A 144,179-nucleotide genomic window follows, 5' to 3' on the forward strand; every position below is an offset into this window, starting at 1 on the left:
TGGGGAGGATTTTGACCTCCCTGTAACTGCTGGTGACAACAACCACAGGCTGGCAGTGGGCATCCCCCACATACTTGCGCAGTCACCAACACCCTCTGTGACTTTGTGAGGATGTTTTCCCATGGGCACTGGCAGGGAGCCAGGCGACAGCCCAAGATACAGGTTAAACCCATGGTTTTAAAGTGTTAATCACAGAGTTTGAACTACCTATACCCTATGTGTGTGTTGTCTTGAAAACTTCCCAGTCTACTAACCAAAAAAAAAAAGTTAAAATTATTTCTAATATTTCCCATTTGTTTCCATGGTGATGGAGGAGTGTGGGACAAAAGAAAGTTATTCCAGTTGCCCCGGGCCTGTGAACAAGCAGAACTGGAGAGAGTTGGTGAGAATGGGCTGTTAGTTGTAACCAGAAACACAGCAGTCAGCCACCATCACTGCAGAGTGTTCTTCAAACTCCCTTTTATGTCTTGCCATTGCAAAATCACATCCTGGAAAAGCCGGGTGACAAAGGACATTAACAGCCGGGCTTCCTTTGTACCATGCTGGACTCGGCCCATAAATTAAGCAAACAGAAAATCCACCCTTGCTTCCTCAAGGTACTCATTTTCCTAACTTTATAACCTAGCATGAGCTGATCTTGAACAAAATGTTATCTCAGTGCTGCCAGGTTTTGCAGGGAAGGTGGAGGGGGAAGGTGGTGCTGCTGACTCCCTGAGATAACAGGTGGAACACAACACTCACCGCTTTTGTCTGACGGTCACTTTTAGTTAAACCTCTCAGGTGCTGCCGGAGCCTTTGCTGTCCCAGTCTGGAGACCTTGCTAGATAGAGGCACCTTCTTGGACAAATGCATGCAAAAGATACCAGGCATTTCACAACTTCCAGGTTCTGGCAGCACTGAAAAATACACATGAAACCCCAATAAAACCCCCTCCCTCATGCATTTATGGTGATAAGGAGCCACGTTGCTGCTTCCTGGCTCCAGAGCATGGACTCAGAAATTAATTGTAATTGTAACTTCTCACTCTGTACCTGCACAACATTCGGTATGGAAAGCATCTGCATCTTCTGTAAATACCTCTTCAATTACATGGAAGTGACAGCTTCAATTTAAACCGTGGCTGCTCCTAGCTAGCTTAAAAATAAAATAACATAAAAATAGAACCACCCAAATCAGTCATAGTATCTTGACCCTGTTTGTGTTACATACACATTTTAAAATTTGCTGATACACAGATGCAAATGTGAAGCCCACCTTCAGAGCTACCCAGCCTGCAAGGTACCAAGAGGCTGTTGGATCCTTGTGTACCTGACTCTTCTGAGAAGTTATTTTCCTTGTTTCAACCTATATCGTTCTATTTGCAAGACCCAGAAGATGATGTAACCTTCAGATCTAGTCCATAATCACAAAAAGGCTGGTATGCTCCATTCGTGGTCATAAGGACACCTAAGCACAGCGATTTTTGAGGCAGCATCATGTAGTTCTTGCTGAGTAAAATGTTTTTTTTCAAGAAGTGAAAGGGCAGTGGTTTAAAAATGTGCCCAAATTAAATGTGGTCTTATTGATGTAGTTTTAAATACAAAGCTGGTCAATATAAACATCACAGGATCTGGCTTATAGTTGTCAGAGACGGAAAAATACTTATCAGATAAAGCTCTGAAAGGGCAGAACACAGTCCCTCCTAACAGAGGACTGACTCTCATCTTTCATTGTTCTTTCTTCCACTAACTTGATCTTTGATCTCAGTTTCTGTTAGAAATAACTGTAAACAGTGACGATGTTCTAGGCCATTAACCAGATGTATAAGATAGCAAGATCCCTGCCACTAACAGACCATCTGAAACGAAAGACACATGCAAGAGCACTGCTTAGGAATAATAATTTTCAGCAAAGAAGACATAACATTTTCATTTCCTGCAGGATCTGCCTGTCACATCTGAAGCAAATCAGGCTGCTGGAAATGTGGTTCAGAATAGCCCTTTCAGAATCATCAGGCCCAAGCATCCACAGCAAAATTAATGTTTTAGTTTAACAAATATAGGTGTTTGGCTCACCTATATTAATAATTTGCTACCCACTCTACCAGCAAGTTCTTGAGAGAAGAGATACTTGAGATATGACAGAAATTCACCTTATAACAGGATTTTGTCATAGAACCATTGAAACATTGAATAGTTTGGGTTGGAAGGGACCCTAAAGATCATCTAGTTTCAACCATCCTGCACTGGGCAGGGATGCCCTCCACTGGATCAGGCCGCCCAAGGCCCCATCCAACCTGGCCTTGAACACCTCCAGGGATGGGGCAGCCACAGCTTCCCTGGGCAACCTGTGCCAGTGCCTCACCACTCACATAATGAAGAAATTCTTCCTTCTGTCTAGCCTAAATCTGCCTCTCTCCGGTTTATACCCATTACCCCTGGTCCTATCACTACAAGCCTTTGTGAACAGTCCCTCCCCAGCTTTCTTGTAGCCCCTTCAGGTGCTGGAAGGTCGCTATAAGGTCTCCTCAGAGCCTTCCCCTCTCCAGGTTGAACAATCCCAACTCTCTCAGCCTGTCCTCCTATGGGATGTGCTCCAGCCCTCTGATCAATTTTGTAGCCTCCTCTGGACCCGTTCCAACAGCTCCATTTCTTTCTTATGTTGAGGATTCCAGAACTGGACACCGTATTCCAGATGAGGTCTCACAAGAGAGGAACAGAGGGGCAGAATCCCCTCCCTTGCCCTGCTGGCCACGCTTCTTTTGATGCAGCCCAGGATACGTTTGGCCTTCTGGGCTGCGAGCGCACATTGCATCAATCAGCACCCCAAGTCCTTCTCTTTAGGGCTGCTCTCAGTCACATCATCCCCTCATGATTTCGGTTTTGGCTCGATCTATGCAATTTGAACCCCTAAAGCTTCCAGCCCCACACAGATCATACACTGGGTAGCTCCTGGACCATGGCTAGTGCTGTGTTCTCAGCCGGGGAAATCCCTCCCAGAAAAGATCAGGCTGGTGGTGTTCAGATAGAACAGCAAGTGCCTCCTTCAATTCATAAAGTCTTCAGCTGCTCTAAGAGATAACTAAACCCATGTAGGCAGTTTTCTTCACTGTGGAAGGAACAATGGAATAAAGTCCAGTTTTACTTCAAGATCGTATAGCCTGGTAATTCTGTACAGCGTGACAGGCAATATGTAAACAAAAGATGTGGGGAACAATCAGGTTAGAGACTGAAATTGTGTGGATTACATATACATTTATAAGTAATATTTTTTGCTAAAGCATTATTTAGTTACATTCACGATCCTGGATTTTTAAAAGTTGAATGTAAAGCCTGTCACTGAAAAAATCATGCAGGGAAGCAGATCTGCTTTAAATGTACTCCTAAGTACTGCTAGAGAGCTTTTATGAATAACAGACCGCAGCACTTCCTATTGTTTTATTTTTGTCCTGCTTTAGAGACTTAAGAGTGATGTCATAACAAGGGGAAACTTGTCATGCACACACATTAAAACCTGCGCACAAGAAGACCTTTGATAACAGATCTTCGGATACATAGATGGGTAATTTAATAAGGGGAGAAAAAGCTGAATTAAAGACATTTTTAGAGTTACTTATATGCATGTCTCAGAAATTCTGCCTCTGTTCAGAGAGGCACATGCTGAACTGCAATCAAATTACTATGACCAGCTCTGCAATTTCAATCATTCATCCCATTTATAGGGGTCTTTTTGTCTTGAATTAGGCAAAATGTGAGCCCAACAGGAAATTGAGCAACCGAGCAAAATCAGGAAATTCACTCAAGTGGCTTAGGCAGTGAAATGCCACTGCTATCTTCAAACTAAAACTCCAAAGAGAAGAGGTTGAACTGCAGTCAGATTTATTTTCAAAGTGGCTAATGTGCTTTTAATTTGTACAAGGCTGGTAACTAGGGAAAACCAGGCAGAGCCTTACATTGCTGTTGTGAAGTTTGCTTTTAATTGTTTTAATACAGACATGCATACGTATAAAATGAGTTTTAAAAAGTACCACTTGTAAAAAAATAATACAGCTGTCTTAAGGACAAAGTTTGAGATGAGTTCTTCAGAAAAGAACTGAAACAGGAAACAGATTCAAAACTTGCACTTCTTTCTCAAAAAACATATTTGATAAAAATCTTGGGGTGGGGGGAAGGAAATTCTTTTAGTTGTTTACAGTGACCTCTCTATGTTTGGGATCAGCAGATCAGTATGTGGAATATTTTAACTGATTTTTTGGGGGGCAAGCTGCAATCTTTGATTTACAGAAAACACCATCCCTCAAAGCCTCAAAGCAATTGCTTGCAGATTACCATAATTATTTATCCACCCAAAAGACCTACGAGCTCTAGTGATGGTCCAGGTCCCTGTTATGCTGGGCACTGCACCAACACAGAACAAGGATAAAGCCCTGGCCCGAAGAACAGGCAAAGTAAGGCTGAGGCAAGAGGAGAGAAGGAAGCAGCCACTAGCATTAAGGGAAAAGAGTATTTGTGTTGATCAGCCTGGTTAGCAGCATCTTCAGCACATCACTTGCAGGCTTTGTCAAGCTTCTGTAGATCTCAGAGCAAAGTCAAAGCTTGAGAGGGGTTATGAGAGGAGATAATGATATCACCTTGCACATACCCAGAGGAGTTTCTCTGAAGCCTGAAGACTGGCACAGAAGAAAGTCAAGAGGTGTCCATTGGTAGTTTAATGAGGAGACAGAGGTTCCACGGCTGATCTGTTATGGGTCCTAGTGTCCCTTATTGTGTTAGATATAAAGCAATTTGAAATCACACACAAATTTTAAATAATGATTGCTGCTGACTTAGCAATGCTCTGTGTTTGCCACTAATTTAAACTAAACCATGAGATACTTCACTAGCTTCGAGAAGAAACCGTGGAGTCTTTGTAGGTGTTAGGTTTGGGGCTGGAGAGTCTCACTGGTTCTTCCTGAACCCAGTACCTGTATCATAGCCTTCCTGCTCATTTCTTTCTTTTTGGGAGCATGGCTTTGTGCATATCCTTCAACATACTTTTAACAATCCCAGTTTGGTATTAAAATAACAGCTATAATCAAATCTCCTGTCTTCAGCCAGTAGTTTCAGAGATGAGGGAGAAATTATTGCTCCCTTACTTTCCTTTTCCCAACACAAAGGCACCAGTGCATGTCATCTATGCCTGGCCATGCATATCTGTATATGTTGTGATCCATTTAAAACCAGTTGGACCACTTCAACTGAATTTGGCAAAGGTTTAGAGGCCCTTTGGAGTCTGCACACGGTTTATAGAAGCCAACTGAATGGAAGTCACCTTACAAGCGTTCCCACTGAAGACAAAGCCACTTAATCAGCTCCTGCAGTCTTGAGAAAACAGAGAATGCATTAAAACAAACAAACAAACAAACAAACAAACAATTTGTGAGGCTTTGCATTTACCCCAACTGCAGAAAAAGATTCCTTCAGGAATTGCCTCTTGAAACACATCCAAAAGATACCAAATTTCATTGAAATGGATTTTTAAAATTTATTATCTCAACCATTATTTCCTCCCTTCTTCAGAGGCATCCTTCATGTTTCGTAGCTCAAAACAGAGAATAGTTTAAGTGGGTGCTTTGAAGCAATGAGGAAACCCTTTTTTCTACAGTACTGATGGATGTCTCTTTCTCCCTTGCACAGGGCTGATTGGGGGTCAGGAAGACATTTCCCTCCCATTCAGGGGAGCAGGGACATGAAGGCTTATTTGTCTTTTTCTTATCCCATTCCTTTACAGCCAATGGCCTGGTTGACCTCCTGAATCATTCAGGTCATCGTAAAAGTCTCAGGCAACAGTGATCACTCTTGTTTTCTGCTTGTGAAACACAGAGTAGTCTCCTGAGAACTACAATGCTTTAGTTTAATTGAAACCTTTGGGTTTAATATATGAGTATCTTTGCTAAATGTAAAGGCTTGAGGTGAGTAGAGGTCACACTAGGTGACCTTATGGTGCAGTTCATACTGCCTGGAGGGCTCAAGAGGCAGAAGCCGCCTTTGCTTTAGTAAAAGGTAGATAGGGATGGAAGAGGCTATGAAGGGCTTTGAATGGAAAGATAGGGAGCGTGTGGTTGATACAACAAAAATAATGCCAGTGGAGAGTTAGAAGGAGAAGGCTGGCATGGCCAAAGGGCACGGCTAGACAGCCATCGTGGCAGCAGTTTGAATGGATATGAATGAGATGAGATTGTATTAGTTGAGGAGAAAAGTGAAAGGAAATTAAAAGTTCTATTTGAGACACAATGGGCTTGGTCTGTCGGTTACATATATGGGAAGGGATTTCTGAGAGACGGGCTGCAATTTTAGTTTGAGAAGAGGAGGCAGGTCTGGGACCATGACTAGAAACACAGCGTTTGAATTGCCTTCTGCAGGGGAAATTGTCTATAAATGTAAGATGTAAAAGGAAAACCCTCAATACAAGAATATAACTGATGATTAGTATGTACAAATCTAGGTGAAGAATCCATGTTTAAAATCTTGGATATTTATCGCTCTGCTCAGCCTAAACAAAAATGAAAATTCCTCCTTAAATCCCTATTTTGATTTGATAGTTAAAATAGTTTCTTCTTTACCTAACCACAGTCAATTTAGCAATGAAATGAAATGAAATATAGATATTACTGGATTACAACCACTTTGTTTTCCAGTAGAGCTTCATGTTTGAAAGATCTTTGTTTCCTGGAAACTGGTAGAAGATATTAAGGCCTGACTCAATGCCATTGCCTGTTGCACATCTTCCACCACTTTCAGCAGGCAGAATAAAAACTAAATAATATCTATGCAGTTATAAATAATACTTACAAGGCTACTTCCACGGGAAATTTAATTTGCTTCTTGCTACTTCAGGTTTCTGGATACATAACAAGAGAAAAGTACCAGAACAAGGCTAACTACTATCCCCTTAAAATAAAAAAAAAAATGAAAAAAACTCACAAAACAAAACCAATCAAACCCACCCCCCCCAAACCCAACTCACAAAAAATGAGAAGCAGATGAAATGGCTCATACAGAAATTCTGTATTAAGCCTCGTGAAACATAACAAGTGTGACAGGTTGTGCAGAGCATGCTTTAAATAACAGTGCTTATTAATAAAACATATTTGTCAGTGATCTCTCTTCCCTATGGCCTGTATTGGAAACCACTAAAAGAGTTTGCAAAAACTCTGTAAGCCCTGTCCTGGCAGAAAGAAACACAAACCTGAGAACTCAAGCCCTCCAGGCAGTACCAGGATGCAGGTAACTGATGCACCTTTGCTATTTCTGGGTTTTTTTAAGGAGAGAAAAGTTGGGGAAAACTTCTGGACTGAGAAAAGACTCACTCAGGAGGGGAGCAAGCCATTTCATAAAGCAGGCAAGTGTAGGGAAGGTCTTGGAAGGAAGTGCTGTATGCTGCAAAAAGAACAAGGTACTTGGAAATGCATGTAGGAAGGACTAGAAACTTGAGTAGGCAGAAGATGCTTTGGCTGAACTCTTCGCAATCTAGTGTTCTCATGAGTGGGACTGTTCCTAGGGGACTGCAGTGAAAAGCAAAACAATGCTGTGCAGGCTCAGCACTTGGAGCTTGATTTGCCCTTTTTGAAATCCCGTGCCTAATCCATACCCTGAAAAATGAAGTACATCCTGGCCAGATGGCTCAATTTAAGAAGAAGCAGACAAGTTTGTAGCTGGAATAACAGGTAATGGAGGTGAAAGGCTGGTTGTAGGAAAAGTCATCTGTGTACGGGGGGCACAGGATAGAGTCACCCTTCCACAAAATCAAATAAAACCTGATCTGGTCATGATTAACTCAACATTTTCAAAATCCTTTTAAGAGTTAACAAAGAACATAATGTCTAGCCAACGTGTAGTGGTATATGAGAGACCTCTGACTCTAATATCCCAGTACGACAGCCCTCTACTTGCTTCAGATTTTGATGTTGAACACTGCTTTGCCTCTCAATTCCAGCTTATTGATTCAGCATTCTCATTGCTTTATCTCATTTGCAACAAGCCCTTGAACATAAGTAAGGAAAAGTACATCACAAAGAAAACTCCTCTTTTTGTGCCTGAGCAAGGTTTACATCAAACCCACCAAATGATACATACAATTAGCAGCAGAACTTCCTCTTGTGCCTAGGACCTACACGCTCAGCTGTGAAACTGCTGAACAGAAAGAACAGAGAAGCATGAATCGTATCTTTGATGAGGCTCAGCCATGCCCAAACACCCCCTCAAAACACGTGGGATATCACACGACCCCTCAATACCTGAGCAGTGTCTCCTGTACCTGCTCTATGTTGGACTCCAAAGTCAGTCCAGTTTCTTTCTTCACTCCCTTGCATTGGAACTCCCTGGGCTGGGAGATGGAATCCACATTTCTCCCTTGCTCCTGAGGGCAAGTGCGAAGTGACCCTGAGGAAAACAGGATCAGTGAAGGATTTTCTTGGATCTGGAATCTTTCAGACAGGCCTTCATAAATTTGCCTTTTAAAACAGAGGCCCCTTTTCCATTATACATATTTCATGGGGAAACAGATGAACGATTAACAACGATTGCTACAACAAGAGAAATACCATTGCTTGGGCTAAATTTACCTGAGACTTGTTATCCCAACTCACTTGTCTTGCTTCTATAACTCATAGTAAGAGCTAGTGTAGTAAATACACTAACTTTTGGCTTACTAATGCTAAGTAAGTTTACACAGCAAAATACCTTTCAACCAAATTGAAACACTGTTGGAAATGCTCATCTGAACCTTATGAGCAGCTGTGCATGTTATGGTGTGTCTGAACTATTTTTGCACTTCATTTTTTTAAGTATATCAAATAACTGCTGGACTCTATCGACAAACAGTATGAAAATAATGACAAAAATAAGAACTGAGTTGCATAGTCTTCTCTGTTTCCTTTTTTTGATCTTAGGTGGCAATTTGCCTGCACTGGGAACAGCTTAGCAGTAACACACACAGCGCTAAGGTTTAGCTGTTGGTTTTGTGTGACAGACAAAGCCAGAGGGCCACTCATACCTACCAACCATATTCTGACCAAGGAGGGGAAAACATTCCCTTTCTTGAATAACCAGATCTAGGAACTAGGCCATGAGATGGTGTGTAGAAGGAACTGCTGTTCATTTACAGAAAACAGGGATCAGGGTGGACCAAGCTGAATCTTTCACTCACATTTGTAGTGAAGACTGGTCTATGCTTACTCCACTAGTTTAGGTGCATAAAACAATCCCCAGAAGGATATCTTAGGGTAATCATGCCATGCATCAGTTCCTCTACGTGAAAACTTTCTCCTGAGATTAATTCAGATTGCATCTATTTCAGCTTGTGCTTTATTGTAAAGACAGCTTTGTGTCTCTCTTTAGTTTATCTTTTTTTTTTTTTTTTAAATTTAGAAACTTGTCTACATTTGTGTCTCACTGTTTTGTTGGAAACAGATGGCCCTTCCTGGAGACCCACAGTCGAGTGAACAGACCACTCTAACATGTGGTAGCATGTTTGTAATTAGATATTTAAAGTGCTAGACAATTACGATTGAACCGTGTCATGGGCAAAATTTAGGTCTGTGTTTACCAAGATGTGAATTATAAACTGGATCCCTGCCAGAGCTTTACTCTTGGGTATAAAATAAAAGACAACTATGGTTGAATACTGAGTGACATTGATTAAAGCTACCACCTGCCCTGTCTCAGATATGTTCGCTCATTCCTATCTCCCACTCCAGTCCCTTAGTTTTTGTTGACCATTGTATGTATGTGATTTACCTATGTGATATATTTTTGGGATGCAATCATCTGATCATAGGAGGTACCGTCTCCGTAACATCGCTAGTTTAGGGCTCAGCTTGCCACCTGTTTTTGGACTATGAAGAGTTGAAGGTAGTTTCACCCCAACAGAAGAGATTATCAGCCACTGTTGCAATGGGATAAAAAGCTGATAAAGTCAGAGAAAAGAATGGAAAGTGATAAAAGATATCAGGAGAGCATTACAGAAGAAAAGAAGATTTAAGAGTTATCTAATCCATAAGATAATTTAATTACTGCAAAGTTTTTACCCTAGTTGGAAATATCCAGCCTGGGGAAGTTGAGAACAGAAGCACTGGCTACTGGCGGAGTACAGATGTAACCCTGTTCAGGTGCCTTCCCCACCACTGGAAGTAAACTGCTACAATCCAGAGGCTGTTTGGTTCCAGAAACACAGTTCCCTCTGGTTGTACCTTACTTGCACCAGAAGTAGTGCAGGAGGCCAGAAGAAAGCACTGTGGCTTAACTGAGAGAAACACTGTTTCAAAATGATGAACATCATCAAAAACATAGATGAGGGAAAACCAGTTTTATATCAAAATCTCCTGCCTGAGCTGCTCAACTCCAGTGAAAAACTTGGATAAAATGGTTGTGAAAGATAAAATTATATTATGACTTCATTAAAAAAAAAAATTGTTAATTCTAAGTTTGGATAAGGATTTAGCAATGAAATGCTTCAGGGATAACTTGTTTTCAGTGGGGAGTTCTGTGTACAAAACTGATTACAGGATGGAGCCAAATCCCTGCCAAAGATATGAGTAGGCTCATGAAAGCAGATGAACTACAGTTTCCCATGCACTAGAATTCACAATAAGGCCAGGAGCAAAATGAGCACAACCAGAAAGTATTTCAAGAGCCAGAACTGAACTATGGGAGAAAGCTGTGTACTTTTCTCTGTGTACCTTTAATCACTTGCAAGATCTTTCCAAAGAGAGGTAGGTGTTGATCTTACAGACAAATAGTACTCTAATTTAAATATTCATTGTATAATTCCGGAAAGGTATTTTGGAAAACTCTAAAAAGATTTCAGCCTAAGATTTATCAAAACAAAATAAACAGACAAAATTTTCAAGAAAGCAAGCGCTGCAGGGGTTGTACAGGTTGTAAAAGATAAGAGGAAAGTGGTGAAGACAAGCAGCAAAACCTGGTAAATTTTTAAGTTATCAGTCTCTTAAGGTTAAGATCTGAAAGTCTGGAAAAATAAGCAAGCTGAAGTGAAGTGAGGATGCCCTGGGGACAGGGTTTTGATTTGGACTCTTTATTGCAATGTTAACTCACGTTATTGCAGCACTGTCTTGTAATTCAGCAAAATTTTACAGGATAATAAGGTAAAGTCAGATGAAAAACTTCTGGGTCAAAAGAAAGGTGAGGGAGTAAAATACAACTCCATGTGCAAACACTGAAGAACAGGTTGCAGACGGTTGAAATAACAGATGCTTATTAAAGTGATGAGAAGAGCTTGTTAATAGTCACCATTAATAAAAAAATACGTGTAGCTCAGTAATGTTAGGCCTTCTAGGCAACAGTAAATCAGGGTTTGGTTTCTCATGATGTAAAGGATTATGCATCCACATAAAGCAGCCTCTGCCCTGACAAGTGTTCAATGTAACTGTTGTCCAAACACATCCCACTTCCTCACTACATTTGACTCATAACTGCTTTTGTAAAACTCCCATAGGAACATTTCTTGCAGCATAAGAAAGAGATTTTTTTTTTTTCTTCTTCCCCTGGCCTCCATCTCGAGAGAAGATGGCATCGGTTGGGTCCATGCGGGACCCCTCTGGGCGATGAAGATGGGGTTCTTTCCAGCAGGTTGGTCTGGAAGCTGCGCGTTAAGGGAAGCCTGGAGCAGGCAAGCAGAGGGCAGTGTAGCCACGTCGTAACACAGAGGCTGTGTTGGAAACAGGGGAGAGCCGGCCATGAGCCGAGAAGAAAGGTGGGCACGTAGGGACAGCACGAGGGGAATGGCTTTAACTTGGAAGGGGTAAGATTTAGATTAGACATTAGGAAGAAATTCTTCACGAATGGCTCTGGCCCAGGTTGCCCAGGGAAGCTGTGGCTGCCCCATCCCTGGGGATGTTCAAGGCCAGGTTGGATGGGGCTTGGGCAGCCTGATCCAGTGGGATGGCCGCGCCTGTGATAGGGGGATTGGAACTGGATGATCTTTAAGGTGCTTTCTAACCCAACCCATTCTGTGATTCCATGCTTCTATGAAAGGAAGCAGTGGTAGCTGCTTAGGGCAAGTTGTGGCTGAGGGAAATGCCAGGTGCCACTCTGGGGCTGCCACAGGGAAGTCGTGGATGCCTCCTCCCTGGAAACATTCAAGGGCAGATTAGGCTTTAACTGGATGGGTTTTAAGGTCCCTTCCAGCCCAAACCATTCTATGATTCCATGGTGCATCCTATGATTCTATGAAATGAGGCAGTGGCAGCTGGTTAGGGCAAGTTCTGGGGTGGGGGAAGCACCATGTGCCACTGCTACCTCTAGGTCTGCCATAATCTTCCAGTACGCACAAGGAGCTTCAAGAAAGCTGGGGAGAGACTTTTTGCAAAGGCTTGTAGTGATAGGACTGGGGGCAATGGGTATTAACTGGATAGGGGCAGATGCAGACTAGATATCTCAGAAACGGTGTGACCAGCAGGTCCAGGCAGGTTATTCTCACTCTGTACTCGGCACTGGGGAGACCGCTCCTCGAATCCTGTGTTCAGTTCTGGGCCCCTCACCACAAGAAGGATGTTGAGGCTCTGGAGCGAGTCCAGAGAAGAGCAACAAAGCTGGTGAGGGGGCTGGAGAACAGGCCTTATGAGGAGCGGCTGAGAGAGCTGGGGGTGTTTAGCCTGGAGAAGAGGAGGCTGAGGGGAGACCTCATTGCTCTCTACAACTACCTGAAAGGAGGTTGTAGAGAGGAGGGTGCTGGCCTCTTCTCCCAAGTGTCAGGGGACAGGACGAGAGGGAATGGCCTCAAGCTCCACCAGGGGAGCTTCAGGCTGGACCTTAGGAAAAAATTTTTCATGGAAAGGGTCATTGGGCACTGAACAGGCTGCCCAGGGAGATTCACCTTCCCTGGAGGTGTTTAAAGGGACGGGTGGATGAGGTGCTGAGGGGCATGGTTTAGTGTTTGATAGGAATGGTTGGACTCGATGATCCGATGGGTCTTTTCCAGCCTGGTGATTCTACGATTCTATGTAAGGAGTATTTTCTTCACAATGATAATGGTTAGGCAGTGGCACAGGTTGCCCAGGGAAGCTGTGGCTGCCCCATCCCTAGAGGTGTTCAAGGCCAGGTTGGATGTGGCCTTGAGCCACCTGGTCTGGTGGGAAGTGTCCCTGCCCGTGGCAGGGTGGTTGGAACTGGATGACCTTTAAGGTCCCTTCCAATCCACACCGCTCTATGATTCTACCCCCGGTGCCGGTGCTGCTCCCCGTGCGGCTGCCTCACCCCTGGGAACCCTCATGTCCCCTCACGTACCCCCCACCCAGCCATCGGGCCGCCGCGCGCGCATGCGCGGCCCCGCCCCCACGCAGCCCCTCCGCGCACCCCCCTCCCGCCAGTGCGCATGCGCAGCCCCGCGCTCCGCCCTCCTGCGGCTGCGTCCGGGGACGCGATGACCTAATCCCCCCCTTCCAGCCGACGAGCGCGGCTTCCCCCTCCCAACCCCCATCGCCAACCAATCAGAGACGGCGCCGCGCCGCCGCAAAGCCTCCTGGGGGATGTAGTCCCCCGCCTCCTCCTCGGCAGCGCAGCCGTGCGTCCCTAACGGCAGCGCTCCCGCTCCACCCCCGCGCCTTGTGGGCGGGGCCAGGCGCGCCGCCGGCCAATGGGAGGGCGGGTTAAAGTTCGGCGGGCGGGCGGCTCGGCCAATGGGAGCGCGGGTTTGCCCCGAGGGGGCGGGGCCAGGTGTGTTTTGTTCGGTTGCCATTGAGCAGCCCGGGCCATAGGCGGAGGGGAGGCGGCCCGCGCGGGCGCAGGTACCGGGGGCGGCGGGGGTCGAGCCTGGGGTCCTTCGAGGGGCTCCGTAGGGACCTCTAGGGGACACGTTCCGGGGCCGAGGGGGAAGGGGGTCAGCCCGGAGCCCCCCCCCAACCCCGGGGGTTGGGCACCGAGGGGTCGGTGTCGCGTTGCTGATGCTCGGTGCTGAGGCTCGGGGCCTCCTGGCACCGGGGAGCGCCGCTCCGGCCCCCGAGCGCTTCGTGGGGCAGCGAAACGGCGGCTGCTGGCAGCCTTGGCAGACGGGAAAAAAAACCAACCAAACAAAAAAACCCGAAGAAAAAAAACTGCAAAAAAAATCGAAATCTAACTAATTAGCATTAATAATCGTTCGTTGGGTTGGGGATGAGGTTAGCCTGGTGGTGGGGCAGGGCCTGGCGTGGTGCGGAGGGATCCGGGTCCCGTCCCCATCCCGGTCCCATCCCAGCCCCCTCCCGTCCCCATCCCGATCCCGGCCCCGCTCCCGTCCCTTTGTGCCGCTGCCCGGGATGCGGCTCTGCGGGAGCACGGCCCGGGGACCACCCGTTCCCCCCTGTGTTGCTCAAGGATGGGGTTACGTCACGGTCGGTGCGTCTTTTTCCACAATAGCTGCCTTGCACCGTGGTTCCTGGGTGAAAACCCTGGTTGTTTTCTTCCTCCCCTCTCCCTAGCCGTAGGAAAGTTGATTACTAATTGATGGCTTCTAAGCATAATGACCAATTGGGTTATAAAGTCCAAGATCTAGGAGTGAATAGGCTCTTTGTATTATTTCAGCCCTTCAAAAGGCAGTAACGTGGCTTTGTTCTGGGCTTTTTTTGGCTTATTAAATGCCTTTTTGCCTGCACCAAGGCTAAGTAGAAACGTGTTGTTGAAATTTGGGATGCTCCTTAAGGAGGTCGCCTTGGGTCCCGTGGGACAGAAGCTGTTGGTGCTGTAGGCAATCCTCTGGTTCAGCGTTGCGTTGGTTATCAGAACTCTTCTGGTAGCCATCTGAAAGTTAAGGCGTTTTCTTTTTGTGTTTATCCATCACGAGCATTCCGAAAGCAGCTGTTCCAGAAATAGAGCTGGGTAAGCAGCACTGCAACTTTCAGGTTGCAGGCTTGAGAGCAGCGTGGTGAGTCAGAGCAGATAAGACACTGGCTTTCAATGTGCATGCTGAGTTCTAGGCCTCGGGATGAGTCGAGCCAGCTGGTCAAATCTATTTTCTGGTTCACTGTGCTTACATTAAAATTAGCTCCTGAGAACGGTTATTACAGTCTTTGCTGTTACATTGCCTCCCATTCATATGCCTGACTGCTGAAAATATTTTCATCAGAGCCAGTTTTGGCAAGAATCAGTAAGTTTGTGTATTTTGTGGCAAGCTGAAACGCTTCTGGATGCATTTTAATTGTGAATAGTTTGTTTCCTTCGAGTTGGGCTTATGAAATCTGGAGTACAATGTTTGCTGAATCGCAGAAACTTTGCTAACAAAACATGTGACTTGATCTGGTTTTACTGGAGATGTAGCATACATGATCAAGCCCAGAGTTTGTATCTTTGCAGTTACTGTGTTTCAGAAAATGCCTGGAAGAGTTGTACTTGGAGGCAGGAGATGAGAATGTGTAGGGAGCTAAAACATGTGTTCCAAGTAGTTCTATGTGGGCTGGTGGAACTTTTAACGAGAAAATAGCCTTACTGCTCATTTACTTTGAATTTTTGGGAAACGGTATTTGTATTATCTCTGTTATTTTTAATAATACTTATTTTTTTCATCAGTAACAAGAATCCAGCTTTCATCAGATGAATATGCTGCATGTTAGACATAAACATAAAGTACTAGTCTGCAAGATCATGCTCCTAAAGATATGGTTTCAGAATGCTTTGTGCTGTGGTAATCTGGCTGTCCTCTAGCAGCCTTTCCCTGCCATGTGTAACCCATAGCTGTTGTCTCTTTATCTTGATAATTGAAGTTGATTAAATAACTGTAGAGGGATATTTTAAATTTGGTGTAGTTAAACTTCCCTACTTCCTCTTGCAAAGCTATTTTTCTGCAGGCTATTCTGATTCAGAAGAATGAGCAGGCTGAAAGAAGAAATACTATTTGCATTCACTACCTTTGTGTTGAGCTTTGGAAGCTTAGTATTTGGCATAAAACTGTATGAAAATATGATAGATAAACTGAAAGCTTAGCGTTACTGAGATGACTGCAGTTTATTGCATGGATTGCTTTATTTTAAAATGGCATGAAGGATTTATTCTTTCCTGTAGGAATGCTTGAGAGTCTGGTAGCCATTACTGCAGCTTCCTTCTTTAGTTCCTTCTCTTTTTCCCTTCCCTGTTCTCTCTCCCCCTTCCTCTGTTGCCTCCCTCCAATCTACATTCCTTTGTGTTAGCAGTGATGATGGCAGTTCTAGTCACCTCCTGTGGTTTGATAGATTATTCCGTTTAGAAACATGGTGTACTTAAAACTATTCTTTCCTTGCTCCTACACTTTTTCTGGTGCTGTTTTTGAGTTTTGTTTTAAGAATTTGTCCTTTCTAGTCATGCTTTGTGTTTTCTTAAATGATTTAATGAGGCTTGTTATTACTTTTAGTGGAAAATATTACTACTCATGCTGTGATTCACACTTATTTTTGTGTATTTTGAAGGTGATAATATAAACAGAAACTTTTCCTTTTGGCAACAATTGGTTTCCCTCTCCCTTGCAAACCCACAAGTTTTGTGCTCCTTTTATAAATTTTCATTTTTATTTCTATGAAATAAACTTGCACTGTTTTTAGTTTACTACATTCTTGTGATCTGGTGTGTATGTGAGAATGATCTTGCAGGTAAATGTTCATAGGACCTACATATAAACTTAAATTTTGAAATAAATTGTTAGGACATGTGAGAGATTCCTGTCCATTAGAGGAGTAGCTGTAACTTTTATTTGAGATAATATAAGTAACATAAGCTTAAGAGAGGGATGAAAATACACACAGGTCTGTGAGGTCTTTATGAGCACCCCTGAAGGAAGAGCTAATGAGCAGAAGGTAGCCCTGTTCATTAATTTTAGGGAAGAAATTCATTGTTAGGAGAGCAGCTGCTTGAAGCCAGCATAGTGTAGTGGCTGATGTTTTCTTGGTAGGTAAGTTTTAATCTATTGACTGTGTATATCTGAGAGGTAGCCATTTATGTTGTTAAGCACGTAAGCTTCATGACATAAATAAAAAACAAGTTATCAAGACCTTAGCCAACAGTAAAGTATTGTAATCCAAGTGATGAAAGAGGGTCTGTATAAAAAAAAAGTGCAGTTTTTTGGTTTCTCTTAACTGTAAACACTCTGCCAAGGGGTTTGGGATGGTCACGTTTTCAGGAAATGGCCTTCTTTGAGGATTTTCTTACCTTCTGAAAAGGAGGTCTGTGGAAGAAAAGACAGGTTTTTAACTCCTTTCTAGGCTGTTTAACATTTTTTTTTGTGGTAAACCAACTGGCTATTACAGTACTATTGAGTATGGAAGACTTTGATATTGAGGTAATTGTTAACTCTTTAATATTGAGATTTATACGCTTTGTGCTGGTTTTGGCTTTTCTGTTCAGTCAGTTTGGGAAATATCAACAAGCTGGCAAGCAAGCTTCTAATGCCTTGAAGTGGGCAGAAATACCTTCTTAAGGCCATGTTTCTGTTAAGTTTTAGGTTGAGGGGAGGAAGTAGGCAGGGTTGTTACTAAATACATTTTTTTAAGCAAGCAGTTGAATATCGTACTTTAGAAAATATGAAATGTTTCAGTTAGGAAATCCACTAACTTGTTAAAAAATAAAACACAAGCCTGTTAGCATTAGCTTTCTGCTGTTGGAATTTTGTTATATTTCAGTGAAATCCAGATCATCACTTAGGTTTTGCTTGTTTGTGTTAACAGTAGGATCAAGGGTTCTGATTACATCATTATTAACATCATTGCTCTGAATTTGGTAGGACAATATTGTTCCTGTGGTAATGGGAAGAACACTTTCAGTTATGTATTGAATTGCAGGCCTACAGTGTTGTATGTTCAGTGCCAGTGGTGGCAGTTGTTACTCTTAAGTGTGTGTGTGTCTGTAAAGATAGTGAGAAGTGTGAAATCAAAAAATGTTTTGCCTAGAGCTGTCATTAGAAATGTCATTTGCAAAACTGACTCATTGTACTAAGACCCACATGTCATTGTGGGAAAGGCATTTGAGATGGAAGAAAGCTCTTTCTGCATTTGCTGAGCTTTAAAATTGGAACCCAGCTGGTACAGGAAATAGTTGAAGAAATAACTGCAGCAGCACAGTCTTTACCTTTGCTTTTGTGCCTTAGACTGGTAGACAGCATCTGAATTCCTCTTCGCTGAAGAATACTTGTTTCTCTTTAACACTCCCCTTCATCCATCCTGCCTTAGCATCTGCCTTGTTTTTTATTTGCTAATGCACTGAAGTCTTCTGGGCTTATGAAGGATCACATTTAATATTTGGAAACTGCTACGCTGAAGTTAAGGTAGGTTAACTTTAAAAAGGAAGAAACCCCTTTACTCCTAATAAGACCTCATAGAACAAGGCTGTGGCTTCTCTTCCACTCTCGCCTCCCCTTGAGCCATGAATGGGAATAATAGGAACTTCTGTTGGTGTTACATTAACTTTAGGTCTCTAATTTGCATCTCAAATAACATTGTGAACAGCATTAATGCCTTTGAGGGGTTTGGAATTTTTTTTTTAATTTGTAGGGTAGATGTGTTTTTCAGCCTAATTGGGGCACTTCAAATTATTATTGCAGCACGTTTAATTTTTACTTTGTGCTGTTCATGTTGATGTCAGTGGCCCTAAATCATTCCTTTCATACAGTGCACATGTATTATGTTTCACCTTCCTAATTGTGGCTTTAGATTTTGTAGTAGTAAAGTATTCCTCCATTTCATACAGGTACTGCTGAAAACTGATGTTTGTGTTCTTTATTCTACCCTCCAAAGGTTGCATATAGGGAGAACCCTTGCTCTAAAGGTACAGCTTCCTCCTGCTGATTTCCCAATGAAAAATGCACTTGTGTCTTCAAGTTTTCTGTTGATTTGTCCTCTTTGGTTTTAAAGTGATGAAAATTTATCCTGTTTAAGGAGGGATGCAAATGACAAAAATCTGCGTGTCGTTTGGATCTGACAAACCCTGTTGCTTTACCTTCCATAGTCTGAAAGTAGCATGCAGAATATTAAAAGGATGAAGTTCAGAGTCTGAGGTGTGATCTAGATCATGAATTAACAGAATTGTGGAAATGTGTTTGAGGCTGCATGGGTCTGGGTCCACTGTGTTCTATCCCTTGCAGCTCAGCATTTCTGAGTTAACACAGATGGCCACTGAAGTTACAGGTGTTTTTTTTTATCGTGGTATGAACCAGTTTTATTTTCATAACGCAGAACTTCTTTGGTCTAGTTGAAGGTGTGATTTTCTTAAGTCATGGTCTCAGTTTAGGTACCTAGGATCTATTCGTGTGGATCTATTTGTGTTTTGATGAACTAGTTTAAAAAAGGACTATTTTTGCTCAATTATCCCACTCCAATAGTACTGACAAGTAATTATTCATTATGTCCTACTTGGGATGGAGTGTAGTGGTGTGTAAGCATGCCTCAAGACTACTGCTGTGCTTCAGGGCATAATTTGATGCAGTATTTAAAGTGAGGAGAAAGGAGTAATGAAAACAGCATTCGATAACTACTTACTTGAATTGGCTAAACTACAATATATATTCCTTCTAGTGTGAGGGAGTATAGAGACCTAGGTCCTCATCTTATCACAGAATCATAGTTTGGGTTGGAAGGGACCTTAAAGATCATCTAGTTCCAACCCCGCTGCCTTGGTCAGGGGTACGTCCCACCAGTCAGGCTGCCCAAGGCCCCATCCAACCTGGCCTTGAACAGCACCAGGGATGAGGCAGCCACAACTTCCTTGGGCAACCTGTACCAGTGCCTCACCACTCATCAGGAAGAATTTCTTCACCATGTCTAGTCTAAATCTGCCCCTCTCCAGTTTATATGCATCGCCCCTTGTCCTGTCACTACAAGTCTGTGTAAGCAGTCCTTCCCCAGCTTTCTTGTAGGTCCCATTCAGGTACTGCAAGGGTGCTATAAGGTCTCCTCAGAACCTAATCTTTGTAGGTGTCCGCTTTGTGTACAGTTAATTCTTCCCCAGTTTGGTGACTTCAGATTTTGTAGTTTAAATGTGAATGTGTAATGTATCTCGGGCACGGACTTCCTCTGACTGGCTGTAACTAATACTGTCTGCTTCAGCTCCCCATCTGTAAAATCCTGGGCATATTAGATTTTATTTTGGAGCATTTAGTTTGTGTGTAGCATTTTTCATCTTCTGGAAGTCCAAAGCAAGCCTAAGGCTATAGTTGTAGTAAAAGGTGCATGCATATGTTTGTGTGGCAGTGCTTTGTGACACCACATCAATGAAAACTATTGCATCACTGTTCTCGTTTATTAGAAGGCCAAGCACGCACATCTTTCTGAAGTAATCTGCTTCTGTTGGTCAGAGGAGAAAGGTACAAGGGGATACTGCAATGTTACATACTGCTATGGGAGATGACTTGAGTTATTTTTTTCTGCATGAAGGAGGTATGAAGCAGGTGTAACTGTTCTTTTGTTCTATGATAAAACGATCTGAACACACAAATCCTGAAGTTCTCATTTGAAAAATCAGAAGTGTCACCTCATTCAAAGTAAACCTACACTGTAGGAGGATAAACAAAGATGTTACAGTGGCTTGAGATTGACGTAGTAATTGAAAAATTAAAAATTAGGACTGGAAAAGGTGTAATCTGGTTGTGAGAGTCTGCCTGCCTGTCCCATACCAGTACTGCACATCTGATGTAGTTGATGCAAGAAGCTTGAGTAGCTCTGCTTTCTCCTCATGCAGCACTTGACTGTCCTCAGCATTAAAACCGCATTTGTGTATGGAACTTAACATCTTCCTTACCGCAGGTCAAGCTTGTTGCTGAATTCCGTGGGCATGAAGGACAGCTGTTCTTTCCCCTATAGCAATCTTTTAAAAAACATTTGAACTGTTCTTATCATGTTCCCGTTCCCTTGTCTTACCCTCCACCCTGCAGCCTTGTGATCCTTTTGGCCTAAATAAAACTAGTGTATTCAGCTCTTCCCAAGAGGTCATGTTTTTTCAGCTTTAATCATTCTTGTTCTTCTCTCAAGTTTGTTCGCATTGGTCTTTGAATGTGGTGCTTACAGCTCAACTTTATACTTCAACTGAGGCTTTCCTGTGCTGAGTGGAGTAAAGACTTTTTAATGTGCCCTGGAGCTGATATTCCTGTTTATGCATCCCCATACACTTGACTTTCTTATAAGAGCTTAACACTTGTTTCAAGGTTAGCTTGTTGATCCAGCCTAGCCCATAGCTTCTCAAGAACTCTCCTTCCTGTTTGCTCTGTTAATCCTGCTTGAGTGTACCTTTTAGAACAGATTTCTATCCTATCCCTTGCAGTACAGTTTTCCATTTTGAGTTATGCACAGTTTTAATGCTGTTACGCCTTTCTTCTGTTTGTAACAAGCCTACTCTGCCAGCAGTGGTTGATGGGGAACAAAGAAATGGGTGAACAGAGCTGAGTTCCTGTTTGGTGTGTTCTCCCATGCACCACTGATGACTGCTCAGAGTGTGGTTATCCACCAAGCATTGCATTCACTACAGAGTCTTTGCTTGCTTGCCAACAGCAGAAGTCTTTAACCCTGTGTATGTGACCTCAATAAGGTCCCTCTTGTCCCTAAACCCTGTTGTTCTGATGTCAAAGTGAACCTGGTGGGTGCTACTAATCTCCTTATTGTCTTTTAGTGCTCACAAAAGATTCCTCCCTTCCCCTGGGTTTCCGCTGGAATGCGGGGGATTGGAGACCAGTCACATGAATTTTGACCTTTTTCTGAAGATGGACGTGGAATGAAGGCAGGCTTAACTTCAGAAACTGATGGCCAAAACTTTTCTTTGAAAAAGCATGCCTGTTCATGTCTGTACTCAAATATATCACATAACAGCCTGAAACTGGTACCTTGCAAATAATTCCAGGTGGTGTAGAGTGGCCTTGAAGTCATCTGTAGATAGGATTGTTTTAAACTTTATATTCTTGAGATTAAATTTCTCTTGCCTCGCAACCTAGGCATTGAAGAATAAGCCTCACTGCTTGGAGTTAGATTTTCTTTAGGGTACTTCTCTTGCATTGAGTATTTGGAAGCATTTGTTGACATCTCCATGGGTGCAACGTTTGCTCTTTCAAGTCTTGGTTCTCATGATGTCTCATCTGCCAAGGTTGATTCAAATAATGTATCGTGTGCTTGCTAGAAATGGTTCTCTCCAAGCCCTGTCTCTGGGATTGTTTGACACAGTTCTGTAAATACCCTTCATTGCTGCCTCTCCAGCATCTCTCTGTAAACTGTTTCAAACTACTTTTCATCTATATATTTCAGGAATTTCCTTAGTTTTGCGCTGTTCATTGCCCTGTTTGTAGCCTCTGCATATGATATGCAGCAATTTATTCTCATCACCCCAGGTATGTTGAGTGTAGATAGTTTTGATGCAGTTGGCTACAAGCTGGAGTAATTTGTCTTCTAACTGTTCTTTGCACTGTGTGCTCTTAAGGAGACAGACATCTATCCTTTCAAACCATGCTTCAGTCTTGAATTGAGCAGATTTAGAAAGTCTAATCCTTCTGTAAAGACACTGAGTGTTTATTAGTTAACTTCAGTGATCATTTGACCCACAATATGTTGCCAGAAATGTAAGGCAGCATCTCCTGGTGTTGAAGTTAGAAGCAATGTGAATGGTGAAATGTACATTGAGGGTACCTGAGGATGTTAATACTTGCTTGTGTTTTGATGCACAAGATTAAGTATAGAATCATAGAATCACCAGGTTGGAAAAGGCCCATCGGATCATCGAGTCCAACCATTCCTATCAAACACTAAACCATGTCCCTCAGCACCTCGTCCACCTGTCCCTTAAACACCTCCAGGGAAGGTGACTCAACCACCTCCCTGGGTAGCTTGTTGCTTGTTTTTAATGTTATGAAAAATTCAAGGGGCTTTTTAATTTCTATTTGTGTAATGCTGTATCTTAACATAAAACTGGTTTCCCCTTCAAACTTTAAAGGTATAAATAGCTTTATGCTATTATCCCAAAACTTCATCTTTTGCTGTGGAGAATAGTAAGACTGAGAAGTATCCCCAATACTACCCTTGAGAAGGGGATGGCTGCTCTGTATTGGACATGTGGTAAAACCTGGATTTGTGCCGAGCTGCTTGTGTTCAGTGTTTGTACCCTCACTTGTACCGCAGGGCATATCCCGGCTCTGTCCTGCCCATCGGGTTTGATATTTAAAGTGGGATGTAATTATGTAGTTTCTGACACCTTCAGCTGAATTAACTGCTCCAAGCTCCCTAACAGCCCACAGAAAAAGGTATTTTGTTGTTAGGATGCTTTTTTCACTCTTGTTTTGTTAGCTGCATCCTGCTGTCAGTGAGGCTGCTGGGCAAGCTTGGCTGTGGGGAGTGGTAATGAGGGGATGGTACGGAGGGGACTGTGGTCAGACTCTCAAGGTGGGATAATGCTTTCTTGTGCGAGTCTCATGTGTTGTGTGATGCTCAGACTTTAATATCATCAGTTGCAAAATACTGTTTGTCCTTGAGACCAAACTTTATAGTCCTGTTAAATATACAGTATTAAACTTTGGACTTGATTGGGGGCCAACTTGCCCTTCCCCTTGCTCTTTAATCAATTGAGCACAAGATCTGAGAGAATCAAAACCAAACCTGTTTCTAAGTTCTGAGCTAGTTGTTAAACTAATTGTTAAACTGAGCCAAACTGAAATGAAGTAAATGCCTCTTGCACCTGCAGGAAAGGCTGCAGCTGTCAAAACCTTGTTTATCTCTTCAGTACTTCTTGGGTCCAGGTGCTCAGCTAGTGACTTCCCCTAATGCAGTGGTTTGTTTCAGATCATCAGGAGAAAAGATGTTACTGCTTTACGGGCACTGTAGTGTGCTTAACCTTTGCATGAGTAAAGATGCCAGAAACTCAGATGTAATTTCAGAGGCTTATTTTAAAGTGTGTTTAGATAAAGCACACTTTTTATCAGTACTGAAAGATCATTTCAAAGATTGAGAGCTTTCAGGTAAAGACCTGAAAAGACACACTTGCATCTGTCTTACTGGTGACTTTATCTGATCAATCTTTACTGTTTTGTCCTTCAGCTTGGTTACCAGCAGCTGATCTTGTCAGAATGCAGTCATCTGTAAACATAATTACCCAAGTGGGAGGACACACATTTCCCTTCCAGACACTCCTAGTCCTGGCCTCTCTTGTGCTGTTGTTGACTGCAGATGCTATATGCTTGACTTGCTAGTCAAGTGACTTACATGCCACCATTTAAAACTGCTAAATTTCTGTCCTTATTACTGAAGATTAAAACTAAAGGCTTTTTTTTTTCTTTCCTCAACTTTTTTACCAAACATTTGTGAACTCAAATAAAGTTGAATTATTCTACCTTATGGCCCACGCTTCAGGTAGTATAGTTGTGTACTGATTGGCAGCTTGTGCCCATTTGCTTCCCGTACAGGAGCATGGTTTTGCACTAAGACTTCATAGCCTGTACTGCATGAGTAAACGTCATGATTTGGAGTCCTAGTGACTTCTATGAATCTACTTTGGCAAATAAATCTTTCCACAGAACTTGCTTGTGGAATTAGTGACTGATTCATTAAACATCTGATAGTGTTGAGGTAATACATAGCGAAAATACTGATTTTTTTTTTTTTCCATCAAGCAAAAAATTGTCTTTCAGTGTTTGAAGGGGAAAAAAAAATGCCAGTGATGTAGTTTAAAATGGAGTTCGCTAGGCCTTTTTCTGACTTAATAGGGTCATCTTCTCTTACATGATATAACTGTCTCACAAGGTTTCATGTAATTGCTATGAATGCTTTTTCTAAATGTAATGCATACTGCAGATGTGTACCCCTTGGTTTGTGTCTTGACCTCTAGCACAGTTTCCTGAATCCAGCTGTTCAGTGTGCTGTTGAAGACTGAATGCATAGACAAAGAAAGCAGTTACCTTGCTTTTGGAATGGTCTAGTGAACTAAGAAGACTTAAGCTGCACAGCTCATCTGAACTGATTTTTGTTGAGTACCTTAAGTCTGGTGAGGGGGATGACCCTGGTGACACCTGAATGTCTGAATCAAATGTTGAACACACATGCAGTACTGACCTGTGTACTGCTTTTGTCTTTGAATTTCATTCCATTATTTTAATGGACTTTCATTTGTGGTGTGCTTGTACTTGGATCATTTGTGGACTATGACTGAGGTGTGGTAGAGCAGTATTTGTGCAGTGCAGATCTCTTAAGAGACTTCACCATTTGAAAACTCATGGGAAGTACCAAAAAGAAGTTGGAAACCAACAAATAATTGGTATAAACTGTAGGTTAGTGAAGAAAATACAACAACAACAGATTGTTCAAACCTTTTGTTGGTATTTCTAGTGTAACACTCAATACCTCTTAATGTTAAAGAAAATTCTTGATATGTGAAGGCTGTATGTTTAGGTTTTTTTTTCTGAATTGTAATAGCTCATCTAGCTGGATGGGTGTTGTAAAGCTTGAGGTGTTTTGGTGTGCTGTCTCTTGAGGTGGTGTCTCCTGCCAGATGAATTCAAGTTTCTTGAGTAACGAGTTCCAGATGGTCAGCCATGATTGAGAATGAGTTTGGGCCACGAGAGGGAACTTGGTTGTCTGCTACACACCATATCTTGTATCTGTTTAATGCATTTCATGCTCTTTCAAGACAGATAATAGAAAAGAAAGCTTTAACTACTGTATGCCATCCTACTTAAAACTTTACTCTTGCATAGCACTTCCTGTAGTTTGCTTTCTTTTTTTTAGGCTTTTGGGTTTTATATGAAAGCATCTGAACTGTGTATTGGTCATTAAACTGCTAAAATAAGGATCTATACATACATGTGCTTATTCAGTACACTTACGCAATGACCTTCTGGAGAATTATTCTGAGACAAAACCTGAAACTTTTCTTACACCATTAAATTAGGCATGGTACTTTGTCATGACAGGGAAATATTACTGGTGGTATCAAGAGCTAGAGCAGTAAGGCTTGTGAAGAAGCGTATTTCATGTTACTGTAAGCAGTATCCAGAGATATATGGATATTTACAGAACACTGTTAAGCACTTGAGTTCTAAATTTAGCAGTATCTGCAGCTCACCAGCTGTACTATTTACTGAAAAATATTTGGACTACCATAGGTTCCTTGTTTTTAATTTCCATAGTTATACACAAGCTAATATTGGGGAGACTTCCTTGTGAGCAGATTATGTAGCTCATTAGATCCCTGAAATGCCCAGAAGTAGCATCTTAATGCAAGTGGTTTTCACCTGGCCTGAGGGCTCCAGCAGGAACATTTCACATTTGGGATCATAAAACCAAAGTTACTTGTTGGGCTTTTTACTCTAAACAAGCCAACCAGATGTCTGAAACTCTTCAGAATGAATCGGAAGGCAAATAGGAGGAGGTTTATTACCTCTGTGTGTGTTTTAGGAGCAGGATGTATAGGAGAGATTTGTCTAATCCCTCAGCTCCGAGCCCATAGGGTTTAGTAATGTAACAGTCCTTCAGTAGTGGTGTTTTTTCAGTCTGTCATGGAGTAGCATGTGCGTGGAGTGATCGCTGTCACTGCCATACAAGTTAAGGTCAATGCTACAGGTTTTTCAGGCCTGAGTGGTTTTAAAGCATGTATATATGCCTGTTTGACTCCTCTCTTTTATAAGGTTAAGCACTAAGAGAAAGTAGATGATACTACTCTTTTCCTTTTTTCCCACCTTGTATTTTCTTCTAGCTGATGGAGTGAAGCAAATATTTCAGTAGTAGGGCTAGTTAATGTTCATCTGTGTTTTTTTTCCCCACAAGCCTTAGAGTAAAATAAAATCTTGAAGGTCTTGTATAATCTGGTTCATTTTCTTCAGTGGGAATGTGGTAGGCTTATGTTGATGGTATGTACATTTCTTCAAATGCTAATATTCATGGTATAAATCATTATTTATAACAACCTGAATTTTGTGTCTTATGGGAGGCTTTGTAAACTAAATAAATACTTCCATAGGTTTCAAATATAATATTTATAAAAACAGTATGTGGAGGTGGAAATAATTTATGTAGGACATAAGCTCCAAGTTTTTAGTATTATCTTAGATTGAAAGTTACAGCAATGCTCTTAAGTGGTGATAGCCCACTGGGTTTTGTTCTGAACTACTTAAGCAGGCAATAATTCTTAGTTTGAGCTAGCACATTCTTGAAATAATGACTGTTCGCACATTTAGGTCATAATTACAGCAGAAGCAAAGGGCTTGGTGTTCATGTACAAAAGCCTCAGTAGACCACACTTGCTTGTTCCTTGCTTCTGTACAACAGTCTTGTGATTCTTGCAGTGATGCTGAGGAAAGTGAGGAAAGAGTCCAAACTGCACATTTCAGGGAGATGAGTGTCCATGGGCCAGTGCTGATGGCCAATTCAGATGAAACTCTAAACATAGTAGATGTAAATATCCTTTAGTAGAATTAATGAAATCCTTGACTGTCATTTAAGTAACAGTAGGTTATTTTAGGAAAGATAACGTAAGTAATAAATGCATCTTGTAAAAGTGTCTTGGTGCAGGGTCAGACACAAGGCACAGCTCATCTGTTGTTCTGTCTGACAACGATACTTTGAAAGATGCAGAATGACTTGTCTGTGATATGAATGTTAGTTCTTCAAGTCTGAAAGACGGGTGTAAACCTGGGAGACAGATGAGACTTCTTATAGCCAATGCATATCAGTACGAAATGCATTAACCTCTGGTTGAATTGAGTTCTTAGCCTTAGTTTTCTGTGGTGATATGTTCCCTGTTTTAATTAGGTATGACCTGGAAAAAGTCTCTTGAGCTTCCTTCTCTGCTGCTTCTGTTGCTTTGAGAAATATGCTTCGTAAACTGTGACAAATGCCAAACAATCCCCATCTCCACCCTTCCTTTGCCTTTCTGGAAGGAGGCTTTCCTCATGGTTTGAAAACAAGTCCAAACCACCTGATAGTAACTTGAGAAATAAAGGGTAGTATTTATTACAGACCACAGTTTGTTGTGCAATAGAGTAAAATGTTCCATTTTGAATTCAGATTTTATTAAGCAATTTCAAATCTTTGATTTGTGTGTATTCCTTTGCCAGGCTGGATGAATTCTACATGTGAAGAATGAGAAATCTGTACACCAAATATTACCTTTAACCTATTTCCAGCATGTCACTGGCTACCAATTCTGCAAGCTGGAAACCACCATATTTTTTGGTTTGCTTCTGGTGCTTCTGCTTGCAGGTTTTCTCCATCCCACAGGGGAGTCTTTGAACAAGGTCTGTTTTTTCAATCAGAACGCTCAGTACTACTTGTTTCTTTTGAGTTCAAGGGATTTGCCAAAATGTGTTGCCTTTTTTTTAAGTAAAATGGAGCCCAAAGGCTGTATGTGATTGTTGAGACTTTGCTTCCTTCTCATAGGAGCTGTTGCATCTGAAGCGTGGGAGGTGGAGTAGAAATGAGTGTGTAGGATGCAGCCTTATTTTAGTAACGGTTCATATTGTCACAGCTGTCTTGGTGACCATTCGGTGTTGAGAATGATGACACTTTAGAGTCAATATGGAGCAAAATTCTGGGCTACATAGTGATTAGAAAATTGATTTTCTAATTATTGAATTAGATATTCCTGATCTTGATTCAATATGTTGATGGATATTGAATTAGAATTCTAATAATTGAATTAGAAAATTCAATTTGTATTGAAGCAAGTGGACCTAATGTTGGTTCTCTTCTCTCTTTGGAGGCAGTAAGAACTAAATCCTTGTTTTTCCTTACAACAGTGGAATACAGCCCTGCCCTGCACATTTGGTGAGGTGTGTTCTTCAGCAGATGTTTTTTGGAGCTCTTGATATTGCTTGTGCTTTCTGAGCCTGTGGCGTATCTGAGAAACTTAACTGTAGTAGCCATCAGTTGGTATAAAAGATGCCTTCTAGTGTCTTTTCCTTGTCCCTTTTGCAATTTTGTCCTGGAGTCGTGGCAACCTTAACGCAGGCTTAAACACCTCATAATACTGAGGCTTCTCTTTAATAAAAACTGGCTTACTAAAGAACTGCGTGAAGAAAGCTGAGAGATTCTGTAGCTCAAGAAATCTCTTCAGACTTTCAAAGAAACTCTGAATTAAGTGTTGGAACTAACTACTTTGGCTTAATTTTCGGTTATAGTGTGTGTAGAGGGTATTTTTTTGAGCTCTACCTTATTTTGTCACATAGTTCCTCTCTCTGATGAGTTCATACTATTGAAACAGGCTTTGCTAGATGTGAAACAATTTCTACAGAATACAAACTGTGGTTGTAAACCCTACTCTTTTGTTGTCCCCCTTGGTTAAAAGCTATTGTTCTAATACACTTTTTATACCTCTTGTGGAGAACCTCAGGAAACAAAGGGATGCTTGTTGATTGTCCATTTAGAGGAGGATCCCTAAAGTGTAGCATACTGGAAACTGAGATGTCCCCCTTGAGCACCTATCCCCTAAAACAGTGATGGATAATTCTTTAGCTGCAGGAAACTTTCTAATTAAAGCTCTGATTTTTTTTTTTTAGACTTCATGTGGAATTTTGGAAAGCTGCAGAATAACCACTCTGCAGATTAGTGCTAGAAAGGACAGGTGCCAAATAATTCTCTTTAAAAGCCTGCTCTTGAGAACCTTTCTGGTCTAAAGCTATTACTAATAGACTTATGTTACAAGGAATGCTTAGCCTCCCTGTGAACTGCTTAGCTCTGTGGTAAATAATATGTAGTTTTAAGAGTAGAGTGTTCTCTTTCCATTTGGAAGATTGGAGTTCGCATTGCAAAAAACAAGACATTATGTTGCTTTTTTCAGATGGCATAAAGCATTACTTTAACAGTTTTGAAAAAGCTACTCTTCCAACTTAGTCTTGCCTCAAGCATAACTAGGATGGGACAGACAATGCTCTGTTAAAACTAGATCAGTTTTACATGATGTTTCAATTTTGAAATGCTTCTTGGACGCTGCAGAAAGTGCCAGGAGGCAAAAAATCACATCTTTCTTCTAGAGCCTAGTAGCAAAATAGTCGTCTGGTGGGAGCTGGCTAAGCACATCTTTATGGAATTGTTGGTTATGAGGGTTCCATGTAGTTCTGAGTGAAGAGTGGGAAATAATGTGATGGAACAGAAAAGAAGGAACAGCCTTCTGTGTTCTCACCAATTTTAGTCCCATAAGCATTAAAAATGGAATTACAGTCATCAAGAAACACCTACGTTTGTGTTATGGGGAAATCATCTGAAGTCTTGTGATCTTTTCTTCTCTATCCAAGATGGAACTTCCAGAGACAGAGGAGAAATTGTTAGAAGTGTTTCAAACACATGTAAATTTTCCCAGTGAGATGAGCTGTTGCTGGAACATTTTGTCCTCCAGGATGCAGAGGAGGAGGAGTGGGTTGGAAATGAGTCTGGCTGCCTTACTCTTAGAGCCAAGAAGAGATTTTTTGAATTGGCTTTATGTTCTTCATCAGGGCTCTTCATCACTTTGAAAGTAGGTTGTCAAATTGGATGAGGCTCTGACATCCTGTAATTGACAGAGGGGTTGGGTGATACATATTTTTAGTAGTCTCACCAAAAAAGACCTCAGTGACATCACTGAAGATCAGAATGTGTGACATGAGCACTTTTCTTCTCTGCCCTTAATTTAGCAGGGGCTTTACAAGTTATTACTACATGTGGCTAAATTTTTAAAGAAATAAAACATCTCTTTAGTAGTAGTATAGAGATAGAATAATATATCTCCTCTTTTCTCAGACTTGAGAATGTGTCATAGAAAAGGACTTTAAATCAGGGATAATGATGATACTGATTCCATCACAGCTCATACTGCAACTGCGAGGAATGTTATCTTTGCCTTGCATTTGGAGGTTTTTTTTTAATATTCCATTTATTTTATTTCTTTTCATTAGTCTACCTTTCAGCAATAAAAATAGCTTATCTTGCTTCCTGTCTCTTACCTTTACTGGCCAGTTTAGAGATTCCTGTTAGATTAAGTCTTTCACAGGACAAACTGAGTAACATCTTTAGTTATGCATGTTTTTCTTGGATGGCTTATCTTTCTCACTCCACTACCTATTCAGGCTCCATAGAGGATGGTGTGCGAAGGAAAGGGGGCTGTAGTTTTGTAGGACTTCATCCAGCTTGGATCTCCAGGGACTATTACTGTTACCTCAAGACTTGCAGGAGCTTAGTGTTTGTACTTGCATGCCTGGCTCAGCTGCTGCTTGTAGAGACTTGGTGACAGCAGCAGTGTGTATCTTTAGGGTGCACTTATAGGCTGTATAGAAAGCAGGGCATGTACTTGCAGTGATGGGCAGAACTTGATTGTGCCAAGATCTGTGCCATGAGGCAGCTGAAGAAATGCGAATTCAGCATTTGCCTTACCCTAACAAGGATGGTCAAATGGTTCCCATTACTGAAAATCCAATTAGTTTGAAGTGCCAAGCAGTTTGCGAGGGATTCAGCCTGGTAAGCACGAAGGACGTGGTAAGGAGAGACTGAAAGTTATCTGTCTTTAACCAGCTCTGGAAAGAGCGTGATGGAAAAAGTACATAAAATAAACAGCTTAACCTTTCTGTGGGTACATTAAATAAGTACCACAGTGGAGGATCTTGAAACAGACCCCCAAAGATGTGAAAATAACCATGAAGAGTTTTCTGTAGTGTAAGCAATTTCCTTCCAGGAGAGTCTGAGGGCCAAAAGCCTGTATGGCTTGAAAATATATATTGATGAAGTTCTAAAATGACAACAGCGTAGCGAAGCTAGAGTGGGTCTTAATTGCCTCCTAATAGCTAACAGTAACTAGCAAATATGAGGGAAGCAGTTCCTGGTGGAGAATAAATAGCTCACCTACCGTGAACCAGGACTTTGGTTACTTTGAGTTGAGGTGCTGTGGGGCTGATTTCAGATTACTTTGAGCTGGTAAGTTTGACTGGTTAAGGGAATGTGCATTGGAAAAGGGAAAAAAGGAGCAAAACATGGTTCAAACCTTACTTTGGAAGGGGACGTCTAATTCCTAATTGTAGAGGCATCTTCCTGGCTCAGTGTGGGAAAGGCTACTATCAACTGGCTTTTTGGAGTGGCTTTTTTTTCCCCCTGGTGCTGTAGTTGGACCGGCACCTTGATAAACAGCATTGCCACAGCGTGCCCACACAAGCAGTTGTGTCCAGTTCGTAGCAAAACAGACTGGAGAGCTGATCCAGCTGGAAAACAACCTTTGCTGGAAACAAACTGAAGTGTGTTGTTTAACTACAAAAATTCCTTGATCTAGTTTTCTGTGTAGTAGCAAAAACACTTGTTCTGGCCTACTTCTGTGAGCAACAAATGCCTGGAGGAGAAAATGTGTTTGGCAGTTGTGATGGCAGCTAAGGTACATCAAACTGCAACCTGGAATGGCTTTCGTTGGTAGGAGTGTGATGATGGTAATTTTTTCCACTTAAGCATTCATTATGTTGTCATTAGCAAGGAGGGCTGCCCAGTAGGAACAGATTTGTTGTGTAAAACAGTACTGATGTCCACAGTGTATGTCTAGCCTGGTGGCTTGTTTTGGAGCAGTGTTAGTCTAGTGCCCTGTGCCGAACACCTAATGGTGGCTGCAGTCCAGCTTCTGGGTTTGTCAGAGGGGGTTGCTTTTGGGTGAGACTCATCTGCAATGTGTGATAAAACACATAAAGGGAGATTGGGGAGGGAATTCACTTGCACAGCATGCTTCTGCTCTGAACTAGAACTTGTTTTCTTAGGGCTTGTACTTGGTACTGAGAAATGGAATTTGCTGTTGGAAGGGAGCAATAGAAACTGGGAGCTGGTATGTGAAGATCTGTCTGGCTAACATCACTTTTCCCACCCCAGTCCCACATAGTCCTTGAGCACATACTTAAAAAAATCTTTTAGTGGATCATGTCTCATTTAAAAAAGGATTGCTGTTAAGTGTGAGTGGCTAAAATGATAAACTTTATGGGGAATTTCCATTTTGCTTGTTTCAGAATAGATGGGGTTGCATGTTGTCAGTAAAGGCCTGAATGGTTGCAGCTCTTTATTACTTTCAGTATCTGGTGGGATTTAAGAATAACTGTAGTTCAGCTTGATTCTGAAAATGCCGTGTTCCTGTGATTTCATTTGCCTCCCCTCTGTCTTTTCATGCAACTAAGCACACTGGTTCATTAACTAAGGACTAATAACCTTCTGTCTGCTCTCTCCTTGTTCTAGCTTGTATAGTGCTGACTTAAAATTTCAATGAAACACTTGAAGATTATAAAAACTAAGCAAAATATAACTGTGTGTGTTAGCTGATTATAGATTACAACCTTGTTCCTCCCCTGTCTTCAGCGGTTTTATTGGATTTGCTATTTTCCTTGAGGAAAAAACCCCACACATTCTTATACAGCCCTTCTGAACAGAAAAGCAATTAAACACCTGCTGAACTTTTCAGCTGGTTCTTAATAGTAGCCTCTTAGTTGTGGAAATCTTAATCCTTAAAGTGAATCTGAAAGTCTTTGTGCCAGTTACTAAGCTCCTCAGCTTCGGTGTATTTTCAGTCTGTATGTGGAAAATTTCTGACCCCCAGTCAGCTTTTCTTTTGACTCCTGTCCTGGATTTCTAGATCTAATTTTAACTTCACCAGATTTACAAGGGGCATTGCATGTTTCATTGTGCTACTTTAAATACTACTCTGTTTACATGCTTGGCCTTAAACTTGCATAGCATTTCATGACCTGCACTGTGCTTTGGCAAAGGGCGTATGCAGCTTTTACCAGTGACTGTGTGAACTCAAGTGGTTTTGGGGTCTGACTTTGTGTTATTTCAGAACAAGATGTGGTAAATATTTCAGGTTGTTGGGTACTTTCCTGAAAGTATGGAGACATTCAGTAAAACCAGACCAGTAGAATCTGTAGATGTCTGGGTAGCATTATTTATGGTTGAGGAGCACTTGTATGCATTGTATCTTAAAACAAATGCATGTAGATAGGGGAATGAGTTAAAAATGGACAGAAACTATAGTTGTGGAGCAGCTCTCAGTCTAAGGGAGGCTGCTATACAGCAGACTTCTGTGCAGCTAAGGTAGTGTGTGGTTAGCATATAAAAAAACGTATTTGAGGATGTACTGAAAAGCAACAGGATTTAAAAGATAATCTAACATCACCTACCATTGGTACTATTAGTTTCTTAGTTTCAAATGTGTTTGACTTGGGTCATGGACTCAAGTGGCTTTTTTTTTTTTGTTGCTGCTAGTGGTTATTTAAACAGCCGATAAGTAGCTGTATAGAAAAATGTCAATGTCTTCTGGGAACATTAATTTAAAATTATTTTCTGCTATTCCTTTTTTTACTGTATACTTTCAGGCCTAGCAAATGGAAGTTAACTTTTGCTCCTAAGAGCATCAGTATGCCTTCCCTAAGGCTTATGTTGCTTTGATTTGGAAATACCCGTGTGTGGATCTCCTCTGTTTTTATTCCATAAGCAGTTACTGAATACACTTGACCAGCTTAAATCGTAAGCAAGGAGGATAAGGCATGTTGCGAATGGTTTGTTAGCGTGAGTTGGGGAAAGATGTTTTTGTTAACACAGTAAGGCAAAGTTAGGGGAGTTGTTAGTGGAAGGTAATGTGAAGAAATTTCGTTTAATACTGATGTAGACTTGGTTGGTGATAGAAAAAGGAAGATGAAGTCATCTGTTTTTGTTCTTCTTGAACTGGAAGAATGAGGTGGAGTTGAGGAAAGGTCAGGGGTCCTTTTACTGTGGTAAAAATGACCAGCTAATAAAGACTTATGGAAGACAGCAAGGAATGATATTGCAGCAGTTTAGGGCTACTGATGCTGAGGAAGGAGAAAAGGGGTAGACATAATGTAGAGGAAGTTTAGGATAGAAAGAGGCAGGCAGTGAACCTAGAGCTTTTGATTCAGAGGACTGCTCACAGAATGAAGTTATGTAAGCTTTTGTCAGCAGTGCTTTTACGTGTATGGTAGTCTGTCCTGCTTACAAGTTTAAAATCTGTTGTTTGACAGGTAGCAATTATGTAACCTTTAAAAAAGAAAAAACACAGGGAATACGTTAAAAGTTGCTGAGGGTTTGGAAAGTGGGTATAGTGCTTGTGCTGTGCACTGTTCTGCTCTGCTTTTAAGAAGGTTTTAGCAATGAAACAGTATGGTAGAACATCTTAAAGTGGCAGATGGTGTTAAACATACAGAACAGTGTATTAATTATCTGCATGTTTTATATGCTGTTCTGGCACACCTGGCTAAGATGTGGTAGCTTAACTAAGGGAATGGTTAAATGTTTCCTTCTGCCTTGGAAAAAATTCGAAGTAGAATCAGTTTAGTAGTAGGAAACAGGCAAATAATGTCCTGATCTTTGCTCTAGATGAGTCTCATCTCCCTTCTGAAGTTGTAATCAATGAAATCTCAATAGGAGTGTTCTTTCATGAACAGAGGCCTGTAATGTGAGATGGCAGGCAATAGTGTTGATCAGTGGTATATATGTGTGAATGAATGGTCCAAGCATACATGAATCCTGTTACTACAACACTAATTATGATGTACACAAGGATTTTTCTCACTTTTCTTTTTTTCTGCTCCAATTTTACAGAAAAATCAGACATGATACACTGACAGCTTTTGGAAATAAGCATTGGCAATATGATGGAAGCATAAATCTCAAGACTTAAACCAAAACAGAAATGGCTCACGAGTATTGAAACAAGAGACCGAAGAGCCTCCAACACTTCTGTCTGAGCAGTGGAAAAGGAACAACTACCATGGTAACACTAATAACAGAAAAGCTGCAGAACCAGAGCTTGGATGATCTGGCTTGTAAAACATACAATATTAATCTGGTAAGGATCTACCAAAATAACATGTAAATGTGAAATGCAAAGTAGATTAAAAGTAACTCAACACTATGTAACATTGAAGCATGTAGATCAGCCAGAATTCAGCTGCTGAAGTTAGGTCTGATTTGCAAGGTGGATGAGACCCCATGCCTCTGACTATGTCCCCACAAATCCTATAGAGCAGACGTGAGGGAATGGGTCCATGGCTAGGTGGGAACTGGGCTTAGGAACTGGATCCAGGAATGCACAAATCTGGGATCAGGAGCAGACAGACAGACAAGGTCCTCACTGATGTTTGCCGTTGTGGAATAGGGACAAGACCCTCATGGTATTTCAGTTTTATACGGAGTGGAATACTTTGGTCAGTTTAGGATCACCTGTCCTGTCTCCCCTCCTTGGAGGTGCAGCCTGTTTTTGCTGGCTTGAGGATTGCCTTGGTTACTATAGTTATAAGCATTTGCCTTTCTGCATACCAGTGTCCCACGCTATCATTTCTAGAGAGAAACTGTCTGAAAAACATGCAGTTAGCTTTCAGAAAATGAAGTTACTTAGATGAGACTGAGTCTTACAAAACTGTCTCAAACTTAATTCAAGCAACAACACTCAGTTGTGTTGCACCTGCCTTTAGGAAAAAAATCCCAAAGTATTTGTTTTCCTGCTGTAGAAGCAGGAAGGCTGTCCCAGGCTTTTATCTCAAGGAAACACTGGCTCACAAGATAGAGGATCCCTGCTTGGTTCACTCTGCCTCAGAACAGTGAGATGTTCTGTGGGGACATGGTGGCTTTCATGAGTTCACAGTGTCATTAAATCAAGCAGCTGGTCTCTCTTCCCTTGAACATGGGCCTCTTGAATTTTAACTTAAGTCTTGGGGTTTTCTGTATGTTCTGGCTAAGGTTTTTACTTTTCTTAATGTTAATGTAGAAGCTAGTATTGTTTTGTGAAGTAGCAGTACGTGAGATGCAAGACTTCAAGGTGTGGTGTTAAGAAGGAAACGTGACTATCTGCAGGCAAGTGTTTGTGGAAGGAAGATCTGCTGTAAATCCCTTCTTTGCGTGTGGGTTTCCATTATGTTTAGTTTTTATGAACCTTACTTGTGTTGAAAGACTTAGAATTGGGCTCAGTTCCTTGGATGGAAAACCACTAGCCAAAAGACTTGAGGGCTGAGTCTTAAGATGTGACTTGACTTAATCACTTCTTCACATTCTGAGAAAAGATCAAATGCGTCTCCTCACTAGTCCCTATATTTGTAGAGACATGGAGGTCTGGCTGACCTGTTAAAACAATGAAAATCACATCTGTATGGTGGTGGTTAATTAGTACTTGAATAATAAATGCTAGCCCTTCTGTGGTTTGAAAAGAATGGTGATAAATTGGAGGAGTTTAAATATACTTTAAATCTGGGAAAAATGCCTTGAAATAAAGGAAATAGATTTTAGAATTATGAAGATCAACAAGTCATTCTGAGGATAATGCACAAGTTATGAAGTTCTTAGTGTAGTAGATTAGAGTGCATGTAGAAGAATAGCTAGAATTATTTCTGTTACAGTTGGGTTTTTGCTAGCAAAGAACACTTTTTAAATGAGTGATGTGAATTATAATTCACTGTCAGTCTTACTTGCCTGCCTCTTCCATTTACTCAGTTCAGGACTAGGTGTCTTTTTTAGTGAATATTTTAACGAAAGAACAGCTGCTAAGACTGGGTAAACCATGTAGTTCCTTTCCTTTTGCATACAGTCTCTCCAAATGCACAAAAGAGGTTCTGCTGTTGAATAAGCATTTCAAAATAAACCCACTTTCTTGCATGAAGCAAATAATTCCAAGCTTTGGTGAAGCTTAGTTTCATTGTTTTGTGTGTCTGTAATTCAAAATGCTCTTTTTTCACCCTTGGAAAGTTCTCCAGAGGCATCAAATCTTGGTGGTTTTTTAGAAGGTGTATTCAAAAAGCAGTAGTTGGAATGTGGACATGTGTGACCTCTTGAGTTTCCACTTCAGGAAAATGACCTAGTTGAATAATTTGGCCTTATTCTAAGAAAAGTTTCTTTCACACAGGGGATAGTGAACTTCCCTGTCAAGGTTCTTAGCAATTGCAGTATAATGATTAAACTGAGCTCTTATTTCAGGAAGCTTCGGGTAGATCATAGCACAAAGAGAATGAATGGGGGATGGCAGGGTGTAGCCAACCCAGGAGAGCTGATAAACTGGTTCAGTGCCCTCCTACAGTAGTATCTAGTGGGACTTCTGCCATCTGCTGTATAGATAAGATCCTCCTTCCTATAAACAGTTCACAGCCTGATAGTATACTCAAGTTTGGTCTTCCAAACATTTTCAAAATACTCTGCCGGGTAGTGTTTCCAAGAATTTTAGTCTGTTATAGAAAGCTTAAGTATGCATTATGAAGGAGTTCTGTACTTATTCTCCCTTAGTCACCCCTTATTTCAGTGCCTTGAGCTCTTACTTGAAATGATACAGTTTGCTGTCCCTTTTCTGCTTATGATGTCATATGTCACATTCTTACTGAGGGGTTTTGGTCTCAAGCTCCAAAGAATTAGCACTCTTTTGTAACTTTACAAGATTCTATATAAAAGATCACTTAAGAGAAGTTGTAGTTGTAGTAAGTCTGCTTTCTCTTAGAATTGAACACTGACTTCCCTAGAAACTGATCAGCAATAGCTATAACGATGGGGTTGTTGTCTGTGTTAGAGAACACTGCAGTTGGGAGTCTGTGGGTATACAATCCCACTTTTTCCATGCCCTCCTTGAAAAATGCTTTTAGTGCTTTGCTGCTGTCAAAAAGATAACAGTTTAGTCTCTCTACCTGATGGACAAGGCTTTATGGTGGTTACAGTTCAGGTAATTAGTTAACTCAGGCATTTGTGTAGAGGACTTTGAAGATGAAGATGTTTGGCTGAAAAATATTTGTAAAAACTAAATATTGCCATGTGGCATTGTGCTTGAGGTTCTGTTCCTTCTAAGCATTGCAGATCTCGTATTAATAGTCTTTCAAGCATCCCTAATTACTTTATGACTAAGTCATTCTTATTGCCCTTTTCAGTGTAGTTCAAGATAGTTATAAGACTTTGATGTGGAATACCTGCACCATGTTCAGTTATTTCCTACCTTTAAAACAATAATGCCAAGGGAGTATTGCCATAGCTTAGCATTTGTATCTTATAGGTGTGGCTGAGGGATATAATGTTGTCACTAGCACTGTGTTGCTATATAGTGAGGAAGAACAGCTTTTTAGCTCAAGGATGTTTGTTTAAAAGTTGACTTTGTATCTGGGAAGGAAGTGTATGTACAATGCTATCTACTTTGGCTACACACAAAAAAACAATGTTCACATGAAGTATGTTGCTTTCTTCTTAAAGCAATCTTCCTCTCAGTCCTGGGGTGGCAGTGGGGGAATAAATAATAACCCTTGGGCTCTGATGAAGCCTTAAGCCGTTTATTTGTAACTCCTCCATAAAAGGCTGGATAGCAAACTCTATTCTTTGTCTGAGAAATCTAGACCCTTCAATAATGCCTTTGTAATAGTATTTTCTAGGTAAAAATAGTTTAAAATGAAAAGCATTCTGCATACCAATTTATTTTATTGTGCAGATGCTGCTGCTGAAGCTTAATCTTAAACTCGGAAGCACTTTACATGCAAACTTTGTTTTAAGCATGAATTTACATTGAGTAGTGAATGGTCACCAATAAAGTGATGTAAAAAACTGTCTGCAAAGGGTAATATTTTTTAGACAGGAAATATTTTTTTAATGGCGTTTATACTTGAAATAAGAAAACATTTTGCTCCGTTGATTCTGAAGAAAATGCAAAATACTTGTAAAGTCTGATTTAGGCAATGTTCATTCTGGGCACCCTTGAGAGTTTGTATATTTAATTTAGATAAAGCTATTCCTGTCTCTTAGTTTAAGGTTGAGTCTTTCGCTTTTTACCCTTAAGTTTGAAAATGGAAACCCGATTGTCAACCAGTAATTTACTCTACACTGAAACAAGAATTGGATCAAAGGGTAATTTTCATTAAGAGTAAATTATCACTCCTAATTTTGCAGTTCATTGACATGGGGTAATGTTGCAACTCTCAAAACAATTTGATACTTGGCAGTATCTCAGAAAACATTAGAAGTAGTTAGATGCCAGAGGTTTTGTTTAGAAAGATCAGCTGTTCAGGAATTTCTTCAAGATACCCAGCAAAATCTGATCCTCTTAAAGACGTTTTTAAATGCGCATACAGGGAAACTGAAAACTGCATGCAGTTTCCTTGAAGTCTGTGCTCTTTCACACAGTTAAAGCCTTTTTTTCTGATTAATTTCAGTACTCATCTGAGAAGCTGAACAAAAGTGGCAGCTTGTTCCCCTTCGAAATCAACGGTAAGTTCTTCAGAAACCTTCGTTTTATGGAGGTAATTGGTATAGCAAGCAGCCTTTCTTTTGTAAATAAGGTGAGGGGGATGGAGCATGCTGTTGTAGAGCCTGCTGGTTTAAGCTGCTCTCTGAACAATACTGGGAATAGCTGGTTGTTAGTTTTGTACTTGTGATCTGTTTTGCATAGTAAAAGCCCTTGTAACACTTTTTTGGTTCTATATCTGCTATGATGTACAGAAGCACAGGAGTGCTGGTTTTCATGCTAAACATTTTTTGAAAGCTTTCTGTCAGGAGAAGAACCCATCTTTACTTACCTTCTTATAAGCTTTACCACATAAAATACCCAGCTTGGTCCAAACCATAAACTGAACACCAGTGCCTTTATACTTGTTTCTTCTCTGCCATGGCCCTATTAGAATAAGAGTAAATTGTATGTCACAAAGGTAAAACTGCCAGTTATTGGTATATAAACTTTCTAGTGCTTTATTAAGGGATGGACTTGAAATTTTGCATTTTCTGTCATATCTTTAAGCATGGAAGATTTTTATTTGCTCAGTGGGATTCCCCATAAAGTGTGAATCTGTGTGAGGTATCAAAGGGAAACAGTATTTTATCTTAAATGCCATTACCATGTGAACAATTAAAACGCATGTGCAACTATTAACTTTTTTACTGAAAACTTTAAACCAGTCTCTTAGCCTCTGAGAGTTTCCTAAGGATTTTTAAGAATCAGGCCAGTCCAAGCTAAGACATTGTCCTACAGTAGGCACTAGGAGTTTACCATTATCTGGATCCCATTTTGTTGGCATTTTACTTGCATTGAATTATGGATAGTCCCTGCCTTGAAGAGCTTACATGCTTAAGGCAAAGCACAGTATGTGGTTGTACCCGTCTGAAAGAATGGAGGAGGAAGGACAGAGGAATTCTAATAAAACATGTTGTTTGAATAGGCCAGCTGTCTGCACAGTTAAATGATTTTGAGACAATAGGGTGTTCTTTAAATAAGATCCAAAACCAGGATAATCCATGACATACTTTGGTCATGGAACATGTACAACTATTTGAGTTTGCAACTTCTAAAGCTACTCAGTGCATCTTTTAGCTGTTGATCACACTAAAGTTAGTTTAGACAGCCAACTATAAGAATACACAAGTATTTAACGTTTAGGCTATATCCAGTTTCTTAAAATAGGTGTAGGGGGAAAAAAAGTTGGTATTTTAATATTCTTTCTTTAAAGCTGGGGTATGTGAAACTTTCTTGGCTAATTGGTTTAAATTAGCAAATTTTCTAACCAAGCATGAAGCACTGTTAACTGGCCAATGGTTTTGCTGCTTTTCAATTTGCAAATCCAAAGTCTGCTGTAGTTCTTACACTTCATTGTATAATGTGGAGGAACAGCTGTAAAATGTGCAGAATGTTCTCAAAGAAACACTTCACAAAAGACTGAGAGGCTTCGCTGGCAGACTGCTTTTAACCCAGCATTGCCACTTGAGATGAGAAATTGTGCTCTATGGGTTATGTCTGTATTCACAGTGAAGCTTGCAGGAGGTTTTTAAGGCATACTCACTTCATTTTGTGCATTGAATTACGATTTTTCACCCCCCTACACTTTGAGTATGAACAAAAAAAGGAAACAATCTGTATTCTGATTTAACTTCATACTGTTTCTAATTTAAAGTAAGGCTTTTCACACCACAGACTGTGAACACGAATTTCAAAACTTTTTTATAGTAAGGTGTTCTTAATGGAAAAGCATAAGAGGCAAGTGAAGGACAGCAGACTATGAAGAGATTATCCTGCTCTATTTTTTTTTTAAACCCTCAATATTCCCTGCTGGGTTCTCGCATTTCTTGTTAATCTATTTTAGTTATACCTCGAGTTCACTGATACAGCTTTTTGTTATGGTATGGAAGCAGGTAAGGAAGCTGTTCCTCTTGCTTAGTAAGAACCACAGTGCTGATGAACAAGGTACATATATACTAGAATGCCTAGATTGCCTCCTGAAATGCTTCGGTCTTCATGTTTTTGGAATTTTGCATATTTTTATAGGAATACATTACATAGTGTGAAACTTTGATTAAGAGCTGGATGTTTGTGGCTCTTGCTTCTAAGCTTTACATTAAAATAAGTTTAAAATAAATAATCTTTCTCCTTTGCATCTTTCACCTGTATCTGTCTTTTGCTTTCAGAAGAAAGTCCTTGGAAAGCTTTAAATGGGGGTTGCCCAATTCAGACTGACACAACAAGGAATTTGGCTTACCCTTTCCCCCTGTGCCCATTCAGCACTGGCACTGCCAGCAATGGTAGCCTGCAGTGGCAGCAGGAATCTTCCAGTACGTCCATGGTATCAGGATGGATAAGTGAATTAAACCTTAATGAAAACTCGGGTCAGCCCTTGGCACCACCAACGAAACGCCACTGTAGGTCCCTCTCTGAGCCAGACGAGCTTGCTCGCTGTCGGTCACCGTGGAAGCCTGGAAACTCAAAGGTTTGGACTCCCGTATCAAAGAGACGGTGTAATAGTGGTGGTAGCGCTACCTTGCAACGCTGCAACAGTCATGGAAGTGCAACCTTACAGAGAAGCACAAGTATCAGTCTGCCACAAAACATACTGTCGCTCAATAATGTCTTCACTATCACCAGCTTCAACACATCACCAGTACCCAGACCTTCCTCTGCCAGCAGCGGGTTTGTGGACAGTAGCGAGGGCAGCACAAGCTCCAGTACCCGCTGGAATTCCGGAGGTCCTTGTGACTTTAACCCAAGGCGCCGCCTCTCCCTCTCCCAGGAGCACATCACCGAGACAGGAAATCTCTTGCCTTCAGCCAACAGCACTCCCACCTCCACACCCGAGCTCAGCCGGCGTCAGGGCTTGTTGAGATGCCGCTCTCAGCCTTGTGTTCTGAATGAAAAGAAAAGCCGGCTAAAGCGCAGACGGGAGGAGGATGTACGATGGAACAGACCATCATTAGACTTTTTTAAAATGACACGGGTGAGATTTTACTTTCCTCAGTGTGTGGAGGGAACTATTGCAGAAAGCTATTTCTGGATAAACTGATCTAATTTCTAGTTAGATATGCTTGTGATCTGGTACTGATTGTATTACCTTCAGCAGTACAGGAGGCTTCCTACCCTTTCCAGTGTAATACCCTGTCACAACTTTTTTACATTTTGCTCCCAAAGCCCAGATTTTGAAGTCCAGTTTACTTGATATACAGTACAAAGATCTGTGGAAAGATACTTGAAGCAGAGACCAAAGGAAAATGGCTTGTTTTTAAAATGCAAGGAAGCCATGGGGAAGAGAGGTAGACGGGGTAGCAAAAAAGTTGTGCCACTGTTACCAGAGAACAGCATTTGATTTCTAAGTCATTTAGTGCAAATCTCTTTGGTTAAGTGTCGCTGTACAGTTTGAGTAATTCTGTAAAGTTAAATAAGAGCAAGCAAACCCATGTATAAATGAGTCGAGTGAGGAAACTGCTAATATATATAGGTCAGATATAGAAATAGTGTTCATACAGTAACTGCAGGTGTTCCAGCTCAATGGAGAAGTGTTTTACTCTACTCAGAATTCTGCCTCTCATGTGAGAGTAAACTTGCTGATTTAAAAACTAGTGAACCTCAATTCATGACTGTACTTTGCTTGCAGTACTAATGCATGTACACAGCTCACTTCAGAAAGCTGCTGTGTCCACGGAGGCAACTGCTGCAGTTAAAAACTGAAGGTGTTAATTTATTTTCTGTAGATGTAAAATTGAGTCTTATGGTCAGAGAATGCCTTGCGCTTGAGAGTGGTCAGAGAATGCCTTGCGCTTGAGAGTGTAACCCTGCTGCCTTCAGTAGATGCTGGACTTGGGGAGGTTTGTGTGAGCAATAGGGAGGACAGTTTGCAGAAGTAACAATAAAAAAATAAAGGAAAAAGTTCTGTGCATTTCCAGTAAGATATTGGAACTGAGCTGTCTATGGTGGGATATTCACAGAATTGGCTAGTTTATATCCAGTTTGCCTTGCTAATAGTCTATGATGGCATCTGTTCTTCTCTTATATCATTGTAAGACACTTACTTGTAGCTTAAGGATTTTCTTCTTTAAAAATATAGCTTTTTCAATGAAGCCGTGGGTTAGGTAATTGGGTGGCAAGCCATCCAGAGTCATAGGCTTGCTTATTGTCAAGGTTGGTAACCAATTCTGTTCTAGATATGACCAGACCCTGTTCTGAGTTTTGGATAAGATGCAAGTTTACTAGTTAGCTAATTGGATCTTACCAGTTTCTCTGTGTTAATCACTGCTGAGATTAGTTTGCTAATCTACTCCAGAAACATGAGTGGATTTGCCTTTCAACTGCCCGTGTGGTCTAATCTGGTTCCTTTATTTAAACAGAATGTCCCATCTACAAAAAGGGTCACAGGGAGGACCCAGGAAACTACAGGCCTGTCAGTCTGACCTCAGTGCCAGGGAAAGTCATGGAACAGGTGATCCTGAGTGCTATCATGAAGCACATGCAAGAGAACCGGGTGATCAGGCCCAGTCAACATGGGTTCACAAAAGGCAGGTCTTGCCAGACTAACCTGATCGCCTTCTATGACAAAGTGACTCGGCTACTGGATGAGGGAAAGGCTGTGGATGTACCTTCTTAGATTTCAGTAAAGCCCTTGACACAGTTTCTCACAGCATTCTGCTTGAGAAACTGTCAGCCTCTGGCCTGGACAGGCGCACACTCTCCTGGGTGGAAAACTGGTTGGCTGGCGGGGCCCAGAGAGTGGTGGGAAATGGTGTGAAATCCAGCTGGAGGCCAGTGACAAGTGGGGTTCCCCAGGGCTCAGTGCTGGGTCCAGCCCTGTTCAATGTCTTCATCAATGACCTGGATGAAGGCATCGAGTGCACCCTTAGCAAGTTTGCGGACGACACTAAGCTGGGTGGAAGTGTCGATCTGCTGGAGGGTCGGGAGGCTCTGCAAAGGGATCTGAACAGGCTGGACCGCTGGGCAGAGTCCAATGGCATGAGGTTTAACAAGGCCAAATGCCGGGTCCTGCACTTGGGGCACAACAACCCTGTGCAGTGCTACAGACTAGGAGAAGTCTGTCTAGAAAGCTGCCTGGAGGAGAGGGACCTGGGGGTGTTGGTTGACAGCCGACTGAACATGAGCCAGCAGTGGCCCAGGTGGCCAAGAAGGCCAGTGGCATCTTGGCTTGTATCAGAAACAGTGTGACCAGCAGGTCCAGGGAGGTTATCCTCCCTCTGTATTCGGCACTGGTGAGACCGCTCCTCAAATACTGTGTTCAGTTCTGGGCCCCTCACCACAAGAAGGATGTTGAGGCTCTGAAGCAAGTCCAGAGAAGAGCAACAAAGCTGGTGAGGTGGCTGGAGAACAGGCCTTATGAGGAGTGGCTGAGAGAGCTGGGGTTGTTTAGCCTGGAGAAGAGGAGGCTGAGGGGAGACCTCATTGCTCTCTACAACTACCTGAAAGGAGGTTGTAGAGAGGAGGGTGCTGGCTTCTTCTTCCAAGTGACAGGGGACAGGACAAGAGGGAATGGCCTCAAGCTCCACCAGGGGAGATTTAGGCTGGACATTAGGAAAAACTTTTTCACAGAAAGGGTCATTGGGCACTGGAACAGGCTGCCCAGGGAGGTGGTTGATTCACCTTCCCTGGAGGTGTTTAAGGCACGGGTGGACGAGGTGCTGAGGGGCATGGTTTAGTGTTTGATAGGAATGGTTGGCCTTGATCCAGTGGGTCTCTTCCAGCCTGGTGATTCTATGAGTCTATGATTTAAAACCTGCTTCTTTCTTGGCTAGACTCACTGCTTGCATTCCTCAAGCTCTAGAGATAAAATGCAGTATTTCAGATAGGCAGAATTATTTCCATTGATCGGATGTTATACCTTCTAAATAATCCATATAATGGTGTGTATGGAGCAGACCTGATATAGCCCATGTCTGCAGAAGGTGTTTTTAGCTATTTAGACTTGCTGCTAAATTGAAGAGGACACAGAACTGATATTCAGCCAATCTCTATCACTTTTTGTTGGACCTATTTTGAAACGATGGTTCCATGATAAGCAGAGTACTTTAGGCAACAAAGTTTGTTCTACAGTGTCAAGGCCTGATATTTTTTTAGCTGTTTGAGTAGAATCTTCCTATAAAGATAGTACTGTGTATTTAATCAAAGGCACAAAGTATAGTTTGGAAATACATTGGCCTTTAAATATGCTAAACTTTAATGAAAACATCTGTTTAAAACTTAGGGAAATACGAGGGCATTTGAAGTACAAATTGAATTAAGATTTTGAGAAATGGAAGGGATTTTTTAGAATGGCAGCTCACCCATTACATTGTTAGAAGTCTTAGATTTCTACATAGCCCAACTTCTTGTGCCCCAAATCCTGGCAAATGTATGTGCTTTGAAACTTGATATTGTAGTCCTAAACATTTCTCTCTAAACTTAAACAAAATTACTGCTGTGCAAAATATTATAAGCTGATACTACTTAAGACTTGTTTTGAAATGTTGTAGAAGAGGTGGATGCATCCTATATCTGCATATCGCTCAGTGAAGATCAGGACTAGAATAAGGGGAAGTTGAGTAAGACCTCCCTTTTGTGTATTTTGATGGCTCCTTATTGTTTCCAAAAATACCTTTCCTGTGATTTCAAATTCGATTCTAAGTCAGTTTATGAAAGACCTATGTTGAAAACAAGTGCTTTTAAAGACTTTTTTGTTCTAGGCTTTATTGCAAATGTTTTTATGTCCTTAGTCTTCCTAAAAAGCTAAATGTGCTACGTAGTTGCTCAGAACCAGATCAGTAATTGGAGAATTGTGGACAACTTAAGTTGTAGTTGACCTGTGTTATGATAGATCTGAAGGTGCTGGGAAGGGAGAGTTATTACTTCACGTAATGGTGCATATTGTAATCACAGCTATGTAAAAAGGGGAGTTTGGGGTCTGCAGCCATTCCTGCCAATGCTCTGAAGTCCTGAAAGGTTGACATTGAAACACCTGCCAAAGTTGCTCAAGGCTTCTCAAATCAATATTTATCCGAATTAAATGATTTATTTACTTTAAGGTGAAGCAAGTACAGTTACATGTGAATGAAGTCCTCAGGTAGCTGTTTGTTTGGGTGAATCTTTAGCCGGAGAAAGGGGTGAAAGGTATTTTTGGTTTGGTTTGGTGGGTTTTGCATTAGTGAACTGTTTTGCTAGTTGAATTCTGGAAAAAGTACTGTGATGCTATTTCAGTCTCTGCTAATTTGCTAAATATAAGTGCTAGAAAATCAAAAGTCTAATTGTGAAAGCACAGTTCTCATTGCTTTTTAAACTTTAATAGAGTTCATGGGTGAGTAAATATAGATTATTAATCAACCTTTAGTTTCTGTACTTGTTCATGGTTTGCTCTTTCTGCTGTTTCGTCTTTAATGTTCTGATTTATACCTTTATGTAAAAGAAGGAAAGAAATTGGGCAGCTCTTGAACACTGTAAGCTGTTTCTTTCTATGTAGCTGGATTTTATTTTCTTCAATGTGCCTTCACAGTTAACTGTACTCCCACTCTGTTTTAGATCACATGCCCCCTTGGAAAAGCATATGCCAAGTCTTTGTGTGGAAAACACTAGTTTTCATTAAAATGAGTAATTTGTGTATATAGAAATAAATTGGAAGGATTAGGTCTTGGATAGTGCTAAATTTTGGAAGGATCTCTTTCTGGACTTGAAGCAAAAAATACCAACTTGTGAAACTTCAGACCTTCTAGAACATCAAGACAGCTGTAACAGCAACTAGAGAAGACTGTAGGAAGTGATAACAAAATGATAGCTGTTTTCAGCCTCTAAGGACTCCAAATGACTTTCTGTGCTCAGTCAGCATGCAAGAATAGCTGTATGGGCTGAGGAACAGCAGAAGACAGTGCTATGCCTACTTAGTTGTTCAGTCGCGCAACAGAAAAGTAAGAAGCTGGCTGTAGTGAGGAGTGTCAGTCCTCCTCCACTTCAGGCAGGCATCTTGTCACTGTTATTTCAAGATGACTGCGTGGCAGAGAGCTTCTTTGAACTTGTGCCCTTCTGCGGCTAGTAAGCTCTATCACAGCGACTACCACAGAATAAGTAAAGGTGGCTTTTAGACTGGTAATGGCAGTAGGAGGGTTGAAATATTTCTTTACTGAAGAGTTCTTCCACTCCAGGAAACTGCTTGGCTTTTTCAAATGTTCTGCTTCATTAATTACGTCAGTTGATCTTGAGGTGCGACAAGTAAAAAACAGCCAAGAGGTTGCACATGTTTTTCAGTGTGTAAGCAAGTTTTATTGTGACAGTGAGATCTTGCTCTGTTTCAGATCAAACAACACACTGTAGTTTGAAGTTGTTTTGGTGTTTTACATTCCTATGCTGCTTTGCCCTGAATGCTGTGTCATGGAGTTGCCAAAAAAAAAAAAAAATCTTGGTGTCTTGCTTAAAAGAAATCCAGAAGTTTTTTAATGTGTTCTCTGAAGTGGTCTTTGGTCTGTTTAAATAGTTAGTGGAAAATAGCTGCCCTTAAATAAGGAGTCGTGTCAACTACTCAGTGCTATAGCATCTCATGCATTAACATTAGACAGGATAAGACAACTATGTAAAGTTTTAAGATTCTCTAAACAGTGAAGAAACTAAAGACTGGAGTTGTGATTTCCCCACATGGGGTACTTCTGCTTTCTGAGAAATGCTTTGAGGTTGTCTGGATTTTATGCTAGTGGATTTTCTTTGTGCTGAGAGAGAATCCTAAGTGCCACACCAGGACAGACCAAACTGTAGCCTGGCAGGCTGCCCGACGGAACAGCTGCTTTGAGGGGTGCAGGAACAATGAATGTGCAACATGATACTTCCTCCAGTGTGATGGCCTGGCGTCTGCCAAGGTGCATCTTGGGGAATTCAAACTATTATAACTACTCATAGCTCTGTTTTCTGTTGATAATCTGTTTTTAACCCTTATCTTGAACCTCTACAATATTCCACAACAGTTTAATTTTTGTGAGTTCTGTTCATCACCTTCTCCTGACACTCAAATGCTTGGGTTTTTTTTCTTTTTTTTTTGACTTTAACATCTTGAATCAGCAAAACACTTGGCTAACTTTGATCCATTAAGTAAATGAGCTTAAATTTTACCTGCTTTATGATAATTGGTTTTATGCTTCAGGTCACAGTGATGTAGTAGCTTTGTGGATTTATGTAGCAGGGAGGGCTTCTCACAGAAGATAGTATCTGAGTCATAAAGAGTTGCCAACTGACCAAAACGGTGGGACTAGTATAACTTAGGGATGAGGATAAACAGAGGGCTTAGGTGATAGTGACTTTCCACTACAGTTTAAAAAAGCACACACAGTAGGGATGATTGGGGGTGGATATGTTTCCCTGAAGGGTGTGATGAGGAGGATGGTATTTTGTGAAGGGCAGAACGTATCAGGAGTGCTGCAACTGAACTTTGATCAGATGACCACTACTTTTCCTGCAGACACTTTTAATACCTCCTGATCTCTCCTATGGAATCTCTGCATCTGCTTACTTGAATTTTACTTTGTGAGATGCTAGTTTGCAGAAGCCAGTGTTGATACATACAAGGCTAAGATGTGATACTAATAATTCTAAGTATGTAAACCAAGATAACAAACTTGTAGTTGCTCTCTGAGAACTATTAGGCATTCCTGTTGTTTTGTCACTCTTTGAGGTCACTGTGATCATAGAATCATAGAATAACCGGGTTGGAAGAGACCCACTGGATCATTGAGTCCAACCATTCCCATCAATCACTAAACCATGCCCCTTAGCACCTCATCCACCTGTGCCTTAAACACCTCCAGGGAAGGTGAATCAGCCTGTTCCAGTGCCCAATGACCCTTTCTGTGAAGAATTTTTTCCTAATGTCCAGCCTAAATCTCCCCTGGCAGAGCTTGAGGCCATTCCCTCTTGTCCTGTCCCCTGTCACTTGGGAGAAGAGGCCAGCACCCTCCTCTCCACAACCTCCTTTCAGGTAGTTATAGAGAGCAATGAGGTCTCCCCTCAGCCTCCTCTTCTCCAGGCTAAACACCCCCAGCTCTCTCAGCTGTTCCTCATAAGGCCTGTTCTCCAGCCCCCTCACCAGCTTCGTTGCTGTAGTGATAGTCAGTATGCAGACAGGTAAATTAATTAGCCTCACTAACTTAAAGGAAAGTGAACTATGAAGCATTCTTCTTGATTCTTTGAATTCTTGTTGTCTAGAAAATTTCCAGATATGTCCTGTTTAGGTATAATTACAGTAGAATTATTCACTTTATTGTTACAGCAAAATGGATTATTGCTCAAAGCTGCATGAGCAGTGTCCTGTTGTAAGTAGAACTGGAGCTTATGGCCATAAAAAACCAGTATCATACACATGAATAGTGTAGTGAAATAGCTGCTCACTCACATTGTGCTTTCTTCCAGGCTGCTGTTTTAGCAGATAAAGAAGTGATTTTGAGAGTCCCTTACAATGGTAGCGAAGGTAACCTGTGAGTCAAGCCTAGACTGGCTGAAGTAGGTTAAGTGCTGGCTCATGAAGTTCATTCAGATTGTGTTCCCTAAATAGTAAGCATGTTGCTTTAAATAGTTTGAGATGCTTATGTAAAGCTTGTCTCTTATAGCCTCCTGCCAAATTGGGAACAAACAGATTATTTGGGGTAGATGTATTTTCTGCTTGTGGATACAGTTAAGTCAGCAAAGGCTGTTCTCTGCATAGCACAGTACACTTGTGTGGGGTGATTTAGGGAAGATACCTGACACCACTGCAAGTCTTAATTGCTTAAGCTTTTGTGGTACTCTTGCAAGATGATCTAATATAGTATCTCTTAAGAATATAGGTCTGTTTTTAATACCTGTGGATGACTCTCTGCAGTTCAGTGATGCGTTGATGTGCACTGCTGCTTGCCAGATAAAATGGATGGTAGATGTCCTTGCCCTGTATGGGGATGTCTTCTGCTTCAGGGCACCCTTGTTGCCCTTGGCTTTTGGAATATGGTTTGTGGAAAATACAATACAGATGAGCAATGTCTTGTGAAGGATTGTACTGGGGTTGATTTGGATCAATAAAATGGCAGCACATGTACCACATAGTTATTTACTAGTAGCTTCCCTTTGTATAACATTAAGAACCAAAAAGCAGCTGTGAATGAAGCAGTTGAGCCAGGCACAGATTTTTGGTTCTTGTTTGAAAATTTAATACCTATTTTTAGGGGAGCCTTTAACTTCACATTTGAAAAACAGATAATCCTGGACTACTTTTGCTTTGAAAAATGATTCTGGGGACTTTTTTTTACTTCCCATGGTAGTAATACCTATAAGTGATCATAAACCAAGAAAGCAAAATGTAGGATGATTAGTGTTTTTAAAGACAAAATAATTTAAGCTTAGTGGTCTTGTTCAGAGGAAGGGAGCTGGGTATCAAAACTGCCCAGCTAAGAAAATTAGTGGCTTAAATATAGCTGAAAAGAAACCGTCAGCAATGGACCTCCATAAAATATTTCTGCTGTTTGTCTATACGATGTACCCCTACATGCAGGAGGCCAAAGGCTTTAGCATTTCTAAGTGTGATTTTTCTCGAAGGGCAATGTTATGACTGGGAGGACAAATGTGAAATGGATATAATAAGATACTTGTAGGTTTTCTAAGCTCTGGTAGGGTGGAAATAAACCATGACTATGCCTGCAGGATTTTGAGTGATGAAATAAAAGTAAACTTTGATCTACTAGATGTTGATCCAGCTGTTATATTTCTTCTTGGCAAATTAGTTGAAGCTAGAGAACTGCTAAGATCAAGAAGAACCTCTCTCTGCAGGGTAGCAGGGATGTGGAAGGTTGTAACAGTTCCCTCAGGTGCCTGCTCTGCTGTGGTGTTTGACAGGGAGACTTTTTGAGAACTCCAGTGGTGGCCAGTGACAGTACCAGCACCACTGGGTGAAACATCACTGAAGCTCTTGGAGTCTTTGCACCTGTCTCTGGGTAACAGATGTCTGGTCAACTTCCAAGTATTTTGGTTTGAATTGTAGGTTTCAGTTGGCTTTTTTGAAGTTGAACAATGTGCATCTACTGTGACTGTGTAGTGATTATGGCCCCCATATTCCTGAATTAAATGAAAGTGTACAGCAGACTGAGTTGAAGTTTGTGTGGGTGACTATTTATGTTGGCTTACTATCACTTTGTAAAAAACAATTGTGGAAAATATGGGTGAGGAAAGATGTTTTGAATCATCCTGTCTAATTATCTGCTGGTGCATGGTTACTTCCCACAACATATATTTTTATAGTATTTGGTCCACTGTAGCCTTTTAAATGCCTCCAGGGATATGGAGATAAAGAGTCTTTTGTGGGAAGCAAAGTCAGTTTCGCTTAAGCTATAAGCTGTTCCTTAAGATAGTGGCATGTCTTTTTGGAACTCTTTCCTGCTGTAATGGTAACAGATAGTATTTTACGGAAATAAAACTTTTAAATTACTAGTTGAACTAGATGAACCTTAAAGTCCCTTCCAACCCAAGCCTTTCTATGATTCTGTGAAATTAAGCTTACTGGTTCTCTGGTTAAAACAAATGAGCTTTCTTAATTGCTGTTGGAAAGCTGCTTCTGCAGGAGTGGGAGGAAGGATATTAAGTTTTTGTGTCTAGAGACTGGGTGTCTGTGTCCAGTTGTTCCTTTCTGTTTTGTTAAAGTATTAGGACCTATTGTGCTATTTGCCTAAAACACTTTTTCTTGAGTTAGAGTAATTAGAGAAGCAGTAGTTTTTGCTGTGAGAAACAATAGTCAAGGACTTGTAGCTTCTTGCAGAGCTTTCTGAGGACTTGAGTAGGACCAGCTAGTGTTCAACTAGATCTCTTATTTCTAGCCAAACATTTAGAATATTCTTTTCACTTATAGTTATGTCTCTTAATAATTTAAAGCTCTTCAAAGTAAAATAGGTTAATTAAAATGAATAGCTTGTGGAAAGTGAACCTTTTCAGTCACCTAAGTTTTATTTACTCTTCTTTATGGAGTGTTGTGCAGATGCTGCTTCACATCTGAAGTTCTATACAAAAAAAAAAAATCAACTGATGTTTTCAAAACTTAAAGCAAAATTATTTCATTACCCTGTATTGCATCAGAACAAAGTCTGTATTCCTGTGATCTGCAGTGAAGATGTACATAACTAACAAGTGTACTTAAACTCTGGATGTATTTAAAACCAATACAATTTTGTGCTGTAGGGGAGAAGTTACACAGGGGGGTGTTTAGTTCAAATGTTTTCCCTCTCAATCAAGATTTCTCAAGTGGAATGAGACAATGTAGATTTCAGACTTGAGGAAAGCCACCTGTGCCTCTGCGAGCTTGATGCTTCCCCTTGAGGTGTGATATGTTGGGTCTGTTGAACTAGGCATTTGTTCCTGTATTTGAGTTTACGTAGCTTAAACATACCCATACTTGTTAGCAGTCTTCTAAACTTCAACATGTGTAGCATCTAGTGCTTGTCTTGCCATGTCTGTTGTTGCTTGAATAGCAATAGTGTTTTCAGGGAGGTATTAAACAATTTTTGTAGAGAATGCATTTGTGGCATAAGTAGTTCATGTAAGAGAGCTTTTTAACCTTGTTAGGAATCTGTATTTTGCACTGGGCTTTATGTTGCTAGCTGACAATCAGTTATGACTTTGGTTTTTGTCATTTCAGGCATGGTTGTATGGCTCCTTCATCCTTGTAAACCTAAACAGATGAATGGCACATCTGTTGTGTGAAAGTGATGTAGGAAGTCTCTAAATTTTTCTATTTTGGAAGTGACTTTGTTAACATAACATCAGTTAAAAGGCTTATTTATAAATATGTAGTTCTTATTGACACTGTAGTGTTTGAAAACTGGTGTTTGCTTTCTATAACCAGGGTTACTCCATTCCTTTTCAGATAGTTTTGAATATGTAATGCTTGAAAATCCTGATTTATTTTCTTTAGATATGGGTATTATGCTTAACAACTAATAAGCAATGTAACTGCACTAAGTTTTTACTACTCTTAATAAGATTAGACAGTGTACCAGGTGAAATCAGAATTGCTCCTGTACAAGAGTTCAGTCTTTCAGCAAAATGTGTGTAGCAACATTGTCTGAAGACAACCTTTGTGCTGTGGCTAACTCTAAAGGGTGGATTGGGGACCAGATGTTGGGAGCTTTTACTGTTGATTGTGGGGTGCAGAGGCTTAAGCACAGGTTTCAGTTCTTTGCTGTGATGAATTCTTGTGCAAGTGAGGAGAGAGCCTAGGTTCCTAAAATGATGGTACAGGATTATACTGCTCTTTTAGGAGGAGGTGTGTATTGTATAAACCTTTCCAAAATTTGGCTATGAGAGAGGCATCTCAGGTTATAACTTAATTTACAATGAGCCTTCTAAGGCTTAGGATAACAGAATGTGCTATAGTGTGCAGATACTGAACAGACTTGTCTGAGCTTTTCAAGGAACACCTGTGGGCTTTATTCAAGTACATATATGTGACATATAACACAGCTCAAAATGGGGAAAAAAATGCAGTTGATTTAATAGTCAGAGATACCGCCCTGTGGAATTAACCTTCCTTTTAAACAGTCTGTGTGAACCTTATGCTTGCAATACATGCAGTTGATTGTGTAAACTGTAAGAGTTTCCTGGCAGAACAATGGTAACTTAAAGTAATTATTACAAAAGCAAGATTTAGGAGTCTGTTCAGTGGCCAGCTGTGTTGATAAATTTATACCCTCTTTGCTTGTTGATACTTACTGAGTCCAGCAAATCAGACTGAGAAGGATGCCTGTTTTTCAAGGTTTTCAGCATTTCTGTTTTTCCGTTTAAAAAAAGGTGTTTTTTTCCACGAAGGAAAAACATCTGATAGCAATTAATGTTTATGTCCATTTCTTGAACTTTGTAGTTCACGTAGCCGTCCAGTTCAATACAACTGTTGAAACTGTACTTCTTGACAACTTCCTCCAAATTTTTTTTTTTAATCTGGGGTATAACTGGTATTGAGACAACCCCTTCCCCATTCAACAAAATGCTTTTGGTGATCTTAACACTTTTGGGGGAAAAGTAATTCATATAGAGAAAGACTGTTAAACCCTATTAAACTGGGGGTTTTTCATTGTTCTGAATTACCGGTCTTGCTTCATCACTTTTTTCCTCTTTATATGTCCTGTTGTGTTGACCAAAATTTGCAAACTTCATTCTTCTCACACTTGTGTAATTTTAAGTTTGTGTTCTCCAAATGCTTGATTTCTTGTGTTGGTATTTTAAATGTTAAGTGAATGCCAATGTGCAAGGCATTGGTGATGTGTTACCCTCTCTAAATCTGTGCTTTCCTGTGATTGTCCTGTAGCTTGTTAGTATTGTGTGGTCACTTAGTCTGCTTTGAAATTAATGGGGGCTTTGGTTCTAGAAACCACTTTATTTATTTTTCCCTTTCCTCACTCCCCTCCCTTCGCCACCCCTGTGGTTTGAGGACTCGGAGGAAGGGAAGCTGAATTCCTTTTCCTTGTTTTCCTCTTTCAAATACAATGGTGATTACAATGTCTGCATGGAACTGGGATTATATTTGGGTAATAATGTTTTGTCTCAAAGCAAGTGAGTCATCTTCTGACTGCCAGGCTTCAGAATATTGTGATCCTTAAGAACTTCCCATGTGAGGAAGCAATAACAGATTAGTGAGATGGCGAATGAGTAATAGATAATTAGTGTCCTACTGAGCTTTATCTGACAGGTATTTTGCATTTTTGTGGGATAGGCTAGAGAAACATTTTCTACTCAGTTTATAACTCCTCTCTCTTGTCCTATCACCTGTCACATGGGAGAAGAGACCACTGCCCACCTCTCTACAACCTCCTTTTAGGTCGTTACATAGAGCAATGAGGTCTCCTCTGAGCCTCCTCTTTTCCAGGCTAAACAAGCCTGGTTCCCTCAGCCGCTCCTCCTAAGACTTGTTCTCCATCCTCTTCGCCAGCTTCATTGCTCTTCTCTGGGCACGCTCCAGGAGCAAAATGTCTTTCTTGTAATGAGGGGCTCATCTAGTATACAAAGCTTTAAATTCCAGCTTTGTATTATGCTACAAAAGCAATTTGAAGTGCTCTCGCAGTGTTAACCTGTTGGGTAAAAAACCCCAACCATTGTTAAAGGTTGGGAGAAAAGTCATGTTTTGCTTGTATTGGTGTCCATGTAACACTAACTTCATGTTTGGTTTAGTTGAGCAGGAAAGGTATCCTTGATATATTAAAGTTTTTAAATCTGAAGTAGTGTTAGGGTCAGTATAAAAGTAGTAAAATTCCTTGATGATCTTCTGTTATTGGTGAAGATGTCTTGCAACCAAAACTGTTGCTTTTGGTATCTTTTCCAAGAAACAGCCATTCTGAGAAGGAAGGCCTTTCAAAATAGGTTTCTAGGTGTCTTAAGCAGGAGAACTCTTCCTAAGAGAGCTCTAGGGCACATCTGACCTAGTGTCAGACTCATGGCAGCAAGTGTTGATGCAAATGGCAGATACTTTGGTCAGGACTAGCAGGTGCTATCCCAATAAAATAATAAACAGGCCCAGTTACATGAAACGTGTTTTATTGTGGTATCAGTACAAATTCCTGAGGATGAATCTGCAATTTGCTAAGTTGTAGGTGATAATGCAAGTCTTAAATTTGATGCTTTTACCTCTTCCTGCCACAAATAAGATGAATTACATATGTAGATTAAAAAATGGGTGGGAATGCTGTCCTTCTAGGGCTTTATTTCAGATGCACTGGAGCATGGGTGGTCCAGGTCTTATGTAATTCCCCCCTTCACTATAAGAAAAAGTTGCTTCACCTATAGCTCTAATTGTTAATTAACGAAGTCTGAATTTGTTTGAAATAGTTTTTAGGTTGAGCAATATTGGAAAGTAACACTTTTCAATCTTACACCTTAAATGATCTTTCTGTCAAGAATTTGTTTTCCGTGCTGAAATATAACTGATAGCTACATTCCAAAAGAGTTGTACAGGTCATAGTTGGTTAAATGGCCTTGTGGTTTTTCCTAACTACAGCAGAGCATTCTCTTGACTTAGTTATTTTTCGAAGACAGATCACTGTTTCTTACCTTTAACATTGTTCCCTGAAGGGGTTAGTCTGATGGTTTGACACATGGTTTGGAGAACCTCTAGTCTTTGACTCTGTTATACTTGCATTTGGATGCTATTCTGCAGACATGTGTTATAAAAAACCCCAGTAAAATTAATATAGGAACTTAAACTTGAAAAGTTCCTTCAGTTATAGGTCTTGAGAAATCAAACCCTTCTGTAGGCACGTAAGGCTTTTTCTACTGTGATGAATTTTAGATGGTGCAGACCTGAAGTATGGAACTGATGTACTGGGAGTCATTTTTGTCAAATGGCAGTTAAGCATCCTTGCAAAATACATGTCTGTGTTTATTGGGAATTGGCAGGCTAGCATGATGCTGCAGTTTGGCAGCAGACGTGGTAGGTGCTGCAGCCGGGCACTAGATTGAGGCGGAGGGGTACTTGACAGAGCAGGGAAGCTCAGGAACCCTGGAGGGAGCCCGACGGGTGGATCTAGACTGCTGGAAGCCCAGGCTTACATGTGGCGGCTGATGCAGTCCCAGAAGCTGCTGCGGGAGGTTTAAACGGTCTTCAGGGAGCACAGTGACCTGGAGCATGCAGACAGGGGTGGGCTTGTCAGAGAGGGGGGCTCAAACAGTTTGCAAGACCAGTTCACGGAGGTAGGATGGCTTATGTGTGGCCATAACATATTTAAGGGCCAGACCTGGGAATATCAAGCATCTGTGAAGGCATATGAACCAATTCCTTTTTTTTTTTGTTTACACTTGGTTTAAATTACTCCCTCCTAGGCACTACTGTTATAATAAAAGGGCCACCTTCCAGCATCCAGATTGGCTCAAGTGTGATCATCTTTTTTGAAATATCATAATTTATTGAAACAGTGCTCATTGTGACATGTACTTTTATTTTTTAGTAAACCTATTTCCACAACAACTCTGGTTCAGAATCTTTAACGTTGCTGTATTACATTGTAATCCACTTAGCATGGTTCTGGCTATTTCTGTCTTAGCACTTACTCTGAAAAATGTGAAGACCTCTAGGGAGCCGTGATACAAGTCTCATTAGTAGAATGTGTAGCACAATCAACAACTAGATCATGGTGGCAAAAGGGTAAAAACATCCCAAAAGTTCTGTTCCCAAACAGAATTTGGGGCTGTCTTTTTTACTGTATCACTGTCAGCAGTTTGTCAATCTGGAAGTAAGTGCCTTCAAGCCATGGGTTAAAAAAACCCAGACACAAATATACTTTGTACTTCAGGAGGGGTTGCTGGCATTTGAAGGGGAAAGGAAGAAATCTGTACTCTGCAGCCTTTTTAGTTTATACTCTAGGTCTATGAATAGCTCTCAATGCTTGTCTCTTTCAATTATCGTTTCCCCAAGCAGCACTATTCGTAAAACTGATGTTCCTGAGACTGCTTTTGGTTTCATATGTCTCTATAAGAATAAATAGTATTTCTTCTTCAGATGTAAGCCTAATGATACATGCTGGATCACTATCTTGGGAGTTCCCTGTGTGCTGGTAAAATATCTTTGGTTTAGACTCTTGTTCTCCAGAGTAGTGAAAAAAACAGTTGATATTCATACAAAGCAAAAATCAATAAACTGCCCCGTTCATTCCAATTAATAGTGGCAATATGAGGTGTTTCTCTGCCCATGTCAGTGCACAAACTTGTGGGAGTAGCAGGAACTGTGACCTAAATAGGAAAGATTCAAGCTAGTGCTACAACATATTGTCTGCAGACCATAATGAGTGACAGGTTTGGGACGCTTTGAATTTCTGCTCTGTTTATTTTTTTTAAAAAAGGACCTTTTTTGCTTTGATATCTTACAGGAAACAGTACTGCTTGGTTGCTTTAGATGCTGTCATGCTCAGTATTTTTTTGTTGGTTGTGGTAAAGTCTTTCCCTTATTATGAAAGAGACTTTATCATGCCTGTAGATCATTTGATCTGTTATCTATTCAGAGTGGGATCAAGTCCAGTTTTGTGATTGATAATACAATTTGTATTGCATGTAGCAGGTTTGCCTTTAATTAATAGCAGAAATAACCTGGTCCTTGAAGTTCATGCTTGGGAACTTGTAAAACTGAGGATTATGGAGAAGAAAGTGAAGAGGAATGGCAGGATGTTGAAATGCATTTGCAGTGAACAGTTGTATTTGTAATAACCTCTAATTTTTAACAAACCTCAGTGGAACTGTTAGCAAACTATAAATGTTAACTCCCTCTGCATTAAAGCGCCTTCCCCTTCTATGCATCATTTCCAGATCAGTCATATTTAAATTCTTAGTGTGATTCATGCCTGTTTGGACTTTATTTTTCCCCCCTTTCTCTGAAAAGGCTTTATGTATATAGAGTAAGGCAGAGCATGATGCTCCTTTCCCTAACAAGTAAAGGACTTAAGTATCACTAATTCATTCGAAAGTGTTGTTTTTTAAAAATAGGTTATACTGCCTTTTTTTATTTTTAGTACTTCAAATTGAATTTTAGGATTTGGAACACATGAGTTCTAGTTATTTCATTTATTAGTTTTCTTCTCTTGCTGTACTCCAAAAAGAGAAGAGAACTTGGGACAGGTTCCTTTTATAAATGCTTCCATTCATATTTTTTTTCCTCAAAAGAAATCTTGTTCAGGTGCTAGTCTGTCACAAACACTGTTTAAATGTTGATTCCTTGTTGTTTTCCTTGTTGTTTTACTCTATTTGAGATAAAGTTCTCAGAATATTTTATTTTGTATTAGGCTGCTTTCACCCTTCACTGACCAACTTGTGTTGACAATATTTTTTGTGATCTATTTAAGTATATTGAGGCTTATGATAAGCTTGTTTGTGTAGCACTCCCCACCCTACTAGTTTCTCTTCCGCAACCTTTTTGGTTAGGCTTAAATACTGTTGTAACATCAATCTCTAAATAGTTATAGCTGTCAGATGCATAGTCAAGCTTAAGTCTGCTGTTGGAAGAGATGATACATGTTCCTAGGCTTCAATTTACTGCAGAAGCAAGTGAATGAAGAAGTTTGTTTTGCGCTTTTTTTTAAAGATTAGCATGTGAGCGCCAGCTAACAGACGTTTTAACTGGAACTGGATTTTATTGTTCGTTCCCAACATGGTTGGGTTCCAATAGAAACTGGTGCAAAGAATAAAGTTGCGAGAGCAATTCCTTGAGGTTATTCGTGGCTGGTTGTATCACTTGCCCTTATGTGAATGTGTTCTCTAGAGCTGGTCTTTAGCTCTTCTTTTATTATCGGTCCCTCTATGGTGCATAGATTTAGATCAATTATTGCTGATGGTCCTTTTCCCCATGCTAAATATAAAGGACTTTTCTGAAGTAGCCTTTCTGTGAACCTTTCCTACCTCCCAACTCCCTTCTTGATACACTGCAATTAGTTTTCTGCATTTGTGTCTGCTTTTATCTTATTCTGTCTCCTTTTATGGCTGTATTGTTCGTGACTGTAGTCACTTGTCTGTCTTGTCCTTCTCTAACCCTTCCAGCTGATGATGCAGTTTGATAGTGTGACCTTGTGCTTTTCTATAAATGTGTCCATGATATCATTTCTGTAGAGTTCTTAAATACTCCAGTCTTTCCTCATGTGGCTGGTGCCATTCAACTAGTGAAATGTGTTAGTATGATCTACTCCTCTGGGCATTTTATCTTCCGACTTGTAATCAGTCTTCAAATGCATTGTTTGTAGATGGCCACTTACATATTTGTGTAGTTGTTCTGCATGTTGGCTAGGTCTCACATGAGGTTCTTGGTATTGTCTGGCAAAACTAATATATGAAGTTGTAGCTGCTTATTGAGGTAGATAGGACAAGAGTTGAGCAGATCTGTGCACTACACTAGAGATAAACGTGCTGGTGCTGTTTAGTACCTACAACTAGAAGAGCTCTACTTGTTAAACTGTCTGATCCTGATGACCACTGGATGGAAGCTGATGATATTAAGAAACATTTCTTCTCCTTTGGACTCATTTCTCTATGCACTGCTGTAGAGTAAGCAATTGAGGTTCAATGCTTAGCTTATTTTTTGTAGGTGGCTCAAGTTTGTTGCTGTTAAAGTTTCTAATACAGACTGTATCTTGACTTTTGATTCCAAACTGTGTCATAGTGTAGTTTTGAAGAACTAACCCTTTTCCTTTTGGGATAAGGTGTACCTTCCAAGGCTAGTTGTGTCATGCTGTTGTTATGAGCCCCCTTGGATTTGGGGGGGCGTAGTCTGGTCATTTAGCTGCCTTGCCTGTCTAGTGTATGGAAAAGTTTTAATCTGTTATGACCATATCCACAAGGGTGAAGTGGAGTATGTTAAGAATAGCAATTAAGTGCTGTGCTGAGCAGGGTGTAATCTCTTCAGCTCTAAAGGGGCTAAAGATGTCAGGGCTGAGGTTTTTCTCTGGAACTGTGTTCTGGTTTTAGGTCTCTTTCTTTGGACAGCAGAAATGGGTATGTGCAAGGAAACCGGACGAGTAGTGGTAATAAGAGGTTCCGAGGTTTTTCAACTTATTCAAGTCTCCACCCAAGAAGCATCCTGTGAGGTCAGAAAGATGATGAGTTCCTAGACTTTTGCTGGATTAGTGCAGAAAACTCATCTTTTGTGGGGTTTTTGATGTTCCAAAAGACTTTGAATTCAGTGTGCTAAATAAACATATTGGAGAAAATAACTTGTTTCAGACTTGCATCTGTTAAGACTACTTTAGTATAAGTGACTGCTGTGAATTTTAGTGAAAGAGTGAAATTGGTTTACATCAAATGCAGCTGCGGTTCATATAGGAAATGCAGTTTTTTTGCCGAAATTACAAGGGTGAAGGCTTGTGTATGTGTGGAGGGTAATATTTCCATTTTAAAATGAGAATGGTTTGAATATGCACAAAGCAAGGGTGATCTCAGTGTTTTAGAAGAATTATCTGAGAGTAGAGAGTATCAAAGGGGATTTTTTAGTGTGTTGGAAGGGAGAGAGCAGCAAGAAGGACCCAATGCTAGTGTGCAGTCTAGTTAGAATCTGAGTTTCTGGCATCCATGTGGGAATTTCCCATTAATCAAGTGGTCAGATGGATGAGGTCCTTACTGTGCATTAATTTTTGTTTCATTTGTTTATGGCAGAAGTCAATATAGTCCTTTCCAGGCAAGTCTATATAAAAGAAAATGAAGAGGAGTAAATGAGACTAATGTTCTTTCAAGTTTTACTAGTTGCCTCCTATTTAGATGCTGGCAATTGTCCACCTTTTCTGTGAAGGAAAAACCAGAGAAATTAGTTATTTTAATATGCTTTTCTTTAGGTCTTGGAGTCTTTGGTTTTCGTAGTTCTTAAGTAATTCTCTAATCTGATTCCTTTTTATGTATGTGTAACAAAAGGAGCTGGTTACAAGTTTGCTCTTCAGAGACCAAGATTAAAGGTATCTGTTTGGAGTGAAAAATACTGCTTATTTGGGCAACACAGGATGAAGTTAGGATTCATCTGTCTTGTTTTGGTACCAGGAGGTGTTGCAGCTTTTTTCTAGGTGACTAGCTGTTGTCATGGTTATAGTTTCTCTGCACTGTTCCCAGTATTGGAGATCACACCATAGATTTTTTCAGGTTGCTCAGCCACGTGAACACATCTGCTATGTTTTGTATCTGACTTTATGGAAAATACTTTGATCAAGCATCATCTGTCTAGTTTAAATATGCAATTAAATAGTTCAAGTAAATATTTGCATTAGCCAGCAAATATGATGGTATCCTGTTGTAGTAATGAAGTGATGGAGAACAAAATGCAGTTCCTGAACAGGAGTTCTTAACTTAGAAGTGCAGTAGAAGTTAGTCTGGGATGAAGTATGATTTCTAGTACAAGGTATCAATGGGGTAAGTAGTAGGTATATCTTTCTGTATTAAGCTGACTTTTACTAGGTCAAAAAGATGTATCTCTTAAGTATTTTTGATAAATCTGTAATGGCTAAACTACTTTGACTTAAACTACAAAAATGTGATGAGCTTCTCTTGGTTCAAACTTTTTGGAGTCTCAACTGCACTACCCTGTATGAAACATGAGCCCTGGTAGCTTTCCATTAGGTTTTTCTTTATGTTGCAATACTGGTATGTGACACTTCATCTACCTAACAGCCTTTTTTAAGAATCTTGGGCTTCCAGTACTAAAAAAAATTAACTTAGCTCATTCAGTGCCCTTTGAAATGACTGTTCCATCAATCTGGATGTGCCCAATAGTACTTCTAGTTTAACTGCTTTCACACAGCTTTGAGAAAACAGCAGAGATATCCTTGGTTCTTAAGATGGAACTGTTTCTGCTTGCTCTAACTGCATACTAAGCAGCCAGCACTGGGATTGTGTGCTGGTAACTTCATTATTAATGTGGCAAGCTTGTAAACTTAAAGCAAATGTTGTACTAGAGTGCTCAAGTTATATATAGGAACTGATAAACTGATCTAAACTAAAACTTAATTTTAATGAATAGTTTGTTAAATGTAACTAAAATATCCCAGAGCTAATCTTCTTGCCAGTTAATTTTATTTTTTTGGTCCAAAATCCTTTCTTTTGGTCATTTTAAAGAAGGATGATAGGGGAAGCAAAGATGCAGAATGCTTCTGAAGCCAGAAGAGAGGATCAATTTATTTTCCTTTCAGCAGCTTCTTGAAGAAATTTCTTTGACCTAGGACCATTGCTTCCAGCTGCATGGAAGCCAGTAAACTCGCCTGACTTGAACAGGCATTTAACTGAACTGTGCTTGACTAATGCAAGATATACAGGATAATTTGACAAAAGATGTCTTAGACTGTCAAACATCATTCTTCTGTAGCAGGGAAACACTCTCTGGTTTTAATTTGAAAGCAGCAGTAACATTCTTTCACACAAATTATTTTGCAGTATCACCAAAGGAATTTTATCTTAGTTTTTAGAAATTTACTACCCTGATCACACCATCAGTTTGACAACCCATTGTTTTAAGAGGATAAGTTGTGTTAAGGCCCCACATGTATATGAATGAGTTGAGGCTTGCCTATGTAGCACAACGATCAAGTGAAAGAAGGGTGTGAGCTTTGAAAGACAATGACTATGGCAGAAAAGCTGCAGGCAAACACTTTTCTTTGTGCCTGTTCCCATCTTGACCATTTTGATCAGTTCATCATCTGAAGGTGCACGCAGTAATGTCCATTCTTCTCTAAAAATAGGGGAGCATGTCGTAGTATCTTGGGGGGTGCAAAAAAAAGGTCTTTTTACTCACACCAGTAGGATGTTTGAAGTTGGAGTGTCTCTTGCACAAAGATGGGTCTGGTTTTTTTCATGGTGGAGTGAGATAAAATGTTGAATTATATCTTGGATGCGTGTAGAAAACTGTTAACTACTTTCGGTATTTTCAGTACCCCAAGGCTCCAGATGTCATTTTGTAGTCTCCCTTGATCAGAAAAACCTAAGTATTGACATTTTATGTGCAGAATTTTTTGTGTACAACTACCTCTTTGTGTAACTCCCTCTATTAGTAAAACATATTGGCTTTCATTCCATTTCCAAAATGACATGGTGCTTCTTGCACAGGATTTGGTGCACTAGGAAGAGAACGTGCCATACATGTTGGTGTAAGGAGAAGGAGAAATGGTAGGTCTCCTGCTCTGGTAGATACTCAGGTCTGCATTAATACGGGGGCCTGGTTCAGTGTGTCCTCTTCTGGATGCTCCAGCCACTGCACTGGTGTTGCTGGTATCTGTCGTGTGTGTCTCTTTTCCTTCTGCCTTGTCCTTGCCCAGGAAGGATGTATGTAGCAGGAGACTCTGATACCACACTCATATCCGTTTCTAGCTTCTGACCTGCTAAAGAAACTGCCTTGCCTCAGCCTAGCCTGAAGTCTAGAAGCTGTGTAGCCTACGTGGTCCCTTTTCTCATGCAAGAGGCAAAATAGTTTGTTACAACTCAAATTCCCTGTGTGATTGCTTAGGCTGCCAAATACATATTTTATTAATGCAGAATTTAATAGTCTTTTAGAGCCAGGGACTGGGCAGTTTAAGCCCTGCAAAGGTGTTGCCCTTCTTGTAGAGGATTTTTCCTATTCCATCTATTCTTCAGCTATTCTTCAGGCTAGGTTACTGATACTGGATAAAGGTGGTTGTGGTTTTTTTTTCAATTTTATTTTGTCAATCTATTTTAACTATCTCTACTTTCAGTTCGGTATCATGTTGATCATGATGCACTTTGGCTCTCTTCTAGATGTGCACGTTAACAGTGAGAAGCAGGAGAACTTTGCCATCTTTGCAGTATCTGAACAAGAGTACTGTGGAGTCAGTTGTATAGCATAAGTAAAAGTTTTCTGAACTTCAGCTAACACTGAGCAACTTCACTCCAGCTGATGTGTTAAAACCTGTCCTTTTGCAAAGATGCGCATTATAAAGGTATTTAGATTAAAATAATAGGCTTTAAAAAGATGGGATGATATGAAGTGGTGTTATGTTGTACACGTAGTACGAAAGATCTTAAGTAAGATCTTATAAAGCATATGACAGGTGCCTTGTGGCTTAACTGTCATGTCCTATTTTGTAGAGTTTCAAGGTTGCTTTTAACTGCTGTATTGTGTGCATAGAGTGGCAGAAATCAGATGTGCTTGAAGCAGTCAATATAGAGCCTCACTGGAAATTCTGTATTAGTGCACAATAATAAAATTGATCAAGAGGCTGAGATTCTTGATGTGCTCTAAATGTTTTAAAAGTAAAATCGGTGTGTGTTTCTCTTCCCTTCCCTCGTTTTAGCTTTAATTATAAGTTTACTTTTGTGTAATAGCTTGCCTAAGCATGTTTTTCGAGAATGTTATTCACTGTACTTGTTTTAAGGCTACTTGCCTGAATCAAAATATGGACTTGGAGATTTCAAAGTGATTGTATGCTGCTGTAAATGCTCAAAGAATATTGTTCATTGTGTTAAGCATTTAAAAATAGTATTTGGATAGGGTAGCCCTTGTATCTTGGGCATGCGTTATAATAGAACCAGAAATCACTTTAAGTTCAGCTTCCAAGGCTTGTTAAAACTACATGGCCCAGAGCAAAAATCTTGTTTTTTAATCTTGTACAGCTTGTAGTTGGCACAGGAGGATGTGTTTTCAGGGCATGCAAGCATGCAGTTAGGTTGGTAAATGGCTGTTAAGCTTGTTAAATTGAAATACTTTGTACTTGTGTACTAAGTCAGGTGAGTAGGAATGGATTAACGGGATTTAATGATACAGAAATACTTAACTTCATAGTGGAGTGTGTTTAACTACTGGATTTCACCTCAAAAATGTAACTAAAGAATATATACACTGTTTGAAAAATACTGTCTTCTGCTAGTCATACTCTAAAATAACTTAACTCCCTCTGCTGCCCTCTCTCCTAGGGAGAGGATACCTCCTGGAGAGTTCAAGTAACTGTGAAGTAAGAATTTCATGTCCTCTGTTACTGAGCTCAAGCTACTTCAGTGTGAGAAAGCAGAGACCCTAGGTAGTTAAGTAGTGATTAATGATCTTAAGTGGCTTGAGTATACAGGAAAGAACTTGATCCATCCCCATCTTTTGGGGAGCTGTTTAATTATGTAATGAGATCAAATTTATTTGGTTGCTACCTTATCAGGTAGGGAGAGAGGAGTAGGAGGAATCCTTATGTATATGTAAATGTATACTTGCAATACCTGAAGCGTGCTATCAGGTCTTGACTGAAGATTTTGAATCCCTCTTTTAGCTTGAGTAGAATATAATACAGAATTGCCCAAATGGCCTCCAGAATATTTCTAGTTGACATAAGCAAACATGTTCTTGTGAAAATACAGCAATTGTAGGAAATGGTGAGCTACTGGGAATGGTCATGGAAGTAGATGTATGTGTCCTTCCTAGCAGAAGTTATTTTAGCTAGGGTGATACCACTCCAAATTAGGAAGAGTTAAAGCTGTTAATGTCACTCACAAGTTAATGTTAGTGACCTTGCAGAATTGTATTGGTATGTTCATACCAACTAGCTTCAGAAGACAGTGATTTGTGAATGAGGAGCATGTGTATGAAAAAACGCAAAAAGGTTTTTCTGAACCTTTTCTCCTGTGCTCTGCTTTTGGAGCCTTGACATGGAGGCATGTTGCTGAATGGTGATCATCTTGAGGACTAAAGTAATACTGTTCAAAATGCTAAGTAGTGGTAAGAAGCTTATTGAAGTCAAAAACTACTTCTATTGTATAACCCCTTTTTTAAGTCACATTCTTGACTAAAACTACCTTGATGCTTTTGGAGCATTATTTTTAAAATCAGGGGTTGAAGATTGACTCAGACTTTACTTTACAGATTATTAGCTACCTAACTAGGATAAACTGCAAATCTGCTAATGGTTTCTGATTTTTGCCAGTATATGGTTTGATACTGCTGCAACCAGATGTAGATCACTTCAACACAGGCTTGCTGTGTAAGGATATTGGCTGAGGGAGGGTTTCGGTGCTGGAGCTGTGGATCACAATTGCTTAGTCCCCTTCTAGGCACTGGGGTGGGGAGGAGAAGTCAAAGTGTGGATTAGGGTGTAAATGGAGTTGGTACAGGCTCTTCTGACTTGCATAGTTCCCTTCACTGGCATCCAGTATCTCTCAAAATAAGCATGCACTGAAGAGTCAATCACCAAGTCCTTTCTTTTTCATCACTGATTTTTAAGGACCCATAACTGTCATCGTTCTGTTGTCATTTGGTGTGTAAGGGAAGGGTGAATGGGCAGATCCTAACAAGCCTTATCCTGGCTTGTCTTTCCATAATCTTGTCTGTTTGCTTTCTGAGACTAATTCATGAATCCCTGTAGTCCTGCCTTAATGCACAGTCATACTGCATAGACATATGTATTAGCTAATGAGGGGTAAGCTTTGTAAAAGGACTAAAGTGGGTTAAAGCACATGGTTATAGACTGACACTGAGTGCACATAAATGGGCATCCTTGCCCATGTGGAATTTGGGTGCTTTGGTACAGTGCTTGCAACAAGCTGCATTTTGAAGACTTCCAGATCCTCTGATTATGTTCCTGGTTAATCACCAGTTATTAGTTTGTTCTCATGTTGTAATGTATTTGCAGGTTATGCAACAGCCCTAGGGAATTGAACTACAAGTTGCAAGCTTAGTTTTTACTCTTAAATGTAGTTGGCAGTAGCTTCTAAACTTACTGCGATGGTTACTGTATATGTTGGCTTTTGTCCATATGCTTTATATGGCCTCTGAAAGTACTGCAGACTTTGATTCTCTCCTTTGAACCGTTTTTATTGAACTCCTCTCAGTTGAGGCAGACTGTTCTTTGAAATGTGTCCTGTTGAAGTAGCACAGATTTGGAGCTTTTTCCCCTTGAGAGGGACAGTCTGCTTGGCGCACCAGTTGGTAGCAGCCACTGAGCTTTGTCTGGCAGATGGGGTGCAGTGGTTCCTTCTAGAGGGCATGTGGAGATGCCTCTCACCAGGAGCAGGCTTCAGCATCCTGGCTCTGGATCACACAGCCAAGTAGCTCTTCCCCCTACCTGGCAGGTGGTTGTACTTGCAGTTAGAAGTACTGTGCCCTGTTTTTTACCACTGAAAGTGGTAGAGTGGAAGGAAGCATCCCAAGGGCTGCTTGTTCCTTCACTCTAAAATTATTGTAACATGTCACTGCCAAAGCAATGATAAGTAATAATATTAATTGCTTGTAAGTTTCAAAGTTCTCAGGACTCTTTGAAACCCATTATAATGGCTGTTATGCATTTGTAGAATTTGATTTTGACCTATGTGCTGAGATTTATTCTTGTTTTTTTGCTGTCTTTGAATTCCCAGGAGTGCTTGAATTGTCCTGCAAGCCCTAGTAACCAGCTTGCAATCTGTATTCCTGCTGCTCTTTGCAAAGAACTCAATGAGCTTCTATTTTAGATGAGTTTTCTGCCTTGCTCTGAAGTAAAATTTTTTAATTTGATGCAATTAACGCTAGAGCTTTTAAATATTTGTGCTACTATTTTGAGTAAAAAGGTAACTCTTGTGTCAGGAGGATAAGTTGAATATATTGTTACTATCAAGTGTTTCTGAATTTAACCCATATGCAAGTACCCAAAGCCTTGTTTCACTTGGCATCCAAAGAACTGGCACCCCCTTCACTCTGTTTCTCTTGTCATGTTGCAGAGGCCACCTGTGTCCCATACTCAAAGCGGACTGTAAATGTAAGCTTGAAGAGGTAATTTGAGGTTTGGGGGAGCTTTATACTGCGTGGCAGCTGCAGCTTGAAACACCTTGTCTTGTAGAGGCAATGTGCCCGCAGCGGCTGCTTGTGACTCCTGTCTCCCCCTCTAACAGCAGCCTAGCCTGGCAGAATGTACTCATGACAAAATATCTGTGGGTTTAATGAGGGTGAAACTTGGCAACCATTGCCCAGAAAAGCACTGCCAGGAGTGTGAGCACTTTTCACATGGCTTAATGCAGTTAATGATCAGTTGTTCCTTTCCAGATAGCAGCCTCCTTTGTGTGAAATACGTTGCCTCTTGCAGTAAAAAAATCTGCTCAGTTTTGTAACTGAAGACAATGTTTACTGTTGCATCAGCCCCGCACTGTCCTTTCTCAGTGATTTTAATTTCCAAAACGTGATTAGTAGGATTGCTGTGCAATAAATATTCAGTGTGATCCTTACTTCTGCTTCGGTTTAGGCTCTGTGGATTCTTTTAAATGGACAAGGAAGAGTGAACTGGGTAAAAGTATGTTCTTGCCTAAGCAAGGGAACAAATTAGAAAAACAGATGGTGCTAAAAATAGTTTATTACTGAGGTCTAAATATGGCTCTGTGATTTTTTTTCCTTATAAATAATGCAGCTATAAATCCTGCTAGATATCAATAAGTATTGAATTAACTCCAAGATGCTGAGTGTTACAGAACCTTTTGGCAGCTTTCCAAGCTTGGTGTTGCCCTTCATTCATAGGATCAACATTTAATTCCTTAACAGGGGAAACCTGAAGAATTCATCCTCTTTGAATGGAAACATAGACACAGGGAGCTTTTATGAGCAGCTACAGGCGAAGGCATCCCATTGCAATGGAAGGGGAGCTGTGCTTGATGAGTTCCTGCTAGGTCGCAGCCAGGATGAATCTCCTTTCTTTTCCCCCAATGCATGAACAATCAAAGGCTCCTTTTTTTATCTATTGTTGCCATGGAGGACGTCCATTTAAAGTTCAAATTCCAGCAGGCTTGGGAAGAAGGAAGGGAGATAGGAGTAGGCTGGGCTGGGAGATGATAGGCAAGCATCAAAAGTGAGCCGAAGACGAGCCAGCACTTTGTCCTGTGACAGGGCAGACCAGGCTGGGGGAACTGGGTTTTGAATGGATGCCTGGAAGTTTTTTGGAGTAGTGAATGAAATGCTGCTGAGGTAGCAGGAGCAGAGAGCATCTGGCATTTTGCTTTCTTTGCATCAGCAGAGTGGGTCACAATGTGAAATTAGGCCTGAAATGGCATTTAATGAAGTGAGCCCTTGTGCTGGAGGTTTCCTGTGCTCTAGCAGCCAGGGAGGATAAGCCTTGGGGATAGTGAAGGAAAGGAAATCTTATTAAGGACAGAGATTTTCCCCCCATTCTTTTGTAAATGGCATTCTGTAAAAAATGTCTTGCAAATAGCTGGAGCTTCTCAGAGCTGTTCAGTGCTGTGTAGCTTTGTTGGACCAGAAACTACCTCTGTTTGTGGTGCTATTCTGTAAGCAACATGCTAGTAAGAGGAGGAGGCAGTTTAATGTCTGCGGCAGATTTGCTTTTGCTTTCTGGCAAGTTCTTGTGTGTACAACGAAGTATTGGTTGTTGGAAGAGCTAATGAGTACCAGACCAGCTGCATTTGACATTATGAGAAAAGGGCCATCTATTAACTCACAAGCCAGGTTTCAGCCAGCTGTGGATATTCTTCTTTAATTATTACTTAGCCTGTCATAAAATTGGATTATGTTAAAATTATTGGTGATGTTGTTTGGAATACAATACAATATTGAGTTAAGAGCCATGGTTCAGTGTTATATATAGGGTACTTACAGTTAATGTGCCTAAGTTGCACCAGAGGGTTTAAAGAGAGGTGAGAGCACTTTTCTCAGGTTTTACCATCTGGGTTTTGGCAGGTGGCAGGGGATTAGGGTTTTTTCCTTGCTCTAAATCGCAAGAGGTGGTGGCTAGCAGAAGAATTGAATAGTGTTTAATTGTTAACGTGGGAACTTTTTTCCAGGTTTCTTGGAAAAAAAATGAAATCTTAATTTAATTTTTTAAAACTTATTAGAAAATGAGTTATATCTCTTTCATTTTAACTTAGGGTAGTTTTGGGAGAGGGGGTTCTCTTGAATATTCAATATTCCCTATGTTAACACAGTACTCAAACTAATAGATTAGTGCATCATTATAGTACCAGATCGAAAGAACTCTTTTCATTCTGAAACTAGGCTTTGGTCTTCGATGCTCTGAATATTTTCTGTTGTGAAACTATCCTTGCTCCTTGACAGTCACTTTCTGACTTGATGCATCATCTTTTGAAAGAGATCTAAACCAAACTGATTCACCTGAGTTTTTTCTTTATGGAAAGGTTTATTATAATTGCTTTGGAAAGTCTTAAGTTTAACTGTCACTTTGTCTTTTATTAGTCTTACATTACATAGATCAGTTCCTGCTGCATGTATATACTGCTACATAGGTGTGGTAAAAGTGAAACAGATGTCTCAAGCATGTGAAAATGAACTGATTTGACTCTTACCTGCATCAGTTAGTGATGTTAATTTGTTCTTGCATTAGAATGGGAATTATTGACTTGTTTGCGTGCTCTTTTTCAAGTGACCAAGAAGTCTGACCAAACAGAAGTTTGTGTGGATTTTTAAGTGGCTTAGACACAGCTTCTAATGAAGTACAGTTGTAAGCAGATATTTTCTGCATAAATGATCCGAGAGGTGATTGTTCAGTGTTAAGGTTAGCTGCAGATAATCAAATAGCTAAACTGTTCATGTATTTGAAAGTACTGTTCTTTATAGGCTGACGATGACATGTGCTTCTGCAATAAAACTTAACTATTACCAGAAATTGGATTTTAAGTAAATGAGATTCCGAGTTTCCCTGATTTCAGTTTTCACTATAGAAGTTACTGTGTGATTAAAGCTTAAAAGGCTTTATGGTATGCTAGGAAGCTTGCAAGTTGTGGTCATATAAACAAATTTGATTTGTTATAACAAAGTGTGTGTAATACTTGAACGTATAGCTTTTTGAATGTTACAGCTTTTTAATGCACGCTTCGCTTTTATTACAAAACAGCCGTTTGCTACACAGTGAGAAGCTCACCTCAGTTTTTGTGTTACTGCAGTGCTTTAGGATTTTTGAATGTTGACTGTCGTGTACAGAAGCTGCATATATTTTTTCTCTTCTGACTTGGTATGGTGTATTTTAAAATGTATAGTTTTTTAGGGCAGCTGGATGATAAAGGACCACATATGTGGTTTCCTGACTTATTTTAACAAACATTGAGCATCGACTGCTGAAGTGTTGTCAGCTTTGGTATTTTGAGCCAACAAGGAAACTTGTCCAAATTGTATTTGTCAAACAAATTTTAACCCAAGTTGACTCAGTATTAAAAATACAGAGCTGGCTTGCCACTCCATGTCAAGAACACTTCCTGAGCCACATTATTTCAGAAATGTTCAAAATGATCCAAAATGAGATACTAAGCTAGAAAAATGCAGTATGTTTATTGGAGATTGAAGGTGAACAGTGCTAATGCTGTTCTTTCTAAACAGATGTGTTGTGTTCAGCTTAACTTGTCTCTGGAAATAATTAGTAGCGAGAGTCCACCTACAGTTTCAATCAACGCTCCTAGAAAAATTTATTGTTAAATTGTGGGGTTTGCTTTGAGTTGAGCAAAAGGTTTGTAACAGCACTTGTACTTTGTAAGCACGCGTATATGCCCATGTGTGCCTGCGTGTATTTGGATAACAAGATCTTAAGGCTTTGTTTTGGACTAAGTTTTTCTGTAGTGGAAAACTGGTCTGAAGAAGGGGGAGCTGTTTCCAAGCTGAGGTTGTATTTCCCTTTCTCTCCCCTCTCCCTGGCAGAGGTGAACTTTATGGCCCAATTACAGAATGCTTTAAAATGTTGGTTATGATGGAGTGCCAGCATAACCCAATAATATAGGTGAGGCTGACATCTGTCAGTAACTAATGAGGGTAGCCTTAGAATCAGGATTTGGAGTTTACTTCTCCAATGTCTTATGAATTTGACCTATCATATCAACTTAAATATTTGACCTGAGGACAAAAAAAAAAGAACGTGCTAGAGTTTTAAGAGAAGTTGGTACATGGGTGTACTCTGCAAAAATCAGTGCATGTGATTCAGTTGTGAAAGTAATTGTTTGCAGCTCATAGGAAAGTCATGAAGGAATAAGACCTTGGCTAAATGCTCAGGAATAGAAGTTCTCTATAAAAATAGATGACACATAAATGGCAGGAAATGAAGCCAATATGGTCATGTTTTGAAGCCACAAGGGTCAAATCCTGTCCTGTGTTACTCTGGTGCGTAATCAGTCAACTTAAACCCTGTTACTTGAGAACAGCGTTTGGCATGGTAAAATGAACTTCAAAACGTGACTGATTATTCAGTGTGTTGTGGAAGCACAGCTACAATATTTTCTCTTCTTGTTTGAGCACATTTAGTCAGAAATCCAGAAGCTGAGTAAAACTTAGTGGTTTTAAGGTAACTTTGTGATTTTTAGAACTGATTGTAGTATACAAGTCTGTTAATTGCTCTGTCAGAGCTTTAGAAGGCTTTGGCTGCCCAGGGTGGTCCTTGGTTTTGGACCTTGAATAATGAACAGTGGAAGATGATACAGCAAGCAATCATTCTTTTTAAAAAGTTTTCTTGCGCTGCTCAAAGGTATCAACATTTTGAGCAGCTGTGAAGTATGTTAGTATATATTGATGTGAAGGGATGTGTCTATCATGTTAATGTGAGCAGAGGGTTTTTTTTCCCCATTTAAAATGTAGATAACTAGGTGTGTCTTTATAAAATCCATATGAATTGGACATTATTAAAACTAAGTCACTATAAAATGTTTTTTCATATTGTTAATGAAGCTGGTAATACATACTTCAAGTTGTTTCTTATTTCCACAGCCTGTGTTTCCTTTCTAAAAGGAAAGGTAAAAGTTTTTGAAAAGGAAAAGATGGAATAACTCTAGCAAAACAGGAGTAATCTCTGCTGGGAGAGAGCACGTACTTGCATTGTTTCACTCTGTGCCCTTCTACAAAACCAGATGTTTTCATTGTCCTTGCATGAACACAAATGCTGCAGCTGTTTGTTCATCACACCATTGCTCATTAATGCAGTTAGCTGATGTGAATTTGCCAGGTTGAAGCTTCTTGAGCTTGTGAAGCTCTCAAGCACAGTGAAAGCCCAATTCCACGTTGTCCAGCTCTTATCCACCCAGAAGGTGGTTAAATCACCTATCCATGTTAGATGTGCATAGGGTCAAGCAGGGAGTAGGGAAATAACTAGATGAAGGTGTGCCAAGACAATTGTCTCCCTTAAGGCAGAGCAATTACTTCGGTTTGCCGAGAGACCCCTGACTGCAGCTGCCGCCTGAGCAAAAACAGAGCTAGAACCTGTCTTCCCAATCACTATTCCTGCTATTTCTATGCTTTTTTGAGTTTTTTCTCTGTGGTGGTATTTTTACTTCGACAAAACCTCGGGAATGCATCAGTGCATTTCGGATAAATGCTGCTGCTGTATCTAGTAGTTGTCTTGTTTGGCCTAATCTTCTTTCTCCCTGGCTGTAACTCTTGTCTTGTATTATTCAGCTGAACAAAGCAAATGTCATTGTGTTCCACTTTTTGACACTATATTGATCCTCAGCCAGTTCAGAAGAGTTAAATCTACTGTGTGAGCCTCTTCTGTTATAGTTAATGGAATAATTCATAGCATCTGTAGGTATTTATGCTTGCTGCAGTGGCCCTAAGAGTAGTTGAAACTTTTTTACTTAATTACATGCAGGTGAAATAGGTTGACCTGGTGTTTGTATTTCCACATATTCTCATAATAAGATTGCATGATTTATACTTACTGATAAAGGAAAGGTAAAAGGTTGCAGTTCACAAATTCACCAGTTTAGAAAACTTAAAATGCCAACATCTTAATTAAAATTCTGTTCTATAAACTTTTTAAAATGCAGTTTAATGTTGGCCTGGGTTTTATATAAGGGGAAAATTGCCATATGTGTTCACCCGCTTCACGTTAGTTTTGCTGTTGAATCATATTCTTAACTGTATTACATGAAGGAGGGCATTAACTCAATTAGCTTCCCATTTGTCTTTTAAAAACAACTGAACAAACTAAACCCTATGATGAGTAGTCCTGGGCTTTCCTGTAAGTGGTGTTAGCTCTGTACTAAACTGCCCCTGTCTGACCAAAATTTAATTTAGAAAGGAATGAATGAGAAACAGCAGTAGAGTTTTGTCTGCTTCAATTCAGTTTAGAGTAACACCTTTAGACTGACAAACTTTTCTTTAATTTGCAAAGATGACCTAAGCAACCAAGGAGAAAATCCCCCTTGGTTGTTTAGGTGATCTTTGCAGCCCACTACAAAGAAAGCATGTGGAGAGGATATTCAGTATGAATGTGAAACTTGATTTCATATGCGGAGTTGCCCATCATGAGTAATTTTTGTCTGACTTTGAGGCAGGGAGAAGGAGAAGGCAGGTTTTCTAGTTGAACTCAGTCCATGGTGGTTGTAAACCCTGCTGTATTCAGGATCTGCGATGCCTGTGACTTCACCCTTGGCTACCTAGAATTTGGTGTGATAGCAGTAGTTTTATTTGGATCTTAGAGTTTCCCAGCTAGACAAGGAGGCAGCTGTACAGGTCCGAAGAGTGCAGTGCATGAGTCCATTCCCAAAATCTCCCCACCAGTGTGGGTGACCAATGTGTGTGGGCTGCAGTGATGCTCGGCCAGAGAACTGGACCCTTGTCATCCCCAGTCTTTGTGCATCTTGTTTTTCTCATTTGCAGACCTTTTACTGTTCCAGTGGGTTTTGCCAGTTATCTCACATGATGAACAGCCTTGTATTCTTGCATATGTGAGTGTAATTAGGCAAATTCAGCGTTTCACTTAAATATTTGCATTTCATTAAGCCGTAGTTATTTTTTTTCAACTAATAGCATTAAATAAAAAGCCAAATTATATCACAAATCCTTACAGCTCATAAGCAAAATTTCTAAGGATGCTGTGGCACAATTTAGACTATAAACACTAAAATCTAGGCCAATAAATAGATCAACTTTCATGGTAGACTACACCAGAAAACTGCATGCTTAAATCTGGAACAGTCTGGCTAGTGGAAGATGAAAGCCTGCTACTTCATGATGCTGTTTAGCGTCTGATGTGAAAAGAGTCGATGTCGGTTTACCTCTCTTCCTGGGCACCTACGTCTAAAAAATTTAAAATAACCTTTGAAGATACAGCAGAGACAAAGTAGTGAACAACTTTCATTTCAAGTCATAGCCATATTGCTGCATGTCAGCTTGTATTGATTTTTAACTAGGCCTTTGGCTTTGCAAATGGGATTTGCCTTATTTGACTACAGGAACTGCAGCAGTAATTCTACCTCTGATATAATTAGACGCTTAATAATAACCATTTGTTACATGGCAAAATGGTAGAGGGTGTTGGCACTTTCTCATTCATATCCAGCATATTCATGTCTTTTCTGCTTCCTAGTTATAGACGATGAAATAAGCATTGCATTTTTTAATATTAAAATACATGTCAAATTTCCAGGAAGATGAGGGATAACTGCAGAGCTGCAACAAGTGAACAGCATGTTTGGTTCCTGAAGTTAATTTGATGAGAAATTAAATTTTGCCCATGAAGGTGTCAGGAATTTTCTAGGGATTTGATTCTGTTTCCACAAAATACATAAATAGATTTTTTTTTTTTTAACTAACTTGATTTGTAGCTCTATGCAAGAAAAGAGACTCTTCATTTTTTTTTACTTCAAATGCATAGTTTAAAAATCTGCATTGGTTTTTGACCTGAAGTATTTTTTAGGCATTTTAAAATTAAAGCTCATCTTATTTTGGGTGCCTCCGATTTCTTATTTGAGCAGGGAGAAATTCTTTCCCAGTTAACTTTATTTCTTAACTTTTAGGGTGTACTAGAAAGCCTCAAGCATATAACATTGTGATGAATACTATATTGTTTTCCTCCTGTCAGCACTACTTCATACTGGTGAAGCAGTAGTTCTTAACCTCACCTTTAAGAAGCTTGCAGTTATATCTGAACACTGAAGTGTTCACAAAATGCTCAGTGCTATTCAAGATAGAAAAGTTGGAGTCAAATGTCAAGAGCTTTACTCCACAGAAAGGTTAATATTTCCTTACATAAACACAGCACTTACTGGTTTTTTTTGTTGTATGCATGGTAGAAGATGCCAGGATTAGGACTGTGATGAGGTATTTTTTTAATCTATAAAACCAGCTGACACTTCTAATGATTTACAGTCAACACTGCCTCTGACTTGCATTGTCACAGGTAATGATATTAATGGAAGTAATTAGATGTGTGAATGGAAGGTTTAGTTTACAGGGAGGGACGCTGTTCATGTCTGTGTAGGATGTGATGTCAGTCAGGTGATGGTAGGTTCACGGGGCAGTTTTCAATGTGATTCTCAATAAGCTGTTTAGGACCAGTCTTTTGTAAGTTTGTTTTTATAATTTGAAGACACAGCTTTTTTTTCCCCTCTTACGTGGAGAGCGTCACTAAATGATTTAATGAATTTGTACCATGGTTGGACTTCATTGTTGCTGAGGCTAAACTGTAACATTTTCAGGATAGGTTGCTGTCCAAGATATGTTGTGCTGTGTGTGGTGCTTCTTATCCAAAATGTAACTGTAGCATGAGTTACCAACAGCAAAGACATTTGTTTCTGAGCCAGTCTGACTAATCTACAGGGAATTTAAGTCCAGGAAGTGAAATAAGGACCTCTGAAGCCTTTAAAGGAGTATGCAGCCCTTCTAACTTGCTCCTTCCCCATCTCTGCCCTTCTAACTTGCTCCTTCCCCGTCTCCATTGACTGCTTAGGTCCAGGGAAGCAACAGAAAAAGTAGTGTGTTGCTGCTCCACGTATGAGCCACCTCTTCAGCATTAGACGCTTAGATTGGAGGCTGATATTCCAGGGAATTCCAAGATTATCTCATTATGAGGACCAGTGCATCACCCACATCATTCATATCCCTGGGAGAGACCTTAGCAGTCGAGAAACACTATGTGCCAGTATCTCTTAAAGCATTATCTCGTGTTGTGCAGTCATAGGCAAAATTCTCAGATTGGGACAGAAAGCAAGCCAGATAAGTAGTTTAATTTAAGTCTGTGGCTTCAGGGAGCAGCCCATCCTGTTGTGATGACTAGTGCTGAGAAGCAGTAGAATGGGCTCAGGACTTTCGGTGGTTTTGGGCTTCCTCTGCTGCTCACTTTGTGCCAGCTGCTGCAGCTGCATCTCTTCAGAGCAGCTGTATCTTCCACCCCCATTCAAAGCTGAGGGGTAAAATGGGTGGACTTGGTGTATGATGGAGGCATGGGGAAGCAGCATGAGAACTGCTGCCTCCATTATACCTTGCATTTTCATGCACGTAAATGACTTATTTTTCCTCTTGACTACTGTAGCAAATGCTCCAGTTTTGTTAGTAAAACAAAAACAACCTTTTTATTGCTTTTTATATTTGGAAAGTGATGTATTGCGGGTTTCTGAACTGGAGGTTTAGTAAAGAGTACAGGCATTATCTTCCTTTCAGGCTGCTCTGGGCCTTTCTTGTTTGCTTTGTATGGCAAGGGTCTAGAGAGATTTCTTTTATTTCCTTCCCCACCATTGTTTTCAGTACAAAGTTTTTTTTCTTAATATTCAGACATTTTATCGCCTCACTTCTTTTAAAACTCAGTTTCTTTTTTTTTTCCTTTTTCCATCACACAAAAGAATACTTTTAGCTGATTGAGTTCTATCCATTGCCAACTGTGGACTCTTTTGTCTTGTTAGTCCAGCATCCTTTATAAAATGAGGACCATTGAGCAAGTACTCGCAGGCTCCCCACTGAGCACAATTGTGCTTGAAAGGTGTGGTACTGTACCAGTGTAACATGTAAAGCAGCAGTTCAGAGGGCTTGAATGCATTGCAATTTCTACCTTTCGCTTTGTGAAAGAAGTGGGATTGTGCTGTGAGATAATAAATCCACCTATTTTTAGTTTGGTGCGGTTGTGACAAGTGGGTGAACAAAGAACCAGTTGAATGCACTTGCTGTTGTGTTGGAACTGGCGAAAAGTTCCCATTCAAGTGGTTTCAGCACAGTACAGCTAACAGGCAATTTTCCATTTATGTACACAAACCTTCTAGAAAGACAGCTGTGTGGTTGGATTAATTTCTAGCAGTAAATTGAATACAAGATATTTTGAAGGGGGACTTGGGAATTCCTTTCTAAAACATTGAAAGCAGAACTTTCAAAGTGTTCCTCTTTTTGATCCCTTTCCTTCCCAGTGCCTACTGTAGGATAAAGAACTGAAAATATTGTATCCCCTATATGGAGATACACAACAGGAAAGGTGTTTTTTAAAAGTAATGAGATAGAATTAGGATTAAAATATCCTTTAGCACTTTTAACTTCAGAAATATACTGTTCTGCTTTTAAGTGAATATGAGAGAAATTCATATATTTTAGTCATAAAAAGGAGCTCAGATGTTTATATTGAATAAGCCTTAAGATATATAGAAATGTTTTGAAAACAGGAATTCATTTTATACCAAAACTGTTTCTGTAGGAGAGTGAAATTTAGAAATGGAAAACTTTTTGGTCATGGAAGGTTATCGGTTTTGTTGACGCTAGTTACTTGCAAATGGAAGTGGGTTTTAACCATGGCTAACAAAGATGTTGAATTCCTCCTGACAGAACTATGGTCAACAGTCATTTTTGCTGAAAGCTGGTCTTTGGATACAGGTCTTGTAGTTGCATAAATAACTTCTAAATGAGGTCTTGTTTGTGCCTGTCCAAACAAACTAGGTTATCCCGTATAGATCCTTCTTGCCTGAAACCTACAGCTTTTTAACTGTTCGCCTAATGTCTATTGTAAGACACGAAGTTGTTTAAACAATAGAATAGCTGTGTGAGATACAGGCATAACAAACCTCTGGTCAGTAGTGAAGAGGGTCACACTGAAGCGTGTTCATGTGGTGCAGGCTTTGGGAGTCCCGTGGCAGTATCTTTACCGGTGGAGAGATACCAGCAATGAATCACCATCCTGTACCAGTGCTGCTGTTCACTCCTCAGCCCAGTTGTGCTATGACTGAACTCTAAAACTCAAAAACTTGCTTTTTAGTTTTACCTGAACTTTCTCTCAAACTTTCCATGTAGATTTGATGGAGGGATGTCTAAGGAACTGCATCAACTTTCAGAGTGGCAGTGGTCTCGTCTGTGAGATGTTCCTTATGTGAGATCAACCCTAAGGGGTCAGGCAAATCACTCACCTCAGTGGGGCTTCCTCACTCTCATCCCCTTCATCCAGGTGCATACAGGCAAGGCGATCTCATTCAGATTTCCTCTGAATTTTTGAAGTGTTGTTTAAAACCTACCCAAAGATATCGGTAAGCTGCTCATGGGGCTGCTGGTGTGCAGTGGTGAAGTAGAAAGATTATCCAGTGCTCTGGGAGAGCATCTGGAATATAGCATACTGGGAATGTTGCAATGTTCCCATTTCATCTGAATGTGTCAACAAATCTAAAATACTTAGGAAATGACAAACTGGGGGAGGAAGCTGAGAATGGGTGTGAAAGTTGGTCTTGTTCCCTGTGGATCTCCTTGTAATAAAGCAATTGCCATGCGTATGTGAGACTGAAGTCACTTAAGCAGTAAGATGATGAAAGCCACAGCTTTATTCTTCTGGCTGTTACCACTTCTGAGATGAATCCTGACCATTTCACCATCCCCCTCACTCTGTGCTTGTATGAGACAGAATTTAGACGTTTCTTACTTATTCATATCTAGCTTCTATGTAGTCCTGTTTTCCTTAAACTCTGCTTTTGGATTCTAGTCAAAGATCCCGTACAGTTATATGAGGAGCAAAAAGCATTTTATTCCTTTACCCGGGGGCAGAGGTGGCAGCACATTTACTGAGGTTTTCTTTTCATTTTTACTTTGTCTAAATAAAGTTCCACTCTGTCTTCAATATCTTCTTCATAAACTGACTTCCTAAATTCTTTTAGTCTTGTTTAAATGGTAAGACAAATTAAACAGACTCTGGCTAAGATGCTTGCGGTAGAAGCTTGGTTTTCTCCTGTTTTGAGGTTGCCCAAGTGTGCTATTTGTCTTGCAAGCCCTCACTGTCTGAGGTGAGGCCTCAAGGTTCATTGTCTGCGCACTTGGGAACTTTGAGAAATTAATTGTTGAGAAGGCTGCAGTGCAGCTGTCTGATCCAAATGCTGATGCTACCAAATGCTTAGCTTTCTGATAAATCCAGAGCAAATACATCAAACAGTCTGTTGTTCCTTGTGTAGCTGGCTAAAGCGAAGTTTTTTAATATTTCTGCATAAAAAGGGGGGGGGGCTGGTAGTTTTTCCCAGTAATGAGAATTTACATAGGCAAAATAACTGCATAGTAAGTAAATACTGTTCTTCCTTTTTCTTTTCTCCATGTGTGGCACTCTTGAGTATGTACTCTCAATCTATTCAGAACTTTAAGGCATTTATTATGTTCTTACTGTACAGTCATGGTTAATATTCATGTATTTTTTTTAATTGCAGACTTTGAAAAATTCCAAGAGTCTTTGCTCCCTTGACTATGAAGATGATGATGATGACACACAAATGAAGACAATTGTGTCATCCCCATGTGACTCAAATGATCTTATGAACATCATCACCCCTGGTTCTAGTCCGATGAAAGAACAGCTGGATGAAGTAAGGCATCATGGGTCCTGCCAAGGCAGCTTCAAAACAAGGGATTATAAGCAAGCAGCTGCAGTGTGTGAAAGCGATGAGGACACAAGTGATTGTGAGAGCACTGAAGAAGGCATCTTTCCTCTAGACTGTGGGGACTTGGACCTAGAGCAGATTGAAAACAACTGAGACTCCAAGTTGTGTGCTAGAATCAGAGTTGTTCTAAATTAAAATGATAGAGGATTACCTTTGCCATGCATAATCCATGTCCCTGAATCTCTGTATTGACTATCTTGGGCCTGTGTTAGAAGAAACGTTTCAGGTGGGGGAAAAACGTGAACCATTGTTACCTGTTTAGTCTATTGATCACTATGTGGATGACAACAAAAAAGTAGGAGGTTAAATGTTATTTTGAACGTTAAGGAATAATTTTGATTAAAAATTTCCTAACAGATATTTTGCATTTTTATGGCTTTTACAGTTCTGGAGAAAAAGCGTCTCTATTTTGAAATGAATTTTCAGAAGGGCATTCTATAAAACTAAATCTGTCTACAGTGATTCTGGTGCGGGTATATGTTGCTTTTGTTAAAGAGCTTAATGTGAAAAGTGAATTGCATAATGAAATTGGTAATAAAACTTCAGATAGAACTTTTAAATATCTGGTTGACAACTGGTCCAAAATACTTAACTGCCATCTTTGACGGTGTCTGGTTAAAAAAAAAGTCTTCATAACATGTACAAATATTCTTTTCATACATTCAGGACTTTTTGATCAAAATACTTCGGTAGTGACCTTAAAGGTTAACAGTTTCCATGATTTTACTACTTGAATTGTTTTCTAGCCTGAAGCAATGCTAATTTAGGTGGGATAAAAGTGCAAGTAGCTGCCCACCTACTTGGTCGTTATGTTTTCTGTGGTTCAAAAGAATGTACAACAAGAGCACTTGAACTTTTAGACAGGGACTTTGTAATGATCAATTCCCCAGGAGGTGATCCCTTCAGCAATACTAGAAGGAAAATAGTCCTTGGATTAAATAAAATGACATTTTGCTTTGCACTTGTGTCTGCTTATGAATTTTACTAGTGGAAAAATGTGTAGTTTGTCGCAGGTTCTTTAATGTGGTACTGATGTGCAGAACTTGGTTTAGGAGGAGGGCGGGTTTCTGGTCATCTGAGAAGAAAGTGATGTCAAGTTAGTTTGGGAAGCTGGGGAATAACTCATACTGGATCCCAAATGTCTCAGTGGTTACGTACTCTAATCATCTCAAATATAACACTGCATTCATGGCAGACTATTGCAATGCATACTTATTTACTTAGTTCAGCTACAATAAGGATTTTTCTGAAAAGGAGGGGAAATTAATCTTGAAATGGTTTTAAGTTAGTTAGAAATGGGGAAGCTTAGATTATGACATTTTAGTGAGTCATGTTAGTCTGCTTGAGTGAGCCAGCTCCTACTGTAACTTGTGCCATAAAAACAAAAATGTAGCAACATAATTTAAGTTAGCTAATGGAATGTGATTAAAACAAAATATCAGTATTTTGAGGCATATGACAGGCTCCAGCCTTGTGATTAGGGTCAGCTTGTGTGCATAAAGAGAATAGGCTTTTAATTGCTAAACCAGCTTACATGATTTGGTATCTATACAAAATTTTTAAAGTTTGGTTAGCCAATAAGAAGCTCTAGACTTTTTCCTTTCTTTTCTGACTTATACTGCATATACAGCTACAAGTGGCAGTGATATGATATTGATACTGGTATATGTGCGTGGTAAGATGCAAGAACACTGAAGAGACTTGCTTGGTTCTTGATATGTTAATATATATTGTGTGGGAGAAAGTGAAGCTGCTTGCTGTCAACGAAAATCATTCTCCTTTTTTCTAGGTGAGTAAACAAGGGAGTTGCTGTTGGAGCAAAGACTTCAGTTCTTACAGAAGCTCCTGTAAATTGGGTGCACCTCGCCCCATGGATACTTGCTCTGGTGCAGCACAGAGCATACAGGTGGTGGCATACACATGCACAAAGCTATTTCAAATAATCTTATGCAACTGAAGATCACTATTCTTACTACAGCCTCAAAAACCAGCTACTTCAAGAAATAGCAAGTGAGGTATCGCCGGTTCCCCTTGTGGGTGTATGGGCAATGTGCGATCATTGTGGGTGATGGAACCACCCAGCTCCATCCTGGACTGCAATTACTAGGTGCAGAACTACATTTTGCTTTCTGTTCTTCTTAATTGAGTAATGGAGGTAAGTAAAAATGAAATCAGCTTTAATGCAGGATTGTAGCAAAGGCCAATACTACACCTGAGATCACTTAAAAGCTAATTTAGCTATTTGAAAGCACTCTACTTAAAAGTGTAATGACATGGAATGGGAAAGCTAATGTGGCAATCCACTTGGCTCTTGTGCAAGGAAGACAAGTTGCTGGAAGAAGTAAAAGCAGAAAATGCCTCAGAGCACATGAGTAAAAGGAGGTAAAGATGTGCTTTGTCAAGAAAAAAACCACCTAGCTCTGAAGTTATTAATTAAAGGATGGTGATAGAGCAAAGGCGAGAGTAGAAGACCAGATAGTATTTATTCTAGCTCTGAAATATAGTTTGGCTGTGATCTGAACGATTTGACTTCTCTAGCCCTAAAGACAAGGTTCTCCAGTTCCCTTCTATAGCTGCAGTGTTTTCGGTCAACACAAAGCCACATTCTTGCCCCCATGCTTAGGGGAGGAAGGAGCTTCCTTAGAGAAGGTACAGATACATTTGCTTATGGTAGCAAAGGACTCAGTCTCCTGGTAAGCCAGCTGCTATGACTCTAAATAGCCCTTTCATGGAGACAAACAGAAAGGAGTGGTTTTATATACTGAAGAACAAGTTTTGTGAAAGTAGGAAGCAGTAATTATCTAGTTTAGTCTCTTAGTAGTGGGTGACAGGAAAATAAGTAGTTGAACAGCTGTGCAGTTACACAGGCAAATGAGGAAATTTGCTGAAAGGAATCTGCACTTTGCCTGCAGATGCTAACGTAATCCCCCATGAGAAGCAAGAGTAGAAAAAAATATTGGTTAAAACTTAACTTCAGATGGGGCAGGACTGACTTTACATCATGCGCAAGATCTGAAGCCTTTACTTGAAAAGAAATTGTGGCTGATGAATTTGGCACCGTTATTGCACTTGACTCTAGGATACAGTCTGTGGTGGCTGTTGGGCAAATATAGGAGGTGGTTTGCAAAAAGGGAAAGCGTGGTTTCAGAGATTGAATTGTGCTTGGTAGCAGGGTGAGCTGGGCTGTGTAAGCAGCTCTGGTCTGGGAGTGGTTTCCTTCCGTCTTGCACCCAGTGTCAGAACGGAAGACTCTACTGCACAGGGTTGTGGGAGTTGCTCTAGGTCACTTATCTTTCATTTTTATTAGCAACCTGGGTAACAAAGTAGTATGCTTGTTAAATTTGCAGTCAACAGGAAGCTGGACAGATGCGAAAGATAAGATAGCATTAGAGTTCAAAATAGTTTTGGCAACTTGTACAAATAGTTGTGACAGGAGATGGTGGGGAAAGATGAAACTTTTCAGCAAGGCACTAAATTTAGATATGGCTAAACAACTGCACAAATTCATGGTCGGGCCAGCTAGTCAGCATGATTGCAGATAAAGGATCTGACAGTTTGTCCTGATGGTGGTAGAAAAGGAAGCTTCAGGCTGAGGTTTGCAAATGGCAATACATGTGATGAGACTCAAGATAATCCTGTGCTTCACAGGAGCACCTGTAAGTATGCAACCTGAGATGCTGCACTTGGGACTAGAGAGTGCCGTGGAGAATGGCATGACGGATATCTTGAAAATGTGGGAAAATGCACTTGGGAGGATGCACTGAAAGAACTGAGATTCAAATCACTTGGTAGACTGGGCTTAAGTTGCAGCTAGAATGAGTGATAGTTCCTTCGAAGGCCAAATACGAAAAAACAAGGGCAGGGAATCACTGAACTGATGTGTCGAGAGGTGGTAGCTCTTCCACAGATATCTGTTCACAGAATTGCAGATTGACTGAGCTGGAAGAGATCCACAAGGATCATTGAGCCCAACTCCTATCCCTGCACAGGACAACCCCAGCATTCACACCATTGGTCTGAAGGTATTGTCCAAGTGTTTCTTGAATGTTGTCAGGCTTGGCTCTGTGACTACTTCCTTGGAAAGCCTGTTCCTGTGCTCCACCACCATCTGCGTGAAGAACCTTTTTCTGATATCCAACCTAAGCCTCCCCTGGCACATATTCCTGACATTCCCTTGGGTCCTATTATTGGTTACCAGAGAGAAGAGGTCGACCTTCCAGTACCTGAAAGGAGCCTACAAGAAAGCTGGAGAGGGATTATTCATAAAGGCTTGTGATGGCAGGACAAAGGGGAATGGATATAAACTAGAGAAGGGCAGATTTAGTCTAGACATTAGGAAGAATTAGACTAGACATTAGGAAGAATTTCTTCGCTGTGAGAGTGGTGAGACACTGGCACAGGTTGCTAGGGAAGTTGTCGCTGCCCCATCCCTGGAGGTTCTTAAGGCCATGTTGGATGGGGCCTTGGGTAACTGCATCTAGTGGGATGTCCCTGCCCATGGCAGTGGGAGTGGAACTAGATGATCTTTAAGGTTCCTTACAACCCAAACTAATCTATGATTCTATGATCAGCGCCTTTTCCTCCTCCTTCCCTTGTGAGGAAGCAGTGAACTGTAATGAGGTTCCCCCCTCAGTCTCCTCCAGACTGAACAGACCAAGTGACTCCAGCCACTCCTCATACAACTTCCCCTCTAGACTCTTCACCAGCTTTGTGGCCTCCTCTGGACACTCCCTAGTAGCTTGATAACCTTTTTGTAATGCAGCACCCAAAACTGCACACAGTACTTGAAGTGGGGCTGCACCAATGTGGAGTAGAGTGGGACAGTCACGCCCCCTTGATTAGCTAAAAATGCTGTACTTGATGCACCCTAGGACAGGGTTAGTCCTCTTGCCTGCCAGGACACGCTGTTGGCTCATGCTCAACTTGCCATCAACCAGAATCCCCAGGCCCCTCCTGCAGGGAAGCTCTCCAGGCTCTCGCTACCCAAGAGCAAGCATCTGTCAAAGGCAGTAGCCACATTTCATAGAATCATAGAATAACCAGGTTGGAAGAGACCCACTGGATTATTGAGTCCAACCATTCCTATCAAACACTAAACCATGCCCCTTAGCACCTCGTCCACCCGTGCCTTAAACACCTCCAGGGAAGGTGAATCAACCACCTCCCTGGGCAGCCTGTTCCAGTGCCCAATGACCCTTTCTGTGAAAATTTTTTCCTAATGTCCAGCCTAAACCTCCCCTGGTGGAGCTTGATGCCGTTCCCTCTTGTCCTGTCCCCTGACACTTGGGAGAAGAGGCCAGCACCCTCCTCTCCACAACCTCCTTTCAGGTAGTTGTAGAGAGCAATGAGGTCTCCCCTCAGCCTCCTCTTCTCCAGGCTAAACAACCCCTGCTCTCTCAGCCGCTCCTCGTAAGACCTGCGTAAGCAGCTTGCTCTGGGATAAAGGAGAAGAATGGCTGACTCCCCACAGACTTTTCCTATCCTGTTTTCCTTTGGATCTGATCAACTTGCATCTCCAAGCAAACCTAAAAGTTACATAGTAAGTAACTGCTGGAGGAAGAGGAATTGAGAGCAGCACGGCAAAGGAAGTGCGTGAGCAGAGGTAGGAGCTCGCAGTGCATGGTTCAAATCTAATCTGGAGATCCTACTCAGAACTGATATTTACTAGAACACAGGCCCCTGTGCTCTGAGCTTTGGCTAAGCCGTGTTTCTGAAAAACAAGTCCATTCTGTTGGGGTGGTGCCGAGTGAATTTGCATTTAATTTGGAATCGTAGGTAATTTACATCTGTTGGTGTAAAGCTGGCCCCTGCAGAACCTCTGAAAACACACAGACTTCTTAGAAAGTTCTCATTCCTGGTTGGCAAATGTCAAAATAACTTTTTTCAGTCTGCTTGCTGTGTGCATTTTGCAGTCTTTATGGTGTTTGTTTTTAAAGTACCGGAGTATGGAGCTGTGAAGCTTGCACAGTGGGCTTCCAGTGCAGGGCTCATCCTCTCATTAGAAATCATCCAGCGCAGCTCAGCAGATCACCTAGGATGTTTCTTTAAAGTCTTCTGCCTTGTGCATAAGAGAGGTGAGTTGGCTGGGCAGCTAGTGTGGGTTGCATGTGCTCAGCCTGCTTCAGGAACTGTGGGTTGCCACTTCCACCACACCTCTGTGTGCCTTTTCCCCAGCATCCGCTAGCTGGGTTTGCAGCCCAGCTGTGGTGGCTGCTTATCCTTGGACCTCTTAAAGGCGTTTCAGTTGTTTAACACAGACAAAATGCTGGTTTAGAGGAGCATCGCTACCATATGCTTGGAAACGCATTCTGGTGTGTCAAAGTGAGTTTTGACATCGGTGGTTTTAGAGTTTGTGTGTAATTAACATCATCCAAGTTTCTGCTTCTACCACCATCTGGTCAGCACAATAGTCACTGGGATGCTGAAAGCTAGTATTTACTAGGGAAAAATGAGGGTGCTTTTACTGTCTGCAGCTTCTTGGACCCATCCAGAAGTATTGCTTGTGTGATTTTTTTTTTTCTTCTTGCTGAAAAATGACCTAGAGATACCTTTGCCTTTGATTTGGACTGTAGGTGCCCTGATGTTCATCTTTTGAATGGTTGGACTTGATGATGATGGATTTGATAGGAACGGTTGGACTCGATGATCCGGTGGGTCTCTTCCAACCTGGTTTTTCTGTGATTCTGTGATTCTGTCTTTTCCAGCCTGGTGAATCTATGATTCCATGATTCCAAGTGAGTTGAGCCAGGCGAATATTGCAGGAACTCTATGGAGACAAATTTAAAACTTCCTTACAGCAGCATTTTGCTGCGTAAGCTCTTGAAATTCCAAACCACAATGTTAAACATTTTATAATGCCTCAGTTTGGACAAAGAGCTGGGGTGTCCTCATTCAGGTAAGCTTGTCTGATGTAAGGGATGATGTGAATTTAAAGTGAGGTCTATTCTGTTTGGTACTCAAAACTTGTGTCCCAAACCAGAGATGGCTGAGCTCCTTCCTGCAGCAGTGTGGTGTGAGAATGTATTCCTAGAGCACTCAGTTATGGAATGGGGTGACGTGCAACTGCCCCAGCTGCCTTCTTTCTTTTTTTCTTTGCTCTTCCCTGCTTAATCTTACGGTTACTCTACCTCAGATTGAAGTTTGAGACAGTCTACATGGGCTTCTGGAAGTGTCAGAACTCATGGCTGGGTAACTACAGCAAGGGAGAGGTCAGCGCTGTAGCTCTTACTAGCAAAGTGCGCAGCAGCAATGGGATTGCTCATGAAAGCACAGAGCTGTTCACATCTCAGAAAAGCAAATATTCCTCAAAATCCAATCTCATAATTCTCAAGAAGAAGAAGTGGGAGATCTTGGAAAAGAGACACAGAAGATGGTCCTGTACTGTCTGCAGCTTTTGCTTTTTTGCAGCTAATGAGGCTTCGGTCAAACATACGACGACCTGATTTTGCTGTGTGACCCTGCTTCATCCTCCCAACGGCTCTTTCCACTGAATGAGAGGTATTCCTCTGAAGGACGGAGCACACTGTTAAATGAATAGAGAATCTTACATAATGCGGAAAGGTACATTAGAGCAAATTATGAGTCTGTAGGCAGCCTTGAATCTGCTGTTTGCTAATTCTGAGGAGCCTTGCAATGTTCATCTCTCTTGAGCACATAGTTCTAAATACATTATGTGATAAAATTCCTCCACTGAAAAAAAGATACAAAAGCATAATAATTCTCCAGATTTGATCATCGGCATTGTCACGATCTTAAGGACCAAAACAAAGTTGTTCACTATGTGACCTAACAGCATGCTGCTTTGGCTCTTGTCTGATAAAATGGATCCACCAGAGGGGAATAAGTTGTATGTTTTGTGGATGTCTTCATAGCTTTTTACTTACCAAAAAAGCAACGTCTGTGCCTAGGGAGCATGGTTTTATTCTGGATTTTTTAAGTCTGACTGTTACAAGAAGGTCTAGTTCTGGTTCTCCCCTCAGGCTCATTAGCATCCTTAATGCCTCCCCATCCCAATCAAGCTGTTTTGTCCTCCATGCTGCTCAGTTGCATCCATCATCCTCTCTCAGTTTTGAAAATCATGTCCAGGGCTGGTTTATCAGAAGGGTTTCGGTGGTGCACGCATCATCCGGGCAGCAGCAGGGAGCTGGGATGGCAGAAGGGTGTCCAGCTCGTATAAAATATTTAGAGTTGAGCTGCTGAAGTCTCAAATCTCAAGGAAGAGTTTATAAACTGATGTATTTTTCCAGCCCTTAGAGCAAGGGCAAAATTGAATGAAATTTTACAGGAATGACAAGTGCTGTTTTGTGGCAGTAGCTTTGTGATGATCACAGTAACCCTAACAAAGTCCCTATGGACACTAAGGCTTCTTAACCACATGATTAGTGGTTGGCTTGTTTGCTTGATTTAATTGAGCAAAGCATAGTATTGTCTTTCCTTAACTTTGCATGAAGTGTTTAACCATCAAACCAAAGCAAATAACCTAACACAGAACTTCAACCTGAACACTTTTGAGCCATTGAAGTCTAAAATGAGGATCTTGTAGTGGAAAGTGTTGGGCAACCTGATATTAGAGCTCTTCTCCATCATCTACAGCAGGGTGAGAGTGTCTGGCTTGTCTAAGGTGAAAGTTCTGCTTTCCAGATCCTTATATTGGAGACTGTCAGGACAAATCGGGACAGAAACAAAGAGAGGAGGGGGCAGAACATAAGGGTCAACAGAAATGGAGAAATTTGAATAGCAAAACAATTTAATATAGGAGAGCATTATTTAAAGGCATTTCTATCAGTCTACTTTAGTCAGAGCTAGTGGGAACGACTGGATTAGTCTTTAGGCACCAGCCTCTTTGAGTTTTTGCCAAGAAATGTGTCTTAAAACCATTGCTCTGTAGGAAAAGAATGTGATTTTAGCCCATAAGCAGCAAAAGACTGGGGCTGCAAATGTTGTTTGTGCATTCATAAAGCTATCTAGTCCTTGGAACTCCTGAAGGCATGTATCTTGCATAGTAAGAGCTGTTCTGAATGGTAGCAGTGACCCTAGAGGCTCTCAGATGGGAAAAGAGTGACTCCTAAATGTATTTCCTCCTCCCCTCTCCCAGCTAATTTATCTAATGCTGCATTTTCACACACTCCAGTATTCAGTGTTACACCTGTTCCTAAATCCACTTTCATATGGTAACACCCAACCTCATATCCCCATGTTCCTTTAAGCTTCCCTGAGCTAAGGGCTCTGCCTTGATTGATTTATTTCTATTTTCTTTCTTGAGCACTTCTATACTCAAGCCAACAAAATTGCTGGAGAGGGGCTGAGCCGGGAGCACCTCGAGTGCCACTGTGTCTCCCCAGCACACTAGATGCTCGGGTGGGGGGTGAAAACCTTGAATATGCAAGCAGAGCGAGACAGACATGGGGACAAAAGGGTGATATAATCCATTTTGTGAATGGCCAGCTGTTCAGCTGCAGGCCTGCCCTGCTCTCCCCCATGGATAGTTATGCAAATGGAAGGGGGGCACAGGAAGGCAGCTGGGCCACCACCCGAAGCGGTAAGCTGGGCTTTGTACCACGGGCTCGCTCGTTAGACAGGCCGTTGCGCGTCCCCGCCATGCTTTGCGATGGCGTTTGCCATTTGCCAGCCAAAAGTTTACCTTCAGAGCCACAATGGAGGATGCACAAAGGGAGGAGGGGGGAAGAAATCCTCAAGGTCAGCCCGAATGGCCTTTGTAAGAGGGTCTGAGGAACTCCCCCTGCCCACAGCCCTGCTCCTCCTCCCCCCCTTATCTCTTCAGTGCAATGAGGAAGGCTTTGTCTGAAACCGGGCACGGAGGTATAAAAAACTTGTAACCATAGAATCATAGAATCACCAGGTTGGAAAAGACCCACCGGATCATCGAGTCCAACCATTCCTATCAGACACTAAACCATGCCCCTCAGTGCCTTGTCCACCCGTGCCTTAAACACCTCCAGGGAAGGTGACTCAACCACCTCCCTGGGCAGCCTGTTCCAGTGCCCAATGACCCTTTCTGTGAAAATTTTTTTCCTAATGTTCAGCCTAAACCTCCCCTGGTGGAGCTTGAGGCCATTCCCTCTTGTCCTGTCCCCTGTCACTTGGGAGAAGAGGCCAGCTCCCTCCTCTCCACAACCTCCTTTCAGGTAGTTGTAGAGAGCAATGAGGTCACCCCTCAGCCTCCTCTTCTCCAGGCTAAACAACCCCAGCTCTCTCAGCCGCTCCTCGTAAGGCCTGTTCTCCAGCCCCCTCACCAGCTTTGTTGCTCTTCTCTTCTTTCAACAAGCATCTGGGCTGGCTGATCCCATGTTACTGCCTCTATTTTAACTCCTCCAACAATACGCAGGGGGTTGTGGGCTGGGGTACCTGCCTTTATTGCCCTGGTGTCAGATTTGTTTTGCAACAGGGTGGAAGTCACCAGGTTCTCACCTTGTCTGGGAGAGAACTGACTGTGCTGCGAAGCAGCTGGTGCTAGGAATGGTTGGACTCGATGATCCGGTGGGTCTCTTCCAACCTGGTTATTCTGTGATTCTGTGATTTGGCTTCAGCCCAGCTCCCACAGCAGGTACAGGAGTTACTAGAACGAAACACCTGCATCCGACTGCTGGGCTGTGACATGGGATCTGGGGTTTGGAGATACACGTTGGGAAGTAAGGGCTGGATTCCCTCACCTAGGAAGCATCAGGCATCTCCCTGGGGATGGGGCAGCGCGTCAGCCTGCGTGTTTGCCCTAGCTCAGCAGTGCCTATGGTGGGAAGAGCTGTGGCAGAGCTGAGGACCAGCATCCTATGGCACGGCTGGGCTGAAACAGGGTTGGGATGCCCTTTTATGAAGGGGATTTGCCCCTTCCCTCCTCCCTTCCCTTTCCCAGAGCTTTCTTAGCCACAGAGGGACTAGGCAGGAAGGTAGTAGAAGTGACTCCTACAAAACATGGGGACGAGGGAGACAGGGTGTGCTGTGGTAGGAGACTGGAGGAGAGCAATGTGCTGCTGTGTGCTGGCATGGTCACCTGCAAGAGCAGTGCCTGTAAGCCAGTGATTGTGCAGGTTTCCCTTAACTCCGTCTGCTGGGCTCTAGCCCTGCTGTGGACTTGCTGGCTGTGTCAGTCGTTGTGGAGATACTGGTTGAGTTTCTTACCCTTTACAAAACACACATAAGTGCCCAGGAGCACTCCCCTTAGAAGCCAATGGTTCCCCAGCATTTCAGGCTGTGGGTGGACGTGCTGCATTGGCACCTCTCACCTTGCTGTTGCTGCTGTGTGGTTGCGAAACCCATGGCTCCTGTGAAAGCCAATCTTGGAAATCACACCACGTGTCTCCACTGCCTTCGAAACCTCAGTGTATCGTGTATGGGTGGCAGAAGCCAGGGGTGCCCTGCTCTCGGTACAGCCATGGCACCAGCCATGTGGATTCTTTACATTCTTCTTCTTTAGCGCAGAGGAGGGAGCGGGTGTGAAAAAATATAATTCACAATTCATCTGGCTGAAGGCTGAGCACTGTTTCAGGGGCTGGGACTTCAGGCAGTGTTGAAATCCACCACTCCAAACTTTGAACTGCAGCAAACTTTGTACTGCAATTAGTCACATAAATGGATCTCTTGAATATTTAACTGCACTGTTCAGGGGTAGGGGGACAGTCAAGAGGGACTGACAGGCAGTGGAGATCTGTGGTGGGCTTAGGGGAATGTGACCATCACAGCGAGATGTTTGTGGGGGAGGAAGTGTTCTTACATGGGTAGATTGGTAGGTAGGTTTCCAAAGCCAAAGGAAAACAGCAGATAATGGATAAAATGAATGGAAGAGGGCTACCCTTTAAGATGTTGGACTGAGCACTGCAACCCATGGAGGAATTCACTGCACTTGGCAGCAGTATTGGCTGCATGTAGCAACACTTTCAGGTGTGTGGCAAATGTTATTCTCCCATGGTCTTCCCATCCTAAATGCTTGAGTAACTTGATGCATCTTTCAGATCCTCTCCATCCCCTGCTGGGGAGAAACTCAATGAGGCAGCAACAAAGCATGAAGAAAAATCTCCTTGTCATCTGCAGAGAGGAGGTGTTATCCTCAGAAAGACCCCTTTTTGACTTGTCAGGTGTTTGAAACCTGACTCATTCTTCATTTCTCACTCTCACCAGAAAACTGGTGCTTCTAATGATGGTAATTCTTGCAAATAGTTTTTACTGACTAATTTTAGTGCCTTTTGCAAGTAGTTCATCAAAAAATGTAACTGATTCCTAGGGAGACAGTCTAGGCTACTGGGAAAATAATGTGCCTTCCTAGGATGTCTTCACTGTCTAGTAGAAGTTGTTGAATGCTTTTACTAAAATGTGCTTAAAATCACAATGCATTTTTTCTCTCTGTCCTTTGTAAGTGAAATGGGTCTGATTAGTGGAGAAATCCAGCATTTCCCTAATGAAGTTAAGCAGCTGGATGAAAGAAATTCATGACCATAATATGTCCTGGCTTAGACACTCCACACAGCAGTCTGTGTTTTCCAAGCTGGGAGCAATTCATCCTCCTGTCCATCGTTTTTTGCAGCAGGGATAGAAATATCCTTATTTTACCAACAACAGGACTGCCAGGACTATTCTGGGATGTGGGCAGCAAGGGAAGACTTCCTGCACGAAGTCGTGCTTTCCTGACTACACCTTCTTAGTCACTTCAACACCAATACACAAACTTTCCACTACTTTCTTGTAGCCTCTGGGGTCTGTGCTTAAGTCTTGTGTTTGATTTAATTGTTGGGGATATACCTTAAAACCAAGGAGGGAGTCTGTGGCAGAGCTTAGGGCAGATGCAAAGATGCTCCAATTCCCCTTACATGTTGCTCGTCTGCTGCAAAGTGCTGGAAAGTCCTCTGAGGTTTTAATGTCAGGCATTACCTGGTTTTCCAGTAGGACTCATGTGCTATAAAGCACTCCTTGCATCTTGGTTGGAGCTACTTTCTTTAACTGTAATACAATGCACCCCAAACAGGTTTTCTGCGCCATTTCATAGCCTGGTTATTTTTTTTTTTCCCAGCTTTCCCGCTCTGGCTGGAGGCTGACAAGGTCTGTCTCCTTTATGCCTGCTCAGCCTCAGCCAGGCACCGATTTCAGTTGAAGCAGTTTAACGAACGTCAGTGCTGGCCTCATTGTGCTGCATTGTTTTTGTGGGTGTCTGCACCTTTCAAGCAAGCTCCAATTAGTAGAGGAGAGGGAGAAGAGAGGGAAAGAAAGGAAGTAAATAGAGGCAAAATGATTCAGCTTTCAGAAAATCTGCAGCCTGTTTATCAGACAGATGGAGCCACGTAGTGGATGGCTTTGCTGCAGCCTGGCCCCTGAGCAGGTGGATATTTTGGAAACGATGAGCAGTTTGCCCCTCTAAATCGCGGCCACGCAGCTTACACCAGACATATGTTGATTACAACTTGACTCAGCTCCTGCTGTTGCAGGAATTGGAAAGTGTTCTCCCTTCCCCACTGGCCTTAAAAAGAGATTGCTGGAATAAAAACAAAGGGAAAAAGTTACAGACACTTGTTGCATTGGAGTGAGAAGGACAAATGAGGGTTCAGAACCACTCGGGCATAATTTCACTTAAGTACTAATTGCTAAGTGCCTTTCATTAAGAGACCATCATGGCTGTCCCAGCAGCATTTTGAACATATATGCAGATGGGCAGATGGCCCTTTGCTGTAGTTCAGGCAGACGCATCTAGAGTTACAGATGGATTATTATGTTGATTCATTGCTAAAAGAAAAACTTATCTCACAATAGGGCATTCGTTTGAGCACAGTTCCTTCTCGAGCTTATGTTTCTCTTCAGTATTGCCAGCTTTCACTCCATGAAACAAAGTTTTCAGTCAGCAAGACTAGTGTTTCCCCTTCTGTGCTGCAAAAAGAGAAAGAAAAGTAGTTAAAGATCCTGTCTAAGAGTAAAATGGTCCTTTTAGGAACCTAGCAGGTGCTTAGTAACTTCAAATGCCACTGAGCAGGGAAGGCTCCTTTGGTAAGTGCTGTTTACCCTTCGCATTTCTAACCTGTGTCGAACTGCGATCATTCCTGGGTCAAGTCCCCCAACATCACTGGGACAGACACAGCATGTTGTCCTCATCAAAGAGGATTCAGCTTGAAGCTCAAGGTAACTTGCCCGGAAGATATTTTAGCCTCAAGCACCAACATAGGTATTGAATTGGTAGATATGGATCAAAAATGTGAGATCCACCCTTATGGTGCGATGAACATGGTAACTCCACAATTAAAGATGGAAAAATATGTTTATAAAACCTGCACGGTATCTTTACTAGTTATTTAAAAGAATACTTTGTGCAATGTGGAAGCGGAGGCAATGTGAGGCCTGCTCTGTCCCAGGTCCAAGAGGAACAACTCAAGGAGGCAGGTGGATGGTTGGAATGTGGCAGATCATGACTCTCCTTGGGCTGGTGCCAAAGCCAGCTCCTGGCTCCTCCCATGGTGACCTTCCTGGGATGCACACTTTGTTACAGTCTTGTCAAAGTAATTCTTTTCCCCAGGACATCGTCCATAGAACACTGGAGTGGTGGTGGGAGGACTAACAGCCTCTAGAGTCTCTTGTCACCATCTATGTTGCAGCTGTGACAAGAAGAGCACTCATTTCTTAAAAAAAAACCAAAAAAAAAAAAAACAGGAGGGAGAAGAAAACTCATTTTCTGCTTGACCCTGATATCTGAATGCTGCATTCTTATCCAGTAGAGAATCTCCTGTTCCTTATCTACCCAGCCTTTGTAACTTGGTGTTGTCACCCTGAGCAGAGCTCTACCAGAGGTTTGGCCAACAAGAGAAAAGTAAACAGAGGAGGAACTCAGGGATACGAAATCTGGAGCTACATCTGCAAGGTTATTCTAAAGCCGGACAGAATTGCATGCTTTAATAACGAAGCAGCAGGAGAAGGTACCAACAATAAGTGCAGAAATGGCCTCACAGCTGAGATATGCACCACAGTGTTTGTGTTGCCTTCCAGTAACAGTCTGTCCTAAGATCACACTCTACCCCTTTACAAGGTGTGATTTAACACACTCATTGCCCCAGAGGTGTGGGGAGTGAAAAAGCCTCTGATCAATGGCATTTGTCCAAACGAAGAGTGGGGTTATGTGCCAAACACTGAAAATCATAGAGTCATAGAATCACTAGGTTGGAAAAGACCCACTGGATCGCTGAGTCCAACCATTGAACCTCAAGTGATGGCTTAGATTTGCCAGTTGTTACCTGGACAGACGTGCCTTCCACCCAGGCTTGATGCAAGACTTCTGTGTTTCAGATGTATCTGGACAATAATTAAATATCCAAGTGTCTGGTTCACAGCTTGTCCCAGTGATAGCCACTCGAAGTTTGGGTCCAAACTATCCCCTCCAGTACCTGTGCATGGGGCTTGGTGGTGCTTTGTAGAGGTGGGAGCTTGTAGGGACTTCAACATATGATGAAGGGCTATGGATAAGGAAGATCTCTAATAAATACACAGAAAGTTAATAAGAGAATCATAGGATGGTTTTAGTTGGAAGGGACATTATAGATTGTCTAATTCCAACCCCACTGCCATGGGCAGGGACCTCCCACTAGATCAGGCTGCCCAAGGCCCCATCCAACCTGGCCTTGAACACCTCCAGGGATGGGGCAGCCAGAGCTTCCCTGCAGAACAGACAACAAGGGAAGTCAGAGAATTTAGGATAGACACACATATAAAATACTGGGGAAAAGTATATAACATGAACAAATGTTACACAACTCAGGGAATGGAATGTAGGGGTTGAAACAGCAACAACGTTTTAGTTTTAGTTTCTGAATGATATTGACTGCCATTATGCAACAGTTGACATGTCTGTAAAACAGGGGATCTGATATTTACCTATGTCCTCAGGATGTGAATTGTCAATTAATATTTGCAAGGCAGTTGGAGGACACTGGATGAGAGACTTTGCAAGTACAAAGATACACGTGACAATCTCCTCACTGTCAGAGTCTGTACAGAACCATATGTGCCCACAAACAGCTTTTCTAAAGGAACGGTGTCATTTTAAATGGGCAAGAAACACAATTATTTTTCAAGTAGTTAATCTTACCCTAAAATGCTTTATGCCTAGGAGACTTTGTGGTCGTTCTATGGATGCATTTGTCATATTCAAAGAAGGAAATGGTTCTGCACTGGACATATGAGGCCAGGCTAGATGCCAGCTGTGGATCCTGATGGCCTTGGTTTCAGTGAAACTGTGTATCCTATCAGAGCGTGAAAATGTATTTACTTAAATATGCCAGCTATATCTAACAACACTAACTTCAGTGGTCCCCACGTCCTCCAGCTGTCTGATGCTACTAGTGTGACGTTATTTCCCAGGCTCTGTGGGAGGCTGTAAAAAGGAATGAATGCTGGTATGGGAAGCTGTTTGAGGCAAGGTTTGGTAGAAGGTCTCTGCCTTCAGCAGTCCTGCTGTGATTTTTATGAACTGATTTTTCAAAGAGCCTCTAAGTTCTGGGGGAAACCAGGCCATTTATTTGCTGTGTTTAAATGGGATTTGAACTAATCTTTGAAAATATGGCCCAAGTATTTCTTCTATAATTAAAAAAAAGGGAAAATTTCTAGTTATGGGAGTTATAATTGTTAAAGAAATTCTAGTGTCTTTGTTATCTGAGGTAAAGCCCTTGAGACTTCTCACATCTATATTTTTCCTAAGAGGTAGTTTCTTCCCATATGCCTCAGGAAAACAAGGCAGTCAAAGCATAGACTGAGAGAACCAGGATAGCAATGATAACATCTTCTGCAGCATTTGGAGTGATCTCATTGCTTTGTGCTGTGATTTAGTTGACTGGTTTTTGAAAAAGATAGATTGAATAAATCAGGATTTGAAGGGGGAAACAAACAGTCCACCAGTTTGAGGAAAAGGGCAGGAAAACCAGCTCTCGTTAGAAGTTTGTTTAGTGCTTTCTCTGTGGGAAAGAGAGTCCAGCTCTTTGCAAAAGACAGGCTTGAGCTGGCAACAAATTGGGATGTTTCTGTGAGGGTGGGAGAGAACATGAGCGCTGGGGCTCTGCTGCCTTTGAAAGCACCTTTGTGTGAGCAAGAACTGGAGCTTTCCTGCAAAAAAACGTAGGTCGGTGTTTCACAGAGAAAGCTGATGAGAGCAAGTGTGCAGCTAAACTAGGAGGCGAGTAGGTGTCTCAATTACCTTATACATATCCAGGTCAGGATGCAAAAAGGGGAGATATTTTCTCCTCTGCTGCCTTTCAGATCCAGAAGCAGCATCGGTGAAGCAGCAGTTACGTTCATGTTTGGTAGGGTCTCATCTGCCCTGGTTGAGGTCTCATTTTCTCTAGGTGTTTCCCATCATCTGTAGCCTCTATCCTCCTTTCCTCTTTGCAGAGTCCCAGTTTCCAGGCTGTCGGCCCCACTGCATAAAGGAAGACGCTGGCTCAGCGTGTTAAGACCATGCCGAACATTTATAGTATAGAATAAAAAAAGTAAAGGTGAAATGTGCAGCCCAGGGCTCCCGGTTCTTTCTTGTGTGCTCCTGGGAATGGAATTTTTGTCCATTGGACTCGAGCTGCTCTAAAAAGCACAGAACAAAAGCTGATCTTAAAAGTGATCCGCAAAGGAATAAATGGCAGGCTCACTCTTTGTTATTCATGTATGGCGCTCAAAGAGCACTTGAAATGGTCGGGATTTTCTGCTGAACATTTTCTTCTTTTAATTCTGCTTGGGTTTTGGGGAGTTTGGGTATTTGTTTTAGCAGTGGCCCAGGCATATGTCCCTCCTGGAAAACTTTATGGCTGGCTGGGAAACCCATACGCTAATGAAGTCAGGGGACACACGTGAGCGAAATGAGCAGAAATGGGAAAAACTGGGTGGTTGGGGGGCGAAATTCTCAAAGAGGCAGCCTGGCCTTTGTCTCTTACTTAATTTTATTCCTGCCTGCCCTGTGCTCTGTGCCACACGATTTATGCGCTGAATCATGCTCAGCAGCCGTATTCACAAGCTGGCATATATTTATTTTCGCTTGCTGGCCAATTACACCAACTGCCTCAACTGTTGTTTATTTTTTTTGTGTTGCGTCCTCTTGAGTTACTGTTAACAGTGTCTCTTTTGAGTGGAGATGGTCTTTTTGGCACGAGGGCCTGTCGGGCTGCCAAACTAATGGACCATATCTGTTATCTAACTAGTTGTAAAGGATTCAATTTCAGGACAGCTTGCAGTTGCTGTGGCCACCTGTAGTGCATTGGCAGGGGTGGAGACCACTGCCCATGTGGGACGTTGCCCCATCTGAAGAGTGTCCTTTGGCACCGACTTGCCCTCTGCAGGGGACACTTATGGGTCTTTCCTTGGAGAACAACTGCCTTTCTGTGGCTGAAAGTCTCACCTCCCCAGGGCTGGGTGGCTTGAGCTCCAGCTGTGCCAGAGGAGCCTCACTGCCCATGCAGGGGACCAGGAGGTCCTCTGTACGCAGCTGCTCTGGAAGTAGCTCCTCTGGCCAGAAAGGGACCTGATCATGAGGGAACTGTGGAAGGGAAGAGCCCTGCAAGTCAACAGCCCCTGGAGGGTTAAATTAAATGAGCAATTAAACAGCCTGAAAAACAGATTAGGCTAAGGACATCTTTCATGCAGTGCAACTATAACTGTCCCAGTTTGAGTAACACCTTTGCGTACCATTAGTTCCAGGAAGGGTGAGGTCCTACCTTTGAGAGATGCTTTGGAAGCACAACCCTTGCACCCTGCAGGATCTCCTCCAATTCCTTCTCTTAGTTTTACAGGACGTGCTGGAGTTTCGCCAGCAAAGGCTATTTGTGCCTTGCCTACGTGCAAACCTGATGCCAACTTCACTCAGATCACCCCTGGCTTGCTAAATACTCCGTCCATCTGAAAACTGCTCTGTCACTTTACTGTCTCTCTGGTCCCATTTGCTCTGTTTGCTGTGGCTTGTTTGCTGTCTGCCTGGGAGACTCATCTGGGAACTGGAAAACTGAGCTGTCTCCTTTCTTCCCTGACAGACAGGGTGTCCCTGTGCCAGCAGACATAGTAGGGAGGTGGAGGATTGTAACCTCCCCGAACCACAGTTACAGCCGAAGGGGCACTGCTCTCAGGCTATATGCTGCTGTGGGACCGGGGAGGGGGCTTCAACCACAGCCTGCATCTGCAGGGCTGTCATTTGGGAGGAAAGCGTTGTCTTGCTGATCAGCAGAGTGCCTTTGAACTACGCTTACTAGCTCATGCACTCGTTGTTGTCCACAGGAGAGGTTTATGTGGTCACCTTTTACACTAAGGGTCTCAGAAGGACTTTTCCCGGGCAAGGTACTGAGCATGTTTTAACTGGTCATTTTGAACAGAAGGCTCCTGGGTAGGGTAAGAGTCCCTCAGCTTCATCTGGGGAGAAGCCTTTGCTTCTCTCATGGGCGGTGGTTATTGCTGAAGTTGTGGGAGCAAGGTGAGGGCTGGTCCTCAGGGTCTCGAGTCTCCGGATTCATGCAGCTGCAGCTTTGATGGGAGGCAGGGAGACAGGAGTCAGTGCCACGGTTCATTTCCTTCTCTTTTGGGCAAAATCTCTTTTTTCACCTTTTTCTTCCCACCCAAGCTATCGGACATTTTGCTCATCGTCCTGAGGTCCCTGTCAAGAGCACTGGTGCACAAGTGCAAGCTGTGCGTGCACCATCCTTTGCAGCATCATCAGTGGTTCAAATCCTGTTCTACTCCTGTAGAGAAAGAGCAGCTTCATGCTTTCTCCCAGATTTCCTCTGAGAGACAAGACATGGGAGAAAAGACTTAGGGTTTTGTGGCCAGGACTTCTCCTCTCCAGAGTCTCTTGGCTTTTCCCTCCCACGTGGGCAGCCCTACCTATGGCACTGATGGCAGTCATAGCTGTTTCCCCACCAGCTCTGCACAGTGTCTGGGGCTACAGCAACAGGAGACAGCAGAGCTGCCTCGAGAGGGATTTGCTTGCTGGAAGGTGGTGCCATGGATCGTAACTCCATGGGTGGATACTGTCCAGCCCAAAGGAAAAATGTTACTCAAACTCTGTTTTTTGCATGGGGCAGTGCTACGGGTAGATGTGGATCTTGGTGACCAGTTGGGCTGGTATACTCTGTGCTGAATGAAGGGTGACCGTGTTCCCCAGAGAACTTCATTGTGCCAGACCTGGATGGGAAGGTGGGGAGGCACCACAGGTGAGTGATTTGATTAACATCAAGTTAGCGGATCTCCTCACAGAACCTCCAGATCTCTGCCCGTGCTCCAAAGTCTGCAGTTGTGCGCGTGAGCCAAGCCGTCATGAACAGATTTGCCTATTTTGAGGGCAGAATGGCCCTTGTGTTTGCAAATCAAGGTTTGGCTCCTATTTAAAAAAGATCTAAACCCAGAAACCTACAGTCATGCCTGTGCCGCAGGAACAAGGGCTCTGAAAGTACTGCAGCAAATGCTGTTTGGACAGGGGGAAGTCTTCCTATAACTATTTAGCAGCGTGCCTTGAGGTTTGTAGGCTAAAAGCATTCACACATGAGCATGACAAGCAAACTCAGCAGCCCTGAGGTGTGAGATCTTCATTCCCTTTGAGTCACTTTCACATGAAACCCCATGTGATCCCTCTGCAAAACAGCCTCATTCCTCCGTGTGCTGTTGACTCCACGACATCCTTGACTCTGATGGACCAGTGAGGATCTTATGAGGAACGTTCTTATGAGGAACGGCTGAGAGAGCTGGGGTTGTTTAGCCTGGAGAAGAGAAGGCTGAGGGGAGACCTCATTGCTCTCTACAACTACCTGAAAGGAGGTTGTAGAGAGGAGGGTGCTGGCCTCTTCTCCCAAGTGACGGGGGACAGGACAAGAGGGAATGGCCTCAAGCTCCGCCAGGGGAGATTTAGGCTGGACATTAGGAAAAAATTCTTCACAGAAAGGGTGATAGGGCACTGGAACAGGCTGCCCAGGGAGGTGGTTGATTCACCTTCCTTGCAGGTGTTTAAGGGACGGGTGGATGAAGTGCTAAGGGTCATGGTTTAGTGTTTGATAGGAATGGTTGGACTCGATGATCCGGTGGGTCTCTTCCAACCTGGTTATTCTATGATTCTGTGATTCAGTGGATTTCCTGTATCCCTTTAAGTGTCACAATTTCAGTGCATTTGCCTTCATATTGAGGGCTGTGACAAAAAGCAGCGCTCTGCATGCCTCCTCTGAGAGTTTTTGCTTTCTGCTCTCCAGTGAACAGCAGGACGTGTAGGCAAAGATGGGCCTCGCGTGTCCAAGTTTGGAGTCATTTCCTCCTCCCAAGTGCTTGAGGCTTTCTGGAGCAGAGGTTGCACTTCAGGCTCATCTATAGCCTTCAGCAAAATTTTCATAAACAGGAAAAAGCCCCAGAGAGGATGACAGGACTGAAATCAGTCCTACTCTGATCTTTCGTTCTTCCCCTCCCCTTTTGTCTCAGAACTAACAATGCATTGCTTGATTTGTTACAGTGAGAGCTGCCAGATGGAAGTAAAACTCCTTCCTCCAAGAGTGCCTGGTGGTCCTCAGCAAAGCCTGTGGCACACAGCTCCCTGGCCATGGCCAGACCCTGTGTGCAGCCGAGGAAATGCCACCTGCCGGACCCATTCCCTGACTGCAGCTGACATGCTGGCAAAATTATTATGTGCGAGAGAGGAAAGCAGGTACAACAATAGCCCCTGCCTGGAAGAGGGCTTCAGGGTGCAAGGGTGGTGCCATGATGCTCAAGACCTTATCACAGTAAGTTTAGTGGAAATTACTTGGGGATGGAGGGTCCTAAAGATGCTAGAAAGGGACGAGGATCTGTGACTGAGTCATGTTCTCTTTCCAGCCTGGCAGAGCAGAGGGAACCCTACCAGAGGGTTAGACAGTGTGCAGGGTGTTATCTCAGCCCTGTGTCACTTTTTGTTTTCTTTCCTTCCGTTATATCTCCTGTGAAGGGGAGGGAAACCTTTTATTTACCAAATGTTGTCTCCAGCTTTTCACTACAGGCTTGCTGGCAGCCTCCCTGAGTGCCAGAAGGTAGTCAGGAAATCCTCCCTTGTGCTAACGAGCCTTGTCCTACTCTGAGGGGACAATGGGCTGGGAGCTCCATTGCAGAAAGCAGGTCTCTCAAAATAGATCTTTTAAAAATTGAAGAAATGGGTTGGTCCGCTTCTACATTAGGAAAAAATTCTTCACAGAAAAGGTCCTTGGGCACTGGAACAGGCTGCCCAGGGAGGTGGTTGATTCACCTTCCCTGGAGGTGTTTAAGGCACGGGTGGATGAGGTGCTGAGGGGCATGGTTTAGTGTTTGATAGGAATGGTTGGACTTGTTGAGCTGGTGGGTCACTTCCAACCTGATTATTCTATGATTCTATGATTCTATGATACATGATCTATTCCTAGCCCTTCAAGATTTAATGGTGACACTTGAAAACATGGAGAGATAAGGAAATATGTGATGCAATGTAAAGTTTGTCCTGGGGACAGGTGGTATGGTCTAATGATAAGGATACCCAAATGGAGCAAGAAATAGGAGCCAGGTCTCTGCTGAATGCCCAAATTATCAGGTCTCATTTATCTCCATCTGGCATCTTTCTAGCCCCAGAAGTTTTTCCTGCATGACTGGCTACCTGTTGGGCCAGCTTCAGCAGGGCATGCCTTGATCCACTAGTGCCCTTGTGTTTAAGACACCTTTCAAGTGACATGGGGATTTGAGTTTTTTCGGGGTGGAGGGATAACTCACATTTTTAACATCCTGGGTGAGCTCCTGCCAGCGAAAGGTAATGCAAAATGCACTTCTAGCAGCTGGTTTTGGACATTATCATAGCTAACTTTGTGTAACTCACCTTTGTCACCTGGGACTGCACACAGAATTGTGACTCCTAGAATACCACAGCTAAAGTACCACTGAAACCATCTCGGCAGCTTCATTCTAAGGTTACTTCCTTCCACTCTTCCTCAAGACCCCAGAGGGGTTTGTGAGGATTTGAATCCATTACCCATCTGCAAGGCACTTGGCTCTAGGCATCCATGTCATGAGGTTATTAGACACTGTGTGAGACTCAGTGGGGGATAAGGTGGTTAATGACTAACTTGAAAAACTGCTTGGTGTATGGGTGAACTGAGTAGGTGTTTTCAGAAACAGCTGTGCCAGTTTCCCCTGTCAGAATGTGCTTGGGTGCTGGCCAACTTTCCTGTCACACACTCTATTTGCGAAGCTTTGTGGGGTTGAGTTTTGGTTTCTCAAACCTGTCAGGCACAACCGAAACTCAAAAGTGGCAGTGCTGGGTTTTGCACAAATCTAAACTGGTGCTTTGTAAGATGCTGAAGTTAAAGTACTACTGCCCAGAAGCTTCAATCTGTGACTTAAACTGATTATACCAGGAGGAGAAGCCTAAATTCGTTTGGATGATGCCCATCCACCAAGAAGTCTTCACATAGTGTCTGGAAAGCTGGGTATGAATATGAGTGGGAGCTACTAACTCAGCCATTCGTCCTAGCTTTTAATGTCCTGCAACGTAAGTCTTCCAGTGTATTTAGCACTCCATATGAAAGTCTTTCTAAAAAGGACTATCAACCAAATATGAATTTGTTTATCAGTCACAAAAATATCTGGTAGTTCAGGTCCCTTCCTCTTACAGCAATGTGTGGCCAAGACCCAGAGAAAGCCCTCAGATACAGAGAATCCTAGAATAATTTGGGTTGGAAGGGACTTTAAAGATCATCTAGTTCCTAAGCCCCTGCCATGGGCTGGGGCACATCCCACTAGAATAGATAAGATAGATAAGATATACATACAAATACGTATACATATATGTGCATATATATACATAAGATAGATGCTCTTCTCTCACTGGATTCATTACCTGGAAACAGAAAAAGGCAAGTTAGATTTTGTGTACCAGCCCAAGTTTGACACATGCAATATAGTGTCCTATCCACCGCTCTTGGTGCCCAAACCTTGTCCTCCAGGTTGTTGAACCTGTCACATCCCTGATGCTGATATTTCTGCAGTGAGCAGAGACTTCTAGAATTATTTGTTCCCTTACAAAACTGAAAACAGGAGATTTCACCCATTGATACTATTTATAAGTAAATATAAAGGCATTAAACTGGATTCCCTGCCATTCCTGGTACCACTCAAAGACTACGTGGTTGTTATAGTCCCAACATGGGGCCTGCAGGTGTGAAAGACACAGCTTGTTTGCACCATTTCTCATTTATTCTTACCACGCTTGAGCACCTGTGAGTCAGAGGTCTCTCTCTAGCTCTTCTCTCCTCTTAGTTTGCCTCTGCACCCTGAGAGATGGGGGTTGATGAGAGCTGGTACGGTTGAGAGACGGGCATGGGAAGAAACTGTGGTTTCATTGGCTGCTTACTCAATGACATGAGACCTTCCCACAAGTACTCACATTCAGGCTTAAATCTGAAAACCCTGAATAACTTTTAGTACTTGATCATCGGTCATTTCACAGCTCATCCCTTTTCCAGATCACTATGATTGCATTAAACAGCTGAAATTGCAGCACAAGTTCAAGGTCTCAGGGGACTTTCCAGAAACTCTTCTTATATTACATGTGCATAAATGCAAAAATTTATATACATAGGAATGCATGCATATGTATGTGTGCATGTGTATCATTATTTATGCCTAATTTTAACTTCCTATGTTTTAATCTGATAGGAGTTTATGACAACCCATTACAATAATTTCTCTAGACCTTTTACCACCTGTCAATGCTTTTAAATACCCAAGTGCAGTGAATCAACCATAGTGCTCTGGCCCTCATGTCTGGCGACCCTTCAAAAATACTGAGTAGATTTTTCAGTTATGACCTACCTTTACAAAAGGTATATTGGCTCCCACTGATTGATCAATCCATTGGTCTATCTATTTACAGAATTACAGATACACTGGCTAAGAGGTACCTCTTGGGGCTCTGGCCCAATCTATCAGGCAAAGCAGAACTGTTGCCAACAATAAGTCAGGCCAAATAAGCATTTGCTTGGCCAAGTCTTGAAAACCTCACGGGGTAGAGTTTCCATCCCCTCTCCAGTTACAGGTCCCAGAGAAGCCAGTCTGAGCCTCCTGAGCTGCAGCTTGGGAACCTCTTCCGCTATACTTTGTTAGTGTCCCTTGCTCTACCTTCTGGCACTGCCAAGAAGAGATTGGCTCCACTATTAGGTTCCATTATTCCACAACATCCTTGTCTCTAAATTGGAGAGACATGGATTTGATGGATGGACCATGGGATGGATAAGGAATTGGCTGGATGGTTGCACTCAAAGAGTTGTGGTCAATGGCTCAATGTCCAAGTGGAGATTAGTGACAAGTGGCATTCCTCAGGGGTCACTATCGGCATTGTTTAACATCTTTGTCAGCGACATGGACAGTGGGATTGAGTGCATCCAAACCACTCCATGATTCTATGACTATTTATTGCTCTTCCTCCAGTACTTTGAACTTGGGTACTCTTAAACCTTGAAGATACTCAAAACTGGAGCAGGCAGCTCTGAAGCTGACCTTATTTCAACAAGGGGTTGGAGTAGGGGTCTCCAGAGGTCCCTTCCAACCTAAATTATTCCATGATTTTGCAATTAGTCTGGACTCTAATAGTAGGTTTCTCCTCAAGGGACACCAGTCCAAGGTGACATATTAGGAGATGTCATCTACTAAAGAACAATTCTGGTATCCCAAGTATTGTTTGGAAGTTTCCCAGGCAGGTATACTTCAGAATCCTTGGCATGTTGGAGCTCTGTGAACAAAACAGCACAGAAAGTATTTTCCAAGCATTTCTTCCCCGTGTTCTGTTGGTGTTTTGGGATGTCTTGAGAAAGAGGCTGTAAATTCTGCCGCTCTCGTATCTTGGGTTGTCAGTCCATTTTCGGATCCAGTGCTTGTTATAATAAAATGGTGACTGGAAAACAAAGCTCATGTTAGACTTTACCAGCACGGCATTATCTTGAAGTTAAAGAGCTGGAAGGCAGCATGGTAAGAGCAGTGAATCCTACCAGAGCCAGAAGCAAAACACTTAAATGCTGAAATAATTCAGCATCTGCTTGCAGCAAGAACTAGCCATATGAAAGACACTAATCTGTCACAGACTTTAAGGCTGGAAGGGATTATGATGATCTTTCAGTCTGACCTCCTGCATCATTCAGACCATAAGACATCATTTTGCATCAAACTCATAGCTTTCAAATGAGCTTAAAAAAAGCCATCCCTTCTTGACTGAAGGACCCCATTTTTGGGAGACTATGGTAAGGTTAGCTTCGCAGCCAGGAAAAATACTGTCTGTTTCAGTGCTTTATTTCAGCTTTCACCCACTGGGATTTGTGATGGTGTTTTTTTTCTGGATTGAGCATTCTTCTGCTGTCAGGGGAAGATTAGCTTCCAAGAATAATTTTGACCAACTTTCTTACCTTTTTCAATACCTTCAGTAGGACCCAGAAGAACTATTTGTGGCTGGGGTGTAGACATTTCAGATAACCTTGACCTTAGTTGTTTCTGCTAATAGTCATCCTCTGTAAAAGAGAGATAATGCTACTTCCCTCCCTCTCACAGGTGTTGGCTGGAAAGCAGACTATTAACATTGCTCAAATGCTACAGTGGGAGGCAAATGTGAAGTCAGTCAGAGATCAGAGGCTGGATATTGCATTCCAAAATGTGGTTCACTGCAACAATCTTATCTACTGGAAACCAAGTCCTCTGATATTGCTAGAAGATATGGGCTGCATTTTCATATATGGATATTGGTGTTCTGAATCAAAAGACATTATCTGAAAACATTTGTATACAGCAGTAACTGGCACACATGAAAGAGAGGTGGAATTTGGGGAGAGTAGGATTAGTTGTTTCCCTTGTAAGATACCTTGGGATAAGGCAATGTAGAACTTGTTAAAATTATTTCTCGTAGGAAAAAATCTTATGAAGATATAAACACAGAAACTTGTCTATTTAAGTCAGTTCATCTGTTTACTCTAGATGCAGCTTTTACTTTTAATGAAGGCAGTGGTCTCATCTATCAGCAACACCATTTACAGTCAAAGGCTAGATCAAAATAGCTCCCAGGTTCTTCTGATTTTCTATTTTTGTCAATGATCTACTTAAATGATGACTACATCCCATTTAGGACACTCAGATCCATCTAACTGGCTAAGCATCAGTTAGCTGCACAGTGGTGGAGGAGTGGATCACTGCTCTATATTTAAAATGAATGTATACGTGATGTCCTTGTGGTTGATGGCTGCGGGTAGGCCTGGCATGGCCAACTGCAGAGTCACGGCTGAGGACTGAGGAAGATGCTCCACCTCTGTACGAGTGTGGTGTCTCCCACACTGTTGCTCTCTGCTGTTCAAGACACAAAGTGCTGTGTAGGGATGAGTCAAGAAAGTGGATCTCTCCCCCCGTTGTCTCCCATGCTGAGGTCAATTCGTTTGCTGACAAGTCACCAGAGATGGATTCAGCTTTCCTGGTAATGGGGAACAACTTAGTGGGGTGGTAGTGCTCTTAGTCACATGTCAGGGGACAGGTCTGTGCTCTTAGCTCAGCTGTGACCCTCTCCTGAAGGCCGAAGGAGGTTCTTCCTGCTGTCCAACATTTTCTGTTCTTCATAAGTGATGTAGGTGACTTTATTTATCTAGTGTCCTAAACACATGTGGTGCTAAGCTGGTACATGGGCTTGAGCAGCAACACAGAAAACCATCCACATTTTCATACACAAAGAGTGCAAGGCCATTGTATTTGTGTTAACGTTTTATCATAAGCAGAGCTGTCTCCAAGTCTTTGTGATAGAAAGTACTTATCCTCTGTGGCAAAAAACAAAGACTGCATCAGAAATCTGAGTCTTCTTCCAGATTATTCTGGAATGAAGGCTTTGGTCATGTGCCTGTGTAGCTGCTTTAGCTCATTTGCAGGTTCATAAAGAGTGGTTCAGTGCTAACCTCTGAAGCAGAAATGCAGAAGAGGTTGGGTACATCTGTCAGAGTGATTCCTCTGCTCACTTGCCTGACAAGTGCCAAAGAGTCTCACCTTCTGATTTTCAAATCCTGGGTACCATGCAGGAGAAGTTTTTTGAAAACCCTCCTCACCTTGTTGTTTATGGGGCTACCTAAGCTCTAAAGAAAGTAAATGGAAAAGCAAATTTCCGCTTTTCTCTATTTTTTTAAATGTAAGCAGCTAAAACAGATGAGTCCTGTGATGTAGTCATTAAAAGGGAAAGGACTGGACCAGACGCATGTTTGGGAGCTGTTGGGCACACCAGGAAGGTTGTGCTTGGTGACATTGGGTCCTCACAGCCTTGGCTTTGCTAAGAGAGCTCATACAGTCTGTACAGGGTTGCTTAAAAAAACTAAAACCAAACCACAACATTGCAGGATCAGACACAAGAAAGTCCTGGTATTTTGGCCACAGCTTCCAAGTGAGGCCATAACTGACCATGGCAAAACCAAGAAATTATTTAATTTTTTTGGTTTGTATTATTTTAATTAATTAAACTCTGGGAAACCCAAGTCTTAGCCCAGGTCTCTCCCAGGGCAGCAATTACAAAAAAAAAATGCTTTGGCAGGGTCATATCTAACTAGAACTGATTGTTGGTAGTTTTTTTACTTTTAGTTTTTTTTTTTCTTTTCTAATTTTGTTTTCCCAGTGAGAAAGTTTTTGTGAATTATTATTTTATTTCAGAAGTTTTTGAAGAAAAAGTAAAAGAACCTGGCATTTTCCTACCCACCCATCTGGAGTTTGTTTCAGAAATGCTGTGATCATGATAATATTATGTTTTTTAACAAATGGGAAACTTTTGGATGCCGGTGTGGAATACAGGTGTGTTTTGTCTCTTCCTTCTGCTGAGGACATGCCCTGTAGTTTTTTGCTAATGGTGGTGGTCCCGTTTTGAGCTTTTCTGGTATCCCAGTAGCCTTATACCACAGAATGCTCTAACTAACAGCATTAGTTACAGGCAATATGCAAACATATTCATTCTCAGGCTCCTAAAAGCTCTGCTTCTACTACATGACAAAAGAAATATGGTGAGTGGGTAATAACCCCCAATGCAAGCGGTATGCAAACTAAACCCCAGGTGCCTACTATAGAGCAGTAACTTTCCCGGTGTTGAACTACACATCATTCCAATGGCATTAGTGCAGTTGAAAAGGAATGGAAATTTCAGTTTTATTTGATTATATGATACAGGAAAAACTCGTGTGGCATTGCTGGTTTGAATTTAATAGCACAGGCTCAGTTGATGGGGTGTTTCATTGCTCTTTACTGACCTATCATGCAGCTGAGGACACAGGAGCTATGAGCAGGCACTTCCTCCCTCTCTCTTCTCTCAGAGAAAGAAAAAGCCAAGGTTGCTTGCTTCAGAAAAAAAATTTGTATTTGTGGAGGGAGCCTCTCTTTGGGTACAAATGCAACCCTTATTTTTAGTGAACAAGGTACGTTGCAACATGCTACATGAGAGCTGGACAACATGCAGATCCTTACACTTCCAAGGGACTCTGGCTGCACTGCACTCGCAACTTTACTGCATTTTTCCATCCTTTCCCATGCAGACCCCAGCTGCCCCTGAGGTCATGGGGTGTTCTGGAGGGATGGGTGGTCACCAGGTGAACAGGCTGCAAGTAAATAAATAAATAAATACATGCCTAGAGGGTGTATCAGGTTTAGGTCTCCTTGTGTGACAGGGAAGAGCGTGGCATGCAGAATAGACGGGAACAGGTTTTGTTTAAATTTAGCAGCAGTATTGTGGTTGGAAAAGGCTGATGAGAACTTGGCACCTAAGTCATCACCTCATACTGCTCCCTCCATCAGGGCTGTTGGCCTCTAAACAGAGCACTGCTCATGTGTAGCCTGGGCAAGCACCCTTTAAATAACCTATTCCCTTCTGTGAACTGTTTTACTGAGATATTCTGGTTCCTCAGCATCCACAACAGCCTTATATTCCCGAGCCCCATCACGTGGAGGGGTCTCAGTGCCACATCAGTATGAAATTCCCTGTCAGACCACCATCACCTGCATTTTTGGGTCTGTGCCATGATCTCTCTCCCACCCCGCAGTCCAGGTAGCAGATGTATCTAGTCAGGCTGATCTGCCACCTCTTGAAGCCAACACCTCCAGGTACCACAAGGCTGCTTTGCAATGCACAGGACCCAGTCCCACCTTCCTCTTCTCTTTGCTTTCTCTCTGCCTTCTCCCTGCATGGAGCAGGTGGGTTCTGGGCTTCTTGTCCCCACCTGTTCATCATCTCAGCACCACTTCTAGGCTCATTTCTCCCATGTCAAGCCCCATCATTTGTCTTCTGGTACGTGATGCCTCTAAGCCACCCTTAGTGCATCCTTAGATCAGGAGAGGCTGGCACAAGGTTTTGGCACTTGGCAACCCTAGGTCCCTCATAGCTACCTCCCTAAGTGGATCAAGTTTGTGAACTTTCTTAACTCAGAGCAAGTGAAGCAGCCCACTGGAAACCATGCTGCTATCAGCTTCCTGTCTGCAGGGAAATTGTGGATTCCCCCAAACCAGTATTTTACCACAAAGTGATAGGGGAAATGATATCCCCTTCCCCAAAAGTAGGAGAGTGCCACGCTCATTTACAGGAACTGCTAGACAGCTCAGGAGACAGTAAAGAGAAAAAGCTGCGCCCTATTAACCCTTCCCACCCCAAAGGATATTGCCCTGTGCATTTTCTTATGCTGGCACATCATAACATCGATGCTGTCATGTTTTCTGGTTGCATTTTCAGCCTCTCTGACTTTCCACCATGAAGATACCAACACTGTCTCTGTCACTGCCAAGTGCTGGGAACCTGCTAAGTGGAGCTGCTGTCCCCATCACTGGGTCCCCAACACTGGGATGGGGACAGGGCTAGCCACTTCATGTAGTCCTACAGAAAACACATGCTGGCTCCAGTGGGAATGAGCAATGGATTTCACTGGACAGGAGTGCTGCGAACTCTCTCAGCTCATCACGGCTCTTTCCCATGCTGCTATGTTTGCTTTATTTTGGGCAGCAGAGATAATGACCCTTTAAACAAATATTCACAGCTGCTTTTTTTTTCAACTTAATTGAAAAAAAAAAAAGTATTTTCGAAAACTTATTGCCCCTGTTTCATGAAGCAACAGCCTGGCCTTTTCCCTCTGTCCTTCCAGATTACATCCACCAGGCTCAACATTCATTTTCTACCCTCTAAATTCAATTGCAGAGTGTGTTAAGCACCCTGAATAAACAACCCTCACTCAGTCTCCATGCTGCTTAGCTCAGGTCAACAGCATTTGTAATAAGAGATGAACTTTGAATGCCCTTAGTGCTGCAGGTATCTTTGGACTCTCTTCCAGGGATGGAAGGAGAAATCATAGAATCATAGAATAATTAGGGTTGGAAGGGACCTTAAAGATTATCTAGTTCTAACCCTCCTGCCATGGGCAGGGACATCCCACTAGATCAGGTTACCCAAGGCACCATCCAACCTGGCCTTAAAAACCTCCAGGGATGGGGCATCAACAACCTCCCTTGGTAACTTGTTCCAGTGTCTCACTGCTCTCATGGTGAAGAAATTCTTTCTAATGAATCTAAATCTGCTCTAATGAGTCTAAATCTGCTCCTCTCCAGTTTATACCCATTCACCCTCATCCTGTCATCATAAACCTTTTTGAATAGTCCCTCCCCAGCTTTCTTGTAGGCTCCCTTCAGGTACTGGAAGGTCGCTATAAAATCTCCTCAGAGCCTTCTCTTCTCCAGGCTGAACAACCCCGACTGTCTCAGCCTGTCCTCCTATGGGATGTGCTCCAGCCCTCTGATCAATTTTGTAGCCACCTCTGGACCCGTTCCAACAGCTCCGTCTCCTTCTTACATTGAGGATTCCAGAACTGGACACAGTACTCCAGATGAAGTCTCACAAGAGAGGAACAGAGGGGCAGGATCACTTCCCTTGACCTGCTGGCCACGCTTCTTTTGATGCAGCCCAGGATACTGTTGGCCTTCTGGGCTGCGAGCACACACTGCTGGCTCATGTCAAGCTTCTCATTGACCAGCACTCCAAAACCAGGATTGCTTCTACCCAGGTGTAGGACCTTGCACTTGGCCTTTTTGAACTTCATGATGTTCTCACAGCCCCACTTCTGCAGCCTGTCCAGGTCCCTCTGGATGACATCCCATCTTTCTGGTGTGGCAACTACGCCACTTAGCTTGGTGTCATCTGCAAACTTGATGAGGGTGCACTCAATCTCACTGTCAATATCATTGATAAAGATATTAAACAGCACCGGTCCCAGTACGGACCCCTGAGGGACACTGCTTGCCATGGATCTGTGAAAGCACACTCAAAGACAAGTGAAAGCCCCTGCACTGAGATTAGGAGGAACTTTTGGGTTGTGGGAACCATTAGACAAGGATATATGAGTCTCCTGCTCCTGAGCTGGCAGTGACCCCAGCTCCAGTCCCAGTCCTGCAGTGTGCGGCCATGACCGGGGCACCTCATGACTCCTCTTGGCCATGGACCTCAGAGCCCATAAAGGTGAAATGTGAGGGCAGAGCTCCAGAGATAACCTTGCCTTGTGTGGTAGACCTGATGAGCAGAAGGTAGACAAAGCTGCTGGAGCATCCTCATGCCATGCATTTATTGAGGAGCAGCGTCATGATGCAGTGCCTTGACATGGCAAGAAAGAGCATTGTGAGCTGTTGGCCATGGGGAAGGAGACAAAGAAAAGTCTGAAACAGTGTGTTACAGCTGACTGTGGAGCTGCCTTGCAAAGTGATGGGTTATGCATGTGTGTGTAGAAAAAGCTATCAAAAATAATAACATAATTGGCTGGCTGGCAGGCTAAAACTTCAGTGGAGGCTGTCATTATGTTTGTCACTATCTGTTAACCTTCAAAACAGGTGTTGTGTGTTTGAAGTGCCAAAATGGTGCTCAGGCTACAATCTGTGTGTGCAGAGCGTGGTGATAAGAACACGGGCTGGGGGAAGGGCTGGGGGACTTGCCAAACGGGCACAGGCACAGAAAAGGGATGGTTCCAGGCAGGCAATGTGCGTGACGCAAATGGACTTGGCTGGCTTTGAAAGGGAGAGTACCTCCTGGTGCTGGTGGAACCAAGCAGGGCATGTCCTCGGCTGATGGCAGGCAGTGCTCCAGTGAGGCCCCTAGGGAAGGGGCTCCTCATTTGTAGGCTCCTTTAACTGTTAAAGAGTTTGGGCCTGGTTAATTAAAGTTCTCAGGTTACTGAAATTCAGCTGGAGGAACCTTGACTCCTGCCAAGATACTGAATTTTTACTTGGTTTTAGGAATTTGAATTGTAAGGCTTTGTGGCACTCTGATCCATCTCAGTATATTTCATTATTATATTTGGGTTTTATTTCCTTTTTATAAAAAATATTAAACTTTTGGTTTAAGTATATATTTTTAAAAAAAATATTTAGAATGCAATATTTCATTAAAAACCCCCATACTTTCTTTTTTCTTCCAAAGATTATTTACACTATCAGATATTGTGATGACAAGTGTCTTGGGATCTTGCAAGCCTTTATCGTTAAGTAAGTCAACAAACAATATAATGCTTGGCATGTGTGGAAGGTGAGTGAATTATGTTTAAGTGGAAAGACTAGGTAGGGCTCAGAAGAATACCTAAAGAGTCTGAAATAAAAGGCAGAGGTGAAGATCAGAAGATTGTAAGCTTTTAATAATTGGCAATTGGCACCACTTGCAAAGCAGAAAGACACATCGTGCTTAAAAACCTCCTCATCTTGTCTAACTAAATGTAATTAGCATTAAAATCCAAATTCAAGCTGGGGTAGAAATGTGCATGAACAAGTTAATCTTGTGCCTGAGTTCCATTGTGAGATTGCTTTTAATTCAATCCATAAGTCAGGCTATCTGATTGCTTTTTAAAATTAGTCTACACCTGTATCGTGCCCTTGTCCTAAATGAGAACAGCTGAGAAACACGTCTCATCTGGGTGTGCATGACAGTCATCAAGCAGAAATAGCTGAATGCTGACACCCTAACAGGTTTTCTCTAACTGTTGATGAAACTCCTGAGTCGGTATTTTTTCCTCTCTCTAGTGTTTATTAAACAGATTTTGGTTAGGGCGTGAAGCTGGCAGGTTTGGAAAATATATTTCTATCATCAGAGGTGGTGCTGCAGGGTATTGTCTCAGTTTGGGGGCTTTTTTCTTGCATATACTCCAGAATATTGCAAATCCTGATGCGATAACCAAGTACCTATAAACAGTTGCTTGGCAGCATATCTTGATTATCAGGGATATGATGCAAATATGTCTACATACCTTAGGCGTTCTCATACCGTGCACCTCCCACCCTGTTCCTGCAAGTAGGGGAGTTCGCACCAAAGGCCAAGGTTTAGGGTGATTTGAGCAAAACCGCTGGTCATTTCTTATCTCTCTGCAGGACACGAGTGGCTCTGTTTTCTCTGACTGGGAAGGACAGCCTTGGTCCTGCGGGGATTTGCATCCTCTGCGAGCCTGGCTCAGATATGGTGCTATTTCCCAGCTGGAGCTGGGAGGGCATGCGTAGCATTTGTGGGGATGTTGTAATTTTCCTTCCTTCAAAAGACTCAACAGACACATTCGGAAGTGAGGAAGAATAAATTCTCAAAGAGAACAAAAAGCAGAGAGAAATCAGTGCAAAGATTTGATTTGTATTTATTCTTGACAACAGGCATGGTGTTTGCAAAAATCTGGGGGTAGCTGCACGCTTCAGACGTGTGTTAAAAGGACAGAGCAGTGAAGCACGGAAGTTTCCATAATGTTGAGGAACAATGAGGTCTTTAAAGGAACATTTACTTTAAAGCAGAAAGCAATGCCTTCTGTACAGCCCTGAGGAGAAACTTTATTGCAGAAAGAAATGTATATTGAAAAATTTCCTTGGAAAAGAGCTCTGTTTTCCTGCTGCAAAGCATTGGATTCATTCTATCTGAAAAACTAGATATTAAAGAATTTTGTGTGGGATTTAACTGACTTGTCAAAGTGGGTGTCTTCTTCAGGCAAATAACTTTCTGGTTTTCACTGACTGCTCTGACTACATTTCCACAGACTGCAGTGGGAATTTGGTCACCTTGTGTCCTAATCTGGGACCCAAAATACCCTAATCTGCCTTGCCTAATCTACTTCACCTGGAATACTACATTTCATTCTGGATTCCTCAGCATAGAAAAGACATGGATCTGTTAGAGTGAATCCAGAGGAGGGCCATGAAGGTATCAGAGGGTTGGAGCACCACCCATATGAGGACAAGCAAAGAGATTTGGGCTTGTTTAGCCTAGAGGAAAGAAGGCTCAGGGGAGACCTTACAGCAGCCTTTTAGCATTTAAAGGGGTTGTACAGGAAAGCTAGAGAGGGTTCTTTATCAGGGAGTGCAGCAATAGGACGAAGGGTAACAGTTTTAAGCTGAAAGAGGGGAGATTTAGATAAAGTATTAACAAGACCTTCTTTCCTGTGTGGGTAGTGAGGCACTGTCGCAGGTTGCCCAGAGAAGCCATTGATGCCCCATCCCTGGAGATGTTCAAGACCAGGTTGGATGAGGCTTTGAGTAACTTGGTCCAGTGGAAGATGTCCCTGCACATGGCAGGGGGGTTGGAACTGGATGATCTTTAGGGTCCCTTCCATGATTTTAATCCTGCTCCTCAAGTCACAGACAGTTTTAAAGCGGGTGTGAAGGTTTGGAGATGGAAAGTGAGTTTAGTCTGCATATGGTAAAAGGGCTATTGGAAAACGGAGAAATAACTGCACAAAGCAGTTGTGAACCCCAGTCATTCCCTGAACACGGTAACCTGCCTTTGCATTCTCCATCTGGACATGGTGAGCATGTGCTGAGATTATTTTGGAAAGTTTAAGACAAAAAGGGAACTTGTCTCTTCACCTCAAAGAATTTGATGTGCCTTATTTCAACAGAGCAATGACAGATTTTTTAAAAAAGTGTTTCAGTTATTTACAGAGACCATGCTTTGTGCCTGTTTCTGACTTGGGTAGAAATTAGATGAGGATGGCTGTGCAGCATCTTTCACAAATAGTTTATTTCCTTATATCGGAGGTTACTTGCTGAAGCGTGTGCAAAAATAGAGGGGAGAAGAGTATCTCATATCAGCTATGGGTTTCTGCAGCTGTTCCGGATTGCAGTGCTTCAAAGTTTTATACCATTGCTAAAATACAATACTAACAAAAATTACTGCTGCATCACCACAACTAACCAAAAAGTTACAGATTACAGCTGGTAATTTTCAATAAAATGTATAATAAATTGCACCAGTCCTAATTAGGACATCCTCCATCCCTCCAAGTTCGATAACAAATTCTTTCTCAAGGAACATAAGTCTGCATTTTGTGTCACTTTTTCCTAACCCCTAAATGATTCTTACCAGGGGCATAAAGTGAATATTTTGCATCTTTTCTGGAGATGAGAAGAAGCGAGAGCAATGGTTCCTATCTGTCTCTGTCTTCTGTAGTAATAGTGTTAGCAACCAACTTTTAGCAGCTATGTTTTTATAAATTCTTGAAAAATGTTATTGACAGTGCCTGCTTCAAGCAGTTAAATGTTGAATCAAATTTTCTGTTATTACTACCTTCAGTAAGTGTCGAGGTGACAGATTTATACTTATGTAATAATTTCATTTACCATGTCCAAACACTGCCATGATACTTGCTTTCTCTCAAGTTTCTGCCATTTCTGAACCTGAGTTACTATAATCAGCATCCGGAGAAGATTCCTAACCTGCTCTTTTAGTAATCCTCATGCAAGATAACTGGTTGTACTGATGTTCAGAATTTACTTTAATAGTGACGGTTTTACATTAGTATTGGATATGGCTGGAGTGGAATATATTCATCCTTTCTTTATGATACGATCATAATGTCTGGTTTTGTCCTAGTCAGGGAAGGGTTGGATGTATTTTAAACACTTCTGACCTTCTGTATTATTAGTGACTTGTGATGCTCTTGCTGCTCAAGGACTTATAGTACTGGAAGGCTTATTCTTGATCCCAAGGCAGCCAAACATCTGCTTCCTACTGTCTTTTTCTTTGGCCACATGTATTTCTTTGCATTCCTTTACTTCCTTATTAATTTTACATAGCTCCAAGAGGTATTTTCAGTGTCTACAGTATCTATCTTCCAAACATCTGTCCTTTCATCTTCATTATTGCTCATTTTGCATCTGTTTGTTTCTATCCTAGATTGTTTTTTTAACCATGCCTTCTTAATTACAGGTTTAGTTTGTTTTTATTTTTATTTGGTTCTTTTTGCATCTACCTGTTTACTTTTAAATGATTTCTTATCAGGCATTCAGTCTTCAGTCCTTCCTTACAACTGATTTGTACTTGATTCAGGTTTGTGAAGCAGGCTGCCTTGAAATAACCTGTGTTTTTAACTGACTTAGACAGGAATCAAACCTAATCACTTCCACCTTAGTTACCATTAACTTCTAATTCTTGGTTAGAAAATTGTCATCCATGATTTGTAAAAATTCCAAAGAAGGTAGTACTGCTAGCAGATTTTGATATATATCACCCAGAGTGAAGTCTCCCAGGACATTATGGCACCCGTGGTAGATAAACATCTTTGAAACTGCCCACCTAATTTTGGGGGTGGGTCAGCATTTTGGGGCAGGCAGCTGTTATAACCTCATTTTGTACTTTACCTGTCTGGACATGACCCATAAGCAGTCAAAATCATTTGTTCCTTAGTGATCACCACCGCAGAAGGAATTGATGCCAGCCTTGGTCTCCTTTGCACACCTAATCCTCCTCTGGAAGGTTACGCTCACTGCCCCCACCCCATTCAAAAAAGTAGATGTTTTCTCTGGGTTTCATTAGCACAAATCAATTCAAAAATAGCAATTTGACAATGAATTTTGAGAAATATATCACAAAAGCAGATGAGCATTTTAAACTGATCTTCAAAGCCTATAGATTTGAGCCTAGACCCTGTGTTTCTCCATCTGCCAAAATACCTCTTTGTTCTCTCACCAGCTTTAGTTATAACACCTATAAAATACCATATCTTTTAATTTTAGTTTTCTTTTAAAGCTTGTGAATGAGGGAAATAAAAGCCCATTGCTATCAGAAGACTACTTTCTGAACTGTGCTGTGGCAGACCTCACAGAAAACACATGGTAAAGAGGGAAGCAATCACAAGAGCTTCAGAGACTTCTGTGCTTATCAGCAAAGGCAAGAAGAAATTCTCCATAATCAGAAAAATCATATTAAGAAATTCAAGTGATGCAGAACAGGACAGGACACGCCTTTTCGCATTCTGCTTTTAGTTACTCATAAACTCAGACTCTCACCCTTTTTTTTTGTCTACCAGACCTCACATGGAAGAATTCCTGGTATTTCAGTGTCAGTGTTTAGCTTTTAAAACTGCTGGTCCAGAAGGGGATTCGTAGGAAGGCAGAGGCATCCTTGGGTGTAGGAGGCCTCATGGAGACATCATTGTCTTCTAGGTGGTATCTCCCATGCAGCATGCCCAGCACAGTGGCTAAATATACCCAAAAGACAAATATTGACTATTGGCAGAGTTTGAAAAAAATTCACATGGGAGTTTCCGAGAGCTTATGAAATAACCAGAAATGTAGATAAGTCCTAGGCTATCTATTTCATTAGCTAAGAAACTGTTGACTGAAGCCTAGCAGGAACCAAGAGCCTACATGCGCATTGTTTCAAAGTCTTCAGATGTGGAGCCTGCTAGTTAGTTTAATTACTGTCTTTTTTTTTTTTTCGTAGCTAAATGGACCCAGTGACAATGAATCTTATTTCATTTTTTAATAGATGAAAGAAAAGCAGGCTTCAAAACAGATAATGAATTTCTTCTAACTCGTCTGGAGACTGAAGAGCCATAATTCTGATTGATCAGATATGGTCTGCTTCAGAGAGGCACCAGATGTGATCCAGATTTTAAATAGATGCGGCTACTGTCAAAATGCATTCGTTCCCTCCTGGTATAACAAAGTGAGGTCCATCTGTCTGGAGTTGTGCACTTTTTTTAGTGGTAATAACAGTTAACATCAACAATAAGCTTTGTCTCATTAGTATCACATAATCCCTACTACCAAGTTCCCAGTTTCTGGTCCCCATATTATCTGCCATGGAAAAAATAAAGACCACAGCAGGAGCTAAGAAGGTCAGTGCATTCTCAGGGTAATCAGCTGTAGTAAATTCAATTCTGACAAGACAAGGCTTGCAAATGTCTGGGGAATTAAGGGATCATCTCTAATTTCATATGTTGAGTGGGAAAGTGTCCTTCCAAACATTTATTAATTACAGATGAGAATGCATATGGTGGTCATCCCTGGAGAGACTTCTTCTGAAGCAAAGCAAGAATAATAGATCTATTTGTTTGCTCCTTCCTCTAAAGAAAAACTCCTGATCTTAGCAATTGGCCTTGCAATAGTTTCAGCCAGTATTCCTTCTCTCACAGTTTTTATTGCTGTCTTAGCAACTGACACCTGTCACCCTTTATGAAACTTTTGCATAAAATTTTCCCATTGTAATCAAGACAGAAGCATTTCCTTGGCTTTAGTCTGGCTCAGTACCATCTCTCCAGGGTTTGTAGACCTTAAGAAGTAGCAAGTAAAGAACAACAGACAAAAGAGCTTTGCATTTAGACTTGAAACTTTCATTTGAAGATCTCTTTAGAAACCTTAATTACTCCTCTTTGAGGTCTGTATTGTCCTTTCTGTTTTACAGATGAGAAAATTAATGTACAGGGAGGTTAGAAGCTGACATTTTCCAACTTGGACAGCTGAAGGTAAGGCTTACATCCATACCTTTCTTCCTCAAGAGGAAGTCCTGAACACTTTCAAACTCATTTTTGTGCCCTTTTTAAAAAACTGTGAGCTATAAGCTTACCTAATATCTCACCAAAAGCCACTAGAATTGCTGACAAACCCATTAAATTGTCTTAAAAAGAAGAGATTCAAAGTGGCTTATTTATTTCCTTTAGTGAAACCAATGCTGAAGGGGAGAAATGAACACTAAATCCATCGAGGGGCAAATATCCAGGGAGAAAAGAGCTATTTAAGTAAAAGAATAAACCTGCCATGAGAACAGATAGATCGTGGTCACAAATAAGCACGGACTAGAAATTAAGAAGGAGGTTTTAACCAGTAAAGAAGTGAGATCTGGGGATCAGCAAGGAGCTTGGGGGCAAATAATGTTACTAGAGTTGAGAGGGACCAGAGTCCAGGGGGGACGGAAGGATACTGTACCAGCACCTCCTAGGGACTGGATTTGGTGGTCCAGCATGTCCTTCCCCATGTTGTTTTCACGGGATTGTAAACCAATTTCCTAACCCCTGGACATATATGAATGCTGGGACAAGCTGTTCTTCCTCCCTTCAGGGGCCCCTGCATATTTCTTCTTTAGGGTTTAGGTCATTTGGGTAGCAAAATGCTATTGCTGTCCCAGGAAGAAAATGAATACCTGGTGATATCAAACAACGTCCTCCTTCTTAGACCTGCAGTGCCTCGTATGCCAGATTGCAGCTATTGTATGAAGAATTTTCAGTTCCTTTCTGTGCCTGGCGGCTGATTGAAAGTTCATATTATTTATGGCAGAAAACAGCAGTGTACTTTTGAGCCTGGGGAAGCTGGGAAAGTGCAGTGGGTGTCAATCAATTAAGCTATTCAACTTATTTATGAAACAAGACAAAACAATGTCTAGGATATGAATTCCCATCTCAATAGGATCCTCCCTGATATAAAATGTCAGAGCTGAAAAAGGGTCAGCTCATGACCCTTGAATATTCTTTTAAACTATTTGCAAATCAATACCTCTTCCCTGGGTTTGTTCCGGGACTATCATTCCCTTTTATTATAAGTCGTGGGGCACAGGCTGCTTATCAGCGCGTATGGAGACAGATCACTGCACTAAAGGAGCAGCTGTTTTTGGAGGCTGGGTCTGACTCATTTATAGGGGAGGCTCAGTTTATGCCATTCTGGCAGTGTAAAGTTAGTATAATTAAGTTTTTTGCTGACTCTCTGGCTCATCTGTATCTGCTGAAAGAGCAAAGAAGTCCATCACTGTGCATGCAGTTGGGATTGCCTCCCTCTTACTACTGACTTTATCAGCCATGAACCTCATGTCCTGTGTTCTATTCCATGTGCTTAGTGTCAGGAGGTCCTTCTGTGTCCCTGTGCAGCTGGACTTTGGGTTGCAGGCTCAAATTGTCTCTCTGTCTAAGAGTTCTCCTAGCAATAACCTGTTTGGTACAGGTAAGGCTTGAGTGGACAGATGGCCTGATACTCAGCTAAGCATCTGGCCTATTAAGCTGTCTAAAAAGGCGTGATCTTTATAAATCCTGGACTTAATCTCATTGCCCACTGTGTGACCTGTGGAGGTTTCAGATCAGTGCCAAACATGGGAAGAGGAAGAGAAGGAGGGCAGGTGGAGGATCCACTAAGTCAGAGGAAGGGAGGGAGGTGCCTGCAGGCAAACTAAGCTGAGCTGTGTGCTGGGTATTTCTCACGATGAGGGGATGGTGAAGAACATTTCTGGCTGGACCAAAGAGTCTACCTTGAGCTGTCCTGCAAGGAGGATGTGCACAAAATATATAATTGAAATAGCTGGTCCAGGCTTTTTGATAGATTTGTCTAAGGGACCTCCCATTCAATTGCCTTGTGGCATCTTCTTTCCCCATGCAAAAATGTGGTGTCTACCTAATAAATTTGAGTAGTGCTTGGGCAATCTCAAGTCCTGACAGATGAACTGAAGATAAAACAACACAAGAAATGTCCAGTTGTCTAGTGAGTTTTATCAATAAGAAGGGAACTTTTTTCAAAAGGGAGACAAGGAAGACAATGGTTTGCAAGGGAGTGAGTTATTGATGTCTGTGATCCTATCTGCTGACAATGTGGCATTCCTCAGAGGAAATCAAGATACATATTTTTTGGCTAGAAGGTCAACAATGCGGTGTATTCATAAGACTCCTAAGAAAAGAGGACTCTTCCTCTCATTTTCTCTGTTATAAAATGAACCTTGAAGCAGATATGTGATAATGGTAATAACCTGAGAAAAAGGTGAATAATATTAAAAAAATTTAAAATTGCATAGTGCTGAGTGACCTGGAAACAGAATTGAATTTGGCTCTGATTACCTTCAGCTATAGACTGGTTTTTAAGTAGATTTGAATTTTACTAATTTATCATGTACTAACCCAAAATCTCAGACCCAAATAGAAAATAATATGGAGCAGGCTTGGGTCAGAATCTTTTAGAACTGAAGATATTAAACTGACTATTTGAATTCCCAGAGTTTCCCTTGGAAAATTCATTGGAATCCTTTAAAAAATAAGTAAGAACAATTACATCAAGTTCTTTATGGTAACTGAGTATAGATGTGACCCTCTTCTGTCTTTCAAATCTGAAATATTTTTAAGTGTATTTTTAAAAGGTCAAGATAGTAATCTTTTTGTTCTTCAACCTTGAAAAAATGGTTAGTTCTGATATGTAGATTTTGTACTGCTGGAAAAAAAATAATCAGTGGAATTGTTTCCTGCATCTGTAAAAGAAAACTTGGACACTGCTTCAAGTGCAAGTTTGCACTCAGTAATTCTCGTGTAGACCTGTACTGATGTCTGCTCAAGCGGGAAACATGAAAGAGAAGCCCTCAAAGAGCCTCTCATTGTTGTTTGGGGTCTTTTACAGGCTTTTACCTTAATTACAGAATCTTGGAGAAACTGCTTTTCACTTGGATCTAGGATGTGCAATGAATTCCTACATCAGCTGAAATGGGTCAAAAAGAAAAAGAACCCCTAGGCATGAGCTGGACTGTAATACAAGCTTTCCCTAGCTATTATTGAGTGCCACTCTGCCAACTTCAAACCAATAGGATAAATTTTTGGTTCACGATTCCATCTAGCAACATTAATTAGGGACATTTTTAACTTTCAGTGCATGTAGAGTGCTGTAAAATACCATTTAAAAGGACTATTCGCAAATCCTGCTTAACTACGATATGCTTAGTGAAATGTTACAAACATCGTATTTGCCCCAGAGTAACCAATCAAAACTGGTTAGGATTAAAATAAAAACCAAGCAGCTTATTAGCTATCAATTTGCAATTAAGGTAGAGAAAGGCATTCAAAAACCAAGAAAGAAACATTTAAATTCTAATTACAGGCGTGAAAGCAATATATTTAATATGGGATTCACTGGAAAATGTTGCAGACAGCTCTGTCATTGAAAAGCGAAACAATATTGGGTGAAAGCATCTCAAAGAATAGAATATGAGTATTGAAAAAGAAAATTTCCAATCTGCCTAAGATTTGTTATTAATAGATGCTTGCCACACAATACTTCTTAGAAATAGATTTGGAGTTGGAAGTTCACTGTAATGTAACTATAAAAAAAAAAGAAAAGAAAAAGCTGATGAATCGCAGTTGCTTCCCTCTAAATAAAGAGTAACTAACCAAGGAACCATCTGTCAGTGTATGATTACCAACTTTCTTTTTGTCTTTCAAAACAGCCTGAGAAATCAAGGGCACTGGGAGTAAAGCAGAGAGTACACACACGCTGCAGGCTCGCCGGCTGCCAAACCCAGAGGATCAGATCTGATCCTTGCCTTTTTCTCTTGGTGCACTAGTTTCATACTGCTGGTTTTCATCTGGCATGCCTGCCTATTTCAAATACATGCTGGACATTAGAAGGATTGTTCTGCAGTAAATGTGTTTAATATTGGTACAGTTAAGACTTGCAAAGTAAAACTTTCCTAACAGAGGAAAATCCTCAAGTCCTCTCTCCCAGTTAGTGAAACCTACAGAATGATATTAATTCATTTTTTCTCCCTGCTATTGAATAGCAAAAAGGCTTGGATACCCTGGGAAAACATATTCTTAGTGGTTTTCTTAAGGCTGAATGCCCTACTAGCAGTAAGAAAGACAAAGCAGTAAGATCTAAGGCCTCTTAGTCTCTAGGAAATTGCATAGGTTTTTATGCTGGAAAAATGAGGGATTTATTCCTTTTTTTCGGTCAGATGAGTTCAGGGTCAATGTACTATTTTTCATTTTGTTTCTATTCCAATGACCACCTATTTTGGGGTGTTTTATTCCCCAAACTCCACCTGACTCTGATCAAACTCACCGTATCTGGCTCTTTGTTGCCAAAGGCACTTTGCAGTGACTTTAGACATAACCGCAGCTCACACAAAACCCAGCACCACACAAAACCCTTTGTGAAAGGATAGATGGACTCCAATAGATTTTCCAGTGAAAATCTGCTCAGATTGTAGCCAAAATTATATTTGCTAAGTTATATATTTTTACAAATCTCCCACTGCTGCCCACTACTCCATCCCTTGCTTTCCTGTATCTCCTCCAGCCATTCTCATGCCCCTGGCATCCTTGTCCCAGGCTCCTCTCTCAGCCTCTTTTCCTGCTGCATTTAACCCTGTCCTCAGCCCCTTAATCCAGCCCCTTAATCCATGCTTCCCACCTCTGGCCCAGTTGCTGAAAGAAGGTGGAAAGGCAGGTAATAATGTAAATATTTATGTAAGAAGACACTGGAAGTGTTTCCTGATGGAGTTGGAGATGGACTCCTGATGGAGTCACCCTAAAAAAAAAAAATGCTAGAATTCATTCACAGATTCCCAAAGAGGCATCTTTTCTTTGCATGGCTATGAAAACAAAAACTCAGTAGTAAACTCTAGGTGTATGAAATTAAACAGACCTGTACTTGCCAGGATGAGATCCTTGATGTATTTCTAAAGGAGGTGTACAATGTGAAGCCAGACAGTGATAGCTATTCTACAACTGCATGAGTAAAGCAACTCTACATCTGCACCTTGGCAGTTTGATATGTTGGTTTCTTACTCTTGTTAAGTGTAAATGGGCATATTCCCACTGAAGTTTCTATTGTTTTACCTAATATACTGATTTACCTGTTAGTGTTGCACCAGACAGTGCAGCTTCTAGGTGCCAGTGAATATCCTATGGGCACAGAACTAAGCAAATAGAAGTTTGCAAACCCCTCTGATAAGCACCATCCCATCTTTAAGACTCATTAAGTAGTCAGCGAATAAGACACATTTGTCTCCCATTGAAGAGTAAATTCAAAATGCTGAAAAGAAACGTATGCATGGCTGTAATTTGTCAGGAAGTGTATTAGCAGGAACAGCCACAGTATGTTTAGCAGTTGCGTACAAGTTAAAGCAGGAGCTGGAGTGAGCGGAACTATTTTAAAGCAGCTCTATTAATACTCTGAAAGTACATTTAGAAGCATCAGCAGTTACAACCATCTTTGACTCTTCCAGGAGGAAGTTGCCATTTGTTGCGGAGCTGCCATTGCTTTAATTTGACACTCAATATGTGTTTTCCCCACAGTATTAGATGCCTTGGTCTCTATCCAGGACACATTTGGAAATGAACTGATCCCTGTAGTTCCTATGCAATGATGAGATTTACTAGTTAGGTTGACGCATATCTTTGGTCAGTCAAATAAACATAAGGAACATTAATTAGGGCTGCTTGCTGAATTTAGATTGCACTCATACAACCTGATATTGGTTGGTGGGGGCCAGCGTGATTTACTCGAGGTCACGTAGGGTGAGATTGGCAGCAATGAGGGTCCAGGTCAGCTGTGGGCTGAAAAATAAACCAGCCCTCCTAGCCAGGCTCTAGGCTGACTTTGGGAAACTCATGAGAGTTTACCTGAATTTAAAGAATTAAGTTATAATATACCAACCAAACAACTTTTCCTAGGTAAAGAGAAGTTTAAGGTAATTTAGGAACATGTCAGCTGGAGGGTGCTTCTGTGTTATTATAACTGATGCTTTTGCACATCACGGTAATCAGACATGTATGTGAGTAAGCAAGTGTTACAGATGTTAAAAACGAATCTTTAAATTATTTTAAGATCAGGTTTTCATCTAAGAAGTTTTGAAGAGTGGTCCATGAGTGTTGTTGATTTCTGTTCTCAGCCTGCATTAACTGTGGTATTTAATGACAGAGACAACGGTCCCTGGAGCTGTTTGCTGAAATAAAACACCCTGGGCTGCTGGTTTGGAAATCACAACAGCTTTCCCATCCCTTAACTTCTGAGTGCCAAGTCCTTGCAGTCTCAGAGAGGAAAGATTTTGTGGAGGTACACGCTAGGATTCAGGTACTTCCCCAAAAAAAACATGTTTGGTCAATGGAGCCAGCATGTATCAATGCAATCACAAGTGTTTTGCAAATTATTTGACATCTTGTGCTGAGAAAAGCTACCTGTTGAGAGTGAGTGAAGACTTTGCAGAATGACTCTTGTTTTCACCACGCCTGAACTGAACAGAGGAATTCTTTGGTATCATAGAATCATATAAAGAATCATATAAAGCTCATAGTACATCTATTTGAGTTATCCACACTTTGGGGTTCAGATTGCTTTTTCTTTTTCTGTCAGATATTTTTTTTTGCCAAAGGAGGTCTATGTTTTAAAAATATAGACTTTTTTAACACCTTTACTTTTGCCAGCATCGTGTTAATTCACTGCTGGCTTTCCAGAGGTGGTTTTGGGAAGTGTTGATTCCTGTTTGCAGCAGGGAGGAGGAGCAGAGCAAGGCAGACTTATATCCTTTTAAGCTTACCACAGTGGATCTTCAGAGGCAAATGCTGCAGAAGATGTCCAAATGTCAAGCTGATGCTAAGGTCTCCAGCAGACTTGAAAACTAGGGGGAGATGGCTTTCCCTCACTAATGGAGGCGACAACATTTCTGTAATGCCCTCTTCCCCTCTCTCTGGATGCTCCCTTGTCATCTGCTGGTAGAAATGGGGCATTGGATTGAGGCCCACCATTTCATAGAATCATCGAATCACCAGGTTGGAAAAGACCCATCGGATCATCGAGTCCACCCTTTGCTGTTACAGCGTATCAGTGTTGTGGGATGCAGATAAAAGGATTTCATCTGGCATACCCCTGATATGACCCAGATACTGGACATAGCTACTGTCTGTGGGTGCTGGAAGGATTGGGAGTAATTTAAGTTCTGTTTTGTTGGCAAAGGCTTGACATTTTGGTGAGGGTCCTACAGCTTAGGAGGCTTATTCAGCATGGCCAGAAGTGAGGAGCTGCAGCTCCCCTCATGGGCAGTAAGCACCTGAGCCTGGCCACAGTGCTGACAGAAGATCTGCCTCTACCCACTGCGAATAGCCAGAGGGTAGGATAAGGATAGGAGAGTCCCAGAAGAATAATTAAAAAAAGGAGAATGAGGTCACATTACTGGGGATGAGATCAAGGAGTAAAATAAGCATCTAGGGCAGAAAGGTTGCTCTGCTAAATGAATTACAACCACTGAGGAGTGTTAGGAAACAAGGAGAAAGGTGCTATAAATACAGTAAAGTAAGAGAAAGACAGCAGCAGGCAGAAGCCCATTACCTAATGAGGAACAGGAGAGGTACAGTTGACCTACAGAAGGCTGACATATTTAATGCCTTTTTGCTTCAGTTCTCTCCAACAAATAAAAGCACTTCGCTGTGATATGAAGATGACAAGACACAAGACAGAAGCTGAAAAGAACAAGCAAGGAAGAACCTTGGCTGTTAAACCGAGCCAACTAGGGAAGGTGCCCCACTGGACCTGCTGTTTGTGAACAGAGAAAGTCTTGTGGGAGATGTGACAGCTGGAGGACGCCTGGGGCATCAGTGATCATGAGTTGATAGAATTCTCAGTTCTAGGAGAAGTTAGAAGGGGGGTCAGTAGAATGGCCATCTTAGAATTTGAGAGAGCAGACTTTGGACTGTTCAGAAAGCTAGTTGATAAAATTCCATGGGAGATAGTCCTTAAGGGCAAAGAAGCGCAAGAGCACTGGATGCTCTTTAAGAAGGTAATTCTGGCATTGCAAGAGCAGGCTATCCCCATGTGCTGGAAAGTGAGCCGGCAGGGGAGAAAAACAGCTTGGCTGAGCAGAGAGATCTGGTGGATCTCAGAAAAAAAAAGGAAAGTATATGAGCTTTGGAAAAAGGGCAGGCATCTCAGGCAGACTACAGGGATGAAGTGAAATCATGCAGAGAGAAAATTAGAAGGCCTAAAGCCCAACTAGAAGTTAGATTGGCCAATTCTGTGATAAAAGATCTTTCTACAAATATATCAACAACAATAGGAGGGCCAAGGAGAATCTCTATCCTTTACTGGATGGAGGGGGGACATTAGTGACAAAGGATGAGGATCAGGCTGAGGTACTTAATGCCTTCTTTGCCTCAGTCTTTAATAGGAAGGTGAGATGTCCCCTGGGTTCTCAGCCTCATGAGCCAGAAGACAAGGAGGAAGAACTTGGGTTGTTTATCCTGGAGAAGAGGAGGCTGAGGGAAGACCTTACCACTGTCTACAACTGCCTGAAAAGAGGTTGTAGTGAGGTGAGTGTTGGTCTCTTGTCCCAAGTGATAGGATGAGAGGGAATGGCCTCAAGTTGCACAATGAGAGGTTCAGATAGGACATTAGGAAAAACTTCTTCATGGAAAAGATTGTCAAGCACTAGAACTGCTGCCCAGGGAGGTGATTGATTCACTGTCCCTTTAGGTATTTAAAAGATGGGTAGATGAATGCTTAGGGATATGACTTAGTAGTGAGCAGGTGCGGTTGGACTTGACGATCTCAAAGTTCTTTTCTAACCTAGGGATTCTACAATTCTATGAACCTATTCCCCAGAGGGTACAAAGGAAAGCACGTAGCTTTGGAGTCCAGATATAATCTTTTTCCTCTAGGAAGAGAGAAATGTGGACCTTGCAGTAGTCAGCCCCAAGACTTAACCAAGAAAGAGACTGAAATAAACTGTTCATACCAAGAGATCAACGTGGTGATAAGAAACAACCAGTTGGATTTACTGAGGAGCAAAGGTGGTCCAACCGATCTTGAATTTGTCTGTAAGAGGATGAGTGGCTCAGAAAGGCAGGTGACACAGCCACACATCTCAGTATGTACAGGTCCAAGTGTAGTAAGGCTTATGGTGCAATGCCATCTCTGAGAAATATTTGACTGAAGTAGGTCTGGACGGGCATCTGAGCTTATCCGTTATCTGTCACAGCTTCTCACATGGCTTTGAATAAATACAACAATGAAATTGGTCTTTGTTGGAAAAGCGGAACGATCATTGTTCCGTTTTATATTAGGGAACAATGAGATTTGGTTTGATTTGACTGTAAACTGTTTGTGTCTGTTATGTGTCTACAAACAGGACTGTTACTAGATGCCCCAAAGTGCAAGTAATAGGGATGGGTGTCCCTGTGTGCAAGTTGCTGGATGCGCCAACATGAAGGGCTTTCTTATGGGGAGCTTCCAGTCTGCTTCTGTGAGCTGCATGAGAGAGCAGAGGAAGATAGGTCAATTAGATTTGTCTTGATTTTATGCATAGAAATTGTTTCAAAACACTGAATAAATAAAAGAAGGCTGAAAGTCATGGATGACTCAGTGGAAGGAATTTTGTTGGTGAGTTTGGGTAAGAAGAAATAAGGGAGAGGGAAACCTGTCAGGCCCTTTGAAGGCAAAGGAAAAGGAAGTGGTTTTTAAGATTCCTATTTCCTACTACTTCTTCCAGCAGTTTTTAATAATCCTACCACCAGCCTTTGAGCTAAAAATGGTCAAAACAATCTCAGGTTTTCATTCCAAGGGCAGACTGTTGTTCAGGGATTATGCAACCGGAGATACACACCACAGAAAGACAAGAATCTGCACTTTCAGTCCTGCACAGGATTAACATGCACATGACACACTGTGCACATGGCAGCATATGTGAGTTTCATATGTTGCAAATGCTTTGGCAGTGTTCCGAACCTGATGTATTCAGCTTGTGGGCTGGTGTTAGTCTTCGATTTATGTGGTCTAAGAAAAGGAAAAGAGAGAGACAAGCCTTCAGAGGCAGTGACCTTTTCTTTATTCAAACCTGAACAGAAGGAGGGTCTTTACTTCCAAGAACCCATTTTTTATTTTCTTCTTGCCACACAATGAGGGCTACGAAAGAATAGGTTGTTGGAACTAACAAGGTTGATCATCAAGGAAACCCCTGTGCCTTCCGAATCTTAAGACTGTGGAAAAGATTTAGTGCTTTACTGAACCAGCCTTTGGAAGCAGAAGTAATAAACCCTCAATTTAAAGGCTGATTTTAAAAGTGACTTTGCACAGATATTTTCTGCTCTTCCCTGAAACAACATGGTGTGGACTTCTGTCTACCTTCAGTCTCTTGAAGAGCCAAATAATGTCCGATATTTCCCATATGATTGCAGCAGATGTCTTCACCAGTCAACAGTGAGCCCAAGGCTGATGTTTAACATTGAGGCGTGGGGAGAAACACAATGGCACTAAATTATGGTCTTTATAACGGTCGGTTAAAACCAGTGTTGTTGCAGAGAGGTCCTGGTAGGAATTCTCCTCTTGGGAGGTATTGAGTAGAAGTGCCTGCCAAAAGGACATCATGATGAAATGTAAATAACTGCACACAGGATCTGCTTCTAAGGCAAGAGCAGTGCAAGGGTAGGACTCAACTTAGAATAATTTTAGTATGATGGTTTTATGCCTGTTTGTTTTTAACACGTGTAAAATGGTAGCAAGAGCAAGGCAAAAGGCTGTTGGGAGAGCTGCTAGTCCCTGCTTTCAAATATCTGGGTGAAGTTAGCTGTACTTTGGCACTGATGTAGTTAATCCTGTCTTAAAAAACACATACAGGCACTCAAAAATAGAAAGTACTCATGTGGCGCTTTGTTTTAGCCATCAAATTCAACTTTCCAGATGAACCTTTCTTAGCACAGTGGCTGCCTTTGTGATGCTCTTGAGTGTGTCTACCAAAAAGGCAGCTCCACCATTGCAGAGTTATCTGCTTGGACACTGGTGGAAATGTTTTTAGGCAAAAAACTAAACTAGCATAGGAATCATGTAGTGGAGAATACCTTTAAATAAGTTTTCTTGATTCCTACGCTTTTGTTCCCAGCGTTATTCCGTGCCTTCCAGGCGCACCATTGCTGTTTGAATTGCATAGCTGGGCACTTTGTATATCTGAAAATTACAACCTGATAATCTACTGCCTTGTGCTTAGCTATGAGTGCGAATCATGAGGGAAGCAGACCCATGGCCTCTGTCTTGAGCAACATCACTGGCAAATGCAAGAGAGTGAGGGCAAAATGCACGATGTAGTCGTGGCATTGTTGCAAACCTGAGAAATATCTCACTGACATCCCTGTAGATTCAACAGCGTAAAATTGGTGTGAGAAGAGAAGTTCTGTCAGGTTTGCTTGTTGTATTTATTTGCTACTTTTAATTTTTAAATTTGCCCTCTGCTTAGACCCTACTCCTCTTGGTCCCACTGGAAGAAACAAGGTGAAGTCTGTTGACTTCAGTCTATTGCAGTGTCCATCCTCACTTGTCCTGGGCAGTACATCAACACCGCTGGTACACCAGAATGCCAAGTACATGCTAACATGTACCAAAATGATATAGGAATGGGATTAGCACATCAGAAGGAGCTGAGCTGGCTTTCTGGTGTAAGCCATGCTTGGTGGTGGCCTACTGTCCCAAGGTTGGTGTACCCCAGATACTCCCCCTCTTCTGCTGGGCCATATTTTGCAAGTCTCATTTTCTCTCTTCTATGCAGCTTCTGTAACTGCCTCATGAGAGAAGGGATGGAGATAAACTCAGGTAGGAGCCATCTCCACACTGATGCCTAGTGATCACTGACCCCAAAGACCAAGGGCAGGGCCTGAATTTCACATCCTTTTCAGTCTTCTTAACAGCACAGCTCCTCCGATGCTGCTCACATAGAAATGAAAAACAGCAGGGAGTCTGCAGGGGTCGTCAGAAATGTGTGCAGATAGATACTAGTGACATCAGATGGGCACTGAGCAACAGATATGGTAGAAGCTGCAGTAACACACACCTCCTTAGAAAGGTCAGTGGTACATGGGGCTTGACCCTACATTCCTTGTGCATCCCTGACCACCACTGAAGCCAATCAGACCTATTCTTTGGCACCATTAACTTAGAAGATTTACGTGCTTCAGGCAGTGGAAGGAGAACTTGATTTTATTTCCAGCATAGTTTTTTGCTTTCCTACACTTACTCATATTAATGACAAAAGATGTGAATTCAGCTCAGGTAGCCAGGAAACAATTCAATCCTGACTCTGTTCCCAAGCAGATGTGAACCGCTGGCTTATTATTTAACTAAGTTGTTGACAACTAATGGTCTAATTGAGGGAGCAATTGATTTTGGATGACATTTTAAAACTGCAAACTCAGCTCAACAATTTATAACCCCAGTGGTGGCTTATGGCTTTGGCAGAGTTAAGTGGATTGATTGGTCATAAACATCCACTGGTTTCTTGTTACCATGAACTGTGCTTAATGCTTTGTATTGATCTATCATTTTTCTGAAAACATAAGTTTTCTTTAAAAAAAGAAAGCTCCTACAGCCCTGGTTATTGTAAAGAAAGATGTTTTGAAGCACACAAATGCAGTTTAGCTTCAGGAAATGCTGCTTCTCATCACACCTGGCCTATTTTTGGAAAATGTGAAATCGTTATGCAGTTTATGGAGCTTAGCATGCTTCATTCCTCCTGCAGCAGGAATAGGAGCTGTTTCACACTGGATGAGCATGAGCCTGCACTTTTAATCCAGGAATTGTTTGGAGAGACTTGAATCTGCCTGAAAGACATGAAATAAGGGTGTGAGCGTGAGAACTGACTGTCATGTGAGAGGTGCAGTGAGAGGCAACCTGTGGCCCAAATCCCCCTTTCCTGAACCCAGAATGACCCAGAGGCAGCCTTTCTTTCAGCTGACTTCCAATTAAGTCCTTTATTTTAGAAAAGGTGGGAACTTTAGCTGCGTTAAGAAAAGTGAAAGAAGAAATCCTCTCTGTGGTGAAAGACAAGTCACCCAGCTTTGCTGCCTGAGCTATTCCCTTCTGTGAAACAAGAACAAGAAAACACGGCTGCTTCAACATGTGAGGATTACTAGATTAAACAGGTCTGATCCTGCATGAATTGAAGGTTGCCAGTTGCCAAATCTGTTGAACGTGGCAACCCTACTTGTTGGTAAATATCCAATAATTAATTTTTAATTATTATTCTGTGTAGTCAGGTTCTTCTAAGCATCTCCCAGGATTCACCCTGAAGTCCCTTGGACTGGGCACATAAAAGGAACCAGGACAAATGTAATCCATCCTTTCTGCCATGTGAAAACAGTCGGCACTTCAAACTCTTCATTTGTGTGAATCATCTCCACTGTTCTACAGCAGCTGTCAGGTTTCTGGCAAAGGACATTGTTGAGTTCCATGTTTGGGAGCATCTTCTTGGAAGGTCCTTCCCCAGTGCCTCCTGACACAACTGCAAAACAGTTTTCTCCCCAGAACAATATGCATGATTCTGAGTGTGATTCAGGCAGGGAGGAAGGGTAGGTGGAGATGCATGAGACAGCAACACTGTGGGTTGAGCAAACAGCATGAAACTTTACAACTTGAAACCCCAAAAAAGAACATGAGGAGATATGACCCATGAACGAACTAACTCAGAGCCAGCGTGACCTTTGGTTGTGGTGAATGAAATGGAAGAAATGCTGTGAAATCCTTATCTCTGCAATTTTTTTCCTGCTTAATCCTGCTCCAGCAGTGACTCCAGAAAGCTGATTTTCTGGGAGTATTAGCTCATGTTGCAGTCAGCTCTGGTACCTACTAAAGAGCTGAAAATGAAAGCACGCATGCACAGCAGACCGAGGGGTTATCCAGAGAAACACCAAATATTCAACACAACACTGAATTGTATCAGGCAGAAAAAGGCAGGGCAACTATTTTTGGGGTGACTTGTGTAACTTTTCCAAGCTTTAGTGTATTTTAATTTTAAAGTGCATGGCATTGTTGAAGTGGGATATTTTGGACTAACAATTACACAACCCAAGTGCAAAAGCAAAAAAGGCCTGATAAACTTAGGGTTTTGCTTTGAAGTTTCTTGGAAAAAAAGCCAAGTCCACAGTATCTAAAGAAACACTCCTGCAAAACTGGTTTGATTTGGAGAGTACATGAAAAGAAACAATAAAATCAATGAGCGTTTACAGAGCAAATCTCTTATTATCTAGTTTTAAAATGCACTTTTCTGGAGAAAAGAGAGAACATATACAAAATGGTGGGTCCTTTTCTATTTTGGATATGAAGTGTAATACTATTCATCCGTATGTTCAGAAAGATATAGGAGAACCAGCATAACAAAAGGCAAAAGGGACAAAAAGAACAGAGCAAATTTAATGCACAGACTGTGACCCTTCAGTTTAGAAGTGAGGTAGTTGAAAGCAGCATGATGAAGACACATAAAATCCTGAGCATTGTGGAGAAGGTGAATACAACCTGAAAAGACAAGGGCACCCAGTCATACTGTCAGGTTTTAAAATAAGTTATACTAAAGCAGTAATTTTTCACTCATTGGAATAGTGGAAAACATTGCTAGGGATGATGTGGAGACCAAAATTATAAATGCATTCAAAAAGGCATTTTCAAGGAGGAATCGTCCATGAACAGTTATTAAATGTAATGCTCTCCCACCTTGGCATATCCCTGGATGACTGCACTTTGGAAGTGTACATCATGGAAATACTTGACCTGTATCTGCTGTGTTTCTGTCCTTAATGCACTGACTCTAGGGAGGTGAGGGGGCTGGAGAACAGGTCTTGCGAGAAGCGGCTGAGAGAGCTGGGGTTGTTTAGCCTGGAGAAGAGGAGGCTGAGGGGAGACCTCATTGCTCTCTACAACTACCTGAAAGGAGGTTGTGGAGAGGAGGGTGCTGGCCTCTTCTCACGAGTGACAGGGGACAGGACAAGAGGGAATGGCCTCAAGCTCCGCCAGGGGAGGTTTAGGCTGGACATTAGGAAAAAAATCTTCACAGAAAGGGTGATTGGGCACTGGCAGAGGCTGCCCAGGGAGGTGGTTGATTCACCTTCCCTGGAGGTGTTTAAGGCACGGGTGGATGAGGTGCTAAGGGTCATGGTTTAGTGTTTGATAGGAATGGTTGGACTCGATGATCTGGTGGGTCTCTTCCAACGTGGTTATTCTATGATTCTATGATTCTATGATAGGACTAGGTGGGACATTGCCCTGGCTTGAGGTGGTCTTATTCCACATTTTTTCCCAGAAATGCAAAACAAATGTATAGAACAAGAAATTAATGATTATGCGTGATTAAGCCTGAAAACGTAATGTCCTAATAGTAAGTTTTAACTACCTTAGGCCAGCTTCTGTTTTACCCAGATATTCAGGACTGATTTCACATCTTAAGCAAAGTAGGGCTCCCATATCTCATCAGCAGTGCCTCCTTTGCCTCCTAAAAAGATGTGAAAAATTAAGATCTCTTTTCCAGTATACCCTCGAGAAATATGATCAAATTCTTTTTTGAAATAAATAAATGTGATCGTCAATGCATCTCTGTGCTCTGACCTATAGTTACCTGGGCGGGTTTCAGATGCGCTGCTCCATTCTGCCAGTCTCTCCTTAAGTTTTTAGGTCAAGGAGCCCAACTCTGATCACATCTTTTCACAGAATCACAGAATCACAGAATCACAGAATCACAGAATAACCAGGTTGGAAGAGACCCACCGGATCACCGAGTCCAACCGTTCCTACCAAACACTAAACCATATCCCTCAGCACCTCGTCCACCCGTGCCTTAAACACCTCCAGGGAAGGTGACTCAACCACCTCCCTGGGCAGCCTGTTCCAGTGCCCAATGACCCTTTCTGTAAAGAATTTTTTCCTAACGTCTAGCCTAAACCTCCCCTGGCGGAGTTTGAAGCCATTCCCTCTTGTCCTGTCCCCTGTCACTTGGGAGAAGAGGCCAGCACCCTCCTCTCTACAACGTCCTTTCAGGTAGTTGTAGAGAGCAATGAGGTCTCCCCTCAGCCTCCTCTTCTCCAGGCTAAACAACCCCAGCTCTCTCAGCCGCTCCTCATAAGGCCTGTTCTCCAGCCCTTTCACCAGCTTTGTTGCTCTTCTCTGGACTCTCTCCAGAGCCTCAACATCCTTCTTGTGGTGAGGGGCCCAGAACTGAACACAGTATTCGAGGAGCGGTCTCACCAGTGCCGAGTACAGAGGGAGGATAACCTCCCTGGACCTGCTGGTCACGCCGTTTCTGATACAAGCCAAGATGCCATTGGCCTTCTTGGCCACCTGGGCACACTGCTGGCTCATATTCAGTCGGCTGTCAACCAACACACCCAGGTCCCTCTCCTCCAGGCAGCTTTCTAGACAGACTTCTCCCAGTCTGTAGCACTGCATAGGGTTGTTGTGCCCCAAGTGCAGGACCCGGCATTTGGCCTTGTTAAACCTCATGCCATTGGACTCTGCCCAGCGGTCCAGCCTGTTCAGATCCCTTTGCAGAGCCTCCCGACCCTCCAGCAGATCGACACTTCCACCCAGCTTAGTGTCGTCCGCAAACTTGCTCAGGGTGCACTCGATGCCTTCATCCAGGTCATTGATGAAGACATTGAACAGGGCTGGACCCAGCACTGAGCCCTGGGGAACCCCACTTGTCACTGGCCTCCAGCTTGTCACTGGCCTCCAGCTGGATTTCACACCATTTCCCACCACTCTCTGGGCCCGGCCATCCAACCAGTTTTCCACCCAGGAGAGTGTGTGCCTGTCCAGCCCAGAGGCTGACAGTTTCTCAAGCAGAACGCTGTGAGAAACTGTGTCAAAGGCTTTGCTGAAGTCCAGGAAGACCACATCCACAGCCTTTCCCTCATCCAGTAGCCGGGTCACTTTGTCATAGAAGGCGATCAGGTTAGTCTGGCAAGACCTGCCTTTTGTGAACCCATGTTGACTGGGCCTGATCACCCGGTTCTCTTGCATGTGCTTCATGATAGCACTCAAGATCACCTGTTCCATGACTTTCCCTGGCACTGAGGTCAGACTGACAGGCCTGTAGTTTCCTGGGTCCTCCCTGCGGCCCTTTTTGTAGATGGGCACAACATCAGCCAGCCTCCAGTCCAGTGGGACTTCCCCAGTCTTCCAGGACTGTTGGAAGATGATGGAAAGGGGTTTGGCCAGCACATCCGCCAGCTCCTTCAGTACCCTAGGGTGAATCCCCAAAGATTTGAAATCTTTATTGAGTAGGCCAGATCTTCATCTTGTGCAACTGGCAGAGATTCACTGCCTGCAGGAAAGCTACACTGCTTTGTAAAATATTTCCAGGTACGGGCATTCATGACTCTGCATCCATGTCATCCATTCCCTGGAGTTCCTGTGTACAGGTGTAGACAACGTCTGTTGCAAAAGTGACATTAAACAGCTTTGGGTTAGCATAGTTACTGATGAAAACCTGTTTTTTCATGGCGGAAGCAAGTATCCTAGAAAATTACTTTGTTCTTCTGCCAGTTATCTTAAAACTCTGGGGTGAGAGATGGCTTTTCTTCAGCTGTTTCAGATGTTTGCTCTCTGACCTTCTGAAGTTATACTTCTTTATCTTTCCCAGTGTTATATTCTCCAGGAGCTGGTTCTGATATCTGAGGCAAAGTTTTTACTTTCTCCTTACCTTTACTGACACTAGATAGACTGCCGAAACCTAACTTCTTTGAAGCTAAGGATTTAGCAAGGTTCAGGTAGGAACTGGGCATTTTATATTGATAGTAGGTGCAGAGAGAACCATAACTCTAAATTTAGCAAAACTAGAGACTTGGAAATATTATCAGACCTCATTCTTCAGGGTTTAAGCATTTAAGTAAAAAGATTTAGGATGAAATCGTCCTAGCAGGCAGATTATCCCACAGCTGTAAGAATTTTCTGTGAAGTACCTAATGCTGGCTTACATGTTAAAAAATGTCTTGCATGGATGTACATTAGCTCTGATCCAGGGTGTCCCTGTTGACTACTATTCACTATTTCAAGCCTTTGTGTAGGAGCTTGTGGAAAAATCACTGTAGGACTTTCTTATAATCTGAGACAGATCCGTCTCTTTAAGGAATGGCCTCAAGATTTTGTAGTTGGGATTTTATCTTATATTCATCTTCTAAGGCTACTAAAACTGTGCTAGAACAGACATCAGGCAGTGTATTATGGTGCGGTCCCAGTAAAAACCCTTTCCTATCCAAAGTCATAAGAGAGCTTGCTCATATTTTGTAAAAGCCAGTACAAACCGATCTGAGATAGTTAAAATAGAGATCCTAACAATAGATACTGCTGGTCTGAAATGTATAGAATAAGTGACAATGTGAAAGAAAGCTCAAACAATCTCCAGGGAAGGTGACTCAACCACCTCCCTGGGCAGCCTGTTCCAGTGCCCAATGACCCTTTCTGTATTTCAGATGAAATTAAGATTAACAAGGGATATCGTGGAGTCTCTATTGCTACAAATTTGACAGAACAGCTCAGAGAGATGGAGAGCCATAAGGAAGGGTCCAGGCAGACGGATTATCTGATTTCTGCTCAGAAAAACTGGAGTCATTGCTTCCGTGGAAAAGCAACATCAAATAGAGGTACATTCCTCAAAGATATTTATCTCAACATTTTGTAAAAAACTTAGTAAAGAGGTGTCATGGTGAAGGTAATACATGTGGCTGACTTGTATTTCTGATATTTTAATGAATTGTCTCTATTATCCCCAGGAAGGTCAGTCTAAATCCCTGTGCCATATTTCACAAGATGTCCTGTAACTTATCCCATTGAAGTTTCAGCCCTCTTGAGTCTGCTTGGAGATATTTGTTGTGGTAAGGACTCACTGCTAAGGCTTCTAGCACATGCTAAACCAGATATTTTGGACTTTCATCTTAGCAACAGATTCTCTGCTTCTTTACGAAACTTTACTTTACTTTCCTACACTAGTAATAGAAGTTGCTGTAAGTTTTACTTGGTTGAAGTTGCATATTCAGGGACAGATCCTAAACTTGGTACCCATGAGGCAGATCTGGCAACGCCTACAGCTGGCATCTGAGCATCATTGTGACTCCATCGCAAGCAAGGACTGTGCCAGAGAGGCAGCAGCTGTGCCTCGTGAAGACACAGCGGTGGTCTTTTGATGTTAACATGAAAAGACAATGAAAATGTGTACCTAAAACAAGGGGTTTCAGCGCATCAAGAGTGTTCCAGGGTAAATCATATTTCTGCCACCATAGAGCAGCCCACAAGCTCTGTTCTGAGTGCAAAGGTGTATTTACTGATGCTCACTGTTTCCACTTTTCCATGAACAAGCATTTTCTAATGAAAAATATTTCACTGAGGGATTTCTATAGGGGGATCATTTCTCGCCCTACTTTATTTAAATATTCAGGGTGATTCTTTTTTATAAGTTAGCTAAGGATATATAGCTAACTATATGGCCATCATCACCAGGTCATTTGCATTTTCAGATATCTAAAGACCTCATTCATCTTTAACTTGAAAAATTCCTCTATTTCCATTAACTGAAGATTTGTGATCCTGCAAGACTTGGCTTAAAACTCCCCAGCGTTGTGCCTATTTTCTACAGGATCATATACTACTCCTTACTAGTCTTTACCTTTATAACAATTATGTATTTTTGCTTCAGGGTCTTTGTGCTGAATTCTTGCCAGCCCTCTCTTTGCAGCATTAACTTCCTTCAGCAGGTTGCTGAAAGGTTTCCTGCTCAGGGCTAATATAAGGCAAAGCAGCTACAGGCTTGTGCTCAACGCCACTGCTCTGGCACTTAAGTGACTGCATCCTCTTTCAGCTCTCATTTATTAGGAAAAACAAGTGTCTAGCTCTTATGTTTGTAAAGAAAGGCTGATAATTTACTCTGAATGAATTTACTGTCACTGATCGTGACCTGTTCTTCCATCGTTAGGGACAGGCCTGGTCACAGCGTGATGGGGTTCAGCATCTCCTCTGGGACATTGCACAGTACAAGGAGGGAAGTTGTCCCATGCCTCGTCAAGTCTGACCGTTGACTACCCTCTCCTGTGCTACTGTCTCCCCTTCAAGCATAACCCCCTCTTTCCTGAGCTGTATTTTAAAATCCCCACCCATATTCTTTTATCTGAAACATGGACCCTTATGAAGCTTCTTAGGGCAATTTCCATGGGAAATATTTGTCTCACAATGGAATCCTTTCCCATAGTTTTGGGAGCAGAGGGGCAATTTTTTTCTCATAAACTGGACTATGCACCATTGTGCATACTGTAAACCTCTGTCAGAGGCCTGGAGAAGGACTGGTTGCCTCCAGCTAACAATACCACTGGGCTAATTGGTAGAAATAATTATCCCAAACGCTGGAAAAACTCAATTAGAAGAAAAACACATTAAAATATTCTTCCCAGATACTCTATCTTCATTAGAAGAGACCACCCATGTGAGTCCAGTCCTCCCACTGCTATACAGAGGTGTTATTATTTTTAAAAAGTAGCAGATCTCAGGCAGGGTAGAGAAGAAGGCTAGGGGAGTCTTTGGGAGAGACACAAATCACTCTGTCATTCTGTGCCAAAGAGACAATGTTAGAGGAGTAACAAGCCATTAGTGAAAGCCAAGAGCCTTGTCTTCACTTTTTTTAATAATGTGTCATCCAAAGCCATTGTATTACATGTAAATGGAGAGGGAAATTATATTCCATATACGCCACGCTGTATTGTAGTCAGACAGACAGCTGGTTGCAGCACACACAGGCTGAACCACCTCTCCAGCAGTACATGCCATCCCCACTGAGGTCAGTGTAATTTCTTCTCCTGACAAGGATTCACTGCCCAGAAGATTTTATTTTTTTTTTTTTCTGTTTCAAGCAACAGCAGGGGGTATGAGCAGGGCATTTTTCTCAAGTGATGAAGTCTGTTCCCACGGCTGTGGGAAGGAAGGTAGAGCGAGAGGGAGTAAAGGCAGGAGCAGGCAGAGGAATGGGATATGCGGGAAGATCTGAACTTTGGCAGAAAGTTTTGGGTGAAGGCACTGAAAGTAGGTTTAAACCAGATATGTCATTTGAGACCCATGAAGTAACTTAGTCAGCAACAGATCTGCAGTAAGCAGAGTTTGCTCTGGCCTATGCCTGAGATACAGCTGAGGAATTATTTCTCCAACATTCCTAAACTTGCATGCCCACGTGGAAGCAAGGAGGCACAATGAAAACCTACTTCATCCTCCTTCTCTTGGATTAACAGCATCCATGACTCTGGCTGCTCTGGAATTATCACTAGGAGAGATATTTAGGAGCAGTGATGTGCACGGTCTGAGCTAGACAAGGCTGCTGCCTGCCCTGACTGCTCACTGCTGCTAATCATTCATATTGTTGTGCCTGGAGGCCCTGGCTGGGATCAGGGCTCCCACTGTGCGCTCTTATCTGCAAAGCTGCAGCCAGATGAAATCTCTGTCCAAATGGTTAACTAGCCCAGACAGTCTAGGCGTGGGAGAAAGAAAATGTTATTTCCTCTTTATAGAGGGGACATTTGGGGCACAGAGGTCTTCCTAATACAAGGAGGGATGTTGTGATACAGCTGAGAGGAAAATCCAGGTCTCCTCATGCTCATATTTGGTTAGTAGGGCACGCTGACTTTGTAGGCTGGCAGGTCTTGGTGAGTTGGCTGCAGCTCTTCATCCCACCGAATTATACTCAGCAACAGAATAATAGGAGATGTTACTGGTGCTTACATTACAGGGGCTGTGAGGATGCCTTGCTCCCAGGAACCTGCTTGATGCTAAAATCCAGATTCTGACCTCTAGGAGCAGAGGCAGCCACATGTGGCTGTGTCCTCTGTGGTTGTGTCCTCTGTTCCTACTGGACTGAGCCAGGAATGGGCAAAAGGATGTTTCTGATAGTGCCTCTTCTCCTGATCTCAGACTCTGTGTTAACTTCCAACATTGCCATCTCTGAGTGCAGGCTACCCTTCCTCTCCTGTACTTCTCTCATTAAACATGTCCAGCACCCAAATCTGCAACTAACACCATCCTAAGTTATTGAATAAAGTCTGTCCCCTCCTTTTTCTCATGGATCAGCACAGTTCCTCATGAGTGAAATGCTCCTATTCTCCCCCTCTTCATAAAACTTGCAATTTGAAAGTGTCTTTTGCCTGTGGGAGGACCAATCAAACCCCTGCTCCCAAACCCTGTATGATAAGGTTGTGGTCATAGATGCAGGAAATTGTGCAAAGCTGGAAGTGAAACAGGTAGCAAAAAGAATTTGAGGTTGGTTATTTTTGAGGTACAAGTGGGAATTTTAGATGAAAACATTCCTGCTGCTTAAATTTGGACTGGATCCTCACTTTGAATAGCCATCTTTTCAGATCAGGT

The 144,179-nt window shown here is 41.9% G+C and overlaps 1 protein-coding gene across 1 annotated transcript; it reads left to right on the forward strand.

Annotated features, from left to right (window-relative positions):
• Positions 1-13,674: 13,674 nt before the first annotated feature.
• FAM53A (family with sequence similarity 53 member A) lies at positions 13,675-83,040 on the forward strand. Its single transcript, XM_069856484.1, has 5 exons — positions 13,675-13,762; positions 35,465-35,711; positions 40,027-40,081; positions 42,266-43,068; positions 81,849-83,040. The coding sequence occupies exons 2-5, from the start codon at positions 35,634-35,636 to the stop codon at positions 82,170-82,172; spliced, it is 1,260 nt and encodes a 419-aa protein (XP_069712585.1). The 5' UTR covers positions 13,675-13,762; positions 35,465-35,633; the 3' UTR covers positions 82,173-83,040.
• The last annotated feature ends 61,139 nt before the right edge of the window (positions 83,041-144,179 follow it).

This window comes from Phaenicophaeus curvirostris, chromosome 4 (assembly GCF_032191515.1).
Source record: "Phaenicophaeus curvirostris isolate KB17595 chromosome 4, BPBGC_Pcur_1.0, whole genome shotgun sequence".
Classification (NCBI taxonomy): Eukaryota; Metazoa; Chordata; class Aves; order Cuculiformes; family Cuculidae; genus Phaenicophaeus; species Phaenicophaeus curvirostris.

Bases quoted from the DNA above. Each gene is read 5' to 3' on its own strand.
- FAM53A (XM_069856484.1), top strand. From the start codon at position 35,634: ATGGTAACACTAATAACAGAAAAGCTGCAGAACCAGAGCTTGGATGAT. The intron at 35,712-40,026 runs GTAAGGATCTAC...GATTAATTTCAG, and splicing joins AAACATACAATATTAATCTG to TACTCATCTGAGAAGCTGAA. The intron at 40,082-42,265 runs GTAAGTTCTTCA...TTTTGCTTTCAG, and splicing joins GTTCCCCTTCGAAATCAACG to AAGAAAGTCCTTGGAAAGCT.